A 144,179-nucleotide genomic window follows, 5' to 3' on the forward strand; every position below is an offset into this window, starting at 1 on the left:
GTTACATATCCCCCTCCTTGTGCGAAGCACACATGGCCCCAACGGCCACCTCCCCCCTCAGTCTCAATGTCCTGGGAGAGGGGGAAGCAAGTTGCTTCTGGGGGGTGGCCATGGTGGAATCTCCAGCACCCCCCAATTCTTCGTGGCCGACAGCTCCCTCTTCCGGGGCTCCCTCCACACTCTGTCCTGCCGCGAAATTGCGGCTGGGGGAGCTGGTCTCCTGACCTTCCCCCTCCTCTTCATGGCCAGCAGTTCCCCTCCGTGGGGCTCTGACCACCCAAACTCCTGCCGCGAAAGTGCGGCTGGGGGAGCTGGTCTCCTGACCTCCCCCCCCTTCTTCATAGCCGGCAGTTCCCCTCCGTGGGGCTCCGACCACACAATATCCTGCCGCGAAAGTGCGGCTGGGGGAGCTGGTCTCCTGACCTCCCCCCCTTTCTTGATGGCCGGCAGCTCCCCTCCGTGGGGCTCCGACCACATGACCTCTGGCCGCGAAAGTGCGGCTGGGGGAGCTGGTCTCCTGACCTCCCCCCCTTTCTTGATGGCCGGCAGCTCCCCTCCATGGGGCTCCGACCACAGTGTAGGGACCCCAGGTGAAGCAGGATCCCTGGCGACCCCAGGCGACGGCAGCGGACCCTCGGGAGGCGACGGCAGCGGCAGCGGACCCTCGGGAGGCGACGGCAGCGGCAGCGGACCCTCGGGAGGCGACGGCAGCGGACCCTCGGGAGGCGACGGCAGCGGCAGCGGACCCTCGGGAGGCGACGGCAGCGGACCCTCGGGAGGCGACGGCAGCGGACCCTCGGGAGGCGACGGCAGCGGACCCTCGGGAGGCAACGCAGGACCGGCAGCAACCCTAGGAGACGCAAGGGAGACACAGGCGACCCAAGGCGATGCTGACGGCGGGAGGGGAGCCCCTGGCCATGAAGGCGGCAGCAGGAGCTCCACTTCTCCCAATGGTGGTGGTGGAGGTAGAGGTAGCTCCTGCTCCTCTCCTCCTGACAGTAAAGGCGGCAGGGGCTCCTCCTCTTCTGGCGGCCAAGGCGGCAGGGGCTTCTCCCCTTCTGGCAGCCAGGGCGGCAGGGGCTCCTCCCCTTCTGGCGGCCGAGGCGGCAGGGCTTCCTCCCCTTCAGGCGGCCGAGGCGGACGGGCTTCCTCCCCTTCAGGCGGCCAAGGCGGCAGGGCTTCCTCCCCTTCAGGCGGCCAAGGTGGCAGGGCTTCCTCCCCTTCAGGCGGCCAAGGCGGCAGGGCTTCCTCCCCTTCAGGCGGCCAAGGCGGCAGGGCTTCCTCCCCTTCAGGCTGCGAAGGCGGCCAAGGCGGCAGGGCTTCCTCCCCTTCAGGCTGCGAAGGCGGCAGGGCTTCCTCCCCTTCAGGCTGCGAAGGCGGCAGGGCTTCCTCCCCTTCAGGCTGCGAAGGCGGCAGGGCTTCCTCCCCTTCAGGCTGCGAAGGCGGCAGGGCTTCCTCCCCTTCAGGCTGCGAAGGCGGCAGGGGCTCCTCCCCTTCTGGCAGCCAAGGCGGCTCCTCCCCTTCTGGCAGCCAAGGCGGCTCCTCCCCTTCTGGCAGCCAAGGCGGCAGGGGCGCCTCCCCTTCTGGCTGCAACAGGGAAACCAGCAGGCATGTTCCCTCTGCTGGCAGTGGTGGAAGCGGAACCAGCAGGCATGCTCCCTCTGCTGGTGGTGGTGGTGGTGGGGGGAGCGACATGTCGTCCTCCCACGGAGACGGAGGTGGCACCAGCAGGTATTCTCCCTCTGCTGGCGGAGGTGGGAGCGACTCACAGTCCTCCCAGGGCGGTGGAACCAGCAGGAATGCTCCCTCTGCTGGCGGAGGTGGGAGTGACTCACAGTCCTCCCACGGCGGTGGAGGTGGAACCAGCAGGAATGCTCCCTCTGCTGGCGGAGGTGGGAGCGACTCACAGTCCTCCCAGGGCAGTGAAGGTGGAACCAGCAGGAATGCTCCCTCTGCTGGCGGAGGTGGGAGCAACTCACAGTCCTCCCAGGGCAGTGGAGGTGGCACCAGCAGGTATGCTCCCTCTGCTGGCGGAGGTGGGAGCGACTCACAGTCCTCCCACGACGGTGGAGGTGGAACCAGCAGGTATGCTCCCTCTGCTGGCGGAGGTGGGAGCGACTCACAGTCCTCCCACGGAGACGGAGATGGCACCAGCAGGTATGCTCCCTCCGCTGGCGGAGGTGGGAGCGACTCACAGTCCTCCCATGGAGATGGAGGCGGCACCAGCAGGTATTCCCCCTCTGCTGGCAGGTACCTGGGCTGTGGACCTTCGGCCTTCCCCTTCTTGGGCCGTGGACGCACCGACTCCCCCCTCTTGGGCCGTGGACGCACCGACTCCCCCCTCTTGGGTTGTGGACGCACCGACTCCCCCCTCTTGGGCCGTGGACGCACCGACTCCTCCCTTTTAGGCGCAGGACGTTCGGGCTCCTCCCTTTTAGGCGCAGGACGTTCGGGCTCCTCCCTTTTAGGCGCAGGACGTTCGGGCTCCTCCCTTTTAGGCGCAGGACGTTCAGGTTCCTCCCACTCCAGGTCCGTGTCTTTGAAGACCTCCAGGCAGTGGTGCTCCTCATGCCCGTATCTCATGCAGTTGGTGCACCACTCCTCTTCCCCTCGTTCCACTTTTCCTCTCTGCCTCCTCCTCCTCCTCCTCACCTCTGTCTGTGTCCCCTCCTCCTGCCATATGGGGAAGGTGCCAGGGGAAATGTGCCATGGCTCCCCACAGTTAAAACACCACTCTTCCCCCAACAGGCAGGTAAGGCAGACTTGCTGCGGCTGTTGCTGCTGCAGCGGCTGCTGTCCCCTCATCCTCCTTCTTCCTCCCATCTTCCTTCCTCCCATCCACCTCTTCACTCTCCTTTTCTCCACACACAAAAACGAAAAACCGAAAAAACCTGCAGTACCCTCTTCTGCCTGCGTCCTGGAGGCGCTGCGATCCCACGCAGGACACCACGTGTGGCAGGAACGGCTGAGTGGTCTGACGTCACGGCAGAAGAAGGCACAACAAAACACAAAAGGTATGGTGCAGTGGCGCGGGCGCCGTTTTATTTAAAGCAAACAAAAAATAAATAAAATATTCAAACAAAAATAAACACTCGCTCACAGAGCAAAATAAAAGGTTTGAAACAAAAACAAATCACGAACCCAAAATATATAAACAAAGGTCAGGCTGGGCAAATAGCTGTCACTGATCCTTTTACTTTTACTTTCGTTTTGTTTCTCTCCTCCCGTTTCTCTCCTCTCGCTCCAAACACCCACCCCGAACTAGAGAGCTGCAGGCTTTTATTAAGGTGAACCATCTCCCAATTAGCAACAAAATTAATCCCGTAATTAATTCGGGAGATGGTTCACCTTCTGCACGAGTTTATTAATTATTACTCCTGGCAGAGGACGAGCACCGATCTCGCCTCTGCCAGGACACGTTTTAAAAATAAACAAAACAACAAACACGGCGCTACGCCGTCATAAATACAATACAATACAATAAAACATACGGCGCTCGCCGACATAAATACAATAAATCATAATAAACAAAAACAATACTCTGCACAGGGGCGGAGGGGGAGACCCCGATCTAAAAATAAATAAACAATGTACAGGGCTGCTCGCCCTGTTACATACCTATAAAATGGTCAACCTATTTAACTAAAGGATGATTGGTGAGCAATGCTGGGGAGATGTTTAATCCCCTAGGTTCTACCACCTTCCCTGGCTTCTGAAGAGCAGGAAAAGTAAGGAATATCAGCAGCAGTGTGGAGTAGTGGTTAGGGCTCTGGACTCTTGACCGGAGGGTTGTGGGTTCAATCCCCAGTGGGGACACTGCTGCTGTACCCTTGAGCAAGGTACTTTACCTAGATTGTTCCAGTAAAAACCCAACTGTAAAATGGGTAATTGTATGTAAAAATAATGTGATATCTTGTAACAACTGTAAGTCGCCCTGGATAAGGGCGTCTGCTAAGAAATAATTATTAATAATAATAATAATAATAATAATAATAATAATAAAAGACTGTAGAAGGTTATGCATGTAAAACAAGTAGGAAGGAATTTTACTTCATTTTAAAATAATTAAAAAAGATCAAACTTCCATACAAATTAGCCAACCCTGCATCATAATAAAGTGGTAATATATAGATAGGTGCAATTAATCAAAAAATACAACTATACCAAGACAGGTTTGAATAAAGATCAGTTTTAATGATCAATACAAAGCATAAGGAATGTCAGTCTTTGTTAAGTGTTATTGGTGCCCTCTTCTGGTTCCTTTAACATATGTAAGATCAGAATGCACAAAGGTGTGCAACAATCATGGAAAACATGTTCATTTAATAAAATAACACTAAACAATACGATTCTGTTGAAACATTTGTTTACCTAAATGTAGTTTTGTTAGTATTACTGTCCATTTAACATACATACACCTTTAAACAAGAAGTAATTTATGGAAAAGACAACAAAAAAACATAATGATCTCTTTACTAGGATCGCAACGATTAAAGCGTTTAATACAGCAATTATAAACAGCAAGAGATTACTTACTGTGGGGCCGAGAGATGCTGGTGCCGTCGTGCTCATGTTACTGTCACTATGCTCTGGTGATACAGACGGGGTTCGCAAGGCACACACTAAGTGAACCATGTGGTACTCATCTTGCTATATTAATAGTAAAAAAAAAAAAATAGGTTTTAAAAAAAGTAGACAAAGAATATCACTACAGAGCAGAGTAAAACTATATTTAAAAAAAAAAATCTGAAACAACTAAATCGTCAGTTTAAAGAAACATTTTAGTGCACTTTCTCCAGCCAATGAAAAATCCAACGTATTATTTCAGATGATACAGGCAATTAATAATGTGATCACTAAGACCAAGACACTGCAACTTCAGCACTGAAGTCTGGTAGGGTACCTGCAGTACAGTCAGACATCCAACGAGACAGAGGCGAGTCTCTTCAATGAGAACACAAATAATAAAAATAATACCTTACCTTTCTGAAGACATCTCTCAACTGAAAATGGTCCAGAAGAAGTCTGCCAGAATAGACAAGTCTTTGATCCTTTGATGCCTAAGATAAGCAAAACAAATAAATAAATGTCGAACACCAACACGACATTTCATAGGCACACTTCTTATTCTTAATGGGAATGTATGCAGAATGAAGCATTATCACAGAGATACACTTGTTAATGGTTTTGATTAACTTATTTTTTATTATTGATATTATACATTCATTTTTGTAGATATTACTAATACTAAAAATTGGTGGAAACAATTTGTCCCAAATTTTAAGAATCAGGGATATATATATATTATATACATATATATACACACACACACAAAGGTTTGTCATAATACTTATTATTATTATTATTATTATTTATTTCTTAGCAGACGCCCTTATCCAGGGCGACTTACAATTGTTACAAGATATCACATTATACATTATTTCACATTATACAGATATCACATTATCTTACATACAATTAGCCATTTATACAGTTGGGTTTTTACTGGATCAATCTAGGTAAAGTACCTTGCTCAAGGGTACAACAGCAGTGTCCCCCACTGGGGATTGAACCCACAACCCTCCGGTCAAGAGTCCAGAGCCCTAACCACTACTCCACACTACTCCACACTGCTGCCCAATGTCATTTTTACAAGATTAAATCTTGTAAAAATGACATTGTCATCATTTTCAAATAAATGATAGTTTTCAGACAATTCAACTCTGAAATACAACTATGAAACGTCTCATTTTTCAAATTTTGAATGTGTTTAACTCAGTGGTATCCGTGAAATACAGTATACCATTTATGCTCGATACAGTACCCAGTCTCAACTGTCCGTCCTTGTTCATATTAGCGCCGAGTTTTATTGGCAAAAGGTTAATAAGCGCCCGTGCTCTCCAAAGCCCCACCCCCCATTCATTTGTTTTGCAATATCTTAAAATATTACAAATTAAAAACTCCCTTATAGACATTGAAACTAATTAAATATAACTGACGTACAGCTATTTTGTTTACTTGCAATAAAATAACATTTTAAAAAGTATTTTGCCATGGCGAATCGAGCCTGAAAGCAACTTTGACTTCTACAGTAAGTACAAATAAAGTCTTTGTTTCAGCTTTCCAGTTTCACAGCAAAAAACAGGTGCTAGAGAGTAAGCTCAGAAGCGTCTGGGAATTAACTAACCCCATTTTTAATCCAGTAACCAAATGTTACAGAGCTGCATTATGATGAACAAGTATTAATTGCAAAGGGATGAATACAGCAAAATAATGGATATACAAGTCTAATTCTATTCAAATTCAAACATAATCTTTTTCCAAGGGATACCTTGTTACTATGTGGTCCATCCTTTCTGCAAGAGAACATCTTTAAAATTTCAGTTTTTTTTTGTGTTACGTTAAACATACATTTTTATTTTTTTGCAAAGCGGGAATGTGGAATAAACCCAGGTCCATAACTGAACTGAAAAACCTGTATGGAAAGAAAATCTGTTTATATTTTTCTAATTAAATGGAAAAGAAATAAAGCATCGTTCTTATGATCTTGTGTGATGATTTAACCCTCTCCCTTAAAAAAAGCAGATGATGGCTACTGTGTATTGCAGAGAATGCCATGACAATTTAATAGTCAGCATTGTATTTAGAGCACCTACTTACCGGCTTGCTTGGATACACATCTGAAAGGTGTGTTTTCAATTTTCCGACTGTCCAGTTCAAAAAACACTTTATAGTCTGATCATCGTATTTTTGGTTTGGTGCCTTGATGACTAAGGTCACTGGACTGTCAACTACACTTTGGTCCATGTTTCATAATAATGACGACAATCTTTTCATGCAAAGGTGGATAAAGCCCACCAAAACTAAGTTTGGACCTGTTCCCCCACTTTCCAGTTTCAGAAGCGAGATGGATCTGGACTCCCTGAAGCAGTTTAAATGCTGGAATGTCTTGCCAAAGTCGCACTGTGAATGCTGAGATGTTGCACAAGTCTTGTGTGATGAATGTTTATCACGTTTTTTTTTTGTGGTTTTCTTCCAGGCTCTGGCAAACACAAGCTGTGGCTGTTGTATAGTAGCAAGTGCCACTGGAAAATGTCTGCAAGATACAGAATTTCATAAATTATTTACCTTTGACATGGCACCCCAATTTAACAAAAATAAATAACACATATCATTTCAGACAATAATTCCCTTTAACTTCTGAAAGGCAATATGAAAATGGGACACTGCTTTCATAAAAACGGGTGTACGTGTGCATACACTAGGGGTGAGTCTGAATATTCGAGTAAATCGGGTATTCTAAAATAAAATTAAACGTTCATTTCAAAAACAAATGGAAAAATGCACTAACTACACCCAAAAAAACTTGGCACTGTATTTAAGAGATGAGGAAGCTAAAAGTGATCAGCCACTACAATTCTCACCTCACTGATATCTGACAGGGAGGCTGGCACTTTTGTAACCTAGCATTGCTATTGGCTAAGCTACATGAGCAGTGAAAATGACATCTTTAAAAAAAAAATGCAACACGTGGAAGTATTTTGAAAAGTTAAACGAGACCACTGTGCAATGTAACCTCTGCAGTATTTTGTATTGTAAATACACAAGTTGAATGCTCGATCTAAAATGCAACCACCCATCTGCTACTTTGGAAGAGAGACACAAGCATTGTGTCTTTAACTGTGTGCAGGCTGGAAAAAAAACCAATTTGAAATGATTTCTATTATGGAATCAGAAAGTACGGGTACAGTACATCTCGTTTTTATGTTATATACTGTATTATACAATAGATTTTATTGAACAAACATTTTGTTGTGCTTTGTTAGTAAGCAGTCGTGTTGTGTGTTTTATACGAGTCGTCAAAGAGTGTTAAAAACGCAGCTGAAAGTTTTGAAGGTCCTTTTTATAAAGTTCTGCGTTTTATAGTTAAAACCCCTCTGCTGTGTATTCTCATTTCTTACTTCAAATAATTTTTTATTTCAAATACATTAGATGCCTTGGATGTTTCTTTGCTGTTACTGTTGATGCATCCCTATGTGTGGTTGCGGCTTATACTTTCTAAGGACTCGTCACTTGAGTATTTAGAGGTTGAGTATTGAAAACTTTTATTCTTGGCATACTCTAATATCTTATTATTCGAAATGTCCACCACTAGTATACACACGCAAACGCACACACACACACCAAGCCAGATTATCACATTTATGTACCATATATCCCCTGTGAGGAGCAGCAATCTGGCTCATGTTCTCATAATAACCTTAATAATACATCTAGTATGTCATAAACAAGCAAAGCAATAAAATGAAATATAAAAAATATGTCAAACATTCAATATTGTACAAGCACTGTATTTCAATCTCACATGATGAAGGAAATGTCAAAGGACAGCCAGAAAGCAAGGACTTCACTTCAGTGGAGGTCTAAATGAAACAGCATCATGAGAAGAAAAAAGCTAACAAGAGCTGGAATGCAGCATGTGCCTGAACTTATCTGACAGCAGAGTAGATGCATACTATTACAAGAATGTGCTTTCTCTATGGGAATCTGATCTACCCAGTAACCATTTCTATCCTGGATATACTCCTGCAGTTGCAGTTTGTATAATGTTGTACAAAGGGTGGACCATAATTATATATCCTTTCTTAGTGTTGCAGTGATAACATATTAACGGCTGAACAAATACAGGAACATACTTTATATCTTTTTATGTGAAACTGCCAGGAGCTGTGCAACCTCCCCAACCACACACATAATCACTCTGTGATGTTCACCGTGTCTGTGGTTAAGGGACAACAATGGTAAATAAGTGAAACCCGTGTGATTGTGTTCTTGGCTTACGTGATGGTACAAATAAATAAATAAATAAAATAAAGCTGTTAATGCAGATCACTCAAGAATGATAACGAATAAGCTTGGTATGACTGCATGTCGTGCAAAACTCGTCTTCAGTCAATCCACGTACCATTTATTATTATTCTATCCAACTATCTATGGTACCTAATTAAAAAACAAACACACCAAAAACTAATGTATCCTGTTACTAAAAAAAAACATAGGCAATTTTCATTCGCCACGGCAAACATTAGGATACCAATAAATATAACATACTGTAGTGTTTTGTACCCGTGTCTGGTGTCTTGTGTCTTAACTAGATGATACATACAAAGACACAAATATTGTCTAGTATACCGACACTTAGCTGCATATAAAGCTGTGGGGCTGGCCGACTGCAAACAAGCAACCCCCTACAATGACATTTCCGATTGACACAATACAAACCATCAAGAAAGGTAACCTTTAAATTAATAGCGGGTACTTAATTACCTTTAATTTTAGCCAGCCCAGCCCAACATCACCAGGGTTTCTTTAACACCCCTATCAACCAGCTTATCCCCTTGTCTTGCTGTGAGTCAAAGATGGTCGTCGGGTATAAGACCGGAAAGTGCGTCATAATGCGATCACGTGATCAATAAAATCCCTTCTTGACGGTTGTCTAGGCGACCTGAGCAGCGGGTCAGGGAAGTACCTGCGCCGACTGAGCAGCTGCAAAAAAGGTGCTCTGCGAGACAACAGACACAGATGCAAAGAACTAAGGAGTTCTGTAAAGTCGGGAGAGGATATAAAAAAACAATTATAGTTATGTTTAACCCTGCTACTGCCAACTTAGGCTATCATCTGTGCAAAATACAGGACGTTTTTCATGTGACTTACCCGAAATTAATATTTTAAAAAAGTTAAACAAATGACAATAACTAGAGTTTTACACATTAGATTAACACACAAGTGGTATCAGTACATTTAACAAGATGATTATTATTATTATTATTATTATTATTATTATTATTATTATTATTATTATTATTATTAGTTTAACATATGTCACATTGTTGGGTAGTATGAACATGTGACATTATCAGAGTACAAAGGTCATATAAAAAGTTAGCTGTTTTTGGACATACCCCATTTACACTACAGCGAGGAACAAGGTCCTTTTCTAGGGGGTCTTAACCTCTGAGCACCATTCAAAAACAATCCTGCCAGGAAGTGTGGTCCTGGGGTGACTGAATCAATTGTAATATGGCAAGCTGAGATAGCTGCCAGGGACCTTAAGTGTGGAGGGAGATTTCCCTTCATCAAAAAGGTCCTGCAAAAATTGCAGTGTATCTGCCATGGGGCAAGTTGTGGGGTCCAGTTCATGTGACTGACACCACGTCAGGAATACACCCCATTTATAACCATACTGGCATTCTGAAGCGTCTCAATGACTTTGTCAGATAACCCGAGATGGCTCAAATGTCTCCGCTCAGTGGTCAGACCCAAAGCTGCAGAGTTGATGTGCCACAGAGTCCCCAGCACCTGGCTCAGCAGGCCGCAACGGATCTGCAGCTCCCACGGCTCACCGAACAGGAGCTGTGTCAGTAATGAGAACCATGTTCTCCTGGGCCACTTTGGGGCCACTAAGAGCACCCAGGCCCGATCTTGCCTGATCTTCTCCACGCACAGTGGAAGCAGTGGCAATTGTGGAAAAGAATAGAGCAGAGTCCTGGGTCATCTGAGGACCAGCACGTCTATGGCGAGCGGGTGACCGCACTCCACTGAGGAATAGCAGTGGGGACAATGGGTGGACTCCTGGGTCGCAAATATATCTATCTGTGCACACCCGAACCTCTCCCAGGTGAGGTTCACAACCTTTGGGTGAAGTCGCCATTCCAAACTGTGGGGGCCCCTGGAGAGGAGGTCCACAGCCCTGTTCCTCACCCCAGACAGGTGAACTGATTTTACTGATACCAAGTAGTCGTGAGCCCATAACAAAAGCTCCCGGGCAACACGATTGAGACCAAGAGACTGGAGACCCCCCTGGTGACTGATATAAGCCACCACTGTGGTGTTGTCTGTACGTATCAGCACGTCTCCCTTGTATCTGGAAAAAATTGCTGCAGCCAGATAAACTGCCTTCAGCTCCAAAACATTAATGTTAAGACCCTCTCATAGTTGTTCCCACACTCCCTGTACTCCCAAGCTGTTCCAGACAGCGCCCCAACCTAGGCTGGAAGCATCTGTAGTCACCACCTCTCTCCTCCTGACACAGATCAGAGCTGTGCCCAAGCACAGATGAGCTGGTTGTTTCCACCACGAGAGACCCCCCATACAGTGACGAGACACTGTGAGTAAGTGGTGGCGTTCTAAGACAGGGTGCCGGACCCTGTGGTTGAACCAGGCATGGAGAGGGTGCATGCGTAAGAGCCCTAAGGGGAGGATCTGGGATGCTGCTGCCATCAGACTCAGAAGCCTCTGGAAGGTCAGTACCTTCACCACTGCATTGAGCTGAAACAGCTCCAGGCAGACAGTTAGCCTCTGGATTCTGTCGTCTGACAGATTGGCAATCATGTTTCCGGAATTGAGGCATAAGCTAAGATAGACAGCCCTCTGAGAGGGAGTTAACCGGCTTTTCAACTGGTTCACCGTGATACTTAACAATTGAGCTGTCTGAGGTCAAGGATCGGTCTGAGGCCGCCATCCTGTTTCGGCACCAAGAAGTACCTGGAGTAAAACCCTTGCTAAGAGGGTGAACAATTGAAATTGCCTGCCATCTCCCGAGACACTAATACAGTGTCTTGAGGGTTCTTGACCATTGTTACGACCATACCCTGAAAGGGAGGAGGGACCGAATTGAAACTGCAGAGAGTAACCGGCCCTGATGGTGGTAATCACCCAGGTGTCCATGGTCCATGATCACAATAATCCAGCCCAACACCTGACCATTTTACTTAGACAACTGCAGCAGGTGATTGCTGACCAGGCTCAGCTCTTCCAACTTAAGGGGCAAGGGCCTATGGTCTGAGGACAGTGATTGTAGCAGCATGGATTGATAAGTCACCAGTATGCTACTGTAGCTACAAAGACGTGTGTAAAATGCTGAGGCCGCATAGGCCTTTTTCAGCCTAATTTCAGTGATGCAGCACTGTTTATTAGGACATGAAACGTCATTTTGCAGCAATGCTAGATTAGGCATCTGCACCACAGAGGCGATGGAAGCCTCAACAGGAGGAAACTGGGCAAGGCCTAGCTTATTTGCATCGTGCACCCTATACAAACTGTCCAGTGACTTGGAGACAGCTGGGGCAGTTGCTGGGTGCGCCCAGGATGATTGCACCTCGGGCAAAAAATCTGGAAGAACTGGGGGGGGGGGGGGGTCAGGCACTGACGCACATCAACGGGTACCCTACCAAATATAGAGCATTTAGGCTTATCTTCCATGGTCCAAGGCACCGGCGGAGACGTGGTAGCACGTCTAGTAAGGGAGGTGAGCTCCTCTGACAGGGAGGGGCTTACCGTGGGAGCCAAGACAGCTGATTCTGCATCCTCGGACGGGAAGATTAGTTCTTGGGGGTCCATGCCCTCAGATGCAGTAAGGGACATGGAGTCCTTCTGCTCTGGTTGTGCATCAGGCGATGGTGCCTGAACCCTGGGGACTGAGACAACGGGGGGGGGGGGGGCCTCAAAGCAGCTCCGTCAAAAGGGACTGCTGCTGGTTTATAGCTTCAAAAAGCAGCTCCATTTGCCCCACAACCCAGTCAGTACCCAGTAAAAGGGCTTGTAATCAGGCAGTCCCCGGTTCAAATCTGTAAATCGCCTTGGATAAAGGCATCTGCTAAATAAACACTTAATAATATACTGTTACCTCAATGGCTGCTTCAGAGACATTCCTATCCAGAAATATGTAGCCTTGGGTCTGCAGTCTCTTTTTTCTAAATATGTGGGTGTAAGCCTTTACACCTCCTCCCAGAGATCTGCTAGGAGTCTGCCATAAGTGTGGCTAGTGTACCTTATCCACGTCCCTAGAAATGAGGGTTACTCACATGTGACCATAGTTCTAGGAGTGGTATATGATGCACATCAAACAACCCACCGACCTCCCCCAGTATATGGCACACTGATTCTTGCTTCCAGCATGTAAGATCTGACGTCACAGGCCTGTGCCGAGGAGGATAGCACCCTGGTGGGTAGGAGAAGCAAGCTTAAAGACCTTCTGGACAGAATTAAAGGGGGAAAAGAAGCAGTCGACCCACCAGTGCTATGCCTTCAAATTGAAGAGATTTTCTATTTGGTGTCAGAGCACAGAGCTAGACCCCCTGTCCTGCCCAGTGGAGAGCATCCTGGATTACCTCTGGTCTCTCCCAGTCAGGCCTACAGTTGACGACCCCCAAAGTGCACTGACAGTCATCTCTTCATAAAGACGTGGGCTGTAAATATAGTTCTATTTTTGTAAAGTTGATACGGTTCTGCAGCCTGAAGTGGTTGTGTATGTGTTGAAGTGCACATGTACATCCATTGCTACAGCACTGGTGGACCATGATGATGGATGTCTCTTGTGTCATCTGGAAAGAGCTGCATGTTCTATGTCTTATCTGATGACGGCAGTCTGTGATTGCTTGTGTTGTCTGGTTCCTTTGGCTGCTTGTGTTGGGGTGGGAATGGCAAGTTAGGGTTAAAAACCCTAATGCCACATTTCCTTGCTTTTGTGGCGATGAATTCAACTCTAATTGCTGCATTAATGTAGTTTTTTTGCAATGAATTTCCTTGCTTTTTGAAGAGATAAATTACACCACTTATGTGGATGTGTTCCATTCATGACTGCTGCATTTTACCACATTTTATTACACAATGTTATTGCAAAGAGTGCAAACTCAGTAATTCTAGCAAAATAGTAAAACAATGTTGATTGTTTGTATCTACATAGTTTTTGAAATCTATCATGGATAATTGTAAGGTAAGAAATTAAGGTGGGTTCACACTAGACAATATAAGTGACTTAACATAACGTAGTGGCCCTTTATGTCAGTTTATACAGATTGCTTGTGTTGTCTGGTTCCTTTGGCTGCTTTGGGGTGGGAAGACATAAGGTTCATTTCACAAGGTCTCAAAATGCCTCATGTTTTGTCCATAAAAACAATCTTCACTAACAGTAAAAAAAAAAAGAGAATCATGAACATGAAAATAAATGTAAATAATTGTTTTTACAGTTGAGAGCAAGGATTTAACATATTGCTCATTCTTCACTTGTTAGAACTTGTTTTAAGTGATTCTGTTAAATGTAATGTTAAACTGCAGTTACAGTGTGATTTTACTGCAGTTACAATGTCATATTATTACAGTCTAGTGTTAATCTGTAGTTACAAAGTGATTCTATTAGAGGCTACTGTTAAACTGCAGTTGAAATGTGTTTTTTGCCACTTGCTTTTTATATTTCACTCTGTCCATTTACATTTAGGCTGCGACGTTTCCTTTTCTGCTTTGCTATTTACATTTCGATTTGACGCTAGCTTTTTCTTTTTACATTTCAATGTGCCAAAACTCCTTCTGTCAATCACAGCCAGTGGGCGGTATCAACGACTCCATTGGCTGGCTGGCGTGTAAATACTGCGAGTTACAGATATTCTATGCAATATTTTATTGAGCTGACTGAAATATCCAACATTTGTGTCCCTGTTTGCCACTCGTCAGCACTCCCAATTCATTTCACATTGGATCCCGCAGTATTGTGTAATAATATAGTAAATAGGAACTTTAGAAACTGGGAGATGATGTCCAGTAATAAAGCTTTTTTTTTCTACTTATATCGTAAATTACCAAAACGCGACACACACACACAGATACCCCCTTGTCCCACTAACATGGGGTTTAACATTACAATTATGATTTTACACAGTAAAAATATATATACCGTAGTTCTGAGACACAGCGTTTGCATTGATTTGATTCGCAGGTATCATTTCATTTTTGCTGCAAATTATTTCAAATTAAGCAGTGCGACACTACAAACATGCATGTGTATTTCTCAATGAAAAAACACGACACAGGACAAGATCTGTTTGATAAACTGTAACTTTAGTCAAATTAGTTCGAAATTCACTGCCAACAATCAACTATTGGGTTAGCCAGTGGGTGGCATCAACGCCATTGGCTAATCATCAGCCAATTGAGTTGTTGATACCGCCCACTGGCTGTGATTGACAGAAGTAGAACCAGGTACGTCCAATAGCAAGGGGTTAAACATTTCACTAAATTATTAAGTTATTTATAGCTGCCCTCACATAAGTGGCGCGTCACAGACTCTGTACAGTAGCTACTTAAATGTTCATTTGCCTTGTATTATGCATTAACACGTTTTTTTATTCTCGTTTTTAATGACTAGTAGAATTGGAATGTCTGCTGCGTTTGTGAAAGTATTGTTTTAACAAAACAACACGTATCAAGCCGTTTGGTATGCATTCTGCATTCTGTAGTTCAAACGGGAGCGCATGTCTATGTGACAGGCAGGTGTAACAAGCACACTCCTTCAGGGGTGGGATTCCTTGCTGAGAACATTTAAAAAAGTCCCGGATGCTAGCCTGTTATGTTTTTATTATTAATAACTCAGGAACTGTTTCATATTCTTTCACCAAACCTTCGAAAGGCCCTACCTCAGCACAGACCAAGTGTACCTTACTCAGTTTGGTGCAGAAGTTCACTACTGTGTGTAGCCTGTACATGACAGCAAAAAATGCAAAAAAAACAACAAAAAAAAACAAAACAAAAAAAAAAAACAACATGTTAAGTATAGGGGAAAAAAGGGAACTTTTACCAAAAAAACACGTATCCAGATCTCGTTAACCGCACAAGGTGGCGTCATGAAACTCTCGATGCTTTCACAACACTGCAAGTTAATGGAACATGCAAATTTGTGGGCAATTCCGACAAACCCTGCCAAAGTTAAAGTGCAAAGTTAGAGGTTTAACATTGAGCACCCAACTCAACCACGCCACTATAATATATATATATATATATATATATATATATATATATATATATATATATTCAGTGCTTGGAAATTCTGTCCTGTGATTGGTTCAAACCTCATCAGAAGAGCAAAAATAGATTTAACTATTGCCCTCACATCCTTACACCACCGGGCAATAGTCTCCGTCTGTCATGTGATTGGTTCACATCCCTGTCAATCCCACCCCTTTTCAAAGGAACGCCCTCCACCTCCACTCCTAAAAAAACAACATAAAATGGCTGAATGAAGAAACTGCTGAATGGCGATTCTGTGACCTAGCAGAAAATGAATTAAAAAACATATTACAAAAGAAAGAAAAAAACTTGCAGTATGAACTTAAAAAACATTTTCTGTTATTTATTATATACAGTATATTGATTATTGCTGTCTTACGTATTGGACACTATTATATTAAATCCCACTACGATTTGTTGGTCATAGCTTACTGGTGGATCGCGGAGCCCGTTGAGATCCATCAAAATGGATCTCAGTGCTTGGTGTATTGGCCACCACTGATTTATGCTTTTATCAGCTATATTTAAGCAAAATACTGTAAAGCCATAAACCTAATTTGCTCCAGAAATGTTGGTGACCTGTTGCACTGGTAGTAGTATATTACTTCATTATATAAAAATGTTTATGTTTTTTTTTTTTTGATACATGAAAAACGCTTGCAAATATTTATGGATTTACAGTATTAAAAGTGCTTTACGTGCACATTTAATAATACAAAAATAAACAAAACACAAACAAAAACCTAGCTCCACTTTGGAGCGCTAACTAAACACTTTTCAGGATCCTTACTATGTCCAGGACAGCTAAACTGTTTACCTATCAAACACATTTTCACTTTCTGACTGCTCGGGAACAGGGCACACCTTCCTGCTTCCTTCTACTCAGTAGTCCCGAATGACTTGCTTTGGGGATTATTTCCCCACAGAAACAGGTATAGGCAGCTGGCACCAATTTACAATTATTGCCAACTGCCAAAATAATTAACAATTAAATGATACAAAACACATTAACAAAACAATTAACACAATTAACAATTAGCACATGTTTTTGGCAGGAAGGATTTTAACCCCTGAGAGAGAGAGAGAGAGAGAGAGAGAGAGAGAGAGAGAGAGAGAGAGAGAGAAAAACAAAAACAAAGACAAAGACAAACCAGGGTAAGTTTGCCACTGGCAGGACCTTTTCACACTGTCTTATAAAAAGAACAGCACTCAGAACCACAGGTAGGTTTTTAACAGGGCAGGCCTGTATATTTATCTATTTACACAAAAACACCTAACTCCTCCAAGGAGTGCTTACTTAACTTTTCCTCAAGTTCTAACTACAACTGGATGGCTAAGCCGTTTACCAGTAATGAAGCCAATACAAGTATTAAACACATACCTTGTCAGGTCTGAACCACACAGGTCTCTTCTCAGACTAGGTCGTGTGACCTGCACTCTGACTGGTTATCATATTATTGTTAATAAAACAATTAATAATCCTCTCCCAACACCGAAACCCTAAACCTAAGGTCAGTAGCCTATACTGCAGCCATTACACATCTAAAGTAGTTCATGTTTGGCAGTGAATAACCGTTTTTGTTACTTTAAAAAAAAGTGACCCGAGGTGCTGACTTCCTCAGTTGTTCTGACAGGAACATTTCGTGGTACCTTTGTAAGCACTGCTTAAGGCGTAGCTGATCGGAAGGAAACTTTTTTTTTTACCCAACACGTATTCTTTTTGCCAACAGTGCTCACAGTGTGCTGTTTCAGTCAAGCTGAAAGGAACTTTTTTTTTTTTTTTAAGCAAATTGCTGCTTTTTGTTTTATATTACATAAACATTTACATATTTTTTCAAATTAACAACAAACAAAAAAACATTAAGTATGTACAAACAGAGCTCTTTATGAACATGTGATATCTTGTAACAATTGTAAGTCGCCCTGGATAAGGGCATCTGCTAAGAAATAAATAATAATTATTGGTAAAAAAAAAAAATCCTCAGATCTATTATAAGTGTATAAAGGACATGGAGTACACAATTTCTTTAAAAATGGAAACGGCAGGGATTCGAACCCACTATTTTCCACCTCTGTACTTTATAGCTAGAGCTATACTACATGCACCACCGAAAAATCTGTAATGTATCGTGTGTCCCTCCTGCGATTTCAATCAGGCAGTCTGTGATGCCCGTGCTTAAAGATTTATTTTTGCGACGTGACATCGTGCAGTGTGTGAGCTTAACTGCTCCCTCTGCCAAGGCAGTGGATGCACCTGTCGTGCTTATCCTCTGCTGGAATGTTTCTCTTGCAACCAGCACAAAGGTGAAACCCAGGCATGGTGCAAGGCTGAAAAAACAATTCAGCCGTGCAACGTATGTGCACAAGAACAGAGCTGACTGGTGCTGAAAACTGTTGTGTACAGTGTACACAAAAATGGAGCACTGGTAACGGTGTTGGTGTCAAACCGAACCGAACCAGGTTACTGGTACCGGCTCTGGTACCGACAAGGTGACTGGTACAGGCTCTGGTACTGACTGGCTCCTGCCAATTTGACAGCTCTGTGTAGCTAAAAAGCCATTATCACTGTCTGTGTACAGAGGTGGACTCTAGTACAGAGAGACAGCCTATGCGCGTGCAAGGGAGAGAGCATGAACTTATCTGCAACAAAGCACAGAATCCCGGGGAAGGGGCAGGGAGAGCTGCCAGCTTCTCACAGGGCACACGGCCACGGAGGGGAATTAATCAGAACCTAAGCTAAGAAGAAAAATGATCACTAAAAAGCGATATTTCAAAATATGAAATGAGAGAAAAAGTGAATTAATCAACTTCTCAGTTTTTATGTCACTCCTTCCTCAGGCAGGCTGATAGAGAAAATGGCACTGAGCCTTATGCGTCATTCGTATTTATCTCCCGGGGGCGGAGATGACGTCTGATGCATACAGGGCTCTTAAAGGAGCAGCTTTGATAAAAGTGCTCAGGTAATTCAGGCTATGATATCCCATTAGGTAATGGTTACATTCCATACTTGAAAGGGAACTGTAATCAGAATTCTTCACTGTGAGCTGACAGTTTCACACAATGTTAAAAAGGAACATTTTTGACACCCTGCCAAGAATCCAGTGATAAAATATAGATCACATTTATTTGATAAAAAAACTTACATAATCTGTGGAATATTATGAACCTTCAGACAGAACCCATTTTTGAGCTATTTAAACTCAAAAAGGTTAAAAAAAAAAAAAAAAAAAACTGCTCAAAACATGACTGTGCCCTTTGAACTCTGAAAATGTCACATGATCGTACTATCATTGCAAACTACATATTAAATAAAAACACAGCTCTTGTTCAATGCAGTGATACCACTTTGTGTCAATCCAATGTGTAAAACTTATTTGTCTTAATGCCACGCCAACTTTTCAAAATATTAGTTTCAGGTAAGTTACATGAAAAACGGCCTGTATATTTTTATTTTACCACATTGCCAATGACGTACCCAGCCTAGAAGGCTGTATTAGGATCTAGTCTGTCCCAAAAACACTGTAAAAATGATCTCCACCACGGGTTGAGCTATTTAAAAAAAAATGTGAGAGAAGTGCACGGTACTTTTGTGTATCAGTCATTCAAATGCAGTAAATCTACTCTCCACATCTTCATCATAATAAACCATTCATTAGCATCTTCTGGAAGGCTTTTACACTGAAAAAGATAACTTCCATCGTTAATTGTAAGAAGCACTTATTTAAAGTGGTGTTGTTCTTTTTAGGATGAAGGACTGGAAAACCTCACAATTTGGTCAAGGTTGATTTTTAGTGAGTTGAGAGAAAAGTAGAGGATAACTGGAACTCCATTTGGGAGACATCAAAATTCTAGTACAGAATTGCATGTAATCTTGGACTTTACCTAGGTCTGCCGCTATGTGTTGTGTATAGGTTTGAACTTTGTAACAAACCCAATTATATATTGCTGGCACCCCTTTAAAGTTACTTAACTATTGTATACTTAAAGTGACCGGCTACCCCAAAGGTTTATGGGAGTATAATTGGAAGGCTGTGGGCATGCACCAGGAGAGTAGACCTGACCCTGAACATAGTAGGATGCTCTATACCTTTGCTTCTTGCAAATAAACTCTTTAATTCAGGAATGCAGTGTATTTGACTCTTATTGAAGGGTTACACCAGAAGACCTTTATAACTTTCACCAGTATGTGCTGTCTCGTCTGCTGATTGGACAGACCTATCGTGTCCTGTGCTTAAACTTATGGAAACAACTTGTGGTTAAAAATGGGAATTTCACATGGGGTTAGACGGTAAAATGGCATTTAACACTGAATTAAACACAATTCACTTTTTTTAAAACATGACACATTTGGCTCAAACCATTTGGTCTTCATATTTGATTGGAGCAAGGGCAGAGATGGGGGGGGGGGGGGGGGGGGGGGGCAGAGTGATGTTTATTAATCAAAACGGTTAAAATTTGATGAAGTTTTGTGTTCAAGAGGCAGTCCTTCCTCCCAATTCTATCCAAATTTGCTTGAAACTAAATAAACAACAATGGCAGTCAGTCATAATTTAATCAATTTTATTGTATTCATTAAAGGATTTCATTTACATTACAAAAACATAGGCTAGAACAGTTTCTAAACATCTGAATGTTATCTCGCTTCTACATTACAGAAAATAAGCAAAACTGCTACTACTCTTAAATCAGCTATTAAACTCTTTGTTCTGTGATTGGAGATTCTAACTGAGGGAAGACATGTGCACAACTATTGACTGTGCAGACACTAAGCTCAAAGGTGCACCAAATAAGTATTTTTTGAAATAGCCAGAAATTTTCTTTAAATAATAATTATTTTAATATTTCTTAACATGACTGCTCCAAAAAACACACCTAAACAAACAAAAAAAAATATTCACAATATTTAAAATCATGTTTAACCAAATTTTTATTAAGAATGGCAAAATATTTTCATTTTCTAATACCTCTTTTCCATGGACAACCAACTCGAGTGCATTCAAATTGGCCCGAATTCTCCCAGAACTCGAGTTGATGGGCAACTTGAGTTGGTAAAAAAGGTGGCGTTTCCATGTTTTTAAGAGTTACCTGAGTTATCACATGAATTGGGCAGGAAATACTACCGATTTCCCCCAGAAATACTTCCGAGTTAAAGGTCATGACGTGAATTCGCTGAAGACATTATTATAGTCAAATTGCCAAGGATTTAAAAGATAAATCCATGTATTCTTTCGCATTTGTTTCACACAGTACATATACATACATTGCGCTATATCACTACATAATCATTTATATCTAGACAGATATAGATTATTGCATCTGACAAAGAAAAGCATTATACTTGTATTACTGTTTTCAAACTCTTATTCAGTAAAAATGGCTCTCTCACCTTACAAGTTTTTGGCGTTCACGAACCCGGGTATATAATTACTGTATAACGGGAAATTTTGATGGAGAGTTTATTTTGGCTTTATTGGCGGTTTTGATTGGATCGCCAATAATACTTCCACCAATCAGACGGTTGCATACAGTGCTCGTAGCGATCCCGGCCTCTGGCTGGACAAGGGAAAGAATGTGTCAGACATGTATTTGAATGTTTTTGGAAATAAATGCAAAACTGCGTTGCATTTTTCCTTGTTAACGTGCAAAGTGAAAAACCTCAGTTCAAAAAATGTCAAAATCCCCCAAGGTAGCAAATCTGCCGAATTCAATAGCAGCCAAATTCTCCCGTTATACAATATGTTCCCGCCCCCTACAACATTTTGATTGATATTTAGTGATGAAACTTCCTTCCAGCCCGAATTTAGACTTTAGAATTCAGGCCAGCCTTGAGGAGTGAAATCGGACCAGATTATCTGGACTCCTGCCCGAATTGGGTGCCAACTCAAGTAATTTAAAAACATGAAAACGGAGGTGGTGGGGGAGAGGCAACTCGAGCATGTACCCGAGTTCTGTGGTTCATGGAAACGTGGTATAGCAGAGCATGGACTGAATAAAACAACACATACGACCAGAACTAGTGTCGGATTGGTGTCAGGAAACATTTTTTCTCACAGTCAATAACCCATATATATTTATTTAGTATTATCATTGTATAAACAATTTGACAATGCATAATTACATTATATCCATCCATAGCAGTTCCGAGGGTCTGAAAGAAGCTGACAGGTTTTTTTTTTTTTTTAAAAAAGGAGGATATTGTACTGGTGAACATCACTCTCTCTGTATTCATGCATAGTTTTGGCAACATCCTTGAAATTAGCATTAGTTAGAACTGATACAAAAGAGTATTTAATGTTATGAATATCAATGGTTTAAGTACATGTGAAAAAAAACATTGCTGGACCATGCAAGTATTACAATTCTGGGTACACTGTGTCACTCTACTGTGTAGAATGGAACTTTCCTGAGACGATTCTAAAGATCCATATAATAAAAATAGTCACATATATCTATCTCAATCAAATCATGGTAAACATATCTAAAAGTGCAGGGATAAAAGTACTAGAAATATAATCAAATTAAATGTATAAATGATGCAGTAATGTTTATTTTTTTTAATTTTTCAGAATAGCATAACCATAAAATCATCAACTATTTAAAATAAATAAGACACATAAACAAACAAACAAAAAAAAACAATACAAAACACTCAATTACAGTGACTCACATTTAAATGTATACCATTTAAATGCAAAGGTTATGTAAATATTAGCAATGTAAAACTGCTCTGCTCAAAATAATGACACTTTATATGGCTATTGTAACCTAATTAAAAAGAATAGAAACTAAAAAGGTAGAGAACAGCATGGTAAAGGTGTAACACCAGCATCCATTTAGCTGCAGTATATTACAGGTCAAAACTGCGATGAAACCACTTGTCAAACTGTTGTGTACACTCCTAACGTTTTTTTTTGTTTTTTTTTACTATTATCTCAGAATGCATTTTTGGGAGGTTGTATATGAAAGTCAGAGGGGTTGCTTTCAAGTAGATATGACGGTGGATATAAGCTGCATCTCCCTGTTTCAATTACAATGATTTTGGTAGAGGATAAGCAGGTGTTGAGTTGGCAGAAGCTTATATGATAAATGGGAGTCTGCATTATTGGCACTCACACTTTTAGTGGGTGCAATTTCTTATGTATCATAATATTATAAAGGAAGGGGGGTTATTCTAAAATGAGAATACAAAAAAGCTATATGTATTTACCAGAAACCAGTTGATTTAAACAATAAATAAATAAATAAATAAGAGTACGTGGCAAATTGCTAGTACTACATTAAATAACCTCTTGCTTGGTGTAAATGTAGAAACTATTTAAAAAAAATGTTTTGGTTTGTCTTTGTTTATTTTTGTTTACTGAAAAGACCACTTTGGTATTACAAAATGACCTGTAATGTAGTTGCACTAATACACGTAAAAGCTGAATGTTTATAATCACTTGTTCACAAGAAAACATCTTCTAGGCTGCCTTGAAAAACAAGCAAAATATATAGTCTTGATGTTGCACCTTACCAGGCAATGTAACCTCAAAACCTATTGCAAGAAATGTTGGTTTCACAAAAAAATTGCAAGATGTATTCTCTTTATATAAAAAAAAATAAAATAAAAAAAAGCAAAACAAAATGCATCCTTTTCAAAATGAGGCGTTTGTAATCAAAGTGGGCTTCAATCTTTGAGATTTGCTAAATTGGTAAAAACTATCACAGTGCAGTGTAATGCACTGAAAGAATACTGGAGGCTTCAAAAAGTTTGAAGGGGTAAATTACCAGATGATGCATCTGGTTTAAAAGAAAAACACACTTGTTTATTTTTTTTATTTTACAGAAATACTTAGAAAAGAAATCCACTTAGATTCTGACCGCCTCTAAATTGTACCAATTTAACAATACATCTATTGTTTTGCTTTCTTGTACAGAAATAGCCAATTGAATAGCTAGGATGAAGTTAATTTGCAAAATCAGGTCTGGAGGATGTCTTTATAAAATGTTTTTTTTAAGTGACGCTAATGGCTTGAATTCTCTATATTCTCATATTCAGGTCCTTTGTACTTGGAATTGAGGCCAGGATGCTGTTTAAGTAGTGGCTTTCAAACCAATGTTTCATGCCTCAGAGTCCTAAAGGGATGTTTCGGAATCAGCGTGACTCTCTCCCTGTGCAGCTTCAATGTTGATTTTAATACATGGCATCTCCTCAGGGCTGCTAGTAAAAGAAAACAAACAAACAAAAAAAAACAAACATGCATGTATATTAATGTTTTTCTTCTTATTAAAAAAAAGGGCAAACTGAAGGAAGAGAGAAGGCCTCCATTAAGTTGAGTATAGAATTGTTAATATCGTATCACACATATGTATATATATATATATATATATATATATATAGACACACACACACACACAAGTTGGAATAAAAAAAGCAGAACAGCTGAAAAATGTTGCACACATGATGAATTCATTTGTTATGTAAATGGCACCCCTGCCATGTATTCTGTAAAATATTTAAGCTGCATCACCCGGTTTCAATTGCAATGAATTTGATAGAGAGCAGAGGAGTTGAATTAGTAGAAGCTTCTGAAAAGTGAGGACCCCATTCATAGCAATTCTGGATAACAGACCCATTCCATATTAAAGCCCGGGACACACATCGCGTTCCATAGCGGCGCTTCACTTCTCAGGTAGACAGTGCCACACCAACGAGTCTGTCCCCAGGCGTCAATTCACTTTACCTCAAGTGAATCATCGATCGAGCCATGGGAGGAAAACAAGGATGTCAGTGCTATGAATCCCTTGCCTAATCAGGGAGGAAATGCTAGCATCCAAGCATTTGCAGTTTGTGATGCATTCAAAGCCAACTTCAAAACAACTGTAAGGTCTGTTCCATGGCAGATGAACACAGTGAGACAAGGCATTCTGGAAATGAAGGTCGGCACACAATACTGTAAATAGCTTACATTGTAATACAGTATATTAATGAGCAAAATTGTTTTTTTTTGTGTTTTAAATTTAGTGTTCTATAACTGCAAAAATAGTGATTACAGTTGTCGATTATCTGAATATTCTTTACAGCAGGATATATAAAATCAGCTGTCTCTAAAAAGTGTACTTTACAGAAGTTTGAACATAATTTTCCATTTGACTTCTTGAAAAGGGAATTTGCTTCCACCCTACAAATCAAAGCATTGAATACTGAGGTATGATGATATTAACATATGTCTTATTATAAAATGTGTTTCTAGCTTCCGATGACATGCAGGAATTGACTGCTAATTCGTCAAGAGCAGCCGCGCCCGTCAAGCAGTGTGTCAAGAATTGCTCTGGGAGAAATCTAGCCTCGCCACACTTCCATGCAAAGCGAAGCAACGCCCTAGTGTACGGAAGGCCATCTGGGTTTAGTACACATTTAATACATGTATTGATTTGGACCAATCAGAATACATGAAATAGTACGTGTTCTAAATAAATGTAAATGAACTATGCATTTTCTACATAGAGGTTGGTAATTTTACAGTAGTACCTACGTAGGGGATGGTAATTTTACAGTAGTGCTGGGACAAACACAGGATTTTCATTTTTGGATATTCGCTCATAATTTAAATATTCGTTGTTTTTCAAAAAGTAATAAAAACCATTACATTGCTCTGAACGCAGGCAGAGACAGCATAGCAGCAGGGGCAGGGGGCGTGTCCGTGGCCCCTATGTGTGTGTCTTTATTTACAGCAAGACCTTACAATATGTAACACGTTAAAACAGAAAAATACCTTACTTTACCCCAGTGAATTAACTACAAAACAAAGGATGCCAAATAGCAGTTTAAGTTAAACATTGTTTTGTTTATTCCCGTAATAAATAGTACGTTGACACCACTTTTTTTTCATTCCTTGCCATTGCCGTTTCTTCACAGTAAACAGTGACCATCGATACGTTTTCATAAAGTAATAACATGAGGTTTACTTGTGCCTTTTTGTAGCTGAACAAGCAAATGAAAACTGAAATTTAACTTCAAATAAAACAAACGTGGAGATGGTGTTGTAAAATGAAAGTGAAAAAACTAATCGCTTTGGTTTCGTTTTTCACATTCCACATAACAGAAAGTCTCAACAAAAAATAGCAAGTTGGGCACTGTTTAAGCGAAGCATTTCAGAATGACGTGCTTGCCTTCTTTTCTGTCCCATGAAATTCTGACTCGCTCTAAAGCAGCACAGTGCGTTTTTGTCCCAGATGGCTTTACACAGAGATCACTATGTGTGCGCACACATAATCTGGTTTGTTTACTTTTTGCTGCTAAAACTTTTAAATAGAGGCTCAACAGCTGTTACAGTTTTGGTATTGTACTTTTTTTTTTTTACAGTAACGTACAAAACTATAGCAGTGTGACCAGGGAAGCTAACAGCTGAGTAATGTCTTAGGTTGTGTTTACACGATTCAGAAATAAAATTAACAATATTATAGATTATGTGTTTCACAATCTATTTAATTTCCTGGACCATGTCTTTTTTTTTTTTTTTTTACTATTTTGGTCAGATGACAATAAAAAGAAAACAATTAATTGTTATGATCTGCAATAATTACACCCAATGTTTAACTTTTAAATTATGATTAGGTTATATAGTTATTTTAACTGCTAATCTGGAAATCTGGTAACCCTATGCAGACTTCTTGAGACAGACCATGTTGACGGTGACATGATTCAATTTACATTAACAAGGTACCCAAACATTTTTTTGTGGCAGCCCCCACCCCCCCACCCATTTCAAAATGTAAGGCAACTTTTAATTGCATCATTTATTACACATACTATTTTCTTTTCTTTTTCATTGGCTCTTGTTTCATTTTCAGTAATCTGATTGGCCAAATTACTAAGTGTAATAATTAGAATTACAACACATACTAAATTCAAATTAGTACGTGTTCTAAATATTTTAATATTTAGAATATTTAAATATTTTTAATATGTGTATTAAAGAACGTGTTTTTGACCCGAACTGTCTTCCATACTAGTGTATCAGGGTACATAGAAATCCATTATATATAAAAAGTGACGCTTGTGTGTCCCGGGCTATCATATGGAATACGTTAAGATTTAAAAATCAGAATATAAAAATAAGTGTTTTTCATGTTTTAAACTCAGAGAATCTTTGATAACCTGGATAAAAATAAAAATGATTTGCTAGAAAAATCAGTATGTAAACAAGACATAGCTACCTTGAGCTAGGTTTCATTGCTTTGGCATTGTCAGCAGGCATGGCAACAGCCTTCCACACAGCAGTTTTGGCCATTTCATCAGATATGTTTACAACTGAAGGATCAGAGCTAAAGAACAAACACAAACCCCACAGCTTAGCAGATGCATTCTCATTAGTTTTTATTACTCCTTTGAACACATGAAAGCAACATCCACTTAATTACTGCCATAAAAAATGCAAAAAAAGTTTGTCATTTGTTTTGCTTATACCCATGCCTACTGTCTCTAACCTCTTGCATCCTACAGAATACCTTTTGTAATGTACAATATAATGTATAAGGGTGGTGGTGCAAGAGGATACGAGCGCAAGCTGTCTAGTACTGTACATGCCACTTTGCTTTTACAATTACCTGGCTGGGTGTATGTGTGCGCACAATTTACCGATTTAACTATGACTAATGGTAAATGTGGAAGATATGTACATATGTCCCCTTTTCTATGAATGAAGTAAAGGACAGTTAGTGTTGTACTGTAGGTTTCTGTATTTGCATGTCTCTTTTGTTTAAATTCAAGTGTGCCTCACTGACGTGCTGTGTAAAGAGTATGATGTGTTTGAATGTTTTACAAGTGGTACTAGGGTCCGGATCATATACTATTTTAATGACAGACACCCATTTATAAATGGCAGCTTGTTATTGAAACAATTTGAGCCATGCGCTTTCCATGTAACAAACTTCATACAAAGCAGGCCAAATCATCAAAAGTTCACCACAAAAACCAACCGCTTTAGCTTCCTCATCCTGGGAACAGGTGTCTGAAGCTATGCTGTCAGATCTGTTTAAGATAAATAATTGGGTTACAACTACAAAGAATAATGAGGACACACTGCAGGTGCCAATTGTGAGGTCACATTTGAAAAAAAAAAAAAAAAAAGATAAAGATAAAACAAACGTTCAGCCATTGACCGAAGGACATTTCTACTGCTGAAGGAATGAATGCGTTCAAATTGCACAAATTACACAACTTATGCATCTCAGGGACTTATAACAGAGTTAGATATTTGTTTGAGTAGGCAATTTTACAACCATGACTCATTTCACTGACACTGCTTTTTAAACTGCTTGCTTCCTTGCTTCCAACGAAGTACAAGAAGCTTGATAACATACAAACACAAGCTGTGCAGCAAAATTGCAATGTATATTCTTGACGCATTACATTTAAATATATGCAATTCATATTTTTTCAATGAGTAAAACGTTATCATCATAACCCTGGTTCCCTGAAATAGAAATGTAACCATTACTGTATGGGTATTTACCTCCTAAAGACCCGAAACCTGAATGAGATACATCAAAGCTGCTCACACAGCCTGTGACACGGTCATCGCCCACCCCCGAGGGTATAAAAGGACTGCACTCACAGCCCTCAGCGTCATTTTTCCTTCAAGCCTGTTGCAATCATGGACACAGCAACTTTGAAGATTAACCCTTTGCGGTTCTATGTCTGCTAGGAGCCGAGAGAAGCCAAAAAAAAAAAAAAAAAGGGGCGTATCTCATGAATACTGATAGACCCAACACCACATAGATAACACGGACATACACAAACAAGATAGCTGCTTCTGCATCCAGCGCTCAGAGAATATCACAGACATTTGCAGAGTTTTTTGAGATGTTATAATAATAAAATAACGACTTGGATCGCATTATTGAGGAGTTTGGTGATAAAACGAGTGATCAAGAGATGATTTATCGGTATGTACTATTATTACGAGTTATCTGAAAAATATAGCGAACGAGGGGTGGGGCAGTGCTGGAGATGCAGTACTGAGTCTCCTGTTGATATGCAGTGCCTTTTAAACCTGTTTTACTGTGAAAAAAAAATACTTTTAAACAGCGCGTCTAAAATAAACTGCGCGTGTGAAAATAAATCGGACCTGACGCACCTGACACACGCTGAATAAATGGACCACAAAGGGTTAATGGTTACATTTCTATTTTAGGGAACCAGAGTTATGATAAAAATCGAATGTTCCCTTTCAAGTACAAAATGTAACCATTACTGTGTGGGTGAGTGTACCAAAGCCATCGCAAGGGCAAGTTTGCAGAATGACTGGAATGCTACGAGGCTAAGCTGAGAGGCTGCCTTGTGCGTTACCATACGGAACCCCAGTAACAAGTAGCTAGGGTTTAAAAATTGAGGGAAAAACTCACCTCTATGTCTGTGTTGCACTGGGAGGAGCGTATGGAGCTGTCACTCCCTGTAAGACTGGAAAGGAGGTGGATGGAAAGCCTTCAATTCCACAGACTGGTTGACATGAAATGCCAAGATCGCCTTCGGCAAAAAGGCAAGACTGATACGGAGTGTAACCTTTGTCCTGGCCTCTGTAAAAATTAAGCAGGCTTTTGCAATGGAGAATGCCTGCAGCTCACTCACCCGCTTTGCGGCGGTGATAGCAAGCAAGAAAGCTGCTTTGAGCGATAAATATTTTAGCTCAGCTGAATGCAGGAGCTCAAATGGAAGCTTCAAGAGTGCATTAAGCACCTCGTTTAATCTCCAGCAAGAAACAAAGTCCTTCATAGGCGGCCGAAGCCACTGAGCCCCTTTCAAAAATTGCCCCGCCAGGAAGTGAACTCCTGGGGAGACCGAGTCAATTTTGACATGGCAAGCCAAAATGGCTGCCAGAGAGACTTTTAACGAAGAGGGGGATTTCCCCTCATCAAAAATGTCCTGCAAAAACTGCAGTATAACTGCCATGGGACAAGTAGTGGGGTCAAACACACGAGGCAGGCACCACGTCTGAAAGACGACCCACTTGTACCCGTACTGGGAATACATGGATGCGCGCTGGCATGTTGTAGTGTGTCAATAATCCTATTGGACAGACCCATACGGCTGAAATGCATGACTGAGCAGGTCGCGGCTCTTGGGCAGTCTGCATGGCTGTCCGCTCAGGAACTGCATCAGGGTTGAAAACCAGAGTCTCCTGGATCAATAAGGGGCTACTAGCACCTTGGCCCGGTCCTGCGGGATTTTCTCCAGACACAGTGGGAGCAGGGCGAGGGGTGGGAAGGGTGTGCCTGGTGTTGATTCCTGGGAGGCAAAGAGGTTCTCGTGTGCCCAGAGCAAAAGCTTGCGGGCCATGCAATGGAGATTGGGCGACCTGAGGCCGCCCTGGTGGTTGTTGCACCCCCCTGCCATTCCACATAGGCGGGCCATGACTGCGTCACAGGCTCTGCAAGCAGCTTTGTTATATTTCATTTAGGAGGTAAATACCCATACGGTAATGGTTACATTTCGTACTTGAAAGGGAATACTCAGTACACATCTTATCAGGAGCGCTGGCCACACAGGCAACTTGCTAATGTTAACATTTATTCAGGAAGTTTCCGGCAGGTCTCATCGTCAAATTAAATGTTAAAATCCATTAACATGTTATACGGATTTCATATAGGCTTTTTTTGAAGCACAGGCACTGCAGAAAGCCCTTACGTGACTTTAAAGGACTGGTTAGTCCATCTGTCTGTCAGTAATCTCAATGGTACCTGAGTTTTGTGCAATCCTAGGCTAAGGGGTCAATTTGCACATGTCCACCATGGCTCTGCTTGGGGTCAGCAAAACATTACGTCAGAGGAAGAAATACACATTTAGAAAAAAAACACCCTATGAAAACCACACACATGTTGAATTCCAAGGCTGCCTCGCTGTAATGTTGGTATAGTGTCAATACTTGCTTGTATTACTATTACTGTGCTCCTCCTTTATAACGTTATAGGCAGGAGCCATAGTTACAATGCTATTTGTGTTCCGCCTCATCACGAGAATGAAAGTGCTAGGGAAAGGCATGATGGTTTGCAAATAGGAGCCATGATCATGGTGTCTTATAACTGGTTCTGCAGTATGAAAGGTTGGACTTTATAAAAGGGGAGCACTGTAGCATTATTTGTTCTTACAGCTGTTCTGGTTTAATTTTCATTCACTTTTCTGTGGAATAAAAAGAACAGCAGACCCAGCGGAGGTTGGCGTGGAAAGAGAGTCAATTCAGAATGGCCTGACACAATACCCTAAACACTACATGTGTCGTTGGCTGTGTGGTTGTTCTGAGTTTGTTCTTTTTCCGTTCCACCGTCAGTAGTTTCTGACATCCTCTATAGAATACACAAGCAATGGATTACCTGCATTTGAGGCTTGTAACAGGAATCTTTAGAAGGTTTCCTCCCTCAAAAGGGATCTGCATTGTTTCATCAACAGTAAGCAGTTGTTCAGCTTCCTGCAAACAAATAAAATACTAAAATTAAGCTCTAGAGAAGCAGATTTTTCCTTGTTTTCAGTAAAATGATCGATCAATGAAATGATAGAAAGTAAACAATAAAATGTGCATTAACAAATGTTTTAAAGTACATTCCCCTACCCTTATCAAGCATCAGCATACTTTCATTGTTTACTTCAACTTCAAATGATCCCAATGAATGTGTTCAGAAACACTTAACTATTGCTCACCAAGTGGTCTTCTAAAAATAAGCCGCCATTAATTTAGAACACAACAAAGCATCACATGTTTGGCTTTAGATATTTGAGTTTAATGAGAGAGGGATAGTTCCTACTCATCTGACAGATCATTTTAACCAAAGGTTTCAGATCAAAACACTTTGAAGGTTGAAGAAGGTTATTGATTAAACCTGTAAAATCATACAAGTAGAAACCTTCAAAAGTTATTTTAAATTAAATTTAAAAAGGAACTGGAGAGTAGTTGTTTTGTTAAACAATATACATATGTATTATAACCATATAATTAAAGGATATTCCATGAAAATAAATTAGATAAACCAAACATTAAGCTAATGGGACACTCAAGACTTTTTGATGATGGTGATCTTTTGTGTATTAGAATTGACCCATCACTACAAAAACCTTGGCCTTACCATTAGTCTGATCGTCGATTTATCAGTGCAACAAATGTGCAGTTTTCATAGAATAGCCCTGAAGAACAGTACAGGAAGGGTATAAAAAGTCACTTGGGCATTTTGCATTGCTGCTGTGGAAAAGAAAAAACATTCACCGCACAGCAATGAACCTGACAACACAGGGATCATCATAGTTCACACAGAGGGGGGTCTATACGACACTATGACGTCCACAACTTAAAAATAAAAAAGCTCTTCATCAATCATAAATTAAGAAAGATTAAAATTACACTGCCAAAGTTATTACTGAAAGGTTGGTCTGCTTGAGTTACTAATTGGATTATCTCAGTGTTATTACAGCAACTGTTTTCATCCTTGGGATAACATTGAAAAACTATTAATAGAACCTTGCCCGTTGTCTGGTGCCTCCACCAGCCAGGTTTCACTGCTGTGTTGTGATATTCTTTTGTTTGTTTTGTTTTATTAGTTGCAGCACCGAATGGCCAAGTAACTTTATAGCCACTCTGCATTTTATAAAGCACATCTAGACAATATGTTGAAATAATTCAGCCACGTACCCCTGGTACTCTAGGTCCATTCTTCATTTTCTAATGCAAACAAAATGTACCAAAGAGAGATGCAGAGACTGAGGTCAATAACACTGAGCAAACAAGAGAAGGGGGTAGCAAGTAGGCTTAGCAGTCAGGAAGTTAACAGGACATGTTTTTTTTTTTTTCATTTAGTTGTTGACAATGATTTTACCCAATTTTTCTCCCCAATTTGGAATCGCCAATTGTGTTATTAATCCCGGTTCACAGCTGCGACCCCCTGGCGACTCGGGAAACGGAGGCTGACACACGCATCCTCCAAAACGTGTCCCTGCCAAGCCGTCTTTTTTCGCACTGCGGATCCACAGCGAAGCCATCAGACCTATATTGCCAGAAGACACAGCCACAGCAGACCCGCAGGCACCCTATCAGCCACAGGGGTCGCTGGTGCGCAGTGAACCGTGGATTGCCCTGCCAACCTAAGCCCTCCCTACCCGGGTGGCACTCGGCCAATTGTGCGCTGCCCCCTGGGAACCCCCAGACACGGTCGGCAATGACTTCGAACAAGCAAACTCCAGGCTATAGGGCGCATTATGCACTCCACGCAGAGCACCTTTACTGGATGTGCCACTCGGGAGCCCTGGGGTAATTCTGAAGTTGCATAACTAAGACCATACATAAATCCGTGATCACAGATTAAATATTCCAAAGACATTCTGCTAAAGAATAGTTTCTAGGATGGATGGTCAAATGTCTGACAAAACATGGCTGAAGCAATGTCTCCTATGGATTTCTATTACCATGCAAACCTTGCATTCAGCTACTGTATGTTTTATGTGTTACAAATAAAAGTATCATTCAATTGACCTCAAAAATCACCCAATGCCACTTTAAGGAGTGAAAAGCATTAACAACAATACATATTTTAATCTGTAATGTTCAGAAAAACAAAGGTCACAGCTTTCCATGCTCTTTACTTTTCAGAGAAGTTTGCAGTGTAAGAGTAACACAATTGTAAGATGTGTTAGCACAGCACTTGAGAAAAACAATAAAAAGACACAAGAAGTATTGCGATGTGATAAAGCCGTAATGAACAAATCAATGACATTTCTGTGAACTGGTTTCAGTTCCCCCTGATTTGGAGACTTTGATTCGGAAAGATTTTACACTGCATATTCTAAACAGTTTCCTTTGCTGGATGGCCTACCTCCTTCTCTTTTTTCTTCTTGTCATCCTCCTTCTTCTTCTTGCTCTCTGGCATGAGGTCATCAAGCCAGCTCAGCTCTCGGTTGGTAAAGAAGAAATCCAGGAGTTTCCGGATAAACACCAGAGCAAGGACCTGAAACCAAGTGTCTGGTAAGGTTAAAACGGAACTTCTTCACCGGAAGGTGTAAGGTACTATTAATGACATGCATTTTATATTATGATGTGTTACATGGACAGTTTAAGTCAGACATGTTGCATATACTGGTGCAGTAACAATATCACTAAGTAAGCAGTGTGGAGTAGGAGTTAGGGCTCTGGACTCTTGACCGGAGGGTTGTGGGTTCAATCCCAGGTGGGGAACACTGCTGCTGTACCCTTGAGCAAGGTACTTTACCTAGATTGCTCCAGTAAAAACCCAACTGTATAAATGGGTAATTGTATGTAAAAATAATGTGATATCTGTAAAAAAAAAAAAAAAAAGTGAAATAATGTGATATGTTGTAACAATTGTAAGTCGCCCTGGATAAGGGTGTCTGCTAAGAAATAAATAACATGTACTGTATCTCATTCCCTTTCACAACTGTCTATTTATTTTTTAGATAGTGCTATTACATTTTTTGCCCACAAGGTGGCTGCATTAGAACTAAAAACTGTTAAAAACATACATAATTATATAAATGATATATAAAATGTCTATCACCTAGATTAACATTCAAAGGGTCTATGGAGACCATAATATATATAGGGCTTCTGATTTTTGGTTCCTCGACCCCCCCCCCCCCCTCCCCCGATACAAAGAAAAATTAAAAAACACTGAAAATGGTTACTCAACTCATGTTGATTTGAACCCTTTCCTTGTGAAAAATAATAATAATAAAAAAAATGACCTACAAAAAAACAAATTAAAAAACACTTTTCCAGTGCAGTTTCCCTCCTTCCTGACTTATATCTCACATTTATTCGTTCTGAATACTTTAAACCCACACCAACTACTGAGAGAAAGAAGGTAGAAGTGTGCAAGTACTAGCAAGTTACTATACATATTGTGGCAGAAAAAAACGCCCAAGAATTTTGGAAAGCAACCGAAAACAACATTTGTCTACTTAACAAAGAGGTTTTAGTTTTCAGGAATGCATAAAGGAAAAAAAACAACAATATTAATAATAATAAAAAAAAAAATCTCAGAGTAGTCTAATGTATGTTTATAAGTGTTGGGTGGGCTTCCTATAATCAAGCTGTATTTCTCACACACTCTTTGCGAGTCAGGTCTGTCAAGAGAAAGACTGCAAGAGAAACTACACTCTCAACTTGATTAGAGGCAGCCACCGAACAAACATGTTAGAAGTCATTAAATCTAAACCCCCCATAAAAACATGACATTAACGTGCTTATATAAAACTCTGTTTATATAGAACCTGTTGTAGTTTAAACGTTTAGAACATCATTGTCACTCTCAGCAAAATTGTAAGTGTCGTTGCTGCTAATACGTTCCAGTGGGGACATGGCTCATAATTACCATCATAGGAAAGACAACAGCAGCAGAGGAGACTTTGATGACCCACAGCAGAACAAGGCAGGTGAGCTGAATGATTGTGAAGACATGCACCTTCCACAGCGGAACGTATCTCAAGTAAATCAGGTCAGGCTGGTGCTTTGCTGGCATGCCAAACAGCTTTATGCGATCGAAAAACTGGGGAAAAAAAAAAAAGTCTTATGTCTATTAACTATGTGATCCTCAAGACAATTCAAATCTTTTACAAAACAAATTGTGACCCGGTGGTTTGGTGATCGGATGTATTCTGGTGGTTCTCAACCAGAGCCATAAAAATCCACCAACAACCCAAGTCTCTTTCAAAGAGCTCTGGGATTACATTATAAATCATGGTGCTGCCATATTTATAGCAGCTTTTAAAAAGGAATTACAACACCTACTGTATGATACATTCTTGTAAGTATCTAAAAACATCAGTTATCTTTATTGCAGATGTTGTATGTTTTGTAATTAGGCAACTTAATTAAAATATAATCCCTGGGAAGGTCCTAGTAAAAAAATTAAATAAAAAAACCCTGCACTCTATACTATATAAAATACTTCCAGGACTAGAGTAAATACACTTAACAAAAGGAAATGCCTTGTTTGCCAATATAGTATACATGCAACTTCTGTTTTCTTTATTAAATAATGAGCTGTACCTGGATGCCCTTCAGTGAAGAAGCTCCCATGTAGAGAAAGACACCATACAATACTGGCATAGGAATAAACTGTTGAAAACAACAACAAACAAATAGGGCAAAAAACAAAAACCATTCATATAAGCTTTGTGCAAAACACAAGGCTGCAAAGATTGGTAACTATAGTAATATAGTATGCAATGTTTGATCCATGAAAAAAATTGGTTACCTTCAAAACAGAAGTCATAAAAACAGACAGTCCCATAAGGACAAATATCATGAGGCCCGTAATTCGCTGCTCTCGGATTCCAAGGAACTTGGGCTGCTCCCCTGGGGCAGAGCATTCCGACTCCACCTTCAGACTGTTGACGTGACTGATGGAGAGGACAGTGGCCGCCACAAACCAGGGCAGTCCCATGATGGAGCAGATCCCCAACATCACAGCAACCAACAGCAGGTCCAGATGGTACCCACAGCCTTTCTGTAGAGCAACACAAAACAGTTCCAACATTTCTGTTGCTAGTAGCAATATACAAATCTCTAATATACAGCTTGTAGCTTTCTGTTAAAAAATATATTGAACAGAGCATATGTATTATATAGGGCAGCAGTGTGGAGTAGTGGTTAGGGCTCTGGACTCTTGACCGGAGGGTCGTGGGTTCAAATCCCGGTGGGGACACTGCTGCTGTACCTTTGAGCAAGGTACTTTACCTAGATTGCTCCAGCAAAAACCCAACTGTATAAATGGGTAACTGTATGTAAAAATAATGTGTAAAAAATAATGTAATTGTATGTAAAAATAATGTGATATCTTGTAACAATTGTAAGTCATCCTGGATAAGGGCATCTGCTAAGAAATAAATAATAATAATTACAGTTCATCCATTTATGTCTACAGTATATGGTAAGATGCTTGCTGTGTGTTTTCTCAGATCAGCATGCAAATTTAGCATGTCAAAGGGGTCATGAATGCTATTTTATATTAAAAATAGGAGATTTACATATCCCTACCAAACATGACTAATTAATTTTGAGTACATTTACTCACTTTTATCTTTTTTGTTTTTAATTAAAAAAAAAGAAAGAGAGATTTATTAACAGAGATTTAATTGACTACGTACCAAGCTTTGATTTAAAAAAAAAAAACACATCCACAACAGGCCCAATCTAATCAATTTGCTTCAACACTGGCAGTGCCCATGTGGGGTTCATACTAGCCCTTACCTTTAGCTTGTGCTCCTTCCTGTTAATAATAACACCAGTGATCTGTTGATCCATGAAGATGAGGATAGTGCAGAGCAGAGCAGGGATGGCAGCAGCTAGCAATGTCCACCAGGGATTCGGCCCCAGAGGATCAATCAGCCAGCCCCTGTTCTTTGATGTGGGCTACATCATAGAATATAAAGTCAATAAATATAGGTCTTCACAATCCAAACTCTACTAAAATTAAATTCTTATGTACAGTGAAACCTCTATTCTCCAAACCAGGGGGTATTCACTCAAAGGTGCTGCCTCTGGCTCATCTAGCCTGTGTAATATATGTCCATGGCTGTCAATTAGAAATGACGAGCAGCTCATGAACTCTGGTGAAAGAACCTTAACAAAAGACTTTCAGTAAGACTGTAAACATCTAAAAAGGTATTGGGACAGTAAAAAAGTATTTCTAATGGGTCGGAAGAGTTTGGAGAATTGCAGTTTTGCTGTATCAGGAACTGTCTTTTGTTTAACATTGCCTACCTCAAACCTATCAGGAACATTAAGCTTTGGAGAAGGAATTCCAATCAGGTAGTCCACTACTACCATAATCAATATGGTAAGAAACACAGCAAAGTCACTGATGGTCGATCTCACCTGCAGAAAAGATAAGGATCTTGATAAAAACAACAAGCAAAATTTTGGAAATTCATTGCAAATCCATCAGCTCACTTTTTTAAATTATATTTTAAATTATTATTATTCCAATTTTTTTTCACCTGGAGAATTAACATCACTGAATGAACACATCTATCAGTCTCATAAAATATATTCATAGTGCTCATCACTTTCCTAATAATTAAGCATTATTTCTCTTAAATACCAGTATGCATGCGTTACAAAGTTATTTATATTCTATTAAAGAGTAACAAGTCTATAATCTTAAAATTATTTACCAGATCACTCTTGCTAACACACCTGGGGTCATTATATATATATATATATATATATATATATATATATATATATATATATATATATATATATTTTTTTTTTTTTTTTTTTTAAACATTGCTATTCACGTTACCTTGGTTGGGAAATAGCGCATCGTTTTGAACTGTTTGAGGAAGGAGGAAAGGAAGAGGGTAGTGAAGAACAAGATGATCGACCAGAAGAGGACATCAGGAATATATGGGCCGTGGTGTTGGTCTTCGCAGGCCAGTCCGACAAACTCCCCATGGAGCGCCTTGCACATCTGCATTGTCGAAGAAAAAACGTATTTCAGAGCTGGTCTCTTCTTCAGTGTAATGTAATAGCACTATTAGTGCATATTGAAACATAGAAACCCATAGGTATAACCATATTTAAAGAACCTTGACATCATACCACAATTAAACCTATTTGATTGAAATATAACCTTTTAAAAAAGATCCTCATACACATTGCATGGATATCCTCCGCAGTTGAGAACAGACCTCTGGGGACGAAAGAGGAGTCAATGTCATTGTAGAGTGATGGAAAGGGTACTTACCGGATTCTGCCCAGGGAGCGACGAAATTACAGACATTTTTGCAGAGGGAGTATTTTTTATTTTAGGTAGGTAGATTACATTTACAATTAGGCACAGCACACAGTCACGCTAAATAATCAAGTTAACATATTTAATGCAGTTAACATATTTAATGACTGGTGAAATACAATTCAAAGCTGCTGCAGTATGTCGACTGTTTTGTCATTTCAAATATTTTCACAAAACAAACATTAAAAGTTTAAAGCTACAGCATGCAGTGCAAAAGCACACCATGAAAAAACACATATGTAGGTGAAAAACGCTTAAATAAAAGTCGCTACATTTAAAAAAATATATATATAAACATGTGAAATTTCCAGCGCTTTACATAATCTCTCTAAGTCAGAAAACTACAGTGTCCAGTGTGAAAAAACAACACAATATAATAGATTATCATACATATAGCATACAATGTTCAACACAAAAAAATGCCTGAGTTACAAGCTCTTGCAGTGTCTAAAAAAAATGAATTAAAAAAAAAAATCCAAAATATGGATTGTAGGGTACCAGGAAAGTGTAATCAATCAGAATGCAGAATCTGTATCTGAATCATTAATGCACAGAGCAACTACATTTCTTTCTATTCACGTGAGCAGTGATATTTCCCCTCAGGCATGTGTACACATGGTTATTAAAAACCAGAAATTAATGGTGAAAATGTTACTTTCAGTTCAAAGTTCTTTTGGGGGGGTGGGGGGCTGATCATTCAAACTGGGGAGTTGACTCGGCAGAATCCGGTATCTTCTTGGTACTTGGAAATAAATAATGCACTGCATCAGAATATTCAGGCAGGACTGCCACACAAACTCCATCCGGTAACCAAACACTTACTGTAACATCAAGATCTTCCCATTGAATTGATTCCGGTGTCATGCTTGAATTTTGCAAATGTTGTAGAGTTTCAGAGCTTAGATTTGCAGGTTTAGAACACTGACATCTGTTTGGAAAAGATAAAAAAAAAGCTTTCATTACACTTGCACAAACTCATCATACTTCTCCACATACTGAGATTGATATTACTCCTTAGTTATTACTACTTACAATCACAGCATGTAGATAGCCACCTGTTAGCAATTGTCCATGCATAGTTCCAGTAATTCTCTAACAGGCGGTTCCCAAGATATAGCCTTACACTATCAGAGGGGGTAACTCTAGTCTAGAGTGTCATTTTTTTACTACAATTACTACAAATCAACACTTCTTAAGCACTCTCAAGTAGGTAGTTTCTCATGTTGTAATGTTAATGGACTTTCAGAAATCAGGAGTAAACGCTACATGCCCTAGATCTCGATATATAGGCAACACCATTAAATATGTTTTATTACTTACGTGTAAAATGTAAGGTTATCCAAGTCATTGTGCATGTTGACTGGATACAGCTCTCCTAAGTGAAATAGTTTCTCTAGTGCTTCATAAATAAATATAATACAAATAAGAGCAGCAAAGGCTTCTTCGGTAAATCTGGTGATGTAGCAGACTAGGCTACTGGCATCTGTGGCGACCAGCACAATGCAGAGGAATGCCGTCCACAGGCCGATGCTGGTGCGCAGAGACAGATACGAAAGTTCATAATCCCTGTGGGAGAAAAAAAAAAAAAAAAAGAATAACAGAATTAATAGAACATTCACCACTGAAAAAAAATGAAAATAAAAAACACACACACACAACCCAACTGTGTCTAACATAACATTGCACAGCTTCATTTACAAAGCTTTTGCTCTAGTGCAAAGTTTTAACAATTTATCACTACAATTTTTACAAAATGTCAATAGTAAACTCAATCAATAGTAAACTAAACTTCAGCTCAAAAGGATGCATTAAGTTTTTTTTTTTTAACAAGAAAAAAAAACAAGCCACTAGATGTCAGTACATACAATAAAAAGGAAAAATCGTGGCGCTTTCATTATAAATACTCTCAATTAGTTAGTGGGCAACAAACATTATAAACTATAAGTATTTAAAATGCAGTTCAATAGAATCCACTAGGTGCAATCTGGCAGCTCTGGAATGTGTGACTGAAGTGACACAGCTAGGTGCTAATTGTTTATTACACATTTCAATTCTACTTTAAACCTTTTGATAATTGCAGGAGTTACATAAGAGCAAATCCTACCTGACCATTGTTTAAATTGCTCTAGAAAGATACATGCCTCAATATAAAAACACCTCAAATCCATTCAGGGAAGCTGAGGGTTGAAATCTGCAGCATTCTATTCTCTTATAAAAAAGAAAAAAAAAGCCCACAAACACGCCTTTTGAGAGGTTCTTGTGAAATGCAGCAATCGCCTTATTAGAATAGCATTTGGTCCTAAATATAATCATAAAAAGCTAATTACTTCCTAGAGCAAAACAGGAAGGTTATAGAAGACTCTGGTAACCTCCAATTGCTTTGGGTAGTAGCTTACTTTACTGAACTTGAAACAAAATCCTTCATAAAATGGTTAACCGGTTCTGCTTCTATATAAAGAAGAGTTCCTGGAAGGCAAAACTCTAGATGACTGCACAAAGAATTTAGAGAATAAATCATGTCATAGGATTATAACTGGACACCATTACAAGATATGACACCTTTGAATGACCAAGGCATAGAAGTTGCACAAGAGTTTATACAGAATGTCTGCAGTAGTTTTTCAAAGACTTACACGCAAAACTGAAATAAAATTTTCTCGAACACCAGAACTGGTCCCGTGCTTCCCAATATCGTTAGGGGCTGTCCAGCGAATAACGAATAGGAAATCCCTGTCAACGAGGCTCCAAAGAGAGATTCTATCGCACTCTGCATTCAGGGGGGAGAAAAGAGGGCCAATAAAGTAACAGTTCAAACACCTTTTAAACTCTACATGGAGACCCTTACTAGCCATAATTTCATTGCACTTTCAGATTTCTCAAAACTATTAATACACTAGCCCAGCCCTACCTACTTTCTATCCAAAAGGGGGATTCCAGTACATTACTAAAAAAAATGTATGGTTTAATCTACAGCTTCAAAAAAAAAATACAACATAATATTTTTTTATATATATATATAGATATATAGATGTGTGTGTGTGTATATATATATATATATATATATATATATATATACACACACACACACACATATATATATATATATATATATATTAGACACACACACACACACATACTGGAAAGTAATGCTCTTCTGCATTATCAGGACCCCATTTAAAACCTGGATCTGAACATCAGCCACTAGATAATATTTATTTTTGTTTGAAGGCTGCACAGGAACACATCAGCGTATTGGATCAGTACTTACTATGTTGCCTTTTGTAGCTTCTCCCAGCAGTCCCCCGAAAGTGATAACAGGAGACATACAGGCACAGTAGAGGAAGAGGATGGAGGCCAGGCACTGCAGGTTCAATGAGTCCTTGATGTCACTCAAGAAAAAGGGTTTTTTCCGCTTTATATCAAGCACCAAACCACCAAACAGCCTAAACAAGTCAAACAAGCATGCATGCAGTCACCACCACTGTAGATCAAACGATTTAAATTATAATCATTTTAATTCTATTTAAAACATCAATAATAATAATAATAATAATAATAATAATAATAATAATAATAATAATAATAATAATAATAGGTAGCTTCAATTTTAGAATAGAAAAATTGTATGTACTTCCAAATTTAACTGCTTTATTGAAAATTTAAATAAAAGGAAACATAATTTAATATAAACCCTATATAAAGTAATTTACCATTAATTATTTAATAGCATGACACAGCAATTAATGTGTGCGAATATGTACAGTATGTAATTATAATATGTACCGGTAGTTGCCAGTGCATTTTAAAATGAATGTGTATATATGTCATACTAATTATTATGATCTATTTTTAAAATGTTTGAGTGAATTTGTGATTGATTTATTATTATTTATTGGGGGCACAGGCACACACTGTGGGGAGACGGTTCTGGTGTGCATTACTGCACAGCGCACCTTCCTGTCCTCTGGAGCTCTGGTCCAGCATGGTGATCCTCTTCCTTCAGTGATTCACTAGCTGGGAAGGAGCCATTTGGAAGAGCAGGTATTTTTCTTTTTTGCTGAAAAATAGAGGGAATACAAATGTCAAAAATTGATTTCTGGAGGTAGCAATGATTGAATCTCAAAGTAAACACGGACTACAGATAAGAAAATACATTTAAACAAACAATAAACAAACATATTGGTAACACTAGATTACCAAGCATACATTAGCATGTAATAACATGGCAATAACTGTGTATCTATCAACATGGAAACTACTGATGAGAGAATAGTGTTGATACCTGGAAATGGCCTTACCATGTAATTACATCAGGTAACAAAATGTAGTTCACAAGGTAATTTCCATACAATTACACAACAGATACAATTCAACCATTGGTAGCAGTGTGGAGTAGTGGTTAGGGCTCTGGACTCTTGACCGGAAGGTCGTGGGTTCAATCCCAGGTAGGGGACACTGCTGCTGTACCCTTGAGCAAGGTACTTTACAGATTGCTCCAGTAAAAAACGTATAAATGGGTAATTGTATGTAAAAATAATGTGATATCTTGTTCAATTGTAAGTTGCCCTGGATAAGGGTGTCTGCTAAGAAATAAATAATAATAATAATAATAATAATAATAATAATAATAACTGGTGGTTGCCTAGTGATTATAATGTAATTACATGGCTCTTTGTGCGCTGTAATCGAAAGTGCTACCACACTTGTTCAGTTTCCAACATATAGTTCTACATATATTTTTTTGCTTTCCAGGCTTTCAACAGGCTTGATCATAACATGATAATAAAGACTTACTTGTGAAGGAACACTCTTTGGTGGTTCAATTCGTATCGTAGGATCCCACTCTCCCGGCGGCAAAACTGTTACCTGGTCTAAAAACTCATCGATTCCAGACAAAAGATCGTTTCTGTCTTTTGCTTTGTAAGCAACATCATGGAAAATCTGCAGAAACCCCCCCAAAAAAAGTTTTAGATACAGTAGTCTCCGCATATAGGAACACCTCCTAAGAGAACACTTTGCCTAAGGGAACACCCTTGTGGTGAAACAGATTTTTCCCATTGTAAATGCTCCGGCTAAAGAAACAAGAACTTCGCTTAAAAGAACACCTTCTTGGCACCGATAGCGATTCATTCACAACTGATACAGTACTGTTTTGTAAAAAAGCGACTTGTCATTGTGAGAGTGTCTTGCGGGACATCGATTGGTCTATTAAATCGTTCCAGAACTGTCGTCATATCATTGAATTGTTTTGTATTCTGATTTCCACGAGTGCACCTCATCGCTACAAAATGGAATGTAAACAAAGGCAAATTAGAAGTAACCCATTATTTTTGCCTCTGCCACTGTGATAGCCCGAAACACACCTGCCAGCTAATTTCATAGTACATAGTGATTTATGCTTTTTGACTGTGTTGTTTTGCTTTAGTTTTATTAATGTTAGTTTGTCTGTTCATTTATTATTATAGTTTATTAACAAACACTTGTCTATTTTGCTTTTACTTATTCAGTTAGTTTCATATGTTTATGCATGTGCGTCATGACAAGTAATACACATGTATTTATTTATTTATTGATTCATATTGTGTCTGATGGCTAACTCCATCTTAGAGACGGCTATAAGAACACTTTGTTTGCTTCCTGAGGGCTGTTCTCTTAGCTGGACAGTACTGTACTGTCACTCTAAAATACCAAACATTGTAATACAGGCTCAGTATGTCATGCTCTGAAATCTGTAGCACAATGAACGAAAAGAAAAAAAAAAGGGTCTGTGAAAGGAATGTTACCCTGCTGTCAGAAGCAATGTAGACTAAACAGGAGTTCATTAGAAATATAATTAACAGAATCACGATAGATATCATAATAAAAATTAGAAAAGCATATTGTACATAGACATGAAAAGGTTAATAAAACGTGTAAAAAGTCAGTACTGTCACACAGCATATGAGGCAAAACAGATGTTTGATCAATTGTAAACCATCACTGTCACATGGCCTGGGAGGAACACAACTGACCTACATATTCCAAAGCGTTTGAGCAATTGAGAACAGCAACACATGCAGATACCATACATAACTCACCTCATCTGTCATGAGTGTAGCAATTGATCTACCAATTTCATGGTATTGTGGTCCTTTGCCAGATGGACCCAATAACAAAAACAAAAACCTACACAGAAAAAAAATATGTAAATAAATAAATAAAAGTAACCTGGATAATACTCTTGAGATGTGGAGGAAACTCAAGGTACATCTGAAAATAAAACAGAAAGCTTAATCTATAATCTGTGTGTGTGTGTGTGTGTGTGTTTAAGCACTATTTCCTCAGACCCCAGTTAGACCCCAGTTAGCACTAATCATGTTCCTATAGTGAGTGGAATCAAAGATTAGTGCGAAAATTAAAGTAAACATGTTGCAATCTGCAAAATCTGTGGACTAGTTATCTGTGTAAAACTGCTGGTGCAAAACTTACTATTTAGCTTTTGCCCCAGTCTAAAAAGTTATTTGTGCAATAAGAGGAATAATATAAAAATTAAAAATTAAAAATAAACTTTGGTATCATTTTAGAGAGCTTCTACCTACAGCTTGAAATGTTTTTTACAAGTTCTGGAAAAAATAAACAGTATTTTCATTAATGCACACTGGAGCAAAGGCTTGCCCAGTACCTGTATTGTATATATAAAACAGTGCGACATCCACTATATCTCCATCGCTGGGGATGGATATCCATGGACAAAAATGTTAACATACACCATAAAACAGTTAGTAATTTAATCCCACTGGTTTATATGGTACATTTTTCAACACCTCGTCTGACCCGTTAGTTCCTCCATATGGTGCTCTCACCTGGTGGGGACAGGCACCTCCGTAAGGCCAGTCAGGAGGACAGCAGGTGCGAGTCGGATGAAGGCAATAATAGGCCTCTCCAGAAAGTCCACCTCTCCCACCAGAATATTAGAGGCTTCAGCACCAGGGGGGATTTTCTTCATGAAGTTCATATCAACCTGCACAGAACGGCAGGTAAAAATCACCCACTTAATAAAAATACTAAATTCTGGAAAAGACAGCAGCCGATTCATTCTCAATGCCTCTGGGGCAAGAAACAGTTTTGTGGGTCAAAACTGGAGGGTGGGGGGGTGGGGGTATTTGTTACTGTGATTAAAAAAGTCTGAAATGTACATGGGACATTTTTCATTGACAAATATGATCTTAAAACATTGTAAAGCTATATTGGCAGATGTACACCATTAACATCACACAAAGGGAGATCATGGAATGAAACGCCATGTTTTAGAACCGTAGGATCAAGGGCACAAGATGGATCTGTTGACTTCATTGTTGAGAAATAGCTCTAGAAATATGAGATTTTAAATAAACAGATTCATAGTACACCTACTATTGCATTCCAAAAACTAAATACACTTATTTCAAAACATTTTATAAATACAAAAATCACCAAAAAGGGCTAGAAAGCACTTAAAAATGCAACAGAAGTGGGGCAGAGCTGCAAAAAAAGATCTGTATGATTCATTCCATGAGTAAACAGCACTACTCACGTCACTGCACAGGATGTAATTAATACAGTTACATGACCAACAAAGATTATTGGTACCACAGAGTGACACCAGATACATTTCAGCAACCACAATAAAACTTACTGCCTTAACTATAGTGAAAGGATTTGGACTCCTGTCCAACAGGACGAAAGGGAGGGAAACCAGAGAGGAGAAGCCAAGTAAAACCAACAGAAAGCATCACATATGTATGTCTGTGAACTGTGTCAACATGTGTTGTAATAAATATACAAAGGTAATAATTGTCTATTTGACCTTGAGCATTAATACAGTACAGTGCCTATGAGAGACACCTGCTGCTAGGGGTGAAGGAAAGGAGTTGGGAAAGGAGGGGTGAGTGACCATCAGGCATTGGTGCTTATTTTTAGGCCCTGTTCCAAGTTCTGAAGCTTAAAATCGCTCTGCATGTATTATTCTTATTATAACAGGAAGACTCCCTAAAATTACAAGGAAGCGGTTAAGCAGGAATCTTTTTTTTTAGTATTAGTAGAAGTATTACACGCTTAACCTCTAACTATTTGTGGCACTTCATCAATCAGATACCCCTTCTGAGTAGTAGTTTTAAAAAGGGAACCACGTGCATCATCAGAAATGGTCACTCATGCCATTCTGGATTATTAGAAATGGACGGATTTAACCAGCTAAAAACATTGCATGCTGTACATGTATGCCACCTATAAAATGATCAACAGTTCCAGAAATGTGTTACAGAAGGTTAGCGTTCTCTGTGGAAACACAAGAAGGCAGGCTTCTGTCACATGGGCGATGCCACCTACACGTCTCAGCTGACAGCTGCAGACTTCTGTAGGGAACCTGTCAGCCCCTGGGGGAGCCCTGTAAAAGGGCAACTGCTGGTTCTATCTGAAGGCAACTGCCCCTTTGCATTAGACGCTATTAATATAGTGCTGCCTTTTCCAATTTAAAGTAATATTTATGCTCTATTCTTTGTAAGCAGTTTTGTCAGATTTCATTAAACTCTGTAGTAACTGTGAAGCACATTCTTATTAACAAATACAGTAGCTTGTCATATGCAGTTTAATTAGTTCCAGGGGTCCATTGGATATATGGAAATATTGTAACTCAGAGGGAACTGTTATACTACATTGTAATTGCTTTTTTTTTTTTAACGTTGGGGCATTATCAATTAACAGTGGCTAGGTTTACACGCAAAAATAAGTCTCACCTTTTTGTCATACTATTCTGGTAGTATCTTTCGGGCAATTTGTGTTTACTACTTAAGGCTAGTGTAACATGAATTGCATCTTATCTTATTGCTAAGAGACTGAAAAGTCTAGGCTTAAAAGAAAATCAGCTACCTGATCACCAAACAAAACTAAAAAAATTATATGCTTTGTAAAAGGCTTCATTTTTTAATTTATTGGCAAAAGGCTTCGTTTTTTATTTATTTGCAAAGGGCTCCTTTACTTTTCAGAGTGCTACGTCACATTCTCATGACAATGGAGGGAGAAGTTGGAGTTTCTAAACCAAATGTCAGGTATGTCGGTGTGTCTAAAACACCAAAGTACGGTATTGCACACATACTATACAAAGAAAATCAGTAAAAATTATTGCAAAACAAAGCACTGTAATACAGTATTTGGCAATTTACAAAACAGCATTCCAAAAACGGTTCTTACCATGCTTTCTCAGTCTATGGCAAATATATCAGACAGTTTTTTTTTCCACCGTGCGTGTTAACACAAGACAGAAATAACAAAAACACGTGCACACAAACTGGCTTGTTTCAGCTTGTTAACAGTACAGTAATTATATTAATCCCTTGCTTTATCGTTTTCTTTTATTTAACATGGTTAAACTGAGTAGTTATGTAAAGCGACAGCATGGAAAACGTGAAACTGAATTCCCAAACGCATCATCTATTCTTTTTCTTTCTTGCCGCCAACTCAACGTACGGCTGTCCGGCTAAGAGCTGAATTTACAGTTTTAGACACATAATTAAATGTGCATTGATCAGCTTTCAGTTGGTAGCAGTATGTGTAAATGACACACGTCAGAGGTCAATAGAGGGTACCGTACTGTATCTTATAAGATCGGATATGACATTGCTGCACATTGCTAATAATGCATCCACTGGTGTGATTTGTTTTTGTTTTGTTTTGAACCACCTGTTATCAAACAACAATGCATTGTAAAATACTGTTGATATGGTTATGCAATTGTCTATATTACAAAATATATAAATGATTAGGCTAGTAACACAGGACCCATAGATACGGTGAATACACACACTCAATTTCTGGTTCAAGTAAATTTAATTATTATAAGAAATATGTTAGTTGTTGCAAATTACTGTAAAACACTCTTTAAAATGAAAATTGTAATTAGATCAAATCTACACAAATATTGTGCTAAGGAGAGTGAGAAAAGAGTACAGCTATGACCAAAAGTTTTGCAACATCTAGAATTTTTGGATTGCGAGATCATTAAAATAATAATAATAATAATAATAATAATAATAATAATAATAATAATAATAATATTTTTTATATTTTATTTAACATCATGTAAATCAAAGAAACTACAAAATGATATAGCAAGTCTGCCAGAAGCAATAATATTAGTACAGTATTTCATGTTAGATTTTGAAATGTCACATTTTTCAATTTGTCAGTTTATGGTGTATGGAAAACTACTAAGCGGTATGTAATTCAGTATGTTAACGTAACATTAAATCAGCAGGTTTCATTTGACTTTATGAAGCAAAATTAGTTAATTATATAGGCTATAACTGTAGAATAGAAGGCATTTTTAACCTTCTGAGCTTAGTTTTATAATATTTGCTGCATATTTCACAGACCCCAATTAGCACTAGACTACTTTACCTAAACTAATATTAGTTAGTCCAAGATTAGGAGTAATAGGGTTTTATGAAAGCAGCCATTACAGTTTAAAAAGAAAAAAGATGAATGTGGACCAACAAAATCCAGCAGTAGTACAGCCAAATAGTAGAAGAGTCTATTACAGGTATTTTGCAGAAATAACCATTAAATTGTTTCTGTTAAAATGTTCAAATACATATTCTAAAAAATAAATTACAAAATAAAAAAATAAAGAAATGTTATTGGTGACAAAATAAAACTCTTGAGCATGAAATTACATAATCATCACCACCATTAATGAGAGATACCTTGCTGAAGTCAACAGTGCTGTTCTCCCTGCTGCCTCCTGCCATGCTACCTTTGCTTTCACTTCCTTTGGCAGTTTCTAGGTTTCCTGGAGCAGACTGTGGGGATGCCAAGTGTCCTATTGGGAGGGAGGGATGAAATTACACAGATGTTTAACTCAAAGTGAAGAGACACAGGCTGTTTTAATAAACAAGGGTGTCATGATGAAGCTCTCCTGTCACAATTCTAGACTGCTGCAGGAAAATGAAATGTTTGTCTCAGAACAGCAGTCGTCTCCCCCGGATAAGAATGTGCACCTAAACAGACAGCCAAGTTGAAGTTACTGTGTAGCACAGGCCTGGGGTCACAGAAAGAAGCACACCTAACCATGCCCAGCACATGTTAATACATATGAATATAATTAAAACAGTGTCAGCCTTCAATAAGCCAATATGCACATTAGTTATTAACCCTTTTCATTCTGGATATCCCTGTGGTTGCAGTGAGATTTCTCTACTGCATTTCATTTGTGGTTCTGGCTGCATCTTTTTAAAAAGGAAAGTCAATTAGATACTTTAAAAAAGAGAGTTTAAAAATGGTTGGTAACCAGATTTCTAAAGATTGGTAAAAATGACACAACTCCAGGAGTGCATGAAAAAAATATTAGGGTCAAATGGTGGCTTTACAAAAAAATGTAATTCAATTCTAACATCAGCAAAACCAGAAGTTGTATGAACACAGGGTCCTCCTATTCTTTAACCACTGAACCACACAGCCTCCGATAAATGGATAAGACCGATTTCAAATAAAAGCAATTGCAAAAAATGTGAATACATATACCTATAAAAGAGTAAAATCAATTACAAGATAAAGAAAATAGTTATAATTAAGAGCAGTAGTAGAATATGGCAAGATATGGAGCAGTTCAGTGCAAGTACAAGCTGATGCAAGTACTGGTACAATTAGGTGCTACATAATTCAGTATAATCAAGAGTTGTGAGGTTTACAGATGCTGTCTGAATAGGTGTGTCTTGAGGAGACATCGGAAGGTGGTCAGGGACTGAGCAGTCCTGTTATCCGTGAGTAGGTCGTTCCACCACTGAAGGGTAAGGGTGGAGAAGGAGCGGGCTCTGGAAGTGGGGGAGCGGGTTACAGCTAATCTGGCGGGGGCGGAGGAGCGAAAGGGGTGTAGGGAGAAATGATAGTCTGGAGGGAGCTGAAAGGTCGAGACAGCGATAGGCGAGTACAAGAGTTTTGAATTGGATGCGAGCAGCAATAGGAAGCCAGTGGAGGGAGCAGAGCAGCGTGGGAGAAACGAGGAAGGGAAAAGACGAGCAGCAGAGTTTTGGATGAGCTGGAGCAGACAGATAGCAGAGGCAGGGAGGCCGGCCAGGAGGGAGTTGCAGTAATCAAGGGGGGGAAGTACCAGGGCCTGAACTTGGAGCTGTATGGAGGAAGGGGCGAATTCTGTGTATGTTGCTGAGGAAGAAGCGACAGGAGCATGCCAGAGTAGAAATGTACTGAGAGTAGGAAGGGGAGGGGTCGAGGGTGACCCAGAGGTTCTTGGTGAATGAGGAGGGAGAGAGGGTGGTGGATTCAAGAGGAACAGAGATAGAGAAAAAGCGGTGGGGGAGAAAGAGGGGGAAGAAAAGGAGGTCTGATTTGGAGAGGTCTGATTTGGAGAGGCTGAGTTTGAGATGATGCGAGTGCACGCAGGAGGAGATGGCTGAGAGGCAGGTAGAGTTACAGGAGGAAATGTCGGAGTCAGAGGGTGGAAACAAGAGGACGAGCTGGGCATAATCAGCATAGAAATGATACGAGAAGCCATGGGAGGAGATGAGAGGACCATGGGAGCGGGTGTAGAGAGTAAACAGGAGGGGTCCCAGGACTGAGCCTTGGGGGACACCTGTCGAAAGAGAGCAAGAGGCAGAGGGTGAGCCATGCCAAGACACCCGGTACGTGCAATCGGAGAGGTAGGAGATGAACTAGGCAAGAGCAGTGCCGGAGAGTCCCAGGTCAGCGAGGGAGGACAGGAGAATAGAGTGGCAGCAGAGAGGTTGAGGAGAATTAGGACAGAGGAGAGGGAAGTGGCGCAGACAGAGAGTGTAGAGTTAGTGAGAGAAGAGCAGTTTCAGTGGACTGTGCTGGGAGAAAACCTGATTGGAGTGGAGGGGGGAGGGGGGGGGGGGGAGGTCGAGCAGAGAATGTGTTGACAGGAAAGCAGAGAGCTGGCGATGTACCGCTCGTTTTAGGGAGGAAAGGGGGAAGGGAGACAGGACGGTAGTTCTGGACAGATGAGGGATCAAGGGAGGGTTTTTTTAAGATGGGGGTGATGAACTCCTGTTTGAAGGCAGAGGGTAAACAGCAGTGAGGTGTTGAGAAGACCTCAAAATGCACCTAAAACTCAAAGTAGCTACAGTGGGTTTGTTATTTATGTTCCTGTATAATTATTTCTGCAGATGTGCTTGTACACTTGCATAATTTTCTTAAAGTGGAACTCAGTTCCCACCATAAGATATCAAATGATTATTTCAGTCTAGGAATGCAACATGATTTTCCCAAACCGAACTGAAAACTACATTTGCATAACATTCCAAACCAAACAATACCGACAAACTGTCCGAAACCGTACAATGAAAAAGTGTTGCCAGTTTCCGCAGTTTCACCGACCGCGACCATGAAGATAATCAATTAAAAATGTGAATGTCTATTAAATACATTATCTTATTATTATTATTATTATTATTATTTATTTCTTAGCAGACGCCCTTATCCAGGGCGACTTACAATCGTAAGCAAAAACATTTTAAGCATTATTATTTCTGCATTGTGTCTCATTGTATAATACATCGGTATGATTGATGCAATAACACTGTACTGATCTCATTTGGCTGTGTAATAACGATCTGTCCCGTTCCCTTGGCTGAATAAATCCAGTTCGGTTTTTCATTTTTAAACTTTAAAATCGGTTTTACGAGAAACCGACTGGATGTCAAAAGCAGCTGAAAGAATTGATAAAAAAATCAAACCAATCATATCTGACTTGCACCCTTAGGTATACGCAGTCCTAATCAGTTTCATGGCACTGTACTTCACTGTCAAGTAGATGATAGTTTAAGACTCCCATTGTATAGCAGTCTGAGCCATTAACACTAGAACGACCAAGGCGGTCATGTTGACCGTTTTTGGAATTTCAATTTAAATTGCGGTGCGTGTGTTTAAGATACAGAACTGAGCTGTCCTGCCTTTTCCTAAATATATGTACTAATTACCCTGACAATGAAAGAATCCGTAAATGCAAAATTAAGCCCTGGACACACCGCCTTGCAAAATATTAAACATCATTAAACTTTGCGATCGATCATCCGATGCTGTAAAATCGCATCACAAAACATATCACACTGCCCGATGCGACTGAAAAGTCGCATCGCTATTGGTCGCATCGCAAACAAACCTGGGATTCATTTTTTTTTTATATAGACAATGTCAGAATCGTTTTCGCCAAATCTTGAGATGTTTGCGTTTTGATTTGAGAGAAATTAAAAGCATTTGCTCTGGCAAAGAGGGCAACAAGGATTTGCCCACAACAACTGTAACATTATTACTATTATTATTATTATTACATACCTGTCAACTTTTGAAAATACAACATCGGGAGTGTAGAGTGGTGGCGCATTGAGTGCTTTTCACCTATTGATTGACCTGCACAACGCTGCACTGAAGCAGAAGCCCACCGACAACTACAAGATGATTCCTGGTCAATGCCCTTGGAGGAATTAGAAGCTTTCATTGCACTAGTAAATATCTATGGAGCATTTGGTGCCAGAAGCCTGGGTTACTGTTGATAGCTGTACCAAATGCGCAAAGACAGTCTGTGATAAGTCCACTTCATATTTTGAAAAGCGCAAGATCTGTGTGATTTGTGCCAGCATTTACACTTTGTAGACGATTGTAAATTCTGTTCAAATGTTTATTTATTCATGTAATTTCGATTATAGTATGTCTGTGTATAAACACACAACTTTGGTTGCGTATATGCTCTTTGTTATGTAGGCAATATAAAAAAAAATAAACTTATTTACATTGTTTCAGTTGTACAGTTTTGTATGTACATGATATAGCTGTATATACACAACATTTATTTTCAAAGATTTGTTTATTTCATGTTTTACCATTTTTTTTTTAGGTTGTGCTTTATGTAACATGTCTAAACAGATTTCTGTTCAATTGTCCATTTATTTCAGTTGTGTAGATGCTTTATACGATGTTCCTGAATAAAACTACCACTTTTATTCAATTGTTTGTCCTTTCATTATAATATTTATGTTGTTTTTAATACGCCGGTCAAACTGACCGGTCATGGTTGTTCTAGGTAAGCCTATAAAACGCGGTCGTTCTAGTGTTAAATCTTTCAGAATGCATTTATTAGACACACCACACTGCTTTTGTAACCTAAAACTAATGGGCAAAGAATGGCTCCAATTGCTATGCAATGGGAGTTCAAATCCAGTTTGAGTTACAAATGAAATGTGTTTAATGTTCTCAACTGAACCATTTGACAATAAATAGAACACATTACAATAAAGACCACACACTTCATCTGACTGCCTGAGAGAGAACAAGGACTGGATGGGATTCCCCTCTACAACATGCTTGTAGAGCAATGTAGGCACTGGGAATTTGGCCAGTATGAAATGTAAGCGCAACTGGATTTGTGTTTCTGAAGATTTAACTTAAAAGGATGTATGTATGCGCAAATGCAACACAACACAGATGTAAATTGATGGATTAATTTATTGCACGTTCTTATTTGTATAGCTTGGTTAAAAGATTTAGTTTTAGTATTAATGCTCACTCAAGTGTTGTTTCTGAATATGCACAGATGATGTAATGTCCTTAAAGTATTTCTTTATTTGTTGGGGCTGGGTCAGAACTGTAAATCTATGCAAGCATTTACCATAGGATGCTATTTGCTAGACCTTACAGGAATCTATTTGATCTATCTGTTGGGGGATGGAAATGCATGCATAATTTGACCTTCTGTTAAAATAAGATGCCAGCTGCCCCCTGCCCCACCTTTTTTTAGACCAGCATCTTAGGTTCTTATGACCTTTCTTGCTATTTTCGGGAAGTGTTGCTTGCCAAAGACATGCTAATGTCAGCTTTACATGAGCTAGATAAACATGGAAATGGAAGCTGAGACAAGGGCTGCTATTGATGGCCTGTATCAATGCTATCCACATTGCAAAACAATATCACCAAGTTAAGCAATAGCTACACAATAGTCTACAATAGTCTGCAACAGACAATTTGATAGTTTTGCAAACCTTTGTTGTGCAAGTCAGGTACAGCAATTACAGTACATCAGAAAGCTATTTGAGTTGGTAAAGAATATGTGTGTCCAGAGGATAGCCCCCAATATCTGTTTTATAGTTTATCAGAAATCTTCCCTGGCCAATCAGATTGCTCCGTTTACTTAAATTCTGGAGACCTTATCATTTAGTTTCTCCCTCATTGCGGATCATTAGAGTGCTAGATGTTACCGCTTGCATGTTTTTTTCTGAAGTTCTGCACCATGTCTCCCTTAGCAGAAAATGTGTCTGTGACAGGCACAATAACCATTAAGACAAAACATTTTCTGAGGTCATTAGAATTATGCCATATAATGCTTTGGTTTAAAAAAAAAAAAACAAGCTGAAGAAGCCATTAGAAGGATCAAAGCAAAACTGAACAAACATGCCCTTGTTTAAACTTGTTAATGGCTGTTTTGTGAAGAAACAAAGAGCAGCACTAAATTCGATCAGCAGAATGATCTAGCAGGTGTTTGGTGGAAGCATGCAAGTTCCTGTGCTTCTGTGCTTTGTCACACCATCATCATCACTCACACCTTGCAAGTTATGTAAAACAAGGCATTTGCCTGGTTGGGGTTGTTCAAGATGATGATCCTCCTGTCCCTGCCCCTCCGCTGGCAGCAGGTCCTCCTCAGGTGGGTACACCACCACTATGGGAATGACACGGGTCACCTCTGGCTCATGGAAGACATTGAGGGGGTGGTGGTTCTCCAGGGTCGGGGTGGAGGGTGGCGTGTTCTTAGGGGAGGCCTGGGGGGTGGCAGACCTTGAACCTGTGGGGGTTCCAGCTCTGGAGCCCGGCAAGAGGTAATTTAAGAGTAAGGAAATGTGCGATTCTCTTCTTTGAGAAGGGGTGGATGACGAGAGACCCGTCCAAATGAGAGAAAGACTGGAAGCTGACAGGCCTTCCCCTGCCATGGGTAAAAGACAGAGAGAAAACAAAAAAGAGAAAGGAAGGAATAAAAAAAGAAAACAAGCACAAGAAAATTAATTGGGTATCTATGATAAGAAAAAAGAAATTTAATAACTATAAAATTAAAAAACAGAACATGCAAGATAAAAGTGAAGTTAGGAAAAATGACTGCAGAATTTCAGTAAGCTTGCAAGGTGAAACAGGGGAACGCGCCACACGTCACCATGCAGATAGGGGGGGAAGGGTGGGGGAGGTGGAGGGGGAGGTGGTGGGAAGGTAGGTGTGTCCAAGGAGACCAATTAGATTATCCAAAACACAAGCAAAACAAAGCATGTCCTGTTCAACTGTTACGCAATGTGGCTGGGTGAATTGCTGAGTGAAGAGTACAGAAACAGAAACTTCACTGTGTTTAGTGGGGGTTATTACAAAATGTGATAATGTTAGAGACACTTCCTTCTTGATAGATAGAAAGAGATCAGACAGTCATATTACAGTTAATTTTCAATAAAACAAACTTGGATTACACAAATTCCCTGATACTACATAGTTTAGACATAGTCTACATAGTTTTGTCCAAATTTTGTAGTCGCTTATTGTAAATTACTTCTTATAATACACTTAACATCAATTTCATGTTTGTGAGAATTATTTGAGCCGTCCCATGGAAGACGCATTGTAAAGGGTATTGGGAAAAGATTATAGCCTCTGAACTGTATTGTAGCACTGCTTTGGAACTACTGATGCATTTCAAGTTACCATAGTGCTCATGCATCAAAGCCATTTCCATAAAGCAACATAAACATGCACGCATTATTCTTGCTGATAAAAATGTGCAAGAAAAAGAAAGATGTTACTGCAGATTTCAACATTCCCGTAAACACTTCGTCAACCATTCTGCAAAACCGGGCCTATGAACTGCAAACTGTGGATGCAAGTCGTCAGCGTTTCTGATTTGCTCCATATCCTCAAGTTGAGGACGCCTTGCTTTGTGGTTTAAAAATGCTGTGAAAAATTAGCACAATAGTGAAACCCAAATTATTCAGGTTTAGATTAAATAAATGCTGCAAAAAATCATGATCCATGTCACTCTTGATGCATACTAACCCAGACTCTTGTACAGAATAGTTCCTCAATACCGTTTTTCTATGCTTATCTACACTAGTATAAAAAAAGAGAGAGTTAGGGATATTCCAAGTTTTATACATTCTCTGACAGTCACATTGATGCAAGTGCTTGTGGAGCCACTAGAGGGCTCCAATAAACTAAAAAAGAAAAAAATAATGTCCAATGCCTTCCTATAGTAAAGTGCCACTCCAATGCAAAGCCCTTCATCGTTTCCTTTTTGGAGTATTGTGGCTTCCTGGCTGAAAATCATGGAATGGTATACTTCACACTAAGAATGTTGGAGTGTGATGGAACACAGGATAATGTTGCAGCTCAAATGGATGTTTCACCAGCAGGGTTGATGTGTCCCTGACAGCAATAATCCTTGTGCTTGAAAACTGCCAGTATCTGCTATTCAGTGACAGGGCTAGTAATGGTCTGCAGATTGACAATGGGCATCAGCAAAGTTTAGCAATGGCAGGGGGGGGGGGGTATCATGCCCACATATAGTGCAGCATGTACAACCATTCATAAAAAGCAATATATTTTGCCATTTCTTTAGTCCTTTCCCTATTTGTGAATGTGTTGAAACACAATTAAGCACAAGAAATCAGCACTGTGGACGATTCAGATTTATGACCACAATGAAGATTAAGCCCTAAATGAGATGGGTATTATACAGGTTTCCTGGACTAGCTTGTGACTGCCAAAGATAAAAAAAGAAGCATTAAACTCAAACTATCATTATGATGGATTTCACAGATCCTGATTGCCACATTTATGTTGGGTTACCTAATGTTACCTTAGCCTTGTAGTGTTACCAGCCTTTTAGTGTTAATGCACAGCGATCAGCCAAAGCAAAACAAATCTCACCATTTCTCTCAAGCAAGTGAGGATCAGATTGTTTCTTGCCTATGTCAGCGAAGGAGCGCACCAGGGGGATGCGGTTACTCAGCTTCTTCTCGTTCTGGTGGTGGTGCCGCTTCAGCAAGGCCCCCCGCACCTTCTCTCGCACAGACTCATCCAGCTGCTCAGACACGATCATGTTGTCTATAACCATATCTGTCGGTACAAACAGAAGAACACACAAGAAAATCAATGAGCGAGATTAGGCTATCTGCCCATCTAGTTTCTAGTAGTTGGATAATCTAAAAACTTTTGTCAAGTCGGGCCATTAAGAATTCCAATGATTCATCATCAACAACCCATAGCTAAGTACCCTCTCCAAACCTTCTTTAGTCTGTCGCCACCTTACTTCCAAATGTGTCCTCTGGTCCTGGTTTCTGTGCTGCTCCTAGGATATTGGCTGGAAGGAGACCTAATCGTGTCAACAGATGTTTTCTCCTTGATGCCAACATACTTAGCATCACTTTAGTGCAGTTGTCATTTACAAGAAATCCTTTCTTAAATGGATTTTGCAAAATAAAAAATGCACATAAAACTACAGGTTCCTTTAAATAAAAATGTGTTCCACTGGGTCTTAAAAGCAGGGGTCTACCTTTATAATGAAGGGTAACTGGGTAACTTTCTCAGGTGATTAAAATTGTTGTATGAATAGGACATTTAAAACAGCACCATTAACCTACTAAGTTCAATTGTGGACACTTCTGCAAGCAGATCCCAACAGTTTTAATAAGGTTACAGCAGTACAAATATAGCAGTTCTATAAATAACTCAAGTAACAGACAGTTACAGTACTTCAGTGGTAATGGGATCTGGGAACAACGTCCACAGTCCTTACCCTTCAATAATTATTATCTGTGTTCTATTGAAGGTTAATCCCTGGTGATGTTATCTACGTTTAATGTTTTTTGATAATAAATTATATATAGGATATATATATGTTGTAAACCGGAGACTCGCCACACAGGCTCATTCGGGTTCTATTCCCTTCCAAACACGACCCAATACACAGGATTTGAAAGAAAAAAACGCTTCTGTGTGCTTTCATTTTTACAAAAAGTAATCAAAAACAAAACAAACTAAACATAAACAAGAACCTAAAACTATAAAACAGGACAACTAAGCTGTTTACCTGTTAAACAAAAAACAGAGTTTTACAAAACACTATTTTACAAAAAGGATATACACAGTACCTTTTTATTTCCCCATACACTTGAGCACACTATCAAGCGGGCTCTCCACACAGCAGCCCTGAGCAGACTGACTCTAGTTTACAATGACAGCCAGGTGCAGGTGATAATTAACAATAATTAACAATTAAATTAGGGCTTTTCAGCCTGTGTCCTTCTGGGAGGTGTAGTCCTGTGTTCTCCCCAGACTACACTTTCTTACTATAGATATATCTCTCTCTCTCTCTCTCTCTCTCTCTCTCTCTCTCTCTCTCTCTCTCTCTCTCTCTCTCTCTCTCTCTCTCTCTCTCTCTCTCTCTCTCTCTCTCTCTCTCTCTCTCTCTCTCTCTCTCTCTCTCTCTCTCTCTCTCTCTCTCTCTCTCTCTCTCTCTCTCTATATAGATAGATAGATAGATAGATAGATATTAGTGCTGGGACGAGCACAAGATTTTCATGTTCGGATATTCGCTCATAATATAATTATTCGTTCAGATAATCGTTAGTTTTTCAAAAAGTAATGAAAGGCATTATATTGCTCTGAACTCAGCATAGCAGCAGGGGCAGGGGGTGTGGCCATGGCCCGTGTGTGCCTTTATTTTACAGCAAGAGCTTACAATATGTAACACATTAAAACAGAAAAATATCCCAGGAGTAAAGAACAAGTTGTGTAGGACTTACTTTACCCCAGTGAATTAACTACAAATAGTAGTTATATTAGCAGTTCAAGTTAAACGTTGTTTGTTTACTCCCAAAACAAATGGTACATAAAGTGTGTTTTTTATATATGTATTAATCTCACATATCACACAGAGCTCTTTTTCATTTGCAATCTTTTGAAACTGTCTTATTTACCGCCTTGCTTCTGGTGAGGTGGTAAATAAGTGCAAGGTATTTTTGTCATTTCTAGCGAATACAAACATCTGATTTTTGTATCAGAATATTTGTTTGAATATTAGGATATTTGTCCCAGCACTAATATATATGTATATATATATATATATATATATATATATATATATATATATATATATATATATATAGACACACACACACACACACATTTTTATTATCATCAGGACTTTTATAGGAGTGATTTTATTAATAAATACATAAATAAATATGTACCTAAAATAATGAACTGTTAAAGTGTCACTTTAATATATTCAAAATCATCATATCATCATAAACATGTTCTCATGACCAAGTGTGGCTCGCTGCAACCCTCTAACCTGCAATCTCCTCTATAGAGTTGGCTCTCATGTCCAGCATGACGGTTCCTTTTAATATGCAGCTCCTCAACTCGAAGAGGCTGTGCAGAGAGAGGGTGGCTACATAGGGCTTGCTCCACCTCTCACCGCCGTCTTCCACATCTTCTTCAAATTTCAGCCATCTAAACATATACAGGGTGTTTCTGTTAGTCAGGCAAATATTGGTGCTCTCCTTTTCTTTCAAGCAAGGAAGAAAGAATTCTGATAATTTTGTGGTGCAGAAAGTCAATTGGGTGTATTTTTGTAAAATACACTAATTACGAGGGTACAACTTCAACACAAATTTTTTTGGCAACACCACCACCCAGTGCCACCCGCAGAAATTTTGGGGCCATGGACAAGTTTTTAATCAGTGTTCCAGTGGTCTTTTTACTGAGTGGGCCTAAAAGCACAGTCTAAGTGTACTTCTGGTGTGTTCATCTGGCTGTAGCCACCATAACATTTAACAAAGTATTTAATGTATCCCCTTGCCCTTACCTTGCAGTCTCCTTCCACTCATATTCGTGACCCTCTCTGAAGGACAGCTCGTCCATCTCTGTGAAGAGGTCATGAGAAATGTGCTCTTCATCATCGTCCTCAGTGCCCAAGATAAACTGCACACGCTGGGATGGGGTGTCTGGAGAGAGAAAACAAACAAGCCTCTTTTTTTATTCATTTCAGGAATGTTCCTATCTAACTGGTTGTGAATGAAAAAATAAAATACATTATTTTTTAAATCTTGGTTACATACCTCCCACCTTGATACCGTAAGCAGGTGACTCATTGTTAGAATTATTGTGGATATCTAAAGTGTTTTTCTTGGCACGTCCTTGTACCAGTTAGTATAAGCCACCATGCCACACGGCATAATCTTACTACCCACTACCAACCTCCCTACCCTAACATATACTGTAATCAATCACCCTGGGTGAAAGCTGGATTAATATAGTGTTAAAGCGCAGCAGTGTTTAGATCCTGTCCTATATTAAATTAATTAAACAGTAGTGGAATTAATCTGTGCTTTATAGTTACTTAAACCTTTCAGAATGTCCCACAGAGGTTTTAAAACATTTCTGTATTTGTTGCCAAAAATGATGCATCTGAAATAAATTGCTATATAAATAAATACAGAAAAAGAGCTCCCTTATTTAATATGTTTAATAAAAAAATATTAGTATTACATTACATTTCAAAAGAAGCTGGTTACTCATACTTGGGGTTTGTGTTTTTTACTCTCCTTTAAGAATTCAACTGATCTGTTAATCCATTTGTGTATGTCAATCACAACTGAGAAACGTGTTAATAGTGATGAAAAGTATTTAATTTTACAGGCTTTTTTCTGTGAAATAACTAAATAGGCTTTTAAATCTTAAGTCTTACCTTTTCATTTAAAAGCAGAAGAAACTCATCGTTATTAATGTAAATACAGTTACGCATAGCGACTGTAATAAAGGTGTGTCCAGAATAAAATACTTTATTTTTCATGATAGCTTTAATAAAAGATTAGTCGCTTATTGAAATGTTACCATCTCGTTTGTACATTCTGCTTGTAAATTAAAGACAATTTAATTCTGGTGAGGCGGTAAATAATCAAAAAAATGGCAAATGAAAAAGAGCTCTGTGTGATATGTGAGATTAATACATCTAAAAAAAAAAAAACAGGATCAACACAGCAGCTCTTGAGTCTGTATTTAAAAGTTTTAGACAGCAAAAAGTAAACAAACTAGATTATGCGTGTGCAAGCATAGTGCTCTCTATGGAAAGCCATCTGGGACAAAAATGCGTTGTGTTGCTTTAGAGCGAGTCAGAATCCCATGGGACAGAAAAAAAGGCAAGCACGTCATTCTGAAATGCCTTGCTTAAACAGTACCCAACTTCCTGAAAATGTTGTGCAGTGATTTTTATATAGACTGTATATATTATATATTTTGTTGTGACTTTCTGTTATGTGGAATGTAATAAAAGCATAAACCCGTAAACAAATACATTTCTCACTTGTATTTGAGATACACGATTGGCTCAACAGAGATCAATTTAATTTTGAAAGGAGAATAGAAAAAATCAGGGTAAAACACCAAAAACCAGAAACCCTACTTACACTGTGTGTGAATGTTAGAAAAGGGACTGGCCACTATACAATGTGGTTAGATCTTTCCACTTTTGCAGTGCTTGATAGACTGTATACCAAAGCCACGCTGCCACAGCACTGCAAGCCAAAACAGGTGTCCCGGTATTTTACTTAACATTTAGAACTAGCCACTCAGAAGTCACCAACATACTGTACCACTATGAAACAAGAGACCATGCCAAGAGCACAGGGACATCCAATTCCATAGCTACACTATAGAGAAACTTAATACAGGCAAAATGTAAAAGCTGTTTTAGCCTAACCCAGGTATAAAGGCAAGTGATAGCCTACAATTACAAGGATTCTTCAAACTTTAACATTTCATTACATCTCCTGTGAGATCCCAGACTAGCAATACAGGAATAAAGCAGACTGAGAAAAACAGAATAAACCTCAACTCCCCAGGATTTTGGCTGATCCCTGGAGTTTGTTAAATAGCATCCTCTTAGAATGACGTTTCATATCTGCTTGTTAAATGTCATGAGAGCAGTGTGCTCCGCATTAACGGTGTACCAGTAGTATAATACATCGTACTACACCATAAAGACAATTACCTTTACACACCTGACTGTATAAAGACCAGGTGACTCCTGGATAAAACACTTGCTTGGGAAAATGTTTCACAAATACAAATTTGCTTTAAAAAAAAAAAGCATGTTTCCTAAAACATTTAAAGATATTTCTATTTAACCACAGCGTAACTGTGAATCAGAGAACTTTGCTGTTTCCTATTACAATGCCACCTGGCTGTTCTGTGTTCAATATCTAAAGCGTGTTCCCCTTGTTATACAAATGCAATTCTTTAGTACTGTCGCTACAGTATGTCACCCGAAACCATTGCATAAAAGAAGAAAAAATCTTTTAAAAAGATCTAGGACATTGCTAGGGAAGTGATCTGAACAGTATGTGATCTGCAGCAGAATTGTGTGGTGGTTTTGTGATATGTACTGCAGCCACTCCTGGATTTATTTATTTTAATTATTTTTGGATTTTAGCCCATTTTTGCGTAACTTACTCCCTACAATAGCTCAGGGGAACTGCAGTCTAGTGGGCGTTCTCCGATTCCACTGCAAAGCAAATTGCCTCTTTTCACCCAGGAGCTCGGTAGTGGATATTGGAACTGTACCTGATCCTACAGGACAAAGGCCAGCCTTGCAGGTTTCCACTTGAGCTCACTCATGAAGATGATTATCTACAACGCACTAGCTTAGCCTTGCAGTATCAGAACCAACATCCAGCAGTAATATGACAAGACAGAAAGACACACTTGCCTTTATAGATATCTTTTTTTTTTTTTTTTTTTTTTTTAATGTACTTCTGCCACGCTCGTCAATAAAAAGTCACAATAACCTTGTGACCTTTTTTTAAATACAAGCTTTCAAAAGTAGTTATGATGAAGTGGATGAGAAGAAGCCGTTTATATTTTGAAACAGAATTACAGTAGAACTTTGAAAAGTGGAATCTAAACTATTGTGATGTTAAATGTGAACCTGTCTTACAGGCAGAGTGACTAAAAAGGATTGTCACCTAGTAACAGTCACACTAACACTAATAATAATAATAATAATAATAATAATAATAATAATAATAATAATAATAATAATAATAATAATAACACCCTTCTCTGTACACTTCTCCCGGGGGGAAGGGGGGTTTCAAAGACTATTCCCCTTTCTTGTCTTGCAGTTAAAAAGAAGAGAGAAAGTCTCCTCCTTAAAGCAGGATTTAAAAACAGTACTCCTCCAGGATTGAGACACAAAGGGATTAATGCAATCCTTCTTCAATCTTTATAAATGGTTACTACCCTCATCCTTTGTAGCTTAATCCATTCCCTTACACAGGCGTTAATAAAAATCCACATGTAATAAAATCCAGTATTAAACAGGATTTAGCAGTGAAGTGGCGGATGCTCACCATACGTGGGCGAATCCCTGCCGTCCTCCCGGTCGGAATCCCGGTCTCTCCTCTTCCTGTGGTGGCGGTGGCCCCTGTGCCTGTGTCTCCGCCGGCTCTCCTTGCCCAGGGGGACGTGGACCCCGATATACACCGCCCTGTGGCCTGCATGGGAAGAAAGGAAGCACACATCTTGGTTAGCAGTGACTCTACCACCGTATCTAGCCAAAATCTCAATATTTGCACGTCTCCATTTATCCAGGGGCATAGTAACATACATTTCTAGAGCATTTATCATTTGGGTGTTCACAAGGTATAATTTGTATCATCTTCATCATGAATGTTACTGAATTGAGAAACCCATACATTTTAAGCTCAACAGGATGTCTTAAAACAGCTCTGTTTATTTATATATATATATATATATATATATATATAAAACTGTTCTCTGCGCATTTACAGAGTACTGAAGCAAGGAGTTCAGCCAAGAGTCAGTCACTCTCTACAAGGCAAAGGGACTAACCAGACAGAGGCGCGAGACTTACTTTCTAGTTCTTCTTTTTCAAAGTTTGTGCTGATAGTAGAGCTGGTTTTACCAAGATCCACCACAGCCTCTTCATCGTGACCCTGTACAGGAAGAAAAAACACAAAACAACATGCTATCAAACTGAAGAGGCAGAATACACTTATAGTACAGCAGGATGTACAAATACTGATAGAAAATTGTTCAGTTTTTGGTATTTCTACACCAAGACTGTAAATCTACATTTAATACATTACATTTTTAAACCTTCTATATAAATGGTAATTTACTGTTTAAACTATCATGCACATTTACAATGAAAAAAATAGATTAAGTATTAATATTCACTTATATATTACTTATTTACTTCAAATTTGACATTTACTTTCACACGTTTAGGTTAAAAAAAAAAAAAAACGAATTCTGCTTGGGATTTTCGTTTACACTTCACTTTAAACCTTTACAGCACTGTAGCTGTCCAATAAAACATAAACAGTGACATTTATCATTTAAATAAAGCAAACATACAGTATTTTACTAAATTAACATTATATAAAATGTAACCATCATAACTAGAAAAAAACAAGAGTTGTGATTCCGGCAGATGCATATACTGTTTGCTTTGTGATGGTATTACCACAGTTGTACTGTCTTACAGTAAGTATTATTCTAAGATGAAAGCCAAGTGACAAACATCTATCCTAGTTCTTAGTTTCAACTGGTCCACATACTGTACTCGCTAGATAAGTGCCCACAAATCCCTTCTAAGACCAGGCCCAGACAAGCCAAGTACTTTCCCATTAGTCTGGGTAGCACTGTGACATTTATCACTGAGAAAGATGGCAAATGCAGAGCTTTTTCCATTCCTCCCCTCTTTTAAAATGGGTGGACTGAGAAAAAGCTGCCGTGTGATGTGAACTGAAATCTGTTTTTAAAATTAAGAGCCTAGAGAAGTTAATTAATAGGGAAGACCAACATGGTAAATTAAAACCAAACATGTTCATTCTAAAGACCATAAGGACTTGAGGATTTTGGATTTTTTTAGACCCTGTTTACTTCTAATAAACTAGTGCAGTGTTTGTGGTATGACAATGGGTTCCTCCCGTAATGGAAACCGTTCTCCATTCTTGTGGCCTGTTTTAAAAAAAGTTCGGAATCATTACCTATAACAATTCCTGAAACCTATTTTAGCCCAATATTTACAATGCTTTACTCACATAATAGAATATAGATCATGAAAGTACAGACAGGAGGTGAAGCGTAAACACAGGCCAGTACTGACACACCATACTGTGTTTGTTTACTGTCTACTGTATTACTTGCAGGGATGGAAGATGGATGTAGGGCCCTACAAAACTAATGTAAAGCAAGAATAGAACAACATTTTATTGTGGTGCAATGTGTAATTTTTCTTGTGCTTTAGCTGCATACAGTACAAACAAATCAGAAGGGTGAGTTGGGTACAATACTAGCATAGAAGCACAAAGAAAGTACATTTTAAATTTACTGTTGGTGTTGTAAATCGAACCCTGGCGTTGACATCGATTATCGTGCAAATTCTAACCACGATCATCGATAACTATCGAGTTAAAAAACTTACCTCACAGTAACAGTTCTTTTTATAGAGCATGGTATAAAAAACTCATTCAAACAAATCCCGCTGTTTTAAGACACCTTTGATAAATACACTGGCATTTAAATACAGCACTCTCCAATTGCTATATTCCTGCTATCACAAGCCTTTGCCTTGTGTTGTGTAAAATATGACAAAAGGCCAGTGTCAACATAACGTTAAGAAAAGAAAAATCAACCCTGCTGTCCAAAGGAGAGAAAAAAAAACAAGGTTTGAAAACTACAGTAACATTATGTCCTATTCACATGGAAATAATTCGATCTCTCATTTTTTTAAAATTTGCTGTTGGTTACAATTTAATTACGTGGCCCAGCTTCTGCCAGCGAAAGCAGCAGTCCCTTCCAGTGTGCCGCGGCTGCAGAGATGCATTTCACTTTTTGCCGTCATATTTTAATCAAAACTTTACATGACTTTGGACAGCCACTTAGATTTGCATTATATCTTCAATGAATACAACGGTATCATAATTTTTCCAAACAGTACATTAGAGGTAGCCTATCCTTTCCTGCAATGGAACTTTCGACAGAGATAATAATTTTGTTGATAATTTTATTTTGCGTCTCTATACTTGAATACCTAGAATATCTCTTTCATACAGGCTTAATCAATCTACATTCCACGTCGCAACCAAAAATGCGTCACATACTGGAGTGCTCAGAGAAGTACATTACATTACTAAGGCCCTACCTATTTCACTGCAGTGAAAAACGGGACATGAACCGGGAAATTAATTATTCACTGTGAAAGGCATTTAGACTCAGACAGCAATCAAAAACGAAAAAGGTTGCAGATAGTGCATTGCTTCAAAACGAAAAGGTAAAAAATAAATAAAATACTTTCTGAAACAGCGGCACGTGACAACGTAGTAATGTTAAATAGTATTAGTTTTGCTCAAGAAAGGCGGCTACAGTTGGGACTGATTTAAAAAAAAATAATATCTATAAAATACATTAACAAAGCAGGTTACTCCAGATCTCTGCATCATCATCCTGTATTTGTACTTGATAGTAATATATACAAAAGATACGTTTTTAATTTCATGGAATATTCGATTTCATTAAAATATTATCAATTTGTTATCGTGGGGACCCAACTGATAAATAATTAGATTATTATCGTTACAAGCCTATTTACTAGAATTAATAGCCCTGTAACAATAATTCGAAGTCTTTTCATCTTTGTTATGTTACGTTATTAATTTCGTAGCAGACGCCCTTATCCAGGGCGACTTACAATTGTTACAAGATATCATATTATTTTACATACAATTACATTATTTTTTTTATACATTATTTATTTATTTATTTATTTTTTTAATTTAGTCATTGCCAATTTTTTTTTTTTTTTTTATTTTCTCCCAATTTGGAATGGCCAATTATTTTATTATGCTCAGCTCACCGCTACCACCCCTGCGCTGACTCGGAAGGGCGAAGACGAACACACACTGTCCTCCGAAGTGTGTGCCGTCAGCCGACCGCTTATTTTCACACTGCGGAATCACCATGCAGCCACCCAAGAGCTACAGCGTCGGAGGACAACGTAGCTCTCGGGCAGCTTACAGGCAAGCCCGCAGGCGCCCGGCCAGACTACAGGGGTCGTTGGTGCGCGGTGAACCGACACCCTGGCCGACCTAACCCTCCCCACACCGGGCGACGCTCGGCCAATTGAGCGCCGCCCCCTGGGAGCTCCCGTCCTTGGTTGGCAAAGGAATAACCTGGACTCGAACTTGCGACTTCCAGACTATAGGGCGCATCCTGCACTCTACGCAAGTGCTTTTACTGGATGTGCCACTCGGGAGCCCCCTTATACATTATTTTTATATATAATTACCCATTTATATAGTTGGGTTTTTACTGGAGCAAATCTTGCTCAAGGGTACAGCAGCAGTGTCCCCCACCTGGGATTGAACTCACAACCATCCGGTTGCTCAGAGCCCTAACCACTACTCCACACTGCTGTCTTATTGTATTTATCTGCAACAAACACACAAATACAGGTGAGCTACTGTACTGAACTCTAGCAGTTTTTAGTTCAGCCATTACCATAGCAACATCCCTTTCATTTTAATAGACTGACCACCACCCCCACACCCTTTCCCATCGCAAAATCAATTACTCTGCACAGATCATTAGACTATATTTTTTAGATTCAGTACCACCTCCCCAATACCGATGTCTAGAGGAAGTTGAAAAAAAGTCAATGCACAAGCGTTAAGTTACAGTAATTTGTGGAAAACTGTCACGAGTCCAGGGTGCATACAAATACAAAGTACATTGGTTTCCTCAGGGTCACAGTAGCGCAAATGTTTTTTTTTTTTTAAAGAAGTCAACAGTTTCCCCTCCTCCCATCTCAACACCCCTCTGCTATTAAATCATACAGCAGCTGCCAGTCATTTATTCTAGGGGGTAGGACCACCTCAATACCACAGCAGGGGTCTCACAAAAGTATTACAGTGTCTAGTGTACAGTGCACAGTCAAGGATGCCAATTCAGAAGACAGAGTGTTTTTAAAATTAGGAGATTAATGATCAAGGGCCTAAGAACTCCATTAAAAAGGTCTCTTGATGGCAATATAGCCGTTCCCTGCTGGGAGACCTTTAATTACTGGTAAAGGAAAGCACGTCCCGATAGTGTTGCCACTAAAAACAGAAATGACTTTAAAACAGAAATCTTTAAAACAGCAGCGTCCTCACAAACAGACAACCTGCATGAAACAAAACACACATTAATATTGCTTGCGGTAAACACAATCCATTCCTTTGCCACTCTGAGAACCAATTAAATCTTGCTTATAAAAAAAAGAAGAGACTAGGAAAATATGAGCAACTTCACACACTGATACTGTTTCCACCAGGGTCCTAAAAGTATGCAACACATCAATCAAGGTGCTTTTACTACTCCTGGGACAAGCACACAATAGTCTTCTTCCAAAATAGCTTTGAAGGGTCAAAAGTACATGTGGATGAGAAAGTATCAACAAACCTAAATACCACATGCAACTGTATATCAGCTGAGATTAGCATGTTTATTTCTGGAGGCATAGAACAACGTGGCCTGGAGAGTCAAAATTTAACAATGTTATATAAATCCAAAAGGAAAGGTTTTACAGTACTGTAGTACTTCAACTTATCTTTAAACATTCCCTGCTTAACTTAAATACAATACATATCATGTGCTCAAATCAAACTGCTTACAATTATTTGTATTTCTTTTTTTTTAAAAAACAACCTTTCACTCAAATATAGTATACCAAATAAAAACTGATCTGCACATCTTTAAAAAACAAACCAAACTGGTCATTGGTTACGACGAATATGCCAGTAGGCCTAATTACATTTTGATGTATACTGACAGCCCTGGTTAGTATTTTCCATGCAAAGAACCCCTAAATAAGCAATAATGTTTTAACAATCGTAAAGACTTAACTACAAAGTAAAAAAAAAAAAAAACACACACAAAACATACGAATACACATCAAAGAATATATTGAAATTAGGGCTGTCACTCAAATCAAATTTTTGATCAGTTACTTTATTAGTTGATTAACCAGTAGATTAAAAAAAAAAATTACATAGATAATCAAGGACATTTATTTATATATTTATTTTTTTTAAACAAGTGATTTGCGTAAAAGTGTAATGGTAATTGAAAGCCTATACATAATTCATTTACATTTATGCGTTCTCTGTATTAATGTTGAAAAAAACCCTCATTTTAAAATGTTATATCACATTAGTTTACTGTAAAGCTACGTCTTAGTTGGTGCTTATCTTGGCGAGAGCCGAGTTCAAATCAGCATGAAGTTTTAACATCTACTCTCGTGTAATGGAAATCATTATAAATTACGTGTACAGATTACTATTATTTTTTTAAAAACAGCAAATATACAGATAAATGCACCAATATCAAAATTAACATCAAAGTTATTCAAGCTCTTTACAATAGCCTGTGAAACTGTGTTAACAGCCTGTAGATAAAGTGTATCTGCAAGGACAGCTTTCAGTTATAGTATGTCAGGTGCATGTTCCCCATTTAGGTCTTGCAAAACAAATACGCATACTGATCTTGAACGTCAGTCGACTCGTCAGTGACCACTGACAAGCAACCACACTGTTTTACCAATTCCATAATCTCCTGCTTGTGATCCTCGGTAACTTTAGGTAAGTATTCATGTCTCAGCTGGGCTGATGAAGGAATCACTATACCATTTGCTACACTCTTGTCTGAAGACATCCATTTTCTTGTTTACAGTGTGTAGTATTTTAATTTCCATATAGTCACGACATAATCACTGCACAGCACTGTGCTGTACAGTTTCGTTAATGTGATTTTTTATTTTGTATGAAATACAAAGAATTATGAAATTTTTTTTTATTTCTTAAAAATACTGTAAAAATCACGGTATTGGGCTAATTTCACGATTTCCATGCAGCCTGTGAATTTGCAATTTTCACAGGACCTTATTTATACGTCTAGCATATTATTCAACGTTTAACCACTTCTTTAGAGTTTATATACGTTTAAACGTTTAAAATTCCCATCCCTACTATACAGAAGGCAGGCGTACTGCATGCAAATGTGAATAATTTTGCCACCTTGTTATACATTATCTACAGAACCGTTTGTCAAATTCTCTTGAAACCTTCTTAAGCACCATTTTTATTAGTGTATCACAATCTAAAGGAATAGGGAGATATGTGTCTGTCTATACTGTGTTAAACTTTCATACCATACAGTAGGTTATGGACATCCACTTTTTCATGTTACTGACACAGTACAGCAGCTCTTACTTTATAGATGTTACTGGCATGTCTATATAAGCATTATTACTCCAGTCAGTTCACTTGTGCTTTACACAAACATCCTTTTATATTTGATCAGGTAGTTCATAGAAACACACTCTAGTTTACCAAGTTGCACAAAGACGGCTGCATTTTAACATACTGTAACTAGTCAACAGTATCCATTTTCCCCTCCATTGACAGACAATGTGCCCTGACAAGTGAGTTTTAACAGGCTGAAGAATTTGCAAACTGTTATGGGAATGGACTGCACCCGTTTGGATTGGCACAGAGGCCTCTTGATTCCAGAACACATAAATAAGATAAAATATTTCCATTCCATAAATACGCAGACGGCGTCTCTGTGATGCCAACAGAGAGAGTTACAGATTTCAAGTTACTTATAAAATCTTATAGTTAACTCGAAATCTACAACTTTTTGGGAGCTGAAAACAATGAAAAAGTTCTAATAAGCAAATTATTAGTTAAATTAAGGGATCAGTTAAGTAATTAAGCACTCAGTTGGAATGAAAACCAGCAGACACAGGGCTCCTCCAGGACCAGGACTGGGAACCCCTGCCCTACAGTACATAACCCTGGTGATGTGTTACAGTGCTGCAGTACTACTGTATAAGCTACCCTTCCAGTGACTGTTGAATGATATATGCCTGAAAAACTGCATTGAGGCCTGCCATCCATAAAGTTGATGCCATTCAGTGTCGTATTCGGAACCCCGGATTCTTCCTGGAAAGCTGATGAGCTGGAGATATAGGTATATATCCAATACCCCTTTCAACAGACGACTTATGACGACTCAGAACCGGCACTGATGCGGCATTTTGGCCTGTGTGAATTGCCTGTCCCACAACCAGGTTCAATTTAACAGTAACTAAAGACTTTTGCTTTAAAAGTAAGCAAACGTAAACAAGATTAATAAGGCTACAAATACAGTGTTGCTATGCGGTTTGCTATAAGCCATCTCCACGCAAAAAAATAAATAATACAAAACAAACGGTAAATGTACAGTAACCTGCAACTGATGGCTTGTTTCTTAACTCTAGAAGTCCCTGCCTCCCTGGTTCTGCTTTCTTAATATCTCTGTCACGGTAATTTGAGCTCTTTCTTGATATTGCCAACAGCCGATAAGCAGCTCGGTTTGAATATTGCTTCAGCTATTTTAAACAAAACGGCCGGTAAGGATTGCGTTTATTATGCTTGTTTTGTTTAATTGAAATGCATTTAAAATCTATAACACCACGCTGCCAATATCTGCGCTCCGTCATATAAATACATTGCACAAAAAAAGCTTTCTCGACTTGTGTATTGCAACACTGCTGCACACCTCCGACTGACACACACACACACACACGCACATTAAAGGGGAACGCACCAAAAGGCAGATTGCTATAATGCTTTCTTTCTGTTTCCATCGCGGAAGCTGCATTTGCTGCCAATGCCATTACTCTCGTAGCCTACTTGTAATATTGATTTATTTACTTAGCGAGGCGGTTAATTGATCAGGGCGGTTATGTGACGGTCGGATATGCGACGTTCCACTGTAATCGTAGTAGTGGTGGTGATGTGTTACATTTACAGTAACGAGTGGAAATTGCTTCTCTTGCTTCATTACTGAAAAGCATTTTTAGGAAGATCTAAACACATTTTTGGCTAATGCCAAGCTCTGACATTTATCTCTAAAAGACTTCTTTAGTGTGTTATGCCCTAAACAAAAAAAATAATAATAAGTTTTCACTGACAGTGTGAATCAAAAGCACACCCTGCTTTGAGACATTATAATACTGTAGGTCTTTATTATTATTTTGCTAATATTTATAATTTGTTTATAGTTTGATGTTGTATAGCCTTGATTATTTGTTCAACAAATAGTACTGCATATTTTCACATTGTACTGTATATAAAAGTTAAATGATCCTAACATTTTCAATTTTTAAAATAAAATAAATCCCATCTACATTGTGTACTGTCTACCAAGCCCTATAAAGCATTAACAGACTTTAAACTATCCAGCATTTCATGCTCCTCTAATATGTTTTGTAAAGTATCTCCAGCATTAGGTTTTCAAATGATTTAAGAAAGAACATAAGAAAGTTTACAAACGAGAGGAGGCCATTCAGCCCATCTTGCTCGTTTGGTTGTTAGTAGCTTATTGATCCCAGAATCTCATCAAGCAGCTTCTTGAAGGATCCCAGGGTGTCAGCTTCAACAACATTACTGGGGAGTTGGTTCCAGACCCTCACAATTCTCTGTGTAAAAAAGTGCCTCCTATTTTCTGTTCTGAATGCCCCTTTATCTAATCTCCATTTGTGACCCCTGGTCCTTGTTTCTTTTTTCAGGTCAAAAAAGTCCCCTGGGTCAACACTGTCTATACCTTTTAGGATTTTGAACGCTTGAATCAGATCACTGAGTAGTCATCTTTGTTCAAGACTGAATAGATTCAATTCTTTTAGTCTGCATACGACATGCCTTTTAAACCCGGGATAATTCTGGTTGCTCTTCTTTGCACTCTTTCTACAGCAGCAATATCCTTTTTGTAACGAGGTGACCAAAACTGAACACAATATTCTAGGTGAGGTCTTACTAATGCATTGTAAAGTTTTAACATTACTTCCCTTGATTTAAATTCAACACTTCTCACAATATATCCAAGCATCTTGTTGGCCTTTTTTTATAGCTTCCCCAGCAGAGTACAGTACAGTACATAACAAAAAAGGAAGCTGAATCCGTTGTTAAAAACCAACTGACACTTTAAATCAATTGCTTAAAAGCATGTATCTGCAGCATTCATGAGCACCGTTGCTCAACAATACAATATATGCATGCCATAAATAAACATTGATCAAAACCATACTGCGATACGTCTTCTCATTTTCTCTGACAAAGTCCGTCTTGAGCCCATTATCACAGCACAGGCCTGTTATCCAACAGTGTCTCTTTGAAATGAATTGCACTAAGTCACCGAAGAACGGCACTTTTAAAAGCTCAAGGACAGGCTATATCAGGAGCTGAAATGTCACGAAGCAGCTGTGTCTAATTGCAACACGGCAAAGTAGTGATCAGAAATACCATTCTGAAAGTTCATGACATGTGGACATGCAGTCCCCTATCGTGTATGAAATGTAACCATCACCTAATGGGTATTTATCTCCTAAAGACCCCGAACCTGAACAATATATCAAAGCTGCTCGTCAGAGCCTGGTGACGCAGTCATACCCGCCCTCGAGAGCATATAGGGGCTGCACACAGTCACTGACGGGAGAGCAACAGACAGATAAGTAACACGTTACTTCTATCTGCGTATTACTTGCTTTTGTGTAATATAAAACTATTAAATGTGATCATTTTACGGTACCAACTCTGCATCAAAAAAATAAAAAATAAATAAATAAACACCTTAAACCCCATTAGTCATGTACCCTAATTCGGAGGGATATTTTGCCACCGCTTAGTATATACAACTCTTTTAAATGTGCATTTTGCAATTGTATATATATATATATATATATATACAGTACTGTGCAAAAGTTTTAGGCAGGTGTGAAAAAATGCTGTAAAGTAAGAATGCTTTCAAAAATAGACATGTTAGTAGTTTATATTTATCAATTAACAAAATGCAAAGTGAGTGAACAGAAGAAAAATCTACATCAAATCAATATTTGGTGTGACCACCCTTTGCCTTCAAAACAGCATCAATTCTTCTAGGTACACTTGCACACAGTTTTTGAAGGAACTCGGCAGGTAGGTTGGCCCAAACATCTTGGAGAACTAACCACAGTTCTTCTGTGGATTTAGGCAGCCTCAGTTGCTTCTCTCTCTTCATGTAATCCCAGACAGACTCGATGATGTTGAGATCAGGGCTCTGTGGGGGCCATACCATCACTTCCAGGACTCCTTGTTCTTCTTTACGCTGAAGATAGTTCTTAATGACTTTCGCTGTATGTTTGGGGTCGTTGTCATGCTGCAGAATAAATTTGGGGCCAATCAGATGCCTCCCTGATGGTATTGCATGATGGATAAGTATCTGCCTGTACTTCTCAGCATTGAGGAGACCATTAATTCTGACCAAATCCCCAACTCCATTTGCAGAAATGCAGCCCCAAACTTGCAAGGAACCTCCACCATGCTTCACTGTTGCCTGCAGACACTCATTCGTGTACCGCTCTCCAGCCCTTCAGCGAACAAACTGCCTTCTGCTACAGCCAAATATTTCAAATTTTGACTCATCAGTCCAGAGCGCCTGCTGCCATTTTTCTGCACCCCAGTTCCTGTGTTTTCGTGCATAGTTGAGTCGCTTGGCCTTGTTTCCACGTCGGAGGTATGGCTTTTTGGCCGCAAGTCTTCCATGAAGGCCACTTCTGACCAGACTTCTCCGGACAGTAGATGGGTGTACCAGGGTCCCACTGTTTTCTGCCAATTCTGAGCTGATGGCACTGCTGGACATCTTCCGATTGCGAAGGGAAGTAAGCATGATGTGTCTTTCATCTGCTGCAGTAAGTTTCCTTGGCCGACCACTGCGTCTACGGTCCTCAACGTTGCCCGTTTCTTTGTGCTTCTTGAAAAGAGCTTGGACAGCACATCTGGAAACCCCTGTCTGCCTTGAAATTTCTGCCTGGGAGAGACCTTGCTGATGCAGTCTAACTACCTTTTGTCTTGTTGCTGTGCTCAGTCTTGCCATGGTGTATGACTTTTGACAGTAAACTGTCTTCAGCAACCTCACCTTGTTAGCTGAGTTTGGCTGTTCCTCACCCAGTTTTATTCCTCCTACACAGCTGTTTCTGTTTCAGTTAATGATTGTGTTTCAACCTACATATTGAATTGATGATCATTAGCACCTGTTTGGTATAATTGTTTAATCATACACCTGACTATATGCCTACAAAATCCCTGACTTTGTGCAAGTGTGCCTAGAAGAATTGATGCTATTTTGAAGGCAAAGGGTGGTCACACCAAATATGGATTTGATTTAGATTTTTCTTCTGTTCACTCACTTTGCATTTAGTTAATTGATAAATATAATTATTATTATTATTATTATTATTATTATTTATTTCTTAGCAGACGACCTTATCCAGGGCGAGTTACAATCGTAAGCAAATACATTTCAAGTGCTACAATAGAAGTAATACAATAAGAGCAAGAAATACAATAACTTTTGTTCAAGCAAAGTACAAGTGTGACAAAACACAATTCAATAATACAGCAGATAATAGTGATAGTTACATCAGGATATGATTAAATAGTGATGGTTACATCAGGATATGATTAAATACAAAATACTACAGGTTAAACACTTGGCAGATTACAGTATTCTGAAGTACAGGATTAAATGCAGTAAAATAGGGGGCAGATAAGAGCAAAATAAAGCACATTTAAATGAAGGGTGATAGTGTCCCAGGATACAAACAGAGGAGTTCTACAGGTGCTGTTTGAAGAGGTGAGTCTTAAGGAGGCGCCGGAATGTGGTCAGGGACTGGGCAGTCCTGACATCTGTAGGAAGGTCATTCCACCACTGCGGAGCAAGGGTGGAGAAGGAGCGGGCTCTGGAGGCAGGGGAGCGTAGCGGAGGTAGAGCCAGTCTTCTAGTGCAGGCGGAGAGGAGAGGTCGAGTGGGGGTGTAGGGAGAGATGAGGGTCTGGAGGTAGCTGGGTGCAGTCTGGTCAAGGCATCTGTAGGTTCAAGAGTCTTGAACTGGATGCGAGCGGTGATCGGGAGCCAGTGGCGTGAGCGGAGTAGTGGAGTAGCGTGGGCGAAGCGAGACAGAGAGAACACCAGGCGGGCAGCAGAGTTCTGGATGAGCTGGAGCGGACGGGTGGCGGACGCAGGGAGGCCAGCCAGGAGGGAGTTGCAGTAGTCTAGGCGGGAGAGTACCAGGGCCTGGATCAGGAGCTGGGTAGCGTAGTTGGTGAGGAAGGGTCGGATTCTTCGGATGTTGCTCAGGAAGAATCGGCAAGTGCGTGCCAGAGTGGAGATGTGCTGGGAATAAGAGAGGCAGGGGTCCAGGGTGACTCCAAGGTTCTTAGCGGAGGAAGAGGGAGAGAATCTATTTTTGTCTATTTTTGAAAGCATTCTTACTTTACAGCATTTTTTCACACCTGCCTAAAACTTTTGCACAGTACTGTTATATATATATATATAATCAGTGCTCGAAGTAAGCTTTTTATTTTAAGCGCCAGCAGGCTCCTATTTTTTTCTTTATGGTCACCAGAAAAAGAAAATGGTTGCCCATAACTGCACTGAAATTTATTAAATATAAATAAAAACTATTGTTCAAAATAATATAATATTAATGTATAAATGTTTTACTTAAACAATAATGTGCATCTCTAAGTATGTTTTATTCCATATACAGTGGTTTGCAGAAGTATTCACATTTTGTTGGCACCTGAGCAAACTCCACGACACTTTCAAATTAGACTTTACATGTATAATCTACACAAACTACTCCACATTGATAAAGTTAAAAAATGCATATAGAATATGCAGAAGATTTACAGAGAAAAACAGATTCATCTCAGTTGCATAAGTATTCAACCCCTTTGCTACTGCAGCCCTAAATCAGCTCGGGTGCAAATGATTTGTTTGAAAGGTCACAAAATTAGTGAAATGGTTTCAGCCTGTGTACTCAAAGTGGTTTAACTTGTAGATAATTTCCCTCAGTATATAAAGACTTTCCAGCTGCAACTCATAGTGATCCAACAAAGCAACCATGAAGACCAAGGAGCTTTCAAAACAAGTCAGGAATTTGTAATTGACGTGCTTTTAATTGTAACTACCGTACAAGTAATTTTCCCAAAATGACAAGGCGTTGTGTGGTTGTGGGATGCCACTACCACGACTGTATGAAAGACAAGCGCTGTCATTTTTTGAACTGCCAAAGCGGCGTTTAATCTTACAGACGAGAAAAGTGTCTGACTGTGGTCAGCTTGCCACTTCCATTTAGATTGATGTAGTGAAAATCATAATAAAAATATTTAGATGCATTTTCCTGTTTTTTTTTGTGTGTCTAGAGATTCTGCATACAGTAACATAATGATCTGTATGGACAGATGCGCCTGTGACATAGGCATTAAAAAGCTGTATTATGTTTAAAATGGGTCCAAAGGTATTTTAATAAAAACAAACAATAAATAAATGTGTTATTAAATATTGAGAAAAAGCATATGAGCACTGTAATTATATATATATATAGTGATGATCTGCGTTCCTATCGCAGACTTTGCTTCAATCAGACACTCGACAACCAGATGCAAAGAAACGCCGTAGCGTGCGTTTATTGTTTACACACTGAAAATAAAATAAAGAAAACAAAACCTAACCCAGTCCCGGGTCCTAACTAAACAAATCGTTCCCTAACTAATGACTGGTCAGGCCAAGCCTGTTACCTCGTCTCCAAAACCCAAATCGTAATCCAAAATACCTTTCCAAAATGTCGTTAACCAGTTCTCACAATAAGAATACTCTTTTTCCTTGTTTTCCTTGTTTTACTCTCCCACTCTCCAACTCAGCTCCTACCATCACCCTCCTTCAAACACTCACCAAACAGACATTTTAAATGGTAACCAATTATATCATTAAACAATTGACATGTCATTAAATTGGATAATTAATTTGAACTGGAGCCAGCCTTGACTCCAGTAGCTTCCACCTGGTCCTAGTGTCCCCCAGGTATTGTCTCTGAACAATAATAAATATTTGTTTTAAACCATACTTTTCTTCATTTGTACTTTCCCTTATTTAACACACAGTTATTATTTACAAAGTGTATTCTTTAACCCATTCATTTTTGATCCCAAACACTTTTTATTAATTTTCTTTGTTTACCAACCAGTTGGTTTACGTTGTCTTTCACCTTTTTTGTCCGCTTCCTTTAACCAATCCCTCACAATATATATTATATATATATATATATTGTGAAGGGTTTTAGTCCTTCGGGTTCTTTTTCAGCACTTTAAATGACCCAGCCACACACAAAACTTGATTTTTAAAAGCACTGTTGCGCTATTTTTTTAATAGTCACAAAAACCAAAATAAACAAAACAAACACTTAGCTCTTTACGAGCACTAACTAGACAGGCAGGTCCCTGACTCACTCGCAGGACGGCTAAACCGTTTACCTGCCAAACACCTTAAACAAAAACCACACAGGTTTAATGCAGCATACTTTTGTACCTCACGACTGCCAGGAAGCAGAGCACTCCTTTCTGCCTCCTTCTCCTTAGCAGCCTAGAACAGACTGGCTGCTCTCTTTAAATACCCTGCACCTGGCTCTGATTTACAATGATCACCAGGTGCAGGGGATAATTAAATAATAAAACAATTAACAAATATAATTAAACAATAATACAAAACAATTACATCAAACCAATGTGCATTTGCACATGTTTTATGCAGGGAGGATAATAACCCCCTCCCTGCTGTGTTACAATATATATATATATATTACAATACAAGGTGTTCCTAATTTGTGCAACTGCTCAAACCCAAAAGGATGCGAGTTCTAAAATGATGGCACCTTCGCCATCTCCCAGCACACCACCTAGAAAAAGGACAAAAATAATATCCAATCAAGACAGGAGCCCACCCCCTCCAATTTCACCTGCAAGCTGAACTACTGCACCTGCTAGAAGAACAAATACTGCAGCCGACGTCAGAGATGTTTGTGTCAGTTGCTAAATGCACAGAGGGAGGTACTGTAAATAGTAGACAAGGTTACATCATCAAGATATTGGATGCCATGAAAGACCAACAAGGGCAGCAGTTGGTAGTTGTGCAAAACCTAACCGACCAAAACCTGTTAAAAATCACCAGGCTCTGGAGCAGCAGGTGTCAGAGATAGGCACTTGTGTAAGGGAGTTTATAGCTAGCTTGATTCCTATTCTGCAAATTCTTAGTTCTCAGCTGCAATCACATGCTGGTGTACAGGGACAACAGACACCTCCCCCGTTTCCAGGCTGTGTCTGTCCCTTTGTGTCGCACTGGCCGACATGCAGGTAGAGGGGAAAAAATTGTATTTTTAAAATCTGACATTTCTTTTATTTCTTTTTTTTTTTTGGATGGGCCAGAGGGTAAGCCATCTATGTAGGCTTGGTTGGAATTAATTTTAACAGATAAAAAATGATAAAACGCCCCCCGATAAAAATAAAAAAAAATTAATTGGTGCATATTCAACAAACACTGGAAATGGTTACTCAGTTTGCTGACTTTACCCCTTTCCCGCGAAAAAATAAATAAAATGCAGTAACCTACAAATTAAAAAAAAAAAAAAAAAAAAAACTCAGTGCAGTTGGGCACTGTCCCTCCTTCCTGACTTGTATCTCGCATCGTTCTGAATACTTTAAAACCACCCCAACTACTGAGTGGGAGCACATTCATACATTTCTATTGGAGAATTGTAACATGCGTGCAAGATTTAAAACAAGGTTACAATTACTAGAAGCGAAGGATTGTTCTTGCTCGTGAGATTTAAAGCTATATTACAGTTCCATCATAGGGAGTATTTACACGCTCGTGGAATTTAAAACTGAATTAACAATTGTGTCAAAATGTAAAAAAAACTAAATGACTAAAACACATAGAAACTCCAGAAGAATAGGGCCGTGACCATAAGGATTTAATTGTGGAAGACAGCAAAGGAAATAAGATACAATTGAAGTGTGCAAGTACTGTCGAGTTCATACACATATTGTAACAGAAAAAAAAAGTAATCGAAAACAATAATTTCATACAATAGCCTATATAAAAAGCGAAAGTCCGAAAAAAGTAAGATTTACATAAAACTTAAAAATTTCTAAAAAAATAAGCACCGAAAAATGAAATGAATAAAAACCAAAAACAGAAGCCCTAATTATGAGTTTACATTAAAAGAGACGCTATTTAAATTACAAATCGGGTGACACACAGCAGTGTGGAGTACTGGTTAGGGCTCTGGACTCTTGACCGGAGGGTCGTGGGTTCAATCCCAGGTGGGGGGACACTGCTGCTATACCCTTGAACAAGGTACTTTACCTAGATTGCTCCAGTAAAAAAACAACTGTATAAATGGGTAATTGTATGTAAAAATAATGTGTAAAAAATAATGTAATTGTATGTAAAAATAATGTGATATCTTGTAACAATTGTAAGTCGCCCTGGATAAGGACGTCTGCTAAGAAATGAATAATAATAATAATGAATAATGAACCTGTGTAGTAATGAATCAGTCAACATGCCCTTTTTATCAAAGTGTTTCTTATTTTATCCTGGTTATTGTAATGCCAGTAAAACCCTAAACTTCATTTGTGGAGTACTGTAAATAGGATTACTCTCACATGACATTATGAGAAAAGCACTGCAATTAACTGAACTGGTAAAACAAACACCAATTACAACCCATTAACATGAAATACATTGTGTGAGGTCAAGTTTTAGGTTTCTGTTATCTTGTTCAGCTAGAAGCACAACAGTGAAGGCACGCTGAGTCCCATGATCAGATAACAGCAGTGCACTTACTGTACAGTATGAGGGTTCAGAAGCTTTATTCAGTTTCATTGTAGAGCCTTCACACACACCTTTGTTGCAGTCTCATTGGTTGTCAAAAGCTCAAAGAAACTTTATTCCTGCTTATGATAATTGAAAAACACAACCACCACTGAAATAAGCTAATAGTGTCAATTTATTAGCAAATATCCAAATGTACTGTACCAGTACTATAAAGCACAGCACAATGCTCCAATATCTAAAGGCTAATATGATTCAAAACCTGCTTGTGAAAAAGTCCTATGAAATTACGATTTTTTGGACTCAGGCATGCAAAGAATGTGGCTACTATACAATATGTACAGTATGTCTGCAAAATCGAATCGTTTTTTACAGTTGATGATTGTGATCTATTGCTCTAATGAGAGGAATAAAAACAAATAAACCAGCATTGTTAACGACGTACAATAGAAGTTACCCAATGATGCCTGAATTGGTAAACTGCACACACACAACCTCCATAACTGCACACACACAACTTCCATAACTGGAAACGACAAGCAGAAAAAATAACATCTGGACATCCCAGAATCTAAAAACAGACCCAGCCCAAAATAACTGTAAGGGAATTATTGACCCTGGACCAGACAGTCATTTAGTTCACCCCCAAATTGACACTTTATATTTCCTACACAGTACAGTACAGATCCTCCTCCTACTAGTCAGTTATATTCTGCAAACCACATTTACTTTTTTTTTTTTTTTTTTTTTAAACCAGGAAGAAGTTATTTTCATACACTCTGTGAAAAACGTTGGGTTATTATCATAACCATGGTTCCCTGAAATAGAAATGTAACCATTACCGAATGGGTGTTTACCTGTAAAGATCCCAGAACATGAATGAGCTTTTCTGGAGAGGGCAAGTTGGCTCATTCATACATAGGCCATCCTGACTGTGTCTGTTATCCATTTTGATAGCCTCTGTTTAGACAGGACTTGCCCATGGGACTTAGCCCCATAACAGACAAAAACCTGTTCTGACTGCCTCCAGTTCTGTGTCCTGTCCACATAAGAAGCTAGTGCCCGTATACGGCAGGGCGTATGGAGCTGTCGCTCCCTGTCAGACTGGAAAGGAGGTGGATGGAAAGTCTCCAATTCCACAGACTGGTTGATGTGGAATGCCGTGATAGTTTTAGGCAAAAAAGCAGGATTGGTACGAAGCGTAACCTTTGTCCTGGCTTCTGAAAAAATTAAGCAGGCTTTTGCAATTGAAAATGCCTGCATCTCACTCACCCGCTTTGCAGAGGTGACTGCAAGCAAGAAAGCTGCTTTAAGTGACAAAAATGTCAGCTCAGCTGAATGCAAGGGATAAAATGGAGGCTTCATGAGTGCCTCAAGCACTATGTTAAGCCTCCAGCGAGGAACAATATCCTTCAGGAGGTGGCCGAAGCTTGTGTGACTTGCATAAGGTCGGTACAATACCCTTGGCCTCAGTACGGTACACATGCGGTGACTTGCATAGGGTCGGTACAATACCCTTGGCCTCAGTACGGTACACGTGCGGTGACTTGCACCGGGTCCGTTCAGTACTTGTGCGGTACAGGGACTGTATAGCTCTCAGAACTACATTTGCCATCATCCTCCTGCTCACATATGTAACTGAGATGGATTTACCAGTGAGCAGGAGGATGATGGGAAATGTAGTTCTGAGAGGTCCACGTAGGTTCATGGGAAGCAATCTTGAGGCAGGGAATGCAATTTAAAAGTTTAAAACAGTGGTCAAAATGTTAAAAAAAAAATGTAAAACAATACACACACATTACGTGATTCCTGGAAGGGGCAGCAGAAGCCACCGGCTCCACGCGGGGGCACAAGACCGCTATGGGAAGTAACAAGCAACAGGCTGTGTGCAAACATTACGTGTGATTAGTAAAGGAAAAATACAACGTTTCAAAAATAATTATTATCGTGTTAGTAGTGAAATTTACGCAAGATAACCGGTACTTATCTGTATGCTCTCTCCTCAGGATCTGAAAGGAAAATGATACTAGTACCTGTGTCTGTAGCCCTCTGCTCTCGGGGGTGAGCATGGCTACGTCATGGGCGCTTGCACACAGCTTTGGTATTCTGTTCAGTTTCCAGGATCTTTACAGGTAAATACCTATTTGGTAATGGTTACATTTCGTACTTGATAGGGAACACCATGTACACTGTGTAGGGAGAACACACACTTAACCAATATTAATAATAATCAATTATTAATATTGACTTGTCTATTTTTAATTCTTTATAAAAACAAACAAAAAAGAAAGCACACTAGGCACGCGCCCTGGGTCCCATATTAGCAAAATGTGGAGGACGCAGACTGTCATACATAAAAGAGCAGAACTGTTAAATTGTTTCCTGAAAACAGAGATGTCTGCAGTAATGCCAGGAAGCAGCTCTGTAGGCATGTGCTGTATAAATAAACTCATGTATTAACTGTTGGATGGATGGTTACATTTTGAATTACTGCAACAATGCTGCACTTTGGGGTCACTGGTTGAAATAGGAAATGGTTATCCATTTTAATCACAGTATTGGAGATACAAACCATCCATGTCTGGGAATGTGTTTTTCTTAATACAGCATCAACCGCCATTGGAGAAAATAAATCACTTTGCACAGCTTTAGTTAAGGAAGTACCTCTCCACCAAGCACCCATCAGCCCTGTATTGTTTGCCACAGTTTGAAGGGGAGATGCAGTTTTCATATACAGTACTGCAGACTACATGATCCTTGGAATGTCATTTTCATAGCAAATGCATGGTATATCATTATGTTTTTGGCCAACATCTGTAGAGTCATCTTAATCCACAGCCATAGGACAGATACAGTGTCTTTTACTCCGTACATTCCATAGGTATCCAAGGACACTAGTAGTTCTAGTGTAGGCATAAATAAATCATAGTAAACTAGATTTCAAGCTCTCATTTACTGTAGTCATGTTTTAAACAGCCACATTGCCTCAGATTCATGATCACACTGCAATAGCACATCAAGTTTCAAGAAGAATCCCTGATTATGTGGTTAAAGATTAAAAAAAAAAAAAACATGTGTGTTTTACACACACACACACACACACACACACACACACACACACACACACACACACAATGGCCTTGATTTACTGGGAAACTACTGTATCAGATAGATACCCAAAAAAAGAGGCCCTGCAATTCAGTCTGCTTGTTCCTTTGCTGTCTTTTGTGGACTTTTACAGTAAAGTGCTTAATATTATTTTGATGCAGGCATTGTTTCTATAATGTATTAATTCTGGGACACTTTATAAGGTGCTCATGTTTTTATTGATTGAATCATATTATATTATTCCAAACTGTGTGCGTCCAGGAAAATAGTGTCCTTTAATTTGTGAAGTCCTACGGTATCATTTATGACAAAAAATACATTATATATATATATATATTAAATACTTATTTTAAAGTGTAATTTTCCATTTCCTTTTTTTGTTTAGGAATCTAAACAAACAGCTATTGAACATCAGAGCAAAAAAAAATGCTATAAAAAAAAATTGATTGATTCCATCCGAGAATGGAATTAAAGGCTGATTCACCATATTTCACTGATCAAAACTTCTATGCAACCATTAAAGCAAGCCTCCTCCCCTACCCAGGGTACATTCTCCACAAAAAATAAAAAAAAAACCTTAATCTCTTATCTCCAACTCTCTTCCCACCCCTCCTCCCAAAAAAAACTAAAAGGAAAAGATCAACCAAAATAAATCTGAATTTTACATACTGATAACAGATTGCCTCCTTCACAGCTTCTCTCCATAATGGTACTAGCTCCAAAGCAGTCAGACTTGATGTGTGCCTGTATTTCCAATCTCCACAACACGTCTCCTGAAGGTCTCACTGGCACACACTTTGTCTGTATCTTCCTGCGTGTATGTGTGTGTGAGAGAGCTTCCAAGGATGACTCTGTGTGTCTCTGCTGCCGTATAGGAATGTTCTGCTTTAAATCAGATGTACTCCAGCACCCTGCTTCTTTCTCAGCAGCCAATCAAGACACTCCAGGAATATTTGATATTCTGAGCCAATAACTTGCACACACAAGAACATTTAGGGAACATGGCATGTGTAGCATCAGAGTGGGTCATAATAGCATTCTGGTTATGAAATTAACAGAACTGTAATATACAGAGGGGGGTCCTATGCCATTATCTGTGTCTACATGGTTTCTTGTCACAAACACCCCTACTGACAAAGAATGCTTTTAAAAAGAGTCATAAACTAAATACTGGACAAGTGGTTTATCTTCACCAGCGCTGAATAAATCCTGTGGCGCCGGCGGTGTCTTTCAAAGGTAAAACCAGACGGTTTTGAATGCCTTGACACTACTGACAGAGGACAGGACATCTCATAAATCCAGCCAACAGGAGGCGAAACAGCTGACCTACTGAGAACACTGGGACGTCTTGGAACGAGAACAATCAATGGGAAACACCCCACGTGGACTCGGGCACAGCCGAAAATAAACAAACTATCCAATCACAGGGGTGAAGGGATGATTACAAAAGAACAAGCGCAACTTTCAAACAGCGTTCCCGACAGAAACCCAAGGCTCTTGACACACAAACAAGTCTCAGAACTTTGACAATCTGAAGACCCAGCCTGCGACCGGCTTGAACAGAGGTACGGTTTTCGGAAAACCTGATAAGAGATAACTACTCTAGTGTTTGCCTTGGTGTGGAAGTCCACTGCGCAAGGCATCTAAAAAGTACTTGTAATCAAATCTCTAACTTAACTCTGATTTATCACCGGAGAAAGAGTTGGATGAACATTTGAAGTTGACAGAGATTGAAATATATTCAGTTTTGTATTAGCTAGCAGTGCCGCAGTTTGAGGTGGAATATCCCAGACATAACCGGATGAAGATTGCACATATTGGTGGAGAAATTGCTGTTTCAGTGGAATACCTAAATAGTTAATGACTCCTGTTTTTGCAAAGACATTTCTTTCGTACCCTGAAGTGGAGAAAAATGCAAGGAAAACAGAATCCGGAATCTGAACTTTCCCTTCGCAACAGGAAAGCCATTGAATGCCTGTTTTGTTGAAGACACAGATCAGCTGAAGGAGGAGCGAAAATCCGTTAAGTATTCAACACGTAGTGTTATCCTCTTATGAGCTCGAGAATAAGCAGACCTTGAAGTAAAATTAACATTTTGTTTTAGATAGAATGTAAGAAAATAATTATTTCTTTCAATTCATGCTTTGAGTTAAAGAACACTATACAAATTGATGTGGGTTTTACAAGGCAATTGTCATTCTGCGTTTAAGGCTAGAATCCAAATTTAGCTGTCTTGATAATAGATCATTCTCGATAGGTTGTCTGGACAAAAAGGGCGTCTTTATCTTGGAAGAGTGAGAATTGCCTTCTGAACCAAAACATACGTATGAGACTGATTTAACAATGCTTTGATTATCAAATATTAACGAAAGTAAATATTTGTGTTACTAACGATACCCGTTAAGACTAACCTTCATCTTAAATAGCTGTCAGGAGTGCGGGTCTCCCATAGATTGTTTTGGATCGCTAATCAGCTATCCGGAGTGGGGTGTTGTTGTTTAAACTTTCTTTTCTGTACTGTTTAGTTTAGTTAATTCTTCCTTTCTGTATTACTTTAGTTTATTATTTTTCCTTTACTTTTATTTTTCCTTTACTATTTCTAATAAAACTGTTCCTTTATATTCACTAGAAGCAGTCTGATTATTTCAATACTGGTGGGTCCTACATGATTTTGAATTGAAATAAGGTATCATATGATTACAACTTAGACTAGTCCAAATACAAATATACCTTGCACACTACACATACATGTCTTCAATTCCAGCTGGGAACAATACAGTACCAATAAAAGACTTAAAAGACAGAAACATTTTGGGACGAGTCAATCCCCAGGGGGCATAAAGCTGTTGTTAAGGCAAAAGTGTGTGTGTGTGTGTGTGTGGGAGGGGCATTATTGCAGAGGGAGTATTTTTAACATTAGGTAGATGGATTCAAAAAGGTATAGAACAGCACACAATCATATTAAAGAATTAAGTGCAGTTAACATATTTAAGGACTGGTGGAATACAATTCAAAGCTTTTCACAAAACAACCATTAAACTTTAAGGCTACAGTGTGCAGTGCAGAAGTACATCATGAAAAAAAAAAAAAAAAAAAAACATTTGTAGGTGAAAAACACAAAAATAAAAGTCGCTATATTTAACAAATTTATAAACACGTGACATTTTCAGTCCACTAATTTCAAGGGCTTTACATAATCTCTGCAAGTAAGAAACTGCAGTGTCCAGTGTGAAAACACAACATGAAATAACAAACTAACATCCAAAGTAGCACTAAAATGTTCAATACAAAAAAATGGTGCCCGAGTTACAAGCTCTTGTAGTATCTAAAAAAAAAATAATAATCCAAAATATGGATTGCAGCGTAACAGGAAAGCGTAGTCAATTAGACTGCAGAGTCTGTATCATCCAATCCGAAACCGCCACATCTTCGTCATCTGAAACGAAGATAACCCTAACCCTGAATCATTCAATGCACAGAGCAATCACAGTACACCCTCGCTATAACGAACCTGTTGGGGTCCAAGCCTTTTGTCTGTAATATGAAAAAGACAATCAAAATGAACGATAAACTTTTGGAGTAAGTTAATGAAATGAGATTGTGAATAAAAGTAGAATTACATGTACCTGTTTGTCTCATTCGTTAAATAATTCAAACGCAGAACAAAAAGTAAAAATCCCAAATTGAAGCGGAACTTTTTTTCAAAATCAATCTGATGTGAATCGTTTCAAAGTGCACCAAATCTTAATCCAGCGTGCAAGAAACCCAAACTGAGCTTTTATTCCAAATCAAACTGGCTTAAAGTTTGACATGAAAAGTCCAACGTTCTTGTTGTTGTTGTTGTTGTTTTTCTTCTTTAATCAATTTTGCTTTGCCGCATGGTTGCTGAACAAGCCAAGTGCTTTTTGACAACCGATATTCACGACAGAGATATGCCTGCGAGGGAGTGGGTAAATGCCGGACGGAGCCAAAACTGGCCGGACAAGGCAGTAACACTGCTCAGATCATCATAAATCAAACATCAGAGTATTACTTCCTCCCCATGCATTACATACCAACAGGAATTATCATTATGGCTGTTTTCCTAAATAAACGTTTATGCTCCCATACAAAAACAATAATAATTAACACTTGTGGAGCTGAAGACAGCTCCCAGTTTTAGTAATGCAAGATCATAGAGCTTTACAATTGCAAGATCATCGAGCTTTACAGTTTCTGCGCCCCTCATATGCAATTTAAGTTATCGTTGTAATAATAATAATAATAATAATAATAATAATAATAATAATAATAATACAGACAGAATGCCAGTCCAACGTCAGCTACCCTGCAGCAGTTAATTCAAGCATTTCTGTGATGTCACCCATTGATCTTTTGATTGATCAGTCCTATGAATCTTACTAAAAAATGTCTGTGTGGCTTTGAAGAGAAGGTAGTGCAGGTAATTCACACGTTCACAAAAAAAATGTGGCAGCTTTAGCTGGTACTGTGTTAAGCCCACATCTGTTCTTAGAGCCAATGACATTATTCCTGGTTTCCTGGAGAGTTTGGCAGGTCATTGGGATTCTCAGATACCATACTGTAGGGCCACAGTCCAGCTCCAGTCCTTCTTCTCAGAGTCCTGTGCAGTCATTTTGCAGACTTTCCACCTGCAACTCGACACAGCTGAAAGCAAATGGTACTGTAACTAGACCCGTTCATTTCCAATCGGCAGCACAGCAAGAGAAAATAGGTTTCAATGAGAACTCCATCAGACAGAGGTAGGACTGCGGGCTGTACAGGGGGAAGTTATTTAATGTGCATCTACAGCAATAAGGGATTCAAGAAAAACTCGGACTGAATAAAATACACACAAAAAAAGGGGGAAATACTTAAATGTAGTTGATTTATTTTAGAAATGGCAGTTATACAAAAATGTGATCTAAAGGCAACCTTTGAACTTTGTGCAGCATTCAACAGCAGATTAGACTGTCAACTGCAAAGATAACCTGTATCTACACACATTTGATACTGGAACGAGACAAGAGGAGAACAGGCCTACATGTTATCGTCTAGTTTTGGTGCAGATAGAAATGTGGCTAGTGTACAATATACCTACCAAAAAACATACAAAAATAAAATAACACAGTTTTCACTATTCTCGTTGCTAGTTATTTTGTTTTTGTTTTGTTTAGTTTTTTGATGGAACAGTTTAGTTGTTGTTGGCAGCTCACTGCAAATTACTAATTGTATGCAGCCCAAGATATGACCAGCTGCTGTGCCTCATTTCGTTTACAGTACATATTCGTGAATGGCAAAACCAGCTTTGGAACGTTATTTTTTAAGGATTCAATGAAAAACAAGACTCAGTGAAAGCATTTTATAAATGCAGGTTATTTACTCACGAAACTTAACCCTAGACACCTACAGCAGTGCTGCAAGTAGTATTTAGCAGGAAATAAACATTACGAGGGTGGTGTGTGGGTGCTTAATAAGACATAACTGTTATACTAAAATACAACATGAGATCTCCCCATTTATTGTTTTAAAATAAAAAGGTAAAACCGTATTAAAACAAACAACAAAAACTGTTTTCAATGCTGTAAGCCACCAATTGTGTCTCTTCATCAAAGCCTGGCATGGGCACAGTATGTGCCTGGATATTCTCAATACCCAGTACGTGACGTCATGCCCAAATCAGTCTCCTTGAGCTTTAATCTCCCCTACGGTACAAGCCAGTATATAAAAAAAAAAACATTTGAACAATATACATTTCTTTGGAAAGCCAAACGTTATTGTGAATCCAATTTACTAAACAATTGCTGAGGGACTTGAGTACTTTTAGTGTATTTACATAACGAACAAACTAAATAAAATCGACCTTCCATTAAGAACACACACACACACACACACACACACACGCCGAGTTCACTGCTGAATAGACAGACATCGCCATACAGGCTTACTTGGTATTGTCTGTGACACTTGCCTCAACAGATGATTTACTGACACTCAGGCTGCAACAATTATATGTTTCCTGGCTTCTAATCTTCACTATAATACACTCCAAGGGGGGCGTTCTACACACAGTGTAAAAGAGGTGCTGTCGGGAGACTACTTGCTGAGTCATCTGACTTTCCCCACCTACTGTACAAACCACACGTAGTGCAGGGCTTCAAGCCAAAAGTTCCTCTAAGGTGAATTAGGATGTTCAATATCTGAGCTTCCGTAGGCCCAGTTCTGCTGAGTTTTCAGTAAACAGTTCTGCCTTATTCCAGCAAGCACAGAATACCGGCTGCAGACTGTACCTAACCATGATCCATTAGCAATCATCCCCCTGAATGTTTATGAAAATCCAAAACCAAAACCACCAGCCTCAGAGACTATTTGAGTTACGAACTTCAAACTCTCAGTTATATTCTGCATGTTAAGTCTTCCTTGATATTGCAGGGCTCGAAATTAGCAGCAGCCATGTGGCAATTGGCATAATGATCATTTTTTCAGGTCAGTAGTTTAGAAATGCTTATGATACTTACAAGTGGTTTTCTTTCAGGTTTTTTAAAAATAAATATGTACTTTAACTACATTATTATCTTATTTTTACCAAACAGGTTTTTAAAGTTGCCCCTAACCTGAAAGAAATGAATCCATTAATTAACTGTTAACCCTCTGAGATATTGACATTGTTGCTTAATTACCCCGAAGCAGCATGTCTTTTACGAAATTCCAACAGTAAAATTAATCTAAATATTTTTTTATGTATTTTACATCTCAGATACAGAACATATCTCAGATACAGAAAAACAACTAGAGACAATAAATATTAGTTGACTTCAGCGCACTGCTCCACTTGTTACAACTTTCCAAAAAATACATTAATAAAAAATTCCGCCTACCTGCATTCTGTTTCCTAGTAGCCAGCTGGCAGTGAAGACAAACTTCACACACAAAATATTATTAAACTGAGGTGAGGAAGAGTTTCCATTGAAAGAACACTGGGTAACCTGTACAGTATTTGCAAATTTAGGCTTCGGAAAGTTGGTAGCTTTATCCATAAATGCAACACAGCGACTATGATTTTATATGTTACTGTACACACGTGAACAAGATTTCTGAGTTTATGTTTAACCGAGTAGAATATATGCTGTTAAAATTGAACAAAAACGGTCCCATGGATTAGCGATAAAAGCCAATGCCTGGCTTCAGCACAGGGAGCTGTGTCCTCGCAGGCTTGAATCTACAGCTATGGCCAAACGTTTGGCCAACCCAGAGCTACAGCGTCGGAGGACAACGCAGCTCCAGGCAGCTTACAGGCAAGCCTGCAGGCCCGAAGGCGGCCGGCCAGACTACAGGGGCCGCTGGAACGCGGTGAGCCGAGGACACCCTCGCCGACCTAAACCCTCCCCAACTGACCTAATATGGCGGCAATTTTTAGGGTGAAATACCTCTAGTTTTTTTTTCTGTATTTACAGTAGACTGCATACAGTACTTATAGTGTCAACACTGTTGTGTTGTACAATACTTTCCATGTTTGAGTATTTGACTAGAGATGCCATTCTCTTTAGAAAAACAAAAAAACGCCACACATTTCTAGTAGATCTGTTGATCACCAGCCAGGGTGTACAACCTAGAAAGCGAGTATTTCAATGACAGGCTGGGTACCAGCTGCTTGGAAGATGCATCTGCTCATTTAGTAATCAAATCTATAACTTTGGTTCCTGCTAGACAAGAAAAGGGCACAGCTTGCTGTAACTGCGTGCAATGATGAGCGCTTTCGGTATGCTGCGTGGTAAGAAGCCTGCAGCTATGTGGGAGGTTTCCTGCGTTACAGGATGCTCTTCAAATTTAAAAGGAAAGCCTGGTACTGTATGTGTGATATGGAATTAGATGCCGTGCATGCCAAGCTCAAAACAAGAACATTCACATTCACAGTGCTGTGATGCCACTTCAAAAAAGGCTCAATCCCAGTCCAAGACATGATCTCAAAGATGAGACATGTTTGCACCAAATTGATGTCACGAAAGCACAGCGACCCACTTGCAAGGTATTACCACATAAAGATAATTTAAAAAAAAAGCATAAAAAAAGACTCTTGATAAAAAGAGTATGCTCCTCCTTCTCACATATCTATTGTAATGGAAACACTGACAGGAGGGGTCAGAAAATCCCAGGCATGCAGACGTCAACAAAACACATTGAACAATTTGACAATTGTATGTACAGCATAGAAGCCCTACCTGCTATGTAACTTTTCTACTTTCCTTGCAGTTTATTGTTAACATTTCCTTTCAGGATATTCCCCTCCACCACTGTCTTGTCACAAATTAATTTGGTGTTGTGTTTGTTGTTGTTGTAGCTTACCTCCTAGCAGAGAGGTGGTTGAGTTTAAGGAAATGACACACAGAAAATTGTATGTGACATCAAATTAAAAGGTATGAACTACACCAGGAAACACAGAAAAATATCTTCGTACCATACCACATGCAAATGTGTGAAACAAAGGTAAGTACAGTTACAGAATTCTAAATAACTGAACGTAGATACTAAATTTGATCACATAGAGTTAAGCCAGTCTGTATGTAAATCGATAATGTATGTAAAAATGCAAGTATGAGTCATGGTGCACTAATTGCGACTTACAATTGTTACAATTATAGCACATTATTTTTTTACATACAATTACCCATTTATACTGTTGGAGTTTTACTGGAGCAATCTAGGTAAAGTACCTTGCTCAAGGGTACAGCAGCAGTATCCCCCACCTGGGATTGAACCCACGACGCTCCGGTCAAGAGTCCAGAGCCCTAACCACTACCCCAAGACAAAAAATAGTAAGACAAAAGGATGGCTCCAGATAGTCACAGATTTGGATAACTCTCAGACACCATGTTACACCACCTGCCAGTTGAATATCATTCCTAATGAATAGTACAGCACTGAAATATTAAACCTTCAAATAAAATCCTTCTGAAAGGAATTCTTTATTCTCCAACAGGAAATAAGATTTTAAAAAATGTACCAGATTCTCACTTGCCATTACAGTAGTCCTACCGTAAATGTCTAATCACCGACAACCATTTGTTATACTCTTACAACACCCAAGATATTGAAAGAGTATAACAGAAAAGAAAAGAAAGCAATGATCAAGCATATTTTAACAAATATGTTAAGCAACCGCTTGTCAGTAGCCACAGTATTCTCAGGTACCTCTAACAAGACTCAGAATAAATAAAAGCAGAAGTACAGGAAGCCAAGCATGAAGCCGCAATGGTTAAACAGCGACGATGGAAACACAGCTCGGCTGTCTTGTGTTTTCAGGTATGCGGCTGACAGTGGCCTGAATGTGTTACATTTACTAAAATAAAAATGATAACAAAAGGAACAAGTTTAGTTTATTCACTTTGTGCCCACAGGGCCAGCACAGATACATCTCAATAGTGCAGCACAAACACACCGAGACACATTTACCAAGCTGACACCTGCATAGCATTACAACGTTCATAAAAATGTACCAAAAGCACATCACCAGCAGTTAGTCCCCTTGTGAAAATGCTGTATTTTTCAGTATAATTTCATCCCATGGAAAGACAGTATCCTCAATACAAATGTAGCCATCTATTGAGCAGTTACTGTATACCGTCACAGATTTGCAGGACTTGGTTAGTGTTCCACAAGACGACTAAAATCTTACCGCCAAGCGATTTCACCAGTTAGGTTTCACACAGTAAGTCTTTTTGTTTTTACAGCAGCAGAGAAAAGTAGCAACCCTTGTAGAGTAAATACACGCACCCCTATGGAAGGACGCAAGATGTAATCTCTGGTAAAATATTTATAAAAAAAAGCAGTAACACACACAGTTGTACTTGAAAAGCAGCAGAGAAAAACCCAGCATATTCAAAGGCCACAGGCTGGATTGTTCTCCTCTATCTGACAAGGGGTCACTTTAGCTCACTTAATTGGAATTATGACACATTTCCTTCAGCAATGAACGGTCTGTAAAACTCAATCTCAATGAGTTCAATATCAAACTGGAGCTGCTGTCAGGATTCCATCTGCAGTTCACGATCCAATCTGCAGCTGGACATTATACTGGTCAAAGATCGCCTGCATCATGACTTTGTACTATTGCCACTAATAACTTTTTTACTTTTAACATTGCGTCATATGCCTGCTTGAGGCTCTGCGCATTCGCACCCCTTTCAAAAAACATAAGGCATTTGTATTAGGGCTCATTTTATACTACTACATGTACATGAATGGTAGAAAAACAACCAAGATCGCTTTCCAAAAATAGACGCTTGGCCAGAAGCATCTCAGCAACAATCTGTCAGACACTCTGAGGTCACTTCAGGATCACCTTTGTTTAAAACCTGTATTATCACAGCAATTACCACAAATTGTTCTCTAAAGTAAACAGTGGTCCCAAAAACACGCTGGCCTCTCCATTCTTAGAATGGTAACAAGCTTTATGTTCGTGTTTTTGATATCGCACTGCTGTTTTTATCCTGAAATAATGTAATAATAGTGTACCTCTAATCTGTAATCTCTGCGTACCCCCAACAAATTAAAACACAAAGCAGACACTAAGAACACAATTTAAAAATACCTCTACAAAAACACAGTTGTAAAATAGTCCTACAGTGAGTTTGCTGTACTGTATTAATCTAGAAGTAAAAAAGCTCATGTCATGTTGGGACAAGTGATGGGACAACCTATGACAAAAGTACATCTGCAATAAACAGAACACATTCTAATATCCAGAAAAGGTCTGCTCTCCTTTAGTTTGAGTTATTTGACAGGGTACTGGTTTTAAGCACTTACTTTCATTTGATACTAATTAGCTATACATGTATTTAGATAGTTCAAAATGAAAATGCATGTGTTTGAAATTAACACAACATTTGAATGCTCATCCAAGTACTAAAATGAATGGGACCTCCTTGTAGACTAAAACATTCATCCGCTCCCTCACAAATTAATACTTAAAACAGGTTTACATATACAGATACACAGTCAGAACATCAGCTTCCCAAGTAGGCCTAATCTTTTTGCATTGTTCTCTCAGAACAAAAGGGTATTAAAACCAAGTTCCGTGGCTCTGCTAACTGGGTACACACAGTAGGATGCACCATACAGTATTCTGGAAATGCATGTGATGATGATCATGTCATTTATTAACTGGGTTAAATAACTTCTTTATGAAATCCAACAGCTAACCCACAAAGGATAGTCACTGGGGTCGAATAGAGTAAGAGGCATATAATGGGATAATTTATGGGAAGGGTTTCAATTACTGGTGCTTGAAGGTTTTTTTTGGAAAGGGGGGGGGGAGTCAGGCTGTAATACAGTAACACTGTAGCAGGTAATGTATCTTGCAGATACTGAACAGGATGAATCCACCCACAGTACTGGTACAGTGCAATATTATATTTCAGATAGTCAAGATGACCATTAACCTCCTCAGTATAGAATGCGCTAATGTAAATGTACAGTTTGATGGATGCGATATGCAAATGAGCATAATCAATATGGACACATTAAAGATCTAAGGTTTATCTGTCACCTAAACCTCTTTACAACTGATGTCCTGACTGTCTCCACCACAAGGAATGTATTCGTTAGCATTTCAGTGAACGAATGTATAGCGTATGCAAAGACCACATTCTATTAGAATGCAAATGCAGGAAATACTTCTTACCTGGGCCACTCAAAAGCCACATTGAATATGCTCACTTGATGGACACCCTGTTGATCCACACACTCATCTGTCAGACTCCCTCAGCTAGACTTGTTCTGAACGCACGAGTTCACATGGATTGATAGTCAATACTACTGACACGATCTATACAGTTGTGTACTGGCCTTAAAAATTATGTTATGTCGTGTAATAGTGTAACTGATCTGTGATTTGTGATCTCTGAGTATCACCAACAAATTAAAAAAAAAAAAAAAGCAGACACAAAGAATTACTGGAATAACATATAATTAAAATACATTTTAAAAAGTGAATATATGAGACAGAAAAATAGGGAAGCGATATAGGCGCCAGCAACGCTTTGTTGTAGCAGTATCGCATTCCCAGCGGTATTTCATAACTAGATTATCGTATTATTACGACTGAATAGCTTTAGCGTCCCGGCTGACCCACATGGTCACGTAGTACAGAAAGTAAGTCTGGTTTAGACCCAGAACATGAACCAAGTCTGATTTTTGTTTTACAATCGAAATTCGTACACTCCAGTCAACTCAAATTTGTAACCAAAAACATATGGATCAATCATATAACAAAGTACCCCCAAACCATTAGCAATATAACACATGTGTATTAATAGTTACCGTTGTTAGCAGTGGTCTCATCTGCTCGCTTCTATCTTCTTCCTGCATTTCTTACTTTCCCTGAATACTCAATACGAAATTATTTCATGCCCCTTTTACTTGTAAAGTGACACTGACTCGCACTTCACACAAATTGACACAAAGAAGAAGCCGCCTCTCAATGAGCGACAGTGTTCTCCGCCACTCAGACGGCACCTGTCGTGGCTGCAAAGCCAATCAGGTTTGGATAAGAGCAGTGGGCGTGCATACTCACGAAGAGGAGGCGTCGTCTGTGACCAAGAGACGAACCCTATCAAACACAGTAGTGATTCAGTGACTATATGGCCACATGACCTAACTTTTGAAGTGAAATATAACATTATTTGTAACTTGAATTATTATTTCAATCCCATGCATCTGTGAATTATAAATGTAATTCTAACCACCTCTGGAAAAAGTACTGCCAGAAATCTGCCATTCTACTGCTTACCCATCTTATTGTAGCAGGTACAGTACAATGCAGGACTTTATTATATTATACACATGTATATATTTATCAAAGAAAATGAATAACAGGTATTATTTTGCAATTTCCAATGCATTTCCCATACTCTTATTGTGCATTTATTACAGTTTACCGCATGTTATTTGGCCATCTTTCGTTACAAATGATGAAACATTTACTATGCTATTACCATGGCTGGCTACAGTAACTTTTTTTATAAGGGTGGGAGGAATATGAATGAAACTTAACTGGTTAACCGGTCAAAGATGTTGATTGTTCTAGTCTTTAACAGCTGGTCATGCTGGGTCAGGAAACTGAAAGAACTCTTCAAATTCCACACTCAATGTATTATTGCCTACACTCTTAAATTGTTTAAATCAATCTTGTTGCAACCTGTACAAACCTCCACCTACTTTGAAGTGCAGCTTGCAACCCAGTCAGAAACCAATAAATGTGTGCAGATTACCAGCTCTGGTACCAGCATCGGCAGGGGTGACTGGAGATTGATTGACACAGCTCATAAATAAGCATGCAACAAACAATACAAAATATTAAATTAATACTGGAGATTAGTTCAATAGTTCTCATGCTAAATTAACAAGCCTGGGGTCATCATGAAAGCTAAATAGCTTACCCGGCCTTAGTATACAAAGAGGCTTTTGCTTTAGTTAAATAATCCTTGGAAGGTATTTTCATTTTTCTTTATCGTGCACTTTTTTTCATATGAAATGGGTTCTCTAACTCTCTAACAGCACAGCCGTATCTAACAACAAATCATTCAAGGCGCCACGTCTCATATGATTAAAAAAGGAGTTTTGACACATTTCAAAAGAGTCAAGTATGAAAATGTCAGAACTGCAGGTGTTTCATGTAAAAAGGTCACACGGACCAAGTACAAAAAGACAATGGAAGACCCAATGTTAATGTAACCAGATTCTGATACTCTCAATCACCTGTTCTGAAGAGTGTCCTTAGCAAGTTTCACCGCAATCGGACAAGCGGTTATCTACGTTAGTGGTCTGCATACTGGCCTTAAATTATTTCCGGGTTGGGGGGACAGGACATACAGAAATATTGTTACATGGGGTTATTTCAAATGTAACACGTACTACCTTGATGTCAACTCTATCATAAATGTATAACCTAATATCCAGTTCCTGTATGAACAGTATGCACCATAATACAATAAAAAAACTATGACTGGTGAACACATTTTCACATCTATGGATTAACTGGGTGTAGGACCATGGGATAAGTTTGGAAACAATATTAGTACCTACTATATAGCACCTAACAGTACTATGGCTCTGCAATGTATTACCAGTGTGAAGTGGTTCATACCATTAGGATACCACTGATATATCAAATTGAGATACCAATATCTCATTGAAGCTACCATAGGCCCTCGGTAAGATTGCCCTTATAGCACTATTGAATTGACTCTGAAGGTCATTTAGTAAGATTGGTCAACTGGGCATGTGCAGATAATATTTGTCCTGTTATAATATTATTTTTGTCTTGATCTGTTGCTGATTAACTTGTTGGTCTTTCCTCCTCGTTGTTTTCTTTTTCTTTCTTATTCTTACTATCAGCATTGTTACTCTTTATATTCTGATTGAGCATATGCTGGTGGTGCTTTCATTAAAACATTTTATCGGGGATGGATGTTTTATTAGGGTCTATTAAGAAATAAAGTCAGCCCATAAGACTTATAGGGCCATATTTTCAAAGTGTTTACTCCAGTCTTTAATTAAATCCTATTTTCTGAAAGAGGTAAAACACCTGTTCATTTTACCAAGCCCGAATCAAACAACTAAGTTATATATTCCAAGTTCTCTTTAGCACGCTTTCTCTTAAGCATTTTTTCTCCTTTCAAAAAACAGGAGATTATTAAAGAATGGAGGGAACGCTTTGAAAATATGTCCCATAATATTCCACAAAACAAGCTTGACCATGTGTAAACCCTTCATTTAGCTGTTTGTTAGTTGGCCATTAAGTAGGTTTAAGTCAGCATGATAGTGGGTACCTAATAAACAAGTGCATCTGTATTCCAGTCGGAAAACATCAGCTGCAGGTGAAAGTATTGCACACTATGGGTACCTTAAACTGAACCCCACTACAATTAATACACAGGGAGTCATGCAGGACAGGTGCTCACCAAGTACCTCTGTATTAGAAACAGTTTCAGAAACAGGGTTCTTATTTTGCCGATTTCCCAATTTTTTTTGGCAAGCCTTTATTTTTTTCTCATAACCACGTAAGGTACTTAAAAGCTTAATGACTCAATAAGCATAATCTTATTATAAACACTTGCATGGGGATTTACCTCCATCCGTAAGGTAATTGTTTTTCCATTGCATTAAGACATGCTCAGTGTGTGGATGAAAGGCTGGTGTAAGCCCTGTGGTTAGGTGACTTCAGGTTGTTGACATCTTTACACTGACTATGCCAGCAATCGTGGTATTCACAAAGGCTGTGAACGGTCATTAAAGCAGAAAAGGAATACCTCATAGCATCTACTTTTTCACAATGTATCTGTTTATTATCCTATACTGTGTTCTATATCATTCTCTATTGTTGTTTCTACAAAGCTAATTTTTGTTGCTTACTAACTATTCCAGCAAAAGAAAATCTTCTACTCTTTCTGGCCTGTCAGGGGCAAGGGGGTTGGGGGGTGGTGGGGGAGCATATCAGTGTTGCACAGGCTTGAGCTCATAAAGCTTCACTTATTTTCTTTAATATACAGTGCAACGGTAATAAGCTTCCCTGAAAAAACCTACAGTTAAGAGTATTTTCAGAAGCAGCCACAGTGTTTGTTTTGTTATCCAGCATGGCAAATACTGACCAAAGCAGAATCAATAATAAAATACACAGATCAGGATATTAAACAGGTTGGAAATCAAAAACACTGTTAAGGCATGTCTGTACAGGGATTGGATTCCATGAAAAACACTCTCCACACATGACAGGACTAACCATGGCATATATTCCATAATACATGATAATTAACCAGCAGCCACCAAAGGAACTGATGATTTGTGGCTGCATATGCAAAGGGCCTCCGTCTTATATATATATACATATATATATTCTAGGGCTTGCCTCTGATTTAAGCCTGGTCTCTGCCACTGTGATACATTTGAAAACATCAGCAGCGGAGTGATATAAACATGGGTTGAACTGGGATTCTGACATTACAAGATAATCTGACCCACTCCCTCTGATCAATCAACAAATGAGCGTCTTAAACTCTGTGACCTCAATAAAAATGATGTTCTGTATGTTTCTTAATTCCACTAAAGTGTTGCATGGGATCAAGTTAATGTTCCAGATGTACTTTCAGAGTTAATGTTCCAGATGTACTTTCAGGTTAGACATGATTCTGGGGGTGCTTTAAACTTCTGAGTTTGAAAAAGTCAGCAGGTTCTGATGACTGAAACAGAAAATGATTCCAATTATATCTAAACAACTGGAAGAATAGTTAAGATAGCACTAATATTTCAAGTCAAAACCAAATTGCTTTTGTATAATCTGGTATAATCCAATAAACATTGGTAATCTATTGCAGAAACATCATGATACAATATAAGTACAAGTCAGCTACACACGGTGTAAAACGTGTTACTAATTCATTGCATTGTTGGTATTGCTGTAGTCTGCTATACTTCAGACTGAGTAATACATGTACAATTGTATTCCAATGGAGTACAATGGTATTCAAAGGAACTTTTCTGTAAGGTGTAGCTCCTAACTATCTATTTCTACTTTCCCATGGTGGAAAAAACTCCTTGTTTACACCAGCCACTTTTAAGACGGTTTTGTGGCAGCTTAGCTCCCAGGATAGCATTCTTTTGCTCTACTGTGAACACATTTTTCTTTGAGTCGGTTTACACAGAAACATGTTGTAGGTAACGTCCCGTGTCAGTGTCAGTCAGCCGTCTTCTTGGGAGCAGGATGCATAAACACACTCAGGTGAAGCAGTGAACAGGACAGGCTTGATTGATCACAGCCAGTGATCAGAATATTTATTTTTTAATCTATTCTGGGCATTTTCACTCAAGCATTGGATCCAAGATATTTATCTTGATAACCACTAAAAAGAGTCTACTACTACTAGCACAAAAAGTACATGAAAAGTAATGTTGTTGTTATCTGAATAAGTTAAACTAATATAAAACCTACTTTAATGCATAGACATGCGGGGGTAATGTGTGTTTACAATATTATTAAACAAAATATAAGCTTTATTTGATACAAAAGGTTTTGTGTGTGTGGGGGGGGGGGGGGTTGCAGTTTTTGCAATGTAATATTGTAGTATTTTTGCAACATAATATTGTAAAGGTCAGATAACTTTAGTAGTTTTTATAGAAACAGTTTTCTAAGGGGGGAGACAGTGCATTTTAACAAAGTGCATTTTAACACGAAATACAATATGATGGGTATGTTTATTTTAGGTTTAATTTAAATATTAGAGAAGGTGATGTGATACCTTTTATTGGACTAACTAAACAATAATTAATCACAAACCTTCGAGACATCAAAGATCTTTTCTTCAGGTGAAAGTAGGAAAGAGATTGATGTTTACATTCAAAGGTGGCATCAGAACTTTAACAAAAAGGGATGGAGCATAGAAGCGGTATGTAATTCAATATGTTAACGTAACATTATTCAACAGGTTCAATTCGATTTATGAAGCAAAATTAGTTAATTCTATAGCTGTAAATAGTAAACAATTTACTTTAAAATGACTTGAGTTGCCTCTATCGGTAGATGGAATGTAATGAAAAATATGTAAAGCAAAGTACTACTGGCTTTCTGCGCACGGACATGATCAATATCGGGACGAAAAATAGTACTTCTTTTAATTGTTAACATCAGAATCCAGATCATGCATTTTGTAACTTTCATTATACATGTGAGTAACTGTGCTCCTGTTAAATTGATACCTGCTCACATCGTCAGAGTAAAGATGAACACCTGCACACTGAAGCCTGCAATTTTCTCCACTTAGGGCAATGAATAGGTTGCAAACCTGATGTTTGTGTTTTCCAACCAGTAATTAGCCTATCCTGTTCCGATGAGTTAACAATGCAATTTAATGTATGCGTTACAAATAACAAAATACTTCAGTGACCTAATTACTGGATAATTAAACATAAATGTTTTTTTTGTTTGTTTGTTTTTTTGTTTTTTTGTATTACTGCTTTTGGCTTAAATACATGTTCCTGAACAGAAATTATGCAAGGAAATGCTACTGTTAAGACACATCTCATTCTCTTCCTGGTCTGAGGCACATGTTAATTATGATGCCAGTAAGAGTCAATTAATGGCACAGTACAGATTTATGAACCAGACCAAGATTTCCATTACACGAGAGTAGATGTTAAAACTTCATGCTGATTTGAACTCGGCTCTCGCCAAGATAAGAACCAACTAAAACGTAGCTTTACAGTAAACTAATGTGATCCATATGTCTCTCCATCCATTTGCGTTTCCTTCCATATGATGATGTATATATCCTTCTGTCTGGTGTTAATGGCTGAAGTGTAATGCTGGCTCCAGGGTTCAGCTTATTGCCTCCCTAGCGCATCAGCACACACAACGGCTGCGATGCTGGCTCTGGGGATCAATCACAGTGCGGTCTCCCCAGCGCATCAGCATGACAACCGTCTTGATTGAGCTAAGTAGGGTACATCTCTGGGGTCTTCAAGTGGGCACCTTCCATCCTCGGTGTTTCGTCGACTAGCCCACAACACCTCCAGAGGGCTCGACGGTGATTCTGGCGTCCCAGCATCACCCCCCTCCGTCCCCCACTCAACTCAGCCTGTTGCTTTCTCTATTGGACCTGGCAGCCATCAATTCCTCATTTTGTACAAGGTTGGAGAGATTTCATTTTGAAGCTAGCCACAGCGCTTCAGCAGAAACATTTTGATCAGAAAACTGCAAAGCCAGGCTGCAGCAGCTCAAGCTGGATTCTGTGCCTCGAGTGACACACACACAGTACAGTTTTGTACGGCCTTTCTGCTGGAGATTACATGATATTAAGTCAGAAGAACGGGATCTTGAAACCTTGTGATCCACAAGCACGATTCCTGCTCCGGTTTACATGGGTTTTACAGCTATTTTTTATTGTGAGAAAGTGATTGACCCTGCCCTTAAAGTCGCGCTGCCAAAAGAATGTCCTTTTGCTGTTTCACGATGTATTCGTGTGACAACATCACACAGTCATGACTGTAGAGTCGATTTTCAAGTGCATGTAAACCAAGCCTGTGAGAGGTGTATAATCACATTGGGGGATGTACTTAGTGGGGCACCACAAGGGTCTGTACTTGGACCCTTACTGTTCCTCGTTTATATAAATGACTTGGACCAGGATACACATTGCAAGATTGTCAGATTTGCAGATGATACCAAACTTGGGGGAGTAATGGACTCTGAAACTGCAGCCCAGCTAATTCAAAGTGATTTGGACCTGCTCAGTAACTGGGGATACTTGTGGCAAACTCATTTTAATGCTAAGCAATGTAAAGTATTGCATATTGGGACGTAATAAACCATGTATAAAATGAACAGGATGGAAATAGGGGGCGAGGACTTTGGGGTTATATTGGAGTCATCATAATGTGGTGAGGCGACTAAAAAGGCAATAGAATGTTAGGCTATATTGCAAACAGTGTGGAATACAAGTCTATAGAGGTTATGCTAAGATTATACAATGCCCTAGTTAGACCCCACCTAGAATACTGTGTGCAGTTTTGGTCACCTCACTACAAAAAATACATCATTGCACTCAAGCAGGTTACAGAGAAGGGTGACTAGACTGATCTCAGGACTTAAAGACATGAACTATGAGGACAGGTTAAAATAATTAAATCTCTTCAGTCCAGAAAAATGAAGGGAAAGAGGGGACTTGATTGAAGTCTTTAAAATCATAAGTGGTATAGATAAAGTGAACCTAAGATACTCCTTCAAATTTAGCACAGAGAGAAGAACAAGAGGGCATAAATGGAAGCTAAGTAAAAGTAAGTTTAGAACAGAAGATAGGAAGCACTTTTTTACACAAAGGGCCTCATTTACAAAAGGACACTAAACATTATGGTGACCCGTAATTGCAATTAGTCTGCACGTTCATGACTTTGGTATTTACTATTGTAATTGTATTCATTATTGCGCTAAATAGTGGGCATATTGTGGCGCACACTGATTTTATTGTGCCACACTATTGTAATCCGAATGAATATGTGATTTGTATGGTAATACATGATAATGTATTACCATACAAATCCCGCTCTGAATAATGAGATGAGCTTTATTCACACCGTATTTACTCACGGGTGATAATTGTAATTCGTTTGTTTGGAATCCAGGCTTTAACCACTGATAGGCGCACTATTTAAACCTATTTTTCTAGGCTGAAATCTATCTGGCATCATGGAGGCTCTTTTTATATCATGGTGGTCTCGAGGAAGTCTTGGACATTATCGTACCCATTAAATTATCGCTCACAATACATGTAGGGGTAGATATAAGTACAGGCGCAGTGCAAATAATTACAGATGCAAAATTCAAATTGCATTGTGGCCAAGCAATTATTTTGCACTGCGCCCTATGTAAGCTTAAGAGAAATGCAAATTACTCAACACGAGCAAATAATGACCGCCATTATGGTAATGAGGGTTCGTTCTATTTAGCGGCCGCACTTGCACAGTTAGGAGAGAGCGCTGTATGAGATTTGTGGAGCATGAAAATACAAACCAAAAAAATATGTCAGAGGATGGGCGGCAAAGTCCTCTTGGCACACGGAAAAGAAAATAAATGTTTTCTGAGAAGAAGCTGAGAGTCCTTACGGCTGAGGTCACTCAGCAGGAAACAGAGTTGTTTGGAAAAGCCTCAGCCAACATCAGCATGACATCCAGAAATTTGCCTAGCACTCAGGAAAAGGTGGACTGGGCTATCCCTCCAGACATTCCAACTGTGGTCTGAAAGGGACCATAGGCTAAGTAGTGCAGAGAAGACTCCTCAACAAGAGCCAAGTGTTGCCGCATCAGGAAGTGTACCACAGCAGCCATCCTGAAGCCAATGACAGGTCTCTGCAGGTGTGTGCTTTTATACAGCTCTTAGTTACTCACTTCTACAATGGTTTGTAGTTTTTGAAGGGTCAGCAATTGCCTAAGTGCAAGGCTTTTCTTCATTTGAACGCAATTCAATATCATTTAAATGGATTAGTGCAAATCTAATAGTGGGTGCAGAACGCCAGGTGAACACCATTCTTTACATACGCCGCATTTTTAGCGGCCGGTAAAATCAGACTTTTACGGCTGTTAAACACGATTTATGGCAGCATTATGGGGGTTTTGCACCCGCAAATCATTTTGCGCATATCCTTACATCTACCCCGTAATGTGCACAATATGGTATGTAAATTAGCCAACTAGTGTGCACAGAAATTAATGCGTTCTCTGTTTGTAAATGCAAAATTGCAAATTTAGATTTATGGTCCATGTTAGACTCGCTACTAAATGTGCATGTTACAGCTACATTTAGCACCCTTTTTCAAATGAGACCATTAGTGCCCTTTTGTAAATGAGGCTCAGAGTTATAAATGCATGGAATAGCCTACCAGGTAAAGTAGTAGGATCTAAAACACTAGGAACATTTTTAAAAATGCTGGATTCTGTGCTTTTAAATTATTTCCTCCCAGTAGGGGAGAGTGGTGTGCTAACAAGGGACAAGCCTTGATGGGCCAAATGGCCTTTCTGGTTCCCAGACTTTTTATGAAGAAACCGAAACACATTGTTAGTTGAACATTTTGACAATAAAGTGGCTGTTATTTATGTTTTTTTAGACTATTGGTGTTGGGAGCAAAATAAAAATTAAAAAAGGCTGTCATTGACTCTTAATAATTAAAGACACAGTGCTCTGTTATATATGTCTATAGCAGGCAATTAGAACTGAAGAGCTGCTCTTGAACTCAGGTAAAGAAAAAATAAAGAAAACACAGTATCCGAGTACTGCATGCAATAAGAACTCCTCTGAATGGTTATAAACGTCATAACAATGTAAAGGGACAATAAAAAAGAAAAGAAAACAAAGAACATTGGACTTGAACCTGTGTAAATCCACTCTAATGGACTAAATACATTTGTTTTCCTATTTTGCATTTGATCAAGGATTTCAGTCATAACTTCAAACATTCCAATATAAACTCAGAATAAGACTTTCATTCTAACAGACACATGTTTCAGCAGACATTTTTAGTCTATTCAGTGACAAATAAAATACAATTAGATAATGTGCAATATAAAAAATAAAGGAAAATAAATGGATAAACACTCAATAGCACGATGGCTGAAGTATGAAATAGTAGATTGTTCCATTGTTAACTATGTAGTAAATGACATCACAAACACATAAAATGTAGCTGAAAGAAAAACATTCACTTATCTCTTTATGTCTTTTGTGCAACATTTCAACCCCTTGTTTTCGAGTCTCCACAGATGAGAAATTGACACGTTTACTTATCACATTTTCTTACAATACTGTAGTGTGAAAACTCCTTGTTATGCAAATAATTTTTATACCAGTCCTTGAAATGTGAATAATACTAATACTAATAATAATAATAATAATAATAATAATAATAATAATAATAATAATAATACCCTACAAATGTGATGCAGGCCTTTTTGTATTAAATACATGTTTTTTAGCATTTAATCTCATTTTATTTTATTGCTAGCTCTCTGGTGCTCTCTAGTGGTTATATAGCTCTTCCTATTGTAAGTCAAATTCCCTTTTTGATGCTTCAAATTCCATGCTTCTGATGCTTCAAATTACGTTTTCATTGGTTAATTTACAGTCTCCCCGCTTTTAAGATGTTTGCAATAATTCTAAATGGTTTTTATTGTTGAATTTTTTTTAAAAAACATTTATTTTTTAAAGTCTCTGTTAAGGTGCTTTGACTATTAGGTGACTACAAGCCGCTGTTCTGTTCTGTTTGCTTGCCGTACATATGTTACTTTGACTAGATCAGCCAAACTGAATTTATATTAGAAAGTGCCAGCACCATCTAGGCAGGCACGCATTGACAGCTGGTAGTCTGATGTTGAGGGTCTTAAAGATGATATCCCCACCTGCTGGATAAAATACCACATGACAACCATATCAACTAAAGCTCCAAACTCCAAGAGACAGCACTACACACACACACACACACACACACACACACACGTTTGTTTATAGTGTTTATGAGGACTTGCATTGACTCTCACTATATTTTTATTTACTATCCCTAACTCCAGTCAAACAAAACTCCACACAGGGTGAAAGTCAACAAGAAACTAAATATTTGGGCACTTTTAGTTTGTTTTAAAAAAACAATAATGACTGTTTAATATCTGTTTAAACACTACAAGGACTTGCCTGTGTCCTCATAAGGTAGGTTTTGTCAGACTTTCCTTCCTTGTGGAGACTTACTATATACTTACTACATGTAAGTATATAGTCACTGGAAAGGGTAACGCTAGTTGCTCTAGGCATATTTAGAGAATACGTAATGGTTTGTAAAAAAAACACCTTAATATTCTAATGTGTTTTGTATTCTCTGATGCTGTCTTTGCTGCCTGATTAAAAAGAAAATACAGTTTAAAATCTAAAACTATCTAGCAACATATTAAGATCGAGAGAAGTCTGTTAGACACATCTAGTCTGACCTTTTGTAGTCGAGAAGCATCTCCATCATCAACGGCAATATAGTGGATAAGGAGTTCTAGATTGATGGCAATGCCATTTCAACTGTGTCAGAAAAGCCTGAAAAGAGTCTTGGATGGTGGTATGACAGGGATTTAAAGACAGGCAATGCAACGACTGAAGAGGATCAACAGTAGAGCTCTACTGGGCAAGCTTTGTATGGTGCTTTTAGTTTGGTCTTCTTCCAAGGGTGCTGTGGCCGCTTACTGTGCATGATATTTCCCTGTCAACAGTAGAGAGACTGGAAGCCTTGATAAGTTCATACATTAGGCAATGGCTGGGCGTTCCACGATGCCTTAGCAGGCTAGCACTCTATGGTAATGTGAAACTGCATCTGCCAGTCTCAGCTCTAACTGAGGGATTCAAGTACACTAAGGTTTGGCTGGAAATGACGCTGATGGAATTGCATGACATGTGTGTAAGGGAGGTACCTGTAGTAAAAACTGGGAGAAAGTGTGCAGCAAAGGATGCCATGGAAGGTGCAAATACTGCCCTTCATATCAGTGATACCATGTGGCAAGTACAACAGGATAGGAGGCCTTGGTCTCAGTTCGGCTCCCCCGAGAGGCACAAAGCAGCTCCAACTGAAAGGAGGAAGTTGGTAGTTACTGAAGTGCAAAAGCAGGAGGAGAGGATGAGGTGTGTCAAGGCAGTGTTCCAGGCTAAGCAAGGAGAATGGATGAGATGGGAGAATGTGAAACAGCGTACGATATGCTGGCGAAACCTGTGGACAATGAAACAAAGGAGGATCAGCTTCCTAATCAGGCCGTGTTTTTCCATCACCGCAGAACCTGGATTCTGTGTGTGAGGCATACGAGAAGAAGAAACTCTGGTATGCTGAGTTAGCCGCTGAGGTAGAACTGCAGGGGTGGAGAGTTCGGGTTTATCTAGTAGAGGTGGTTTTGGCTGGGATTTGTTGCGCAATCTATGACCCAGCTAGATAGATTCGGTGGACAGGAGTGGCGGAGTATAGTGAAGGTTCTATCCGAGGAGGCAGAGGGAAGTAGCAATTGGCTCTGGTTGAGGAGGAAAGAGGAAAATTGGGCACCTCAAAAGAGAGGTGATGGAGGACTGGTGCATCACTGTTGAGCCTTCCTGAGGTGTGGTGAGTTAGTCGACAAAACACCGAAGACAGGAGGTGTCCCCCTGATGACCCCTGCGAAGTGCCCCATCCAGCGCATTCCAGACGGTTGCCATGCTGAGGCACTAGGGAGTCTGCACTTTGGTTGATCACTGGACCCAGCATTACACTTCAGCCATCAACACTGGGCCAATAGGAGATTCACATTACCTGGAGGAAAAGTGCTGAAGACTCATATATAACAGCAAAGCTACATCCTTTGTTGGTCCCCACCACTACTGATTTTATTTTGGCAAAAACAGAATCCAATATTATCATGAAGTAAATAACAGCTACTTTCATGTACTGCAAAATATTGTTTTTCCCTCCTTAGACCCAAACTGTCAATAAATATACATTTTCTAATTGCTAGCACTTCAATAAAATAAAGACCTCACGTTGATCTTCATTATACTTACGCATAACAGAAATCCTGTGTTCCCAACTTCAGTAGGCCAAAAGGCAATATTATTGTGCCTGATGGAATATGCCCCTAAAATATGGTAGACCAGCTATATTGCAATGCAGCCTGCTGTGTCGAAACAATAAAATCACCTTTGAAGAGTTTGCTAGTGACCTCACTTAAAGTACATGGCTGGTGGCACTTTGTCCATGAAGGTATTATCAACCATGAGTTTCATCAACTAAGCCTGAAACACAGCCCCTGGATATTGTGGTCTAAGGCACAGCTTCTGATAAGAAGAGCCACAACAATGGCCAACCTGCCATTAACCCTTCAGACTGTCTTCTTGCATGTCATTTTAGAGTACATCTAGTGTTATATCATTTTCATATAGCTTGAAAAGCACAGGTTGAAGAGTATCAGAATCTGGTGTACATGGAGGCAGCGTGTTTTTTAGTCTGTATGTCAATTTGCCAGACAGGTAGGTTATAGTGATATGCTTTTTGAATGTATGTTGAATAGTGATCCCCGGGGAGTGGGGATTTCTCTTTATTGTGGTCACTTTATGAGCTTTTTCCAATTGATAGGCCACACCCTGTCTACTAAACATGCTTAATACACTGGTAACATTATTAATATTCCACAATCTACACACTTGTTACGGGTCTATGGAATTGCTTTTAATTGAAGAGTAAGTAGCTTCACACTATAGTTTATTTCTATGATGTTTCCTAGTTGTAAGAGCTATTGTAAATAGGTACTGTGTATTGACAGCAATACAAAAGGAAACTTGATTCACCAGGTGGTCCAGGATCTTAAACCTAAACAGAAAGTTGCCGATCTAACTTGAAAAAGAGAATCTGGCAACTAAAACAGATACAAAGAGCTGCTTCTAAACTCAGGTCAAAGTATATCTGCTCACAGTATTTGAGTAATTACAATGAGAATCACTTGGATTTATTGGAAACATCATTAAAAGGTAAGTAAAAAAAAAAACTAGGACATTTCAATTTGAAGTTAATGGCTCTTTAAATCACATTTTGGAAGTTTTTCTTCAAATGATAAAGGGCCCAATTTTCCAGTTTGGATAGGCATGGTATATATATATTTTCAAGCAAACATAGCTTTACTAAAGCATGGCAGCAGTGTGGAGTAGTGGTTAGGGCTCTGGACTCTTGACCGGAGGGTTGTGGGTTCAATCCCAGGTGGGGGACACTGCTGCTGTACCCTCAAGCAAGGTACTTTACCTACATTGCTCCAGTAAAAACCCAACTGTATAAATGGGTAATTGTATGTAAAAATAATGTGATATCTTGTAACAATTGTAAGTCACCCTGGATAAGGGTGTCTGCTAATAAATAAAATGGTGCCCTGTTCTTTAAATATGATTCTTCTTTTACAAACAGGATGCATGAGTGTTGAACAAGAAACCATTCATCACCTTCTGAGGTTATTTGTTTCCTTGCAGATAGAATTGGTCCAATCTCAATGCATGGATTATCCTCTGTTATAATCCAAGATGGCAAGTATACTGTGTATGATCAGGCTACGGTGACATTCCAAGACAAGCAAGAGTATCACCTTCTCAGTAAGCATCGGAGACAGCCCTCAAAGGATTCAGGAGACCTAAATTGCTTCAGCGCTGGAGGGAATTTTCAGGGTAGGAAGCAGGATCTACTGTGACAGGCACCATTACACGGCTTATTCCAGACTGTATTAAAAGGAAAGACACATTTTTTCATTTAGTCTGAGTTTCTTTAAGATACTGTAATCACATTTTCTTTTTGCAATCCTTTGATTTTTTCTCCACGTAATCCTTCGATTAGAATAATTGAAATTCTGAATATGAGGAAATGATAAGGAATATTATTGTTCTTAGTTATTAAGGCCTAATACTGAGCTTTGCAATTTGCTGTATGCTGGTGTTTTCATTACTGTTTTGCTCCCACAGAGACAGTATTATGCAAATCTGTGTAAACTCTGAGGTTATGAGCTACAAGCTGTTGACTGAGGTGCACATTACAATAGCCTAAGCTGAAGCTGGCAACATGATTACCATTGCAGATGCCTTTAGTGTTTTGACTAAAATACATATGTGAATTTTGAAGCTTTCAATGACTGAGAACAGGATACCTTCAAGTGAAAGGTAAGTAAGTATATAACACACTGTATTATCAAAATAATAAGCGACCAATCAAATAGACCTTGATGGTCATAAACCTCAAGTTTAAACAGTGGCATTCATCCTCTGCCATTTTAAAATTAGAGTCATCATCAGTAATAGCCAATGCCATAAATGCTTTTCTAGTTTTGAATAGGTTTACATTAATAAATAATATAGCCATATAGAATCAGGTTTTGTCCATTTAATAAGCTCTATATCTCATGAAACTGACCGGCGATCCCCAAAGGACAATCAACAGAAATTTGTTGACAGGAAAAGTAGTTGAGCAAGAAGGTTCTGATATTCTCAAAAGCACCCACATGGATCTCATTAGCCTCATAGTAACGCGCACACACACACACACACACACACACACACACACACACACACACACACACACACACACACACACACACACACACATATATACGATACGATAAAATATTTAATCGAGGGGTTATGTGACATCATAAACCACGAGAGTGAAGCACATGTTCTTTTCTCAAGTGTAATTGCAATGAAGTATCATAACGATAAAAAAAATTATGGTTTGAGTGAGTCAAAACACCATCTTCATCAAATGGACATTGTTGACAATCTATGTGGGGCAGCAGTGTGAAGTAGTGGTTAGGGCTCTGGACTCTTGACCGGTGGGTCGTGGGTTCAATCCCAGGTGGAGGACACTGCTGCTGTACCCTTTAGCAAGGTACTTTACCTAGATTGCTCCAGTAAAAACCCAACTGTATAAATGGGTAATTGTATGTAAAAATAATGTGATATCTTGTAACAATTGTAAGTCGCCCTGGATAAGGGTGTCTGCTAAGAAATAAATGATATGTAGATGGTAGTTTGCAGACAGTTGCAGTCTGAAGAAGATATCAGTGGAATAAGATAATGAGCCACGTGAAAGTGTGCTCAATTAACTCCTATTTGGGTGGGATGAGCAAAAAAAAAGTATTCTGCATTTCCCCCCCCAGATAGCAGACTACTATATTATTATTATTATTATTATTATTTATTTCTTAGCAGACGCCCTTATCCAGGGCGACTTACAGTCGTAAACAAGTATTAATATAATTAAGAGCATGATAAAATACAATGACTTTAGTTCTAGCAAGTACAAATATGACAAAATACGATTCAATAACGGAGCAGATAACAGTGTCAGTGATAGTTACATCAGGATATAATATACAAAATACTACTGATTAAATAACACTTGTGATAGATTTCAGTACTCTAAAGTACAGGATTAAATGCAGTAAAATAGGGAGCAGCTAAGAGCAAGTAAAGCGCATTAAGGAAGAGTGATAAAGTATTCAGAGGGAAAAGAGGAGTTCTACAGGTGCTGTCTGAAGAGGTGAGTCTTCGCCGGAAGGTGGTCAGGGACTGGGCAGTCCTGACATCTGTAGGAAGGTCATTCCACCACTGCGGGGCAAGGGTGGAGAAGGAGCGGGCTCTGGAGGCAGGGGAGTGTAGAGGAGGTACAGCCAGTCTTCTAGTGCAGGAGGAGCGGAGAGGTTGAGTGGGGGTATAGGGAGAGATGAGGGTCTGGAGGTAGCTGGGTGCAGTCTGGTCAAGGCATCTGTAGGCGAGTACAAGAGTCTTGAACTGGATGCGAGCGGTGATCGGGAGCCAGTGGAGTGAGCGGAGCAGTGGAGTTGCGTGGGAGAAGCGAGGCAGAGAGAACACCAGGCGAGCAGTGGAGTTCTGAATGAGCTGGAGCGGACAGGTGGCGGACGCAAGGAGGCCAGCCAGGAGGGAGTTGCAGTAGTCTAGGCGGGAGAGTACCAGGGCCTGGACCAGGAGCTGGGTGGCGTAGTTGGTGCTATAGACTATAGCTAGTCATTCATATATTGTTTCTTATTCATTTAAAATGATTCACCAGCAAAATCATTCACTGCTGTATACATCTCCATTAAGAAATCAAACACAGTACAGATTCACCAGTATGACATCATCCACAGGATTCTTGAAAAATAACAAGTTTAGTTTTTATGGCCCAACAAATAATTATGCATTATGCTTTCTCAACCACTTGAACTTTGCTGTTGTTGGGCGTTCCTTCTTCTTCTTCTTCTTCTTCTTCTTCTTCTTCTTCTTCTTCTTCTGGGAAAAAGGCTTTATGAATTAACTTTTTTTCCAAGGAATGTGTTTATTATTCATCTAGATTAGAGAAGACTTTAATTATATTCCTTTGGTTGCTCTTCTCTATTCAGCATCCCCTTTCGCAAACACAATTAGGACTGCAATACACAGGATATTATAGTCTCAAAATCTCTTCTGACAGGTGAAATAATTGCATTCTTATTAGAAAATATGTTTATGTTCTTCTGTTGATAATGTGTCTGACCAAGGTCTCACAACAGCTTTAAAAATACAGAATTTCCCCTTTTTTTCAGACATTCATCTCCAATACAGATTTAAATCACTAGCATGTTATTACTGAGGTGACAAATGGTTATCTGTTTTCAATAACCATTGTTTACTTTCATTATTTGGCCACACATAACAGAGACTCTTTAAAACCTAATTTAGCCTCAAAGGATCTGTCTTGCTATGTGCTCTCTAGTATGGTTTCGGAGAAATGGAAAATGTTCACAAACTCCCAAAGCAGTGTCCCTACTGCATTATTTTGTTTCCAACCTTTCTGTAAGGCACAACATCAATTGTGTGGGATATAAAAATTGGTTTCAACCACCCTTGGATTGCTTGGTTATATAGTCAAATGTGTAGAGTACATCAAGGGAGGTTATTATGAGGTTGTACAGTGTACTGGCAAGACCCTACTTATATTGTGTCCAGTTTTGGTCTCTGTGCTACAAAAAGAACATTGTGGCCTTGGAGAAGGTTCAGTGAAGAGAACCAGACTAATCCCAGTACTTCAAGTGCAGCACACAGTTGGAAATTGAGTGGAGACAGACTAAGGACAAAGGGTAGGAGACATATTGTTGATGTTGTATCATTCAGATACTTGAAGAACCAACTAGATGAAGTTCTGGGATCAATTTGCGCCTTGGAACCAGACTTTGAACATTTATTGCAAACAAACAAATAAATGGTGGATCCTAGCAATACAGGATAATATGTGCCACACTTTTAACAGATGTATGTAAAATGTTATAAAAATCCAGCTGCGGCTTATCCCAGCTGGATATACCATAGTTTGATAAAATCAACCCCCAGGTTCAAAAGCCAGGGAATGTTAAACTAATGGATTGAATCTATTGTATCTTATGATCTCATCCTTGATAAACACTTTGCTAGTGTCCTTTTAGTTCTCTGTGGATGCCTTACCTTGGTGTGTGCTTGAAACCATAATGAGGAATTACACTCCTTCACCACTAGATGTCCCACCTCCACAGCCCTTTTCCCTGTAGGATTCTAAAGCTTGGTGGTAACATCTTCAACAAAGATAGAATATTTTTTCGTTCTATTACAACACAATTTTCATTTCAAGTGTGAGTAGCTTCAATCTTTTTTCTTTTCTCTTACTATATATGATGTTGGCAGTCATTCTGATGGGTTATGTTCCTCCAATATGAGTTATGCATATTACTTATTAACATTACTACATACATTAAGAATACAGTGGCAAGAGGTTGGCTGTATTAAGATTCACCACTATTTAGATCATTAAAATAGACCTCAGGGTGCATTGCACCAAAACAAATACATTATTTATATAAATGTATCTACCAAATGTGAATTACTTATATATAGTTAACCAGTATTTGTAAATGGTTGAGCGAGACCAGCATTAGGTAAAAAAAAAAAAAAAATCAGACACTATAAAATGACTGCCATAGCTAATCACAGACTAATAAATATGTACTGAAATATGAATCATGAAGCAGTGTCTGAACAATTAAAACATTGCCATTTTACACACATTTGACCCTAACCTGACTATTTCACACAGGCATACAGTAGAAGGAACAGTGAAATACGAATGCTTTACGTAATGTATGTAAAACAGCCTGCCAAGAATAGCACCCTGGCAAAAACTGCCAAACTGATGCAAATCATTTCCCACATCCTGCTACTGCACAGAGATTGGGATCTTCTGGTTAGCAAGCTTGTCATCTTTCACACCCAAGGTGTTATCTGTATCCTAGATGTGTTTATATCTGTAAAACCTTACTTTTAAATGTGCCTTCATTTCATGACTAGTGCTTAATTTCCCATCTTCCAAACTGTCAAAAAGTATACTTATACTTCCCCTACACGTTTTTGATACTGTAGGTTTTATTTTTGTCATTTTTTGTTTTATTTTTCATCTTGCGTCGCAGTCATGACTCAAGTCAAGCTAGAATGCATATTTATATGTCATGAGAGATTTGGGGTCTTGTAAAAACACTTATGTTTCTTTATAGTCGTAGAAACTAAATTAATATGAGAATTTTCTTTTTATATTTTTGATATAAACATTGACATTGAACCAAAAATAGGATTGATCCAAAAATAGGTCTCAAATCATGTACTTGTAACAAGGAACACCAAGCGTCACCAATCTGGTGATACGAAGAGAGATCACACACACAAAGAAAAATGTCATTTTAAAGTGTGACCAAATATTAAAATAAATGTTCTTACTGGCACTAGCAACAGTATCATGTCACCAGTAATGTACCAAAAGAAGGACCAGTGGTTGATAACGCTAATACATTGGTTACAAAAATGCATTTGAATCCTTGGTTATTATTAATATTAGTTTATTTAGCAGACACCTTAATCCGAGGCAATTTACAGAGACTAGGGTGTGTGAACTATGCATCAGCTGCAGAGTCACTTGGAAGTTAAGTGACTTGCTCAGGGTCACACAATAAGTCAGTGGCTGAGGTGAGATTTGAACTGGGGACCTCCTGGTTGCAAGCCCTTTTCCTTAACCAGTGGACCACACAGCCTCCGATTGCAGTCAGATGAAGGTGTTAGTAGTCGAAATACAGTTTAATTATTTATTTATTTCATTTTTTTGTCAATGCAGCCATTTTCTAATAGCAATACAACCCTCATAAGCTGTCTGGTAAGGCCCACCTCGTGCCGTTAAAGGCCTGAGCTGCCCCCCTGAATGTTGTCTTTCAATGCAAACTAGTCTGCTTCCTTGCTGCCCTATATGTTCAATTATTATTATTTATTTCTTAGCAGACGCCCTTATCCAGGGCGACTTACAATTATTACAAGATGTCACATTATTTTTTTACATACAATTCCCCATTTATACAGTTGGGTTTCTTACTGGAGCAATCTAGGTAAAGTACCTTGCTCAAGGGTACAGCTGCAGTGTCCCCCACCTGGGATTGAACCCACGACCCTCCGGTCAAGAGTCCAGAGCCCTAACCACTGCTCCACACTGCTGTCAATCTATCTATTTAAATTTAGTATAGCAAATAAAGGTTAAGAAAATAATCAAGAATAGTGTTTGCTGTCAGTGGCAATACAGTCACCACAACAGCAATACCAGTAGCAACTAGTCTCCGGTTTGAATGACAGGTTATAGAATTCAAACAACTGGATGCAAACTGATTACTTTCAACATTATTATTATTATTATTATTATTATGTATTTCTTAGCATAATAATAATAATAATAATCAAACAGGAAAAGGTAAAATACATAAATTAATACTGTATTTACGTATTTTCCGGTGGATTGATTTGGCATAGAGATTAAACATAGTTTGAACTTTCAAGGTCTGTTTATGAGTCTGTGAGGTAATAACAACGACCCAACACAGAAGGAAACGGACCACTGCGACAGTCTGGTGAGCCAAAGTAATGGTGTCTATGAAAGACAGAATAATGAAGACTGGTAATATATGGCATTCTGGTAACATTAGACAACTATGAGAGACAAGCTCAAATGTCTCATATGTACAATAGGGTGTACTTTATTTGTTCGAATTGGTTGCAACAGATCTGATGCATTTCTATGGTTTCTCCAGTTTCCTAGTAAATGTTGTGAAGCTGCTCTGAGATGAAATCAGTGAATACGACTGTTAATTAATTGCAGGAGGTACAGTTTTATTATTTTAAAGTTGTTAACTGTAAACTGTAAATAGTAAAGGCTGTAAACTCCTGTAGTTTATACAGATGTAATTAGTTCTCTATTAAAGCTGGTGGCCACACATGACTATCTGCACCACACAACAAAATTATCTGGATGTGTTCATCTTTGCTTAAAGACATTTCCCACTTCAAAGAAATAGATAACTAATATGAACAATTATGAATACAATTCCAGACTTATGGGACACCCCATCTATTAAGATAAAACACTGGTATGGAACCATATTGCACAGGATCACATTACTTGAAACTGTAACGGTTTTAAAGATTCTATGCCTAGCGGACATCTACTGGTGGAATAACTAAGATCTAGGGAAGATCCCTGGGGTTAATAATATGTCTCAAGGTTCATTTTAAATCTGGCTTGGAAAGTGCCTAAGTATTGATTGAGCTGAGGATATTTGTCCATGTGGTTTGTTCCTTGACAGGTTTCCCCCTGGAATGCTGGAGCATCAAATAGCAAACTGTAGTGCTGTCGAGTCTTCTGGACCAGTCATTTCGTGTCTCGAGGGGGCTGGAATAGGGCTTTCAAAATGTGCTGAATGTGAGTCCTCTGAATGGACAGAGACAACAGCATCAGCACCACAAGCAGCAACATGAGGAGCCACACGTAATCTCCTGGGTGCTGTTGTGCCTGATAAGTTCAGCGCTAAGTGCACCCTTTGTAGTGGGATGTTTACTCTCCCATCAGTTACACTTCAGTAGATATAGTTACTATGGTACTGTTCATACAAGGGCAGAAGTGTGTGTGAAGGGTGTCTTTTTATGGTCTTCCAATTCAGCTAGCTATTATGTGTTTGCTTGCTACTTCGGTACTACTTCTCCTTTGCTAATGGCACATCATTTAAGCCCCCTTTTCTTGTGGTAAAGGGACCCCTTTTTCCTGCATACACTGTAATATTACATATTTTCATATTACCATCTTATCTGATACCTGTTTTATATGACTTTAACAGGGTATTTTAATATAGGATATTGGGACTTGATCATTCTTAAAATACATGTCTGAATGTCCCTATTTGTTTTGGAACACTGTACTCTAATTTGTTTTTGTTTTTTCAAGTATATCACTGTACACCAAATGGTATCTTATCACTTCCTGTAAGATTGGTTTAACTGTGATATCGTACCAGGAAGTATCTTCATAGTACAATAAATTGTACTATAAAATACATTCAAACAATTAAGTGCTGGAAATTGCAATATAGAACGTTCTAGATACACAGAAAGCTGGCAGCAAGATCTAGGTGTTATTATATCTGGTGCTTCATGGGCAAGGGCTTGGACACATTATAACAATATAACCCAAAATGAAGGACAAAGGCTAATTCAATATAAAATAATTAATGGACATTATTACAGTTTAAACTTTATTAAGTTAAAAAATGTCTAAATTCATACCTACTGTTTCCTCTGAATGTGAAAAATGTAAGTTAGAAAATTAGAGCATTATACATGCATTTTGGGGTTGTGTTAAAATGAATGCAATATGGCAATAAATTCATGAATACAGTTCTGGTATTTACAAAGTAAGGCACACAGTGATAAACAGTGTGTGCATTTTGGGTGTAACATCTTGTGGGCTGCCATTTAATAGGAATTATGTTAATATTGTCTTAAGCTATTGTTCTTTGATACTAAAAATGTGAATCCTTACATACTGGAAAGGCGAGAAATATCCCATTTTCACAGAATGGAAACACCTAATGTGATATGTACTACAGGTGGAGAGGCTCTAACAGACAGATAGAGGACAATTAAATCACTTCCTTACAATGTGGGGCCCAATTATAAATTAATTACAAAAATATGTATGTGGTATTGTGACAGGATAGCGCTGTGGGCCAAGGTTTACTGGCAGGGAAGGAGACTCAGACACAGGGAAAACTTGGTTTAAGCGCTAATGCACATTTTTAATTAATAAAACAATAATCTAAAACAGAAATCAAAAGGCACAAGACCCAAAGTAAAAGGTTAAACAAAACACAAAACAGCAGAGCATTCACTATACTGCTATCTCTATACATTCAAATCACCAGCACCACAGTGCAAACTCACCCAAAAACCCTTCCACCAGACAAACGATTTGTCCTTCCTTATATGCCTTATATTGTTTCAATATTTAAATTACAATGCTATAGAAAAAACTGCATCCTGGTACCTATGCTGTATGTCACATGGTCTGATTGTTGCTAAACCATTGGAGTGAGTGTGAACTCCAACACATAAAGTGATGAGGGACAGGGAAGTAACATCAACTTTTTATCTTGATGTCTGTAGTTTTGTTCTGTGTACATTTGTATTGTTTTCAATGGTTGTCATTGTTTTACTAGAAGGTGTTAAATTGAGTGTGAGTGGGTGCTGCTCGTTGTTCAAGTTATATAACCATGTGACTGATGTGTTAATATTTACTATTTCATCGTGACTCTCTGTAGATTCAATTAAAAATAATCTACTGCCTGGCATTCATGTCCCTGTTTTATGGTGCTACTCAAACAAACGTTTTAGAAAAATAGTCAACCCCCCCTGTAGCAGATTAGCTTGTGGGTGACGTCAGAACAGGAAGAAGAAATCGGACATAGTACTGGGGTTGAATGCGCTGGTGAGCAAGCTTTAATTACAAATAAACAAATAAAAGGTTTAAACAGAAAACAAAACACTTCTAAAACAAAAGGCATGGTGGTCAAAACAGACAAATAAAACAGACATGGAACAAACACTAAATAAAACAAGGATGGCGCCGGTTTAGAACCAGCACACGTAGCAATTGTTTACATTAACTACTTTGTGACACACCCGTGCCCAAATACAAATATACATTTCAAATCACCCGTGCTACATAACCCAAACCATACCCTGTGCACCATTGCATACATACAAACAATAACACACCACATCAAACATTAAATACGCACAGGGGTACCCCACCATACCCCCATACTAGAAGGTTGATTGAATGTTGCCAAACAAGGGATATCACATGGGTATGTTTTGACTAAATCTTCCCTTAAGAATAATAATGAGAGTTTTCTAAAATAGTACTTTAAATTAGTAGTTTCCTGCATGGTTTTACGGCATAACAGGTCGGTTACACTATCGGCCCATGTTGTAAGTCAGCTCTTTCACGATACCAGTATAACAAACACATTGTTGTTATTTGCAGTCCTTCTTAGTTGTCCTTAGTGCAATAATTTAAATATACAGTATATTTATGTTCTTGATCCACCTGTGTTAAGGCATTGACTATAAGCTCAGGAGCTGCTCCAACGTTCTAGTTGTCTACCATAAACATGGGTTATGTAGGCTAGATCTGCCCAGCACAGCAGTGTGTTAATAAAGGAAACGTGTTTCTAAAATGGTGAGTCACTAGATAAAGACAGTTTGCCTGATCGAGCCTAGGTTACTTATATTATGGCAAGCAACTCAGGGAAACAAAACAAACAAACAAAAAAAACACTTAACAGACTTATTTAAAATAAAATAATAATAATAATAATAATAAAAATAATAATAATAATAATAATAATAATAATAATAATAATAATAATAATAATAATAATAAACACACACAGTAATTGCAATAAGAATAATTGAATATAAATGGCATAATCATAAGAAAGGTAATGGGCAGTAAAAAAACAAACAAACTTTGAAGCAACTTGTGTTTTATATTTAGTCGATTGCTTCGAAAATGTGTGAAAAACAAGCGGGTCAAATACTTGACTAGAAGAGTTAAATATACATTGCCACCTTAGTTATTATTATTTTCTCAATAAATTAGCTAAACAAACAAGACATTAAATATTCATTTTCACCTAAACCAGTATGCTAAAGAAAGGGTGCCTCGTTGTAACTGAAGAACTGTGAAAATAAGAAGCTGATGTCAACCACAACTGTCATTCACAACCAGTGTTTTTTTTTTTTTTTTTTGTGGCATGACCATTTCTAAGTAAAGAGAATATATGTTTGTGTGTGTATGTGTGTGTATGTGTGTGTGTGTGTGTGTGGTGGGGGGGGGGGTTGAGTTATTGATGCAGTCGCTCACGATTTTGACAAGACGTCTGTGTTTGTGGTTGAAGAAGAAATGCGCACTGTGGTAGTAGAGTTTTGTGCTCCATAGACAGCTTCTCATGCATATATTCTGCAAGGGTTCAAAGCATGTTTTCTGTCATTAAAGTGTACTCAGATCCTATTTTAACACACTGAATCAACATAGCTATAATAACCCATTAGTGACTACCTGATCTCATCACAAAGATTTTAAAACAAACAGATGAAACAGAATGTGGTCCGTCTTATTCATTTAATCAAGTATTATACCACCAAGGTGTAAGTCATTCACAATAGAACTTGTTTTATATTACAACAGATATACTGTCCTTCTTAATAACAAGTCTGTGTTTTGACTACAGTAATTGATAAATAGAGGGTATTTGTCTGAAAGAACTACTTCTCATATAAACCAGGCAGCACATTAAAAAGAAGTCCTGAAGTAGTTTAACATGCATTTTAATGCCGTTCAAACCATCTTCATATGTTACATTGACGAACGCACAAGCCGAAACGTTTGTCGAATTAGTTTATTCTTTTTTTCCCCTGACATTCAGAATTAAATCTGGAGTAGGTTACTAGCAGTGAGTCATTTCCAAAGGGGATGTCAGTCATTAGCAGCTAACAGACAACATTGCATGTTAATTAAAAATCAAATTATAGTCAACACAATCACTAACACACATTGTGGGGGGGGGGGGGGGGGGGGTACATTTGAAGGGTTTGTTTGCATATCTCTTGAGAATGACTTAACCAAACAATTCCAGTCTATTTGTATTTGATGCCATGCCCAGAGTGTTCTATACAAAACTATGCAATGCTTTCTGGATTTATTTCTGGAATCCTTGTTGTGTTTGGGCTCTAGAACTATTCACAAATTCTGAACAGAAAGCCCTGCATATTTATGAAACCCCTTAAGGTTTTCAAACCATTTGGTTTATTTTTAAACCATTATATATAACCTATTCTTTTCTATATCTAACCTAAACACATGGGTTCCACTGATAGACCTTAAAATGCCAGCCTGTTATTTTTGGGACTGAAAGTTTGCCATACAATTCTGAGTGGTTCACAATAGTGGGCCTGAAAAGATCACTGACATAACAAGGCGATATGAGTGATAACCAAAATCATGAACAATGTCAACCAAATATAACAATTAGAGAAACAGTTTGTGAAACTGTCAAAACCACTTTGCAAGAGGGGCTGCTGAAGTAAAAAAGCATGATGCAACAAAGAAAGCCACTGTCAGAAATGAATACACTGACATATTTGGGACTGAAGGATTGTTAGATGTTTCACTCCACTCAGACTCCTTCCTTATTAAATATCTTGCTATCTCTCAATAGAAAACTGACCACTCTCCAAATATATAAAAAGAATGTTACCTCATATATATTCAATTTATTACCAATGCAGAATGAATGGGTGGGTGTGGCAGGGCAGATCCCTGTGTGTAAATAGTGTGGGAAGGCAGCGCCCTGCTTGTAAATAGGGTTTGTTTGTGTGTTGGTGTTGATGTTTGGCAGGGATGGGGTTAATTCCTATCCTGCCAAAAAAATGTGAGAATGTGGCTGGAGCCTTAATTGAATAATTGATGATTAATTAGGCTCCAGCCACATGGGATAAAATGTTTTGTTTGAGAAGGTGTGCTGGGCGCTGGGCAGAAGTATTTTGTGTTTGAGACTTGTTTATGTTTAACCTTTTTATTTTGCTCTGTGAGCAGTGTTACTGATTTTATTTTTTTTAATAAATGTGCGGCCCACCGCTTAAACCCACAGCTACTATCTCTGCTTCTTTCTAACCTTTTGCCATCCTGCCACAGTGGGATATTCTTTTTTTTTTTTTTTTTTTTTGGCATTTCAAATTTGTTTCTGCTGTGATGACTGACAAGATGCATATTTTTACATCGTAAAGACTTTCGTAAAGGCTTTCAAACCAGATCATGGAATTTGCTATACAAAACCAAATAACAGGAAATTATTCCGTCAGGTATAGGGTTATCAAATCAACCCTTTGTAGCTGTCCCATCCAATCTTGGTTTTCAAAAGTTTAAACAAAACTAGTTCTGTGTTTTTTCTGGCTTCAGTCAGCCCCCAATAGATTAAAAGAGAATAATCAACTGTGGTGGCTTGTGTTTAACTGGTTAGACACAGTTTGTGCTTTTAACACTGACTTGGACCTTGAAGCAGTTAATACAATTAAGTGGGCCGTTTGGTTGATCGACAGTTCGTCAGTGTGGCTTCACATTTTTTATATAGGGCTATCACTATGTTTAGTTCCATTAAATTGTTCGATTTACTGTTAAAAAAAATGTGAATGTTGTTTTTCCAACATGTTCTGCTGTGACTCATGAAGTATCAAGTTCACCGCCCCCATGTGTGGACAGTGTGCTTGAGCACTGATGCGCCATTTGCATTCCTGACCTTGTCTATTAATTCCAATATGTTTGTCCACATGGTCATGCTAAATCTTTGAACCTCCAACCAAATTTGAAGCATGCATGGAAAGATTAGTTGGAGGCAGGACCACTCCCTCTTCTGAATCCATGAAGGTTACTGCATCTTCTATTATACTGATGCTATACAGATACTCTTCAGACTTGCCCCCTTAAAATTGCTTTCATCATTGTGCATGCTATGAAAGTTAAACTAATAGCTCTGTAACAATCTGGGTCTGTCTTATCTACAGATTTTAAAATGTGGCAACTTTGCAAGCTTTGTCTACTGGAACCTCGCCTGTTTCAATAGAACTTTCCACACCTGTGGCCTACATATATCCACCTTTTCCTTAAACACCCTGAGATACATGTCATCTAGTTCCTGTAACTTTAATTCCTTTGCTTCTCTGATGCTGAGATCTGTTAACAGTATTCACACTCTGGGTTTGGTATCCTCCCTGGTGAAAACATTCAATATATACTTAGTTTAATACATTAGAGGTTTACAGTCCTCCTCAGTCTCATATCCTTTAATATTCCAACTTTCTCTAACAGTTAATTTGCTCTTTTTTTACATGGCGTAAACTTTTTAGGATTTTGTTTTGCATCCCTGGCAATATATTATTTTGACAACCTTTTAACCTGTTTAAGCATATTCCTATAGTCTTCCAAATTATTCTTCCATCTTTCCTGTATATTAATTCATGTAATTATCACTTCACCCTAGTGATTCAACAATTTCTACTGTACACAGCATGTCATGGTGATCTAAGAGTGCTTACCTGGGTCAGGAAGCATCATTTCAGTTTCTGCTATGCCCTCAGGATTTCCCCAGTTTATACTGGGAACTTTTAAATAACCTTTGAATATATTATACCTGACTTTACTTGCATTTCTAATGTCTTCATATAGTAATTTACAATTGTTTCCATTCTGCCGTGCTAAATGTCCAGCAACCCCATGTCACTTTCCCTGTGAAAATGACTTTTACAGTGTTGATCACGGAGATGACATAAGGCGCAATGACATCACATGCCGACATGGCATGGCACAGCATGGAATAAAAAAAATGTCTAAGTAAAAGGTGTGAGTGCCATGCCAGCCCGACTCACAGCGTCGTGGAAACAAGATTTAAGATACCCTAATAATAACCATGTTGTCTTTTTTTTTTTTTTTTTAAACTTGACACAAATTGACTAGCTTTGATTATTTATAGGCTTTTGACTTCTCGTACTTGTCTGTTGTAAGCTACACCCGCCACCCTGCTGTTTTCCATTGTTTCAGAATAGCATATAACCCAGTACTGGTATGTAGGATTCTTCTCAATCTTCAAGGTGTAATACTGGCAATTAAACAAAGGGGATAGTTGAAAGATGAAAGAAGTTTAACTGACACGTCGCTAAAGTCAAATCTTAAAAGTCCCACCTTTAAAACTCCTTTTTGATTGGTGATCCATGTCCGTATGTCAGTGTCACATGAAGGCACGGGTTGATTTCATTACCATTGTGTTTTTGCTATTGACTCTAGTGTCTCTTTGCTAGAATGGTTATAAATAGTGTACTATTGGCATTTTCACTTGTCATGTTTCTCAGGACACTCTTGGAGGGGAGGATATCTTTGTCCAGATATGGATCTGTTGTGTGAACACATGGAAATGTTACAAATGTGGCTTCCAGTGCAAGACACTAATACTTACAATACTGTACTACGGTGAAGATCAATGGAGTTTATGTATTGGTACATTGGTACAATATAGCACATTAGGCATTTTGTTAAACAAAAAATCAAGGATGACAATGTAAAATGTTCATTTTTATTGCATTGTTGTTGTTAATATTATTATTATTATTATTATTATTATTATTATTGGTTAAAATGACCACAAAGTGGTTTTCTCGGTTCTTAAACGGGCATAGAAAGTGCTAACACAAATTAAGTCTTAAAAGCTACACGTGACTACAGGGTGACATGGATAACACTGTATTTATGTATATGTAAATAACATTTTGTTACAAAACCTTAAAAAATTAACTCCAAGATAAGAACTGTAAACAGACAGGGACCTTGGTACCCCTTGATCTTTAACTCAGGATACAAGGTTGTTTGTCAAGTATACTGTGAGGATTAATTAGATACATTTATGTAAAAATTCAGCGTCTGACACCCAAGGGTAGGAACACTATCTAATTAATAGGCGTTAATTGGAGCTAGTCAAACACTTATATGCTGCTAAGACTATAAATAACTGACTAAATCACATGGGTCTCATATAATATCCCTGAAACATGTTCTTCTTAAAATGCAAACGAAATGCTATACCAGCTATGCATAATTACGCATTCACCACCTTCAAATGAAGTAAAGATGCAGACTATATAATAAAATGACATATGTTCTGATTTAAGGGGATGTAATTTACACAAACATATGCTGCTGTCTTGTATTAAATAGAAACCATCGCCCCGATCGCTGTGCACTAATGTGGTTTTTGTACCAGGGAACCCAATTTCAAAAAGCGCCCTGCAGGTTTCAACTTCCATGAATGGTCATAGACAAAGGCATCAAAGGGGGCTAGTCAATGAAGATTTATTTTAAACTGTTTTCTGGGATGTGTGAATGAGAAACTGGGTTTGTATATACTGCTTTTTTTTCATTTTTATGTAATGGTTCCAGTTGGGCCTGCTGTGGAACTTTAGTTTTCATAACAATTATATTGTACTGAACATCTGTGAATTCCACATACAGTTCTAAATAATGAGATTGAAACTCCAGGGATACAATTTCTTAAAGGGTTCCAAATATGAACCATCTAATTTGGAACACTAAGACATTACAAATTACATTCTTTTGTTTGTTTTAGAAACTTTATGCTACTGTCCAAGAACCTCTCTTTTCTAACGGTGAATAGTGTGGGTGGTTGGAAAACACATTGTTAAAAGTACCAGATTCAACTATTAAGTTGATATGTAATTATTGTTATTATTTGTTTATTTAGCAGATGCCTTTATCCAAGGCGACCTGACTGCTACAATGAATTATGCAGAAATAAGTGTAGGCTACTTGAACTACTGGAAGCGAAGCATTTGGATTTTTTACTACAAACCTAACTGTAAAAGAGGCAAGAAAGTTGTTCATTTGGAATATTAACAAGGCCTACCTGAGCTAATGGAAAGTTAATACTGTATATAAGACATTAAACAAACATTAAAGAATCATATATTATTATTAGTAGTAGTAGTAGTAGTTGTAGTAAAATAGAGCACTTATTTTTCCTAACAATATAAAAAAAAAGAATTGCTATTTTTATCTATAACCTCAATTACTCTCAATCATGAGATAAAACTTAAAGTTTTAACCCTTTCCTGTGCTACTGCACCAATGAAATCCACCCTACATGTTCACATTGCTAAGGCTTTTGTAAAGCACATCAACACACTACCCAGTATAGGAGCACTGTAGAACACTGCCCTGATCTTTCTGTATTGTTATTCAGAGGAAGAATGAAGATTAGATATCAGGAACGGTCTCACAATCATTTCTAGACCAAAATAAAAAAAGAGTGCAGTAGCCAAAACGTTTGTCTACTTGACTTCATTTCTTGCTGTTTTAACTTAGAAATCAATCTGTCTGCAGTAGAAAAGCGAACAGACCCTGGTGCTATCACAGTGGTTCTAGTGGAAACCTATGCGGTGCTGTTTAGGACAATTCACACACTGATATTCACATACACTCTATACTGAGATGCATTATTTGAGAATACAAAACACAAAAAACTTTCACCAAAACAAATATTGGTGTTTAAAAGTATGTGGTAAATACAACAATGTGTTTTGTATAAAATCAGTTGCAAAAGCATTTCTGTATTAAACACTTGATTTACAGAGGATGTCTTGTGTTCATCTGGTTGCACTTGCTTCCTCAGAGCTGAAAAGTTTTCTTGGGATAAATATACATTTATTTTTAGTACACAGGAATCGATTAAGTATTTCATACATATATTGAGGTTATATCTATATTAGTAAACATTTTGGCATATTAGCTTTTGGTTTAGTTCCTCTTTATATTTTATAGGCTAGCAGGATATCGGCAGCTGTTGGATGATTCGAGCATTCCCAATCTGATATAATATATATATTTTTTACAATTAATTAATGGAGGGCTTGCCCATTTTGGATTAGCACATTGTGAAACATGGAGTCACAGACACATTGAGTAATCCTGTGTGCATGAATGTTAATCTATTTAAAGAATGAAACCTATTAAGAGTGGGCGGGGGTTGCAGTGTTATTGCTAGCAGAATAATTACCAACCAACTTACGTTGGAACTTTGATAATACTCCTTGTCCTATACATTTTGCAATATTTTACAAGGCATTTAAAACCTACAATATAGATAGCTAGATAAAGAGATAGATGGATGTTGATTACTCTATAACCATTTATTGTAGTCTAACAAACTCTTCTATGCATTAGAAGGTAAAGCGTTTGGTGTTCCAAATTAATATTAATTCCTAGCATGTTTTAGAATCACAAACTAAAGACAAAGGTTACAAAACTCACTTAAAACAGTAACAGGATTTTAAATGATAGATATTACCATGAAAAGCTAATTAATTGTTTTTAACTTTTTTTTATCCTTGCCTAATATTTCTTAACGCTACCATTGACTAATATAAGATATATAGATATATATATATCTTAACCCTAAAGGAGCAAAGCGTGTGTCCTAATAAATAAGAAATACAGTTACAATAGATATAGCAGCAAGTGGAACAATACTCACAACTTGCATTTTAATTTTTTTTTTATTATTATTTCAGGGGACCAAAGATTTCTATTTCAGAATTGTCTTCTGATTTCTTGGAAAAGAGTGAATTTTAAGAAAAGGTAAGTAAAATCGACGTGGTTTGGAAAGGTGTCGTAATGACTACAAACTACCTCCTCAACTATATTACCTTTTGAAGTCTGTAACAGAAACACTTTTTGAGGATATGATGACTAAAACGGTTAACAACACAAAGACGGGGGTTGCCGACAAGGCTAGGTTATTTTGATGTATACTTCTTTAAAGCTAAACACTCTTTTGTGCGAGGTTTATGACACTCACAATTCGTAACTATAGACTGAAAAGAGTATGCCTGTCAGCAAATAAAGAAAGGGCAGGAAGTAAGATATTGCACTATCTGAGATTCGCTCACAGCAGTTCAATCCTCAGCTAAATTTCATAAAGCTGATAGGAAATACCAGCTGCAGTAAGAATTAAACGTAAATCTAATTGAACAGTTCAGTTTACAAACCTGTGTTTTTATTTTCACAAAAAAATGTAGTACCAGGAGTAACATTACAATGTAAAGTACAAAATGGGTTTAGAAGCTGTTGCATGAGATGTATGTGTGTTATTAAAATAAACATGATTGCTTTATAACATATTGGTATTATGATGAACAAGTGTCGAGGCCTAGGTTTTGCCCCCCTAATACTGAAAAATTAAATTAAAAATATTGCCGTGACATGAACAATGAAGCTTGCAGAGTAGGTTTGATGCAGTTTATCAGTTTGTTTGCAAGGGCACCAAAGGCCATTTTGGGAAGAATTGTGAGGTTTGACCCAGTATTTCACAAACAGCAACATTCGATCCCCATGAAACTTATGAATGCAGAATTACACAATACACTGTAAATCAAGGGTTTCAGAATTTTTTTTTTTTTTTTAATGCAACAGACTATAGACACATTTTAGTATTTATAGGCTATACTTTACAGTTCTGTTTAATTTGTATGCATGTAAAATAGATTCAGACAATTAAAATGCTTAATTTGTAAACATTAGGTTTTACAGCAGCTCCTGTATGTGGGCGGTTTTGTTATGATGGAAAGTGGCAGGCAAAGCCCAGTCCTTGCTAACCCCCATGTTTTCGGCGGGTAAAGTAATCTCTTCCAGCCCAGCTGTATGCGTCAGCCACGGCCTGAATAAAATCTACATTTAGGCACTGTAATAGTGACACTTTATAATGACTATGGGAGCACCTTAGTGAAGATTTAATCCTGGCCCCATGTAAAATCCTCACTCCAGGCCCTAAAGTTGTTAATTGTTTCATTTTACACAAACCTGGAATTGAATGCACCTACAGAGACCAAATGGGTGCAATCCAACTTAAAACATTACATTATGTTAACATTTACAATACAGGCCCATACAATCAGCATCCTTTATCGTCAATGACGAGCATTGCATCTTGTTTTCATTACTTGTGACTGTCAACATCATCAAGTTTACATTTGTTAAGTCCTTTCTAACCTTTTCAGTGCCCATAGACAAGAATGGAAGAAACCTATATAGAACCATTCACTTCAATATAGAAACATAGGCCTGTTTTTTTTTTTTTAAATATAACCATAAGGAATCCTTATCTATGAGAATTTACTTTTAAAAATGAATTACACCTCACACACATCCTCTTCTAGGAACTATACAAAACCATTGTCACATTACTGAAAAGAAAAGCAACTGCTGGTGACCAGCTGTGAGTTGGGAATTAGAACAAATATTTACTGGCCTTCCACTGGGCACCCAGCTGGTATGTAAAATATTGCAAATAAATTGCTTTAAGAGAGTAGACAAACAATTGACTTCTAACTATACAGTAAAAGGTATGGTTTTTGATGGACATTAGTCTTCTGCACTAGGTTTAACGAAGTAACAAACCAGGAGCTCGGACCACCATAGACCTGGGCTGATGAAAACTACAGCTATGGCCAAAGGTTTTTCATCACCCTATAGAGTCAAATAATTTTGTGTTATAGTCTTGTAAAATCAGCCGAATAATGTTACATTACATATAGGCTACTTGATAAAAATTGGGAAAAAAAAAAAAAAATAGACACTTCAAAATCCAACATAAAATACTGTAGGCCTACTACTATGACTTCTGGTAGACTTTTGTGATATAATTCTATAGTTTACTTGATTACAAGATGTTAAATAGAATATCTAAATGACACTTTTTTCTGTATGTCTCAATCCTGAAATTATAGGCGATGCAAAACGTTTGCCAATAGCTTAAGATTGAACTATGAGAGTCTAGGATTCAAAATAACAAATAAAATACATCAAGTCAAAATGAAGGGTAGGCCTATACGCGAGATGAAATTGCTTTTACAGGATGAGCTCCCCAGCAACATTACGTTTCCTTTTTCCTGGCCGACTTTAAAAAGCATCTATAGGATTGTTGCCAGTGACTATACATTTGTATACTTTAGTCGGGTTTATTACATTTTTATTTACCGTCAAATGTGAAGATCCTGTCGCTACACTTCCCTCCTAAACCAACAGTTCAGAAAATATTTAGTATAGCTTTGGGTAGAGTGGTTATTAGCTTATATATTTTTATATATATATATATATATATATATATATATATATATATATATATAATGGATTTATATTGTAGGCCTCTCATTTTACCCACAAGATATAGTAAAAGTTGTATTTCATATATTTTACTGGTTTAAACATTTTGCTACGAGTGTACTGCAATACTCATGAAGGGCTAACCGTAACTTAAAACGCAACACCACTAAAATATACAAACCAATATTTGCCACATGTTAATTATAAACCTATGTCGTCCATTGTCATTTTCTATAATTATTTGTAGACATATAGACCTACCAAGGATGCGTTTGAGAACCATTTGTTAAAAGGAGTAGAAGCAAAAGTAACGTCCGAGAAAACAATTCGGAAACTCGAAAGTCACTACTGCTGTGGGGCTACCGTTACTCAAGTTAAATTGCTCTGAATTAATTTGTACGAATAACTGTTGCACGTGCTTCTTCGAAAAAAAATAAAATAAAATAAAATAAATAAAAATATAAATGCCTTGTAGCCAAATATATCTAAGTCAGTCGTGTAGATATTTACGTTGAGCTCGAAGTAAACTTTGTTACCGGTAGTTTTGCTTTTCAGTAACCTTTGAGATTAATCGTCATTTTTATCAATATCCAATCAAAACAGATTACATATAAAATAGCAACTATAACAAGTGGAATATGAAATGCAAACAGTATTGTTTTTAAACAGATAAAAACTTAATTTAAGGTTATCTGAATAAACAAAATAAACGTAAAAATGTTTAGCAAATATTTGTAACTTACCTCTAGGCTAGTCCGGTAAATTTAGGGGTACGGTCAAAGTTGCCGTTATGCTACAGCAAAGGTCTTTTATTCTTGCGAGCAACAGTGATGTCTGTCAATCGTAATTCACATAATTTGTTAATATTTTTAGCAAGAGTTATTGGTTTACTGTTTATTTGAGAATAGCCACGTTCCTGGTTGCATCGTTCTCATTTTTAAACCCTACATGCACGTTAAATCAGGGTGATCGATGTGTAACTTTAATAACTTTGAATAAAGCCATTTAAAATTAAAACAAACCTTAAACCCAAAATGAAAGCCATGGAATTCTTGCGTGGTTGTGTAATCTAATAAAACGAAATGTTTAAAACCACATCAGAATACTCTTAACATAAGAATTTGATACTGGATAACAAACTAAAGTAATGTGTACATTTATATAAAACGAAAATATGCATAATAAAACCAAAGCCTCTCCAACACAGAAGCATACGACACTTCATTTTCCTTACTTGGCTTTCTTTTTTTTATTATTTTTATTAGCAATCGCTAATAGGACACCGCTATGTAGACACTGTACAAGATACCTCACGTATTCTACAGTGCACAAACTGTACATTATAGCTTTCAATAAATAAACCACAGTTGTAAATAAGAAACCAAGTTGGCATGCATGTATTAAAGAAATTACTAAAAAATACTGCTGTTTTGTTACAAAAAACCAAAATAAAACACACACCACATATGCAAGTACAACTTGCTTGAAGCAATCAAATAGCTTTGGCACCTTCAGCAAGAAATCACACACAATAGCATACATAAAAAGGTGGAAGGCAAAATGTGTGTGTGTATGTGTGTGTATTTTATTTTTATATAAATATAAATCACACACACACATTTTGGCACACTAATGGAAACACTTAAGACTATTCAAGCATTCTGAAAGAAATTATTTAAAAAAACCCAAAAAGGAAACTAAACATTCAAGGGCTCGTGTAGAAAGCATAGTAACCCATGGATTTTGAGTTCTCTTTGCCATATTCATCGGAACTAGTGTCCTCACATTTGATGGTAGGGGAGTTGTCAGTGCTTGAACAGCTAGGGGAGATGCGTCTCCTTTTACAGACAGTGGAGTAAACTCCAAAATCTGAAGAGTCCAAAGACTTAATGGAAGGAGAGGTGTCTATCCAGGAAGTGGCGTTGGTCTCTTCCCTGGGCTTGTCTTTGCTGGACAGGTGGTCTTCCGGAAAGCCAGAAGAGCTCGGTCTTGGGGACCAGGGCAGCCCAGTGGTAATTTTCCGCTGGTAAGTGCCTCTTGTGCCCCATCCTGCTGCCATTGAAGCAAAGGCAGAGTCTGGGTAATAGCCAAGGGAATGGGAACTCTGGAGGGGCAAGGATTTGATACTGTAGGGCAGCAGAGTGCTGGGGGAGTAGTCACTCTCGTAAGAGGGAAGATCCAGTTTATTTGAGCCAGTCTGTTGAACCGGAGTAACAAACCACCTCTGTGTTGAAGGGGTGCCAAGATCTTCTGTATGTGGGGACTGGATGCCATTTGTCTGGGGCACTGTTCGCTCACCATTGTAGAACCTGCTCGGTGGCAGGTTGTTCACCAGTTGGTCCTGGAAGAAAGGTTGGACTGCATAGCGAGCACCAGGTACAATCTGGTGGGATCGAGGGGAATCAGTTGGGGAGGGGGTAAGTCTGTCACTTTCTGGAGCAGTGTACATTCTACAATAAAAAGAAAGTTGTACCTATATTAACAACCCTACACACTTCATATACCAATGACAGTTGAAAAGATTTCAGGATAATTTGATGCAGCTAGAATCAAAAGCAGCACTGAAGCGTCATTCAAGGGTGGACAAAACAATTGGAACTACAATTGACTGAAATAAACAAGCTGTTGGTTTGATATATACATCATAGAAGAGAGAGTAAAATGATACTTACGAATCATAATTGTCCCTGAAACCTTTTGCAAAGGGGTTGTGATCAATTTTCAGCTGCGTGATCTACAAAGGGGGGGTGGGGGGGAATTAAAAAAAAAAAAGTGTCATTTGATTGGTCACTTAAGAATGGAAAATTGTGGTTCAGATTGTATACGACTTACATCTGTATTCTGGTAAGCAGTCACTGCTATGAATTGGTTTTCTGGAAAGGTAAACATCTGCGTCTTGGACTCGCTGCTCATATCTTCCACACCATCTTCAGTAACCTCAACAATATGAAGGCGTGGCTGATATTTGTGTAGAGACTGTAGGACTATCATCTATTAAAAAAAAATAATAATAATCCCTCACATTTGGAAGAGGAAATATAAAGTGTTACTCAAAACCAGACAAGTCAGTCAGTGTTTTTTTTTTTGTTGTTTTTCAATTTCCACAAATAGATAGCCTACACTCCAATAAAAAAAAAGTCAGATTTAATAATGAAATCTTATGAAGCAGTTTTAAAATAACGTTAGGTAATTTGCATTGCAATGTAAAAGTATACATACCAAAATGTTGTACAAGGTTAATTTAATTCTAAAACAGTGTAGAAATCCTTTTAAGCACAGAAATGGTCCCACATTAGTTAACACAATGGGGTCACAAACCAAAATGATGGGGCTTTTTTTTTTTTTTTGAATGGATATACTTTGAAACATTCCATACAAAGTTTAAGCCTTTCGCAATTGGGTTTACACAACGACCATGATTCCCTAGTATGTTCGTCATAGTGTTCCAGACACCAATCAACTACATTGACCTGGTTGGCAAGTAACTGTGTGTAAAAGTGCAAGGGGAGCTGTCCATGGTATTCACTGCTTACCTGGGTACTGTTGTTGGCGCCTTTGTTATTTGTTAGCTTCAGTTTACCAAACGAGATCTCCTGCCTCATCCAGTGTGCTCCAGTGTTGGGGGACTCGGGGTGCACGTACATTTTGTTACCTGGAAAATTCGCACGGCAGAGAAGAAAAACACCGATTAAAGAATATTGCACAGTCGCAGCTGATTGAATCTCTTAAATAATTCCAAATGTTACGCAGACACATACGTGGCTAGACAATACCTGTTCTACAGTATTTTATTGAACCTCTGTGCATGCCAACATAGAACTTTCCCATAAAGCAACCCAGTTATTGTACAACACAAAAACCTGAACGAGCACCCACACCGCACAATATCAGGTTGCACAACACCCGGTGTTGAACTGCGGTTATTCACTGCGAGCAAACTAGACATGAAAAAGTGCAAGACGGAAAGTCAAAACAAAGTTTAGTTTGCCAGAAATATATTCGATTCTAATGCACCTTAACATGATATCCAAGCATGACACACTATAAAACGGTGCACATCATATCTTAGTCTGGCACATGATAGATTGTCAATAGATTGTACTTGAAATAATTAGTTCCAGTGTGCGCGCGCGCCTCCAAATTGAAACTGCACACAGAGATACAGCAGTTTACACAATACCTTGCATATTGTTGTCAGCTTTCCCGCAGGTTACCCATTTCCCTCCTTGAAACCGCCAATGATTTGGATCAGCCAGGACAACTTCAACAAACACGTTGTAGTGAGCTGTGAGGTTCAGACCGGTCATGTTGAAACTTAAGAAAGGGAACATACGTCTAATAGAAGAAAAAAAAAGAACACATATACATTGAGCCAAGTGAAAAGGCATATTTATTCCTTGTTGTATTTACCATTACAATATCAACATGACCAGAGAGGTGGTTATTTATTTATTTATTTTTTTAATAAAAATGTTTATTTTTGCTTGTACATTTTACACAGCGTTGGATGCCCTTTGCAAAATAATGTCAGTGGTCTTTAATTTAAATCTACCCTACCCTCACCAAAGAAATAAAAAAAAAAAGTTGTATACAATTTAACCAAACCCGTGGCATGGCTCTTGTTGTCTAGAAAAAGGCATATCAAATGTTGCCGGAAAATACTAAGTTGCAGTATTTTCTGTTTAGGTGCCGCTCAAATGTTGCAAAAAAACAAACAAAAAAAAAAAAACAGTTTTTGTACCATATAGAACTTAACTATAAAAAGAAACCAGCTTCCTTCCCATAATTCAAGCGAGTTAACATGATAATCGCCTGTGAATATTAGCAGATTTTAGTTTTATTCTAAAAAGGACTTCCATAGGTGACATTTACTTAACAGTTCAGGTCAAAGAGTCAATCATCCAACGAATTATTGATCAATTAATGTTTGTCATGGCAGCAAAAAGTGTCTATCTGCTAATAACGTTAACAATGGGCAAGAGAAATAGTTTGGACAAGATCACACTGCCACAAAATGGATATCCAAATTCATCCTTTACATTTTACAGAAAAAAACCCACGAGTGTAACATTATAATAACCGTTTTAGAGGTTCTGCTGCTTAAGCAGCGTATTTCATAACGTAGAGATGTTAAATTACATATTTGTAAGATATAGTAATTGTTAATCAACACACACACAAAAAAAAAAAACTTACTGCCCAAGACAAATTTCTCTTGTTCATTTTTCAACGCGGTTCAAAAGAAATTGGTAATTGCTTTATTGATTTAATTTATTTCGTTTAACATCTGAATAGGGATGTTATTTAAAACACGGGATGTTGCATCCTGTGTTTTAAAAGAAAAAAAAAACCTTTAAGTGTTTTGTTGTGGTCTACCCTTTATTTTCGAGCACCTCGATTTAACAATATAAACCATATATTGGCTAACTGGCCGTTTAGGATACATTACGAGGGTTCTATTGAGTTAACTTTTTTTTAGTTCATGCCTATCGTAAATGGCCAGAGTTTGGTTAATTATACTATAGCCTATAAAATAGTAGATAGATTATGACAGTGACTTCTACTTGAAGGCTTAATTTAACCCACAAATGCCACGTTAAAAATAAATAAATTTACTTAACCAAGCTATAATGCGATTTCGGAAATGTGCTCGGTTTATGGGGAGCATATAATATTAGACAACTTGCAATTTATTATATTACAATATAACAATGACATGGTTCGTTTCTTACCTGCCCTGTTTGGTGATAATCATTTCGGTCTGATGCCGGTGAAACTTCAGCCACAGGGGCCGGTTACAGAGGTAGACTTGAGCCCGCAACCCGGTCTCTGTCCCAGGGATCGAAATGGAGCCCATAGCTGAGACTGATCCTGGGTATGATGGATATAGAGACCCCGTGCCTTGTGTAAATTGATACCCCGAACTAAACTGATTCCTCCCGGCACAGACAGAGGTAAACCCGGTCGGGGGCAGCATAGATCCATAGTGGAGAGAGGAGGGGTACCGGGTACCGTTAGGACCAGAGTATAATGCCCCGGGCTGTCCCGTGTAGGGAAAGAGGGAGCATGGATTACCAACGTCTGTGCTTTGCTGAGAGGTGGACGACAGGAAATATCTTTCTGAAATCAGTCCATCTAAATTGTAACGACCGCCGCTGGATAGGTCTTCCTCTCCCACTACGGGGGAACGTTTGCGCCCGTCTGGAGCTGCTTTGGTCCCAGAGAAAATTTCGCTGTCCCCGTCGCTCAGCATGCTGCCGCCGATCATAAACTTTTTTGACCCGTTCCCTTGGTCAGAGTCAGTCCTATCTACGTCCAGGAAATCTAGCTGCGTGGATCCCGGGCTATTATTGATCCTTTCAGACGGAGATCGATTATAAAAAGTCTTGGGTATACCGTGAGCTGTGCTGGGCAAGACCGACTCTCCCAACTGCATCCTTTGAAAATAAATAAGAAATCAGCACGGTAAAAAAATAAAGGGATCCAGTTTAAAATGCATATGTACAATACATACAGAAAACTGACTATCACAAATATATAGAAATGCTAATGACTTCTATGCTCGTCTCCCTACTGAATACACTACTTTAGTCCTATCGCCACACCTCCAGTTTTTCACAAATCAGTCTTACTATCTGCAGGTAATGAAACCGGTTCAGGCCACTTATATATTCGCCTTCTTGGCACTTCCATTTGCTGCAGGCTTTCAGGGGAGGAGCGTTTGGATACACATGGACTTGAGTCCTCAGCCTCCCCTGTCCTATTGGCCGACTCGTATGACATTAATTTCATTAGACATCTAGTAATTAACACAAGTCACCCGAGACCCTTTTAGAAGATCAGAGATACTCGGGGAAACGCGCGCATTATATTATTTACACAAATCGAATCTTCTTCAACTTTTAACACAGCCTTTAAAAAACAAACCTATACTTTAAAGTTTGTTTCGTGTGTGTTTGCGTCGTTCAATGTTTAAAGGCAAAATAACAGCATGTAGTCTCTGGTTTGCGGTTTTATGTATTTACACTGGATTTTTATTGTTGTGCCCTATTTCAATCTCTTCAGCCAACCCACAGCACATTAACAGCTATCCGATTCTCATTAACAGTCAGTTACAGAGTCTTTAGTGAAGACACGCGCTTTCCAACAGCCGAACTCTGCTGCGGATATTTGCGAGCCCTCTGGAACCGATGTAAGTTTATAAGATCGCAACAAAATATTTATTTATGTGCTTTTTTTTGGCCAAAATTATCTTAAAAAACAAAACAAAAAACCAGTTAATATTATATAGGCCTACATATTCCAATTCACATATCTCTCGTGTGTGTGTGTGTGTGTATATATATATATATATATATATATATATATATATATATATATATATATATATATATATATATATATATCCCTACTAAACATAGTATACGGCATAAGCAATACTAAAGTTAATGGATAGTTTACAAGTTAATTAACTAAAAATAAATCACCTGCTGAAAGGTTTATATTAATTAATAAATAGTGCTACTAATTATAATCTCTAAATCATAAGAAACCACACACACAAAACAATATAATCAAACAAATATAATAATAATAATAATAAAATATATACAATAATCAATATTTTATTAGGTTATTATTCAGATAGCCTAATATGTGTATGTAAATATGAAGAAAACAAAATCTCTTGCCATTAGGATTGGTTTACTGCATTTCTATAGATCTCCCCTTTGGTCAATAATTTCTTATTACATTTTTTGAAATTTTGTGTGAACTCTATGGAGAAGGTGCTCTGCCAAAAAAGCATTATAAAATCTACATTGATAGGTAACTTAAGCATTATAAAATCTACATTGATAGGAAACTTAACATGGTAAAGCAGACATTGATATATCTTCTTCGTCCATTCCAGTGAGTATGCTTGTTTAAACCCATTGAAAACGAATGATTCAAAAACCAAAGAAAACTGCAGAGATTTTTTTTGTTGTTGTTATTATTAACGCGAATTCTTTTCTTGTAAATCAGATGACTTGCTGTACTGATTTGTTTATAACAAATACACGGGCTGAGTAGGTTTTAAGATACAGGCGTGAAGACTTCACAGTGGAAATTTAGCGCCCGCGGGGTTTTCTTGTACCTCAGAAAAAGGTGTCACGAACGTACCTTTTCAAGTAAGTACTTCATCTTGAATTTACTGTGAACAGTATCTGCTTACTCTTATAAACACATGGCCTGTTTCACGAAAGGTGAGCGGCATAAGGGGGATACATATGAATTTCAACTTTAAACTGCGGAAGGAAATATTACTGCTTAATTAATTTAAAACAAGTTGCAAAAGAGCTTGCTGTAGGTACATAGTTTCAGTTTACAATAATTTGCAATAACCCAGGCTACAGTATAATGTACCATATTACAGTAAATAAAAACATGACATTTTGGTTTATATAAACCCATAAGTGTAATATGTAATTTTATTTATTTATGTTATTTATTTTGTCACTTCTTATCAAGTAGGCTTAACGTAACAATACATAGCATAAAATAATCCAAACACAAATTTATGACGTTCAGTAAATCGATTGCCGTTTGTGATTGTATTATAGATTAAGATTTATAGACACGTTAAACGAGAGGAAACAACAGAACGACCGGTGATCTCATAATCGCTCCATATATATATATATATATATATATATATATATATATATATATATATATATATATATATATATATATATATATATATATATAAAATGAGGAGGATGCAAATCCCAGTGGATCGCCCGTCTTCAAGCAGAAGGAAGCGGCCAATTATTTTTCTGTCTGAAGGAGCCGGTGATGAGGCTAGGAGTGACAGCTCGGCGAGGAGACACACCATCATTAAAACATCTAATACACACGCTGCCGCTGATATCACAAACAGAAGCAGCATAGGTACGATGCGGCCAAGAAGAATCAAATACTATGAAACAGGTTGACAATGTGTCGACTTCGCGGTCTTCATTTAAGAGAAAGTAACTATATAATATTAGTAATCTTACTTAATAATACAACAGTTATTGACCAACTTATCCAGTTGGTCTATGTATCGAATTAATATATATATATATATATATATATATATATATATATATATATATATATATATATATATATATATATATATATATATAATTTCATACATACACACATTTTAATAATAACACACAGGACTATACAAATGTATTACAAAATAATTGCTAATAAATTATTGCTGTACCCTTATTTAAGACAACCATGCAGAGCAGTCACTTTTATTGAAAAAGGATGCATATACTTACCAATACAGAAGCCTAAATTTAATACAAGTGATCCTTTATTATATTTAAACAATGCACAAATAATTCTGAAAAAAAAGTAAATGTATTAAATATTCTGGAGACATCTGATTAAAAAAAAAAAATTGCCAAAATAAAACGTGTACAAAAAGAGAGCCTTACCTTTCTATCCCCAGGCAATGTTTCTATTGAGCGCTTAGAGGGGCACTGTAGCCAAATATATAAACTAATTTGATGGCCACCTTAATCTGTTTTCCGGCTTATGTGAAACAATCACAAAGTTAAACACGCATAATCAAGGACCGTACCGCATCTGAAAGCTCAAGGGGGAGTTTGTTAGCAGCGCTCTCTGGTGTGTAGAAGACGTATTGCTCATGTTCTAAAAACTTAAAAGCAGAGATGACTGCAAATTCTGAGCATTCATTTATTTAACGAGAAAAGTCCAATTGAGATTACAATCTCTTTTTCAAGGGAGATCTGGTCAGCTGTACCGGCGCTAGGACAACATAAAGAAAACTTTTTGAAAATAAATACATCAGCAGCAAAATCTGAAACGGTCAAACCCCCGCCCTTTTTTTCAACAAAACGTATTCTAACGTTATTTTAAGATGACTGTGAACAAGACAAGTAATCAATCAAGTAATATCCAAAGATTTTAACGACCTACACACGGATATCAGGACTGCTCAGTCCCTGACCACCTTTCGGCGCTTCCTCAAGACACACCTGTTCAGAGGGCATCTGTAAACCTCACAACTCTCGACTAAATGGCACCCAACTGTATCAGTACTTGCATCATCTTGTACTTGCAATTAACTGCGCCACACTTTGCTTTATTCTACTGCTGCTCTCAATCATAATTATACTTGCTGCATCGTGCACTTGATTTTACTCTTTAAGGTAACCGTATTCATGGTTTTTGTAATTGCTCTTATGTGAAATTGTTCTCACCTATTTATTGTACTTACTACTTGCTCTTAATGGAATTTACCCATATAACCAAATACTTAAGTTTAACTGCTCTTAGTCGTAATCACTCTCAAACGTAATTATTTAATGTAATTTGTATTTTCTCACATTTGAACTTGCTCTTACTACAGATTTTATTGTATTCCATAACTGCTATTATCTGTAATGTTATACTTTGTAATTTGATACTTTAACAACTGTAAGTCACCCTGGCTAAGGGTGTCTGCTAAGAAATAAATAATTTAATAAACCAATTATGCAACCAGATTAACCAATTTGATAAATAACTCAATTTAGTTAATATTGAAACATGTTAATAGCTTCTAATTAGTCACAAAACGTATTAATCATAGACATCAATTGGATTTTTAAATTAATGTTATGAAGTATAAAAGTTAGAATGAAAATGTTTCTATAAAACAAACACATGTCCATCACAAATCTAGCCCACAGTACAAATGCATTCCTTACAACCCATAAGCAAAAACATCATTCTATGAACACACTTAACAAATGAATATCCTGTCAGACCAGGAAATGCAGATCACAGTATGGTGAGTGATGAAGCACCGATACGCATTTTAATAATAAACAAAAGGTTTGAACATAAAACAAAACACTGAACAAACAAAATGGCACGAGGGCCAAAACATACAAACAATACAGACACGGAACAAACAAGTATCATGCTGGTTTAAAACCAGCACGGGTAACAATTGTTTTCTATTTTTATTCTATTTATCTTACGACTCACGTTTCTTGTTCTCCCTCTGAACACACTAACCTCGAGTGAGTAATTCGTGCCTCTTTATATACAGCTGTGCCGGAACAATTGCTAATCATTCAATCTGGCCCCGGCACAGTCTGCACGGGAACTAATTGTGCGAAAAGCCTCTGGCACTGCTCCCACTCCAACGCCCACTGTCAAAAATATTTCACACTGTACATATAAGATATTATCCATAAACGATGCAGCTTTTGCGATGTTCCAGTAATATTGTGCAATCTATGAAATCGCCCGGTATAATTAAAGTTAACAAAATAATCAATAAAATCCAATATTACAGCAGTGAAAGTCATTGTGTGCTTGTATATGAACCATGTTAATTGCAAATTTCACAAAGCTTATACAATTAAAAAATCTTTAACCACATGGTATGTGCAAAAAGGTCAGTGTATGTTAGGATCCGAAGCCAAAATACGACTCCATCGCCTTGGGGTTAAATTACTTTTTTAGATAGCTGAAATCGTGTCTTGTTTGGCTTGAGGTTGTCTTGCAAATGATCCCATCAAGGTGCAGAAGATTCACTTTACCCAAAGTGAGATTGAATTATTCTCCAGGGAAATAAATATAATAAAAAAATAATTAAAAAAAAACGTTAAAAACCCAGTTATTGCTGTAATAACTCATTTGAAAACTTTTTTTTTTTCTTCCAAGTGTGAATGTGTCAATTATAGTTATCAAATGTATTTTTGACAGAAATTAATGTTTTAATAATCAGTTTTACTAAAAACATAACAGTACTCATTGGAATCGGATACCTGATATGTGTATCCGGTTCATCGGTACCAAAGCAGGAAACAGGTACCCAATTTCAGGAACTGGTTCGCACATCTCTACATTTTGGAAGCGATTTACACTAGCTGTGGAGCTGGCTGCAGAATTAAAAGCACCGGCGCGGAGCGGACTGGGGAAATAAAAGCCTTGGAGCGAGCGGTTTCAAAAGAGGAAGAGAGCGAGGAGCGGCGTTTATGAGCGCTCCACTCCGCTCACATGCTCTGATCCCAAGCCACGGGCACAGGACAGCCTGTAATCCAATTATTGGTTCCAAAGTCTTTCCAGGCCAAGGTCATGCGGTTGGCCCACGTGTCGAGTGGTGCAGGAGTAACCAATGTCCACAAATAGAGTGTAGTTCCAAAAACTTTATTTTCTAAAAGAGATACCCCCGCTACCAACAATGGTATTAGGGGACCACAGATGGTGGGATTGCAGTTCCCAAACAAAAGAACATGGTTTCAAATAATAAACAATAATCAGAGTTCCATTCACAAGTGCACACACGGGTTGAGGTGGTGTGGCAGTGCAGGTGCTCCAGGTGATTGTGCTGGCTTGGTAGCTTCAGCTCCCCTTG

The 144,179-nt window shown here is 38.4% G+C and overlaps 3 protein-coding genes across 17 annotated transcripts in view; all 3 read right to left on the bottom strand.

Moving 5' to 3' along the window:
- LOC117399638 (homocysteine-responsive endoplasmic reticulum-resident ubiquitin-like domain member 2 protein) overlaps nucleotides 1-9,444 on the bottom strand; it is an 18,897-nt gene extending 9,453 nt beyond the window's left edge. For 2 of the 3 annotated variants that reach the window (XM_033998936.3, XM_059022881.1), the window contains exons 1-4: nucleotides 9,328-9,444; nucleotides 6,661-7,096; nucleotides 4,983-5,060; nucleotides 4,537-4,650 (exon numbers count right to left, since the gene is read on the bottom strand). In XM_033998936.3, the coding sequence (XP_033854827.3) occupies nucleotides 4,537-4,650; nucleotides 4,983-5,060; nucleotides 6,661-6,807 (339 nt within the window). In that variant the 5' untranslated portion in view covers nucleotides 6,808-7,096; nucleotides 9,328-9,444. The remainder of the gene's footprint in view (nucleotides 1-4,536; nucleotides 4,651-4,982; nucleotides 5,061-6,660; nucleotides 7,097-9,327) is intronic. The other variant, XM_059022882.1, reaches the window with a different exon arrangement.
- Nucleotides 9,445-20,383: 10,939 nt separating this feature from the next.
- On the bottom strand, nucleotides 20,384-97,010 carry LOC117399294 (sodium bicarbonate cotransporter 3-like). 9 transcript variants are annotated; one of them, XM_059022886.1, is made up of 27 exons: nucleotides 96,873-97,010; nucleotides 64,565-64,646; nucleotides 64,041-64,184; nucleotides 60,497-60,635; nucleotides 59,981-60,141; nucleotides 57,553-57,741; nucleotides 55,229-55,573; nucleotides 49,335-49,450; nucleotides 45,459-45,616; nucleotides 44,694-44,781; nucleotides 43,411-43,557; nucleotides 42,570-42,673; nucleotides 41,885-42,059; nucleotides 41,250-41,383; nucleotides 39,937-40,182; nucleotides 39,439-39,544; nucleotides 38,125-38,292; nucleotides 37,581-37,694; nucleotides 37,068-37,229; nucleotides 36,073-36,324; nucleotides 35,865-35,933; nucleotides 35,188-35,361; nucleotides 33,673-33,804; nucleotides 32,496-32,525; nucleotides 31,189-31,283; nucleotides 27,037-27,144; nucleotides 20,384-24,037 (listed from the first exon to the last, which is right to left on the bottom strand). In XM_059022886.1, the coding sequence occupies exons 1-27, from the start codon at nucleotides 96,918-96,920 to the stop codon at nucleotides 23,953-23,955; spliced, it is 3,771 nt and encodes a 1,256-aa protein (XP_058878869.1). In that variant the 5' UTR covers nucleotides 96,921-97,010; the 3' UTR covers nucleotides 20,384-23,952. The 9 variants fall into 9 exon arrangements, with proteins under 9 accessions (XP_058878869.1, XP_058878868.1, XP_058878866.1 ...); XM_059022885.1 differs by having other exon boundaries at nucleotides 20,384-24,034; nucleotides 55,199-55,573; XM_059022883.1 differs by having other exon boundaries at nucleotides 55,199-55,573.
- A 36,132-nt stretch (nucleotides 97,011-133,142) lies between these two features.
- LOC117400611 (eomesodermin-like) lies at nucleotides 133,143-142,835 on the bottom strand. 5 transcript variants are annotated; one of them, XM_059022893.1, is made up of 7 exons: nucleotides 142,802-142,835; nucleotides 137,494-138,198; nucleotides 135,942-136,096; nucleotides 135,295-135,413; nucleotides 134,594-134,752; nucleotides 134,434-134,495; nucleotides 133,143-134,211 (listed from the first exon to the last, which is right to left on the bottom strand). In XM_059022893.1, the coding sequence occupies exons 2-7, from the start codon at nucleotides 138,195-138,197 to the stop codon at nucleotides 133,467-133,469; spliced, it is 1,944 nt and encodes a 647-aa protein (XP_058878876.1). In that variant the 5' UTR covers nucleotide 138,198; nucleotides 142,802-142,835; the 3' UTR covers nucleotides 133,143-133,466. The 5 variants fall into 5 exon arrangements, with proteins under 5 accessions (XP_058878876.1, XP_058878880.1, XP_058878879.1 ...); XM_059022897.1 differs by lacking the exon at nucleotides 142,802-142,835 and adding an exon at nucleotides 142,559-142,702; XM_059022896.1 differs by lacking the exon at nucleotides 142,802-142,835 and adding an exon at nucleotides 142,554-142,702.
- Between the last annotated feature and the right edge of the window lie 1,344 nt (nucleotides 142,836-144,179).

Source organism: Acipenser ruthenus, chromosome 4, assembly GCF_902713425.1.
Source record: "Acipenser ruthenus chromosome 4, fAciRut3.2 maternal haplotype, whole genome shotgun sequence".
Taxonomy (NCBI): domain Eukaryota; kingdom Metazoa; phylum Chordata; class Actinopteri; order Acipenseriformes; family Acipenseridae; genus Acipenser; species Acipenser ruthenus.

What these genes read in the sequence shown, in the direction of transcription:
- LOC117399294 (XM_059022883.1), bottom strand. Translation starts at nt 96,920, where the DNA reads ATGCAGGAAGAAGATAGAAGCGAGCAGATGAGACCACTGCTAACAACG. An exon ending in GAGCTCCAGAGGACAGGAAG is followed by an intron (nt 42,060 to 42,569) that starts GTGCGCTGTGCA and finishes TGACTTGTTTAG; the next exon opens with GCTGTTTGGTGGTTTGGTGC. An exon ending in AGAAGAAAAAAGAGAAGGAG is followed by an intron (nt 32,526 to 33,672) that starts GTAGGCCATCCA and finishes TGTTTGCATTAG; the next exon opens with AAAATGAAGAATGGACCTAG.
- LOC117400611 (XM_059022894.1), bottom strand. Translation starts at nt 141,819, where the DNA reads ATGCCCTCTGAACAGGTGTGTCTTGAGGAAGCGCCGAAAGGTGGTCAG. An exon ending in AGCTGACAACAATATGCAAG is followed by an intron (nt 135,414 to 135,941) that starts GTATTGTGTAAA and finishes CGAATTTTCCAG; the next exon opens with GTAACAAAATGTACGTGCAC. An exon ending in TTCAGGGACAATTATGATTC is followed by an intron (nt 134,212 to 134,433) that starts GTAAGTATCATT and finishes TTTTTATTGTAG; the next exon opens with AATGTACACTGCTCCAGAAA.